This window comes from Mobula birostris, chromosome 13 (genome assembly GCF_030028105.1).
Source record: "Mobula birostris isolate sMobBir1 chromosome 13, sMobBir1.hap1, whole genome shotgun sequence".
NCBI classification, from domain to species: Eukaryota; Metazoa; Chordata; class Chondrichthyes; order Myliobatiformes; family Myliobatidae; genus Mobula; species Mobula birostris.
The window spans coordinates 58,527,617-58,645,100 of record NC_092382.1 but is presented as its reverse complement, the minus strand read 5'-3'; the positions used below and the strand labels follow the sequence as shown (position 1 = coordinate 58,645,100).

At 44.1% G+C, this 117,484-nt stretch overlaps 1 protein-coding gene, 4 non-coding genes and 1 pseudogene across 5 annotated transcripts; 3 read left to right on the top strand and 3 right to left on the bottom strand.

The window, feature by feature from the left end:
• Positions 1 to 4,037: 4,037 nt before the first annotated feature.
• Positions 4,038 to 4,131, top strand: trnai-uau (transfer RNA isoleucine (anticodon UAU)). Its single transcript has 2 exons — positions 4,038 to 4,075; positions 4,096 to 4,131. It is a non-coding gene; the product is annotated as a tRNA-Ile (tRNA).
• Positions 4,132 to 5,957: 1,826 nt separating this feature from the next.
• On the top strand, positions 5,958 to 6,030 carry trnav-cac (transfer RNA valine (anticodon CAC)). Its single transcript has one exon. It is a non-coding gene; the product is annotated as a tRNA-Val (tRNA).
• Positions 6,031 to 11,163: 5,133 nt separating this feature from the next.
• Positions 11,164 to 11,258, bottom strand: LOC140208829 (U6 spliceosomal RNA; annotated as a pseudogene).
• A 3,052-nt stretch (positions 11,259 to 14,310) lies between these two features.
• On the bottom strand, positions 14,311 to 14,382 carry trnae-cuc (transfer RNA glutamic acid (anticodon CUC)). Its single transcript has one exon. It is a non-coding gene; the product is annotated as a tRNA-Glu (tRNA).
• A 1,291-nt stretch (positions 14,383 to 15,673) lies between these two features.
• Positions 15,674 to 89,585, top strand: LOC140207956 (scavenger receptor cysteine-rich domain-containing protein DMBT1-like). The gene is made up of 17 exons (XM_072276492.1): positions 15,674 to 15,725; positions 16,308 to 16,424; positions 44,263 to 44,295; positions 46,020 to 46,194; positions 51,219 to 51,436; positions 65,926 to 66,237; positions 70,065 to 70,379; positions 70,990 to 71,304; positions 78,894 to 79,208; positions 80,996 to 81,313; positions 81,393 to 81,467; positions 82,909 to 83,220; positions 83,351 to 83,386; positions 84,878 to 84,994; positions 85,815 to 85,922; positions 87,868 to 87,978; positions 88,875 to 89,585. The coding sequence occupies exons 1-17, from the start codon at positions 15,674 to 15,676 to the stop codon at positions 88,886 to 88,888; spliced, it is 2,943 nt and encodes a 980-aa protein (XP_072132593.1). The 3' UTR covers positions 88,889 to 89,585.
• Positions 16,891 to 16,983, bottom strand: trnar-ucg (transfer RNA arginine (anticodon UCG)). The gene is made up of 2 exons: positions 16,947 to 16,983; positions 16,891 to 16,926 (listed from the first exon to the last, which is right to left on the bottom strand). It is a non-coding gene; the product is annotated as a tRNA-Arg (tRNA).
• Positions 89,586 to 117,484: the final 27,899 nt, after the last annotated feature.

Below are 117,484 nucleotides of genomic sequence, written 5' to 3'. Positions count from 1 at the left end.
GCCAGGAGCAACACAACGACCTCTTCGTGACCTTTGTCGATCTAACCAAGGCTTTCGATACGGTCAGCAGAGAAGGCTTGTGGAAGATCATGGAGAAGTTTGGCTGCCCCAGCAAGTTCATCACAATCGTCCGGCAGTTCCACGACGGTATGATGGTGAAAGTTCTGGATGATGGCGACGAGTTGGAGGCCTTCCCAGTGACAAATAGCGTCAAACAAGGCTGCGTTCTTGCCCCGACTCTGTTCAGTATGGTATTCTCTGCCATGCTGACAGATGTCTTCCGTAACTACGAAGAAGGAATCCACGTCAGGTACAGGACTGACGGCAGGTTGTTCAACCTTAGGCGCCTGCAGGCAGTTACAAAGGTGCAAGAGACTGTCATCAGAGACTTCTTGTTTGCTGATGACTGCGCACTCAACGCCAGCACAGATCAGAAGATGCAGCGTGAAACGGACTGCTTCTCACAAGCCTGCGACAACTTCGGTCTCACTATCAGCACCAAAAAGACCGAAATTATGTACCAGCCTGCCCCAGGAAAGCCATACCAGGAGTCGCACATCACGGTGAAGGGCCAGAACCTCCAGGCAGTCGACAACTTCACCTACCTGGGCAGCATACTCTCTCGCGCAGTGAACATAGACGCTGAGATCAACAACATGATTGCCAAAGCCAGCGCCGCCTTTGGGAGACTCCGTGAGAACGTCTGGGAGCGGAGAGGACTCAGCCTTACCACCAAGCTGAAGGTCCACTGTGCAGTGGTCCTTACCACCCTCCTTTACGCCAGCGAGACCTGGACTGTCTACAGCAGACACGCCAAACAGCTCAACCACTTTCACCTGAGCTGTCTCCGCAGACTCCTCCACATCAGGTGGCAGGACAAAGTCCCCGACACGGAAATCCTGGAACGAGCTGGGCTCTGCAGCGTCTACACCCTCCTGCTGAAAGCCCAAGCCAGGTGGGCTGGACATGTGGTCAGAATGCCAGACAGCCAATTGCCTAAGCAGCTACTGTACGGAGAACTGTGTCAGGGCAAGCGCTCAGTCGGGGGGGGGGGGCAGAAGAAACGTTACAAAGACTGCCTCAAAGCGTCCCTCAAAGGCCTGGGTGTCGACATCAACACGTGGGAGACGCTTGCCCTCCACCGTCCAGCTTGGCGCAGCAAGATCACCACAGGAGCCCGTGCAGCTGAAGTCAGGCGCACCATCGAGGCACAACGAAAGCGTGCTGTGAGCAAGGCCCAAGGAGCGTCCACTGCCATGACAGCACCCACCCACTTGTGTCCCACATGTGGGCGAGCCTTCAGGGCCCGGATTGGCCTCATCAGTCACCTCCGGACCCACAGCCACCAATCTCCCATTTGACTTTGAAGCCATGGTCATCTCCGACTACGAAGGACGAACAACAACAACAACAACAAAGAAGGTTCACCAGATTGATTCCTGGGATGGCGGGAGTTTCATATGATGAAAGACTGGCTCGGCTAGGCTTATACGCTATGAATTTAGAAGATTGAGAGGGGATCTTATTGAAACGTATAAAATTCTAAAGGGATTGGATAGGCTAGATGTAGGAATATTGTTGCCGATGTTGGGGAAGTCCAGAATGAGGGGTCACAGTTTGAGGATAAAGTGGAAGCCTTTTAGGACCGACATGAGGAAAAACTTCTTCACACAGAGAGTAGTGAATCTGTGGAATTCTCTGCCACAGGAAACAGTTCATTGGCTATATTTAAGAGGGACTTAGAAAAGGCCCTTGTGGCTAAAGGGATCAGGGGATATGGAGGGAAGGCGGGTACAGGGGTCTGAGTTGAACGATCAGCCATGATCGTACTGAATGGCGGTGCAGGCTCGAAGGGCCGAATGGCCGACTCCTGCACCTATTTTCTATGTTTCTATGTTTCTATATCAGCTGCATCTAACACGATGGACACAGGTTTAGTGGAAGTGTAGGTTTCAGAGGATGTCGCGTAATGTGTTGACTTTCTTTGTTTCATTCTGACGTAATGCAATGACGCGACGATTTAATTGGACATTTGCCGGCCGAGGCTACTGTACTTTCATTGTTCACAACGAGAAACATTGTAACAATAAACACACTGAGTCTGGCTGCTCAATCTACGGAACACTCGTCTACGCGGATGATCCCGAGTTCCCGATTAATGCTGAATCCACTGATATCAGGAATTTAATCTCCGTCTGCGGTAGGGGATATGTGCTTTGATCATCCTGCTGCCTTTCGTTTCCCTCTAGGTTTCATTTCCACCCGAATTAGAAGACGATTTGTATAAATTGATAATAGATGTACCTTTTAACCTGAAGTTATACCCGCTTGAGCTGAAAGCGAAGATCGATAAGGAGGTTCATCGATCAACCTTGCTTTTATAAGATAAAACTTGCTCTTATTAGTCGAAGCCTTAAGTTCAAAAGTGAAGGGGTTATGTTGCAAATTTATAAAACTCTGATTAGGCTATTTCTGGAGTATTGCATACAATTCTCGTCACCCTACTGTAGGAAGGAAGTTCAGGCTTTGAAGAGGTTGAAGAGGAGTTTTACCTGGATGCGGCCGGGTTTAAAGGGTATGCGTGTTTATGGAAGGTTGGATTAACATGGTTTGTTTTCTCTGGAGCACCGGGAGCTGAGAGGAGATCTAGTAGAGGTTTAGAAGATTATGAGGTGAAGAGTTAGAGTAGACAGGGTGTGTCGGTTTCCCAGGGTTGAAGTAAATAATACCAGATGCCATGCATTGAGGATGGGAGGAGGTAGATTCTGGGGAGATGTCAAGGTCAAGCTTTTTTGATCAGAGTGGTGGATGCCTGGAGTGCACTGCCCGGCACGGTGGTAGAAACAAAAACATTAGAGGCTTTAAAGAGAGCAGAATCAGAATTCAGAAAAAGAATCGGGTTTATTATCGCCGGCATGTGTCGTGAAATTTTGTAACTCAGCAGCAGCATTTCAAAGTAAAACATAATATCGAAGAAGAAAATAAATAATAATAAATAAGTAAATCAATGATAGTATACGTATATCGAATAGATTAAAAATTGTGTAAAAAAGCAGAAATAATATATATTTGAAAATTGAGGTAGTGTTCATGGGTTCAATGTCTATTTAAGAATCGGATGACAGAGAGGAAGAGCCTGTTTCTGAATCGCTGAGTGTGTACCTTCAGGCTTCTGTGCCTCCTATCTGATGGTAACAGCGGGAAAAAGGCATGTCCTGGGTACTGGAGGTCCTTAATAGTGGACGCTTTCTGAGGCACCACTCCTGGAAGATGTCCTGGGTACTTCGTAGGCTAGTATCCACAATGGAGAGGAGCAAATTTTACAAACCTCTGCAGCTTCTTTCGGTTGTGTGCAGTAGCCCCACTCCCCGTACCAGACAGCGATGCAGCCTGTCAGAATGCTTCCCAATGTACATCTATAGAAGCTTTTCAGTGCATTGGTTGACATACCGAATCTCTTCAAACTCCCGATGAAGTACAGACGTTTTCTTGTCTTCTTTAGAACTGCATCGATCTGTGGTGACCAGGATAAGTCCTCAGAGATCTTCACACCCAGGAATCTGAAACTGCTCACTGTCTCCACTTCTGATCCCTCTATGAGGATTGGAATGTGTTCCTTCGTCTTACCCTTCCTGAAGTCCACACTCAGCTCTTTCGTCTTGTTGATGTTCAGTGCCAGGTTGTTGCTGCGACACCACTCCGCTAGTTGGCATATCTCAGTCCTGTAGGCCCTCTCTTCTCCATCTGAGATTCTACCTACAATGTTTGCATCATCAGCAAATTTATAGGTGGCATTTGATGTGCACTTTTGATTACTCGATATCCTCATGGATGTCAGGAAGATCGAGGGATATGGACAAGGTAGGAAGGAGGGATTAGAGTTTGAGTATCTTTGATTTGCTGTTTAGATGTCACGGCAATACACTGTGGGCCGAACTGCCTTTTCACGTATATTTCTGTGCTGTTTGCTCCATGATATTGGAATTTCTTCCAGTTTTCCTTTCCAGATATTTACAGCCAAGTGTTTGCAGCGCTGGGCTCTAGTGGCGCAATCGGTTAGCGCGCGGTACTTATATGGCAGTACACGGCGGAGAAATGCCGAGGCTGTGAGTTCGAGCCTCACCTAGAGCACTTGTGATTTTAATGCTTGCAACGCCCAGGTGACTGCGCGTTTTTCAAGCTGAGCACCCTGTTTATTACTTGCATTTAACTTCGAAGCGATGCACCTTTGACCTTATACACTAAAAGGCATGTGCCCGCGGGGCTGCAAACATTCTCCGTGTTTGCTTCTCTCGCTCAACACGCGTAGCCTCACTTCCCTTTGTTGAACGTGCCTGAACAGGCGGTTTCTTTGTTGAATCAGGACATCACAAGCCCACACATATTCCTGTCTTCTCAATTCAATTAACCAAACAGTGAAACAACGAACCCGACCTTTCCTGAAGCCATGCCTCAGAAACGCTGTAATTGCACCTCACCTTGGTTCGCTGTGCTGTCGATTAAGCTCAATGTTCGCTTACAACGGCGAATTGTTTCAGGCCCACGCGAACAAAAGAGATATTAATCGTGGCCTCAATGGCCAGAAATGGTATCGAGATGCTGATATCTCTGTCCCCCTCTCTCAACATGAAGCTCCAGTATTTCAGGACAGAATTATAAAATAATTCTCACATGTCCCGTGTTCACTAAGCCTCTGTGAAAGAGAGGACACCTCCCCCGATTCTACTGACTTGCTGAGATTCCGTTTCCAATGGTCAGATCCCTCTAGCTGCAATGCGATCCCTCCACTGCGACCTTTGATTTGGTCTATTTGCCTGAAGGTTGTTGTTCCCAATATAAATTTCCTTCACAATCGGTCGTATAACTGGCCTTTCATGTCTTTGTCTGGTTGCGATCCGACGGATTAGATTGGAACATGATCATCAGTGAGATATCAGTGTGATGGTGTGTCTGGTGTTAGTGTGGATTCAGTGTGACGATTGGCCGTGATTCATTACTCTACAGCTGGTATCATCTCACAAGTAACTCCGGCTTGTAACGCGTCCTGTTGTCTATAAGTGTATCGGCACGTTGTTCAGTCACTTTCAATTAACTTGTAATCTGAGGTGATGAGAACGGACGAGAGAGACAGGGTGAGAAATCTTAAAGGCGCCGTTGAATTTAGTTCGTGAGCTGGAGCGCAACCTCGTGGGAGGGGAAGGGGGAGATCCAAAATGATAGGAGAAGACAGGAGGGCGAGGGAGAAAAAAGAGAGAGAGAAAAGTACATGCACACACACACACACACACACACATATATGTGTGTGTGTGTGTGTGTGTGTGTGTGTGTGTATTCTTTTTCTCCCTCTCCTTTTTCTCCCTCTGTCCCTCTCACTATACCCTTCGCCCATGGGCTTCACCCTCCCCCTTTCCTTTCTCCCTGGGCCTCCTGTCCCATGATCCTCTCATATCCCTTTACCAATCACGTGTCCAGCTCTTCGCTCCATCCATCCCCCTCCTGTCTTCTCCTATCATTTTGGATCTCCCCCTTCTCCTCCCACTTTCAAATCTCTTACTAACTCTTCCTTCAGTTAGTCCTGACGAAGGGTCTCGGCCTGAAACGTCGACTGTACCTCTTCCTACAGATGCTGCCTGGCCTGCTAAGTTCACCAGCAACTTTTATGTGTGTTGCTCGAAATTCCAACATCTACAGATTTCCTCGTGTTTGCTGTTTGAATTCCTTGCTGTATATAAGCAACATAGTTCAGTTACCTGTTACATGTCGCGCCCTGACCAGCACCCCACAGGAAATTGTTAATGCATGTAACCGTATATGTCACATAAATGCAATAATTGTCATTGAAAGCGAAGAGGAACGGTGGGCAATGACTTGTTCTTATCGCTGTATTGCAGAGCAGGGTGGGGAGGGGGTGCCTCGGGTCATTGCTCAATAGCGCAGAGTATTGAGCGCTTTGCACAGTTTCTGTGGTGTAGTGGTTATCACGTTCGCTTCACACGCGAAAGGTCCCCAGTTCAATCCTGGGCAGAAACATCGTTTGGGCTCCAGTGTTTGGGATGAACTTGAAACTGAACTTTTCAGTTCGTGTTCAGGTTTACTGTCGTGGGCATCCAGGGTGTAAGTACAATGAACATCCGCTTTTCCAGCAGTAGCACATTGTATTTCAAACCTGACAATGGTAAAGTAAAGAAAGAAAAAATAATAAAAATGATATATAATTTCCAGGAAACCATAAACGGATTTAAACATAAGGCGGTTCGTGGATGACGTAGACGTCGCAACGGGAGAATTAGCGGTTCGAAGCTATTGTCGCAGAGCGGAGGATGTGTTGTGTTTTCACCGGAGCGGACATCTCAAATGTTCCCATCCAGACAAACATCAGGAGCAAATACCGTGTCCTGCAAAATTTCAAAACTACTTTAAGATGTTAAATCGCTCCACATCCTTCCTGTAGTCAGGTGACCAGAACCAAGCACAGTACTCCAAGTAGGGTCTGACCAGGGTCCTATCCAAGACTATCCCTATTACATTTTCTGCACAAAGAAGTAACATTTGCCATTCTCCCATCCTCACTGCCTCCTTGGACTACAAACAAGTCTCCTCTTTTATCTCTGATCTCTCCCACTCTCTCTCGTCATCCTCCTGTTTTTCACCTATCTTAATGCGGCTCTCTCATGCCTTCTCATACCTCCTTTTAATTTTTCTAAGTCCATTGTTAAATCCCTCCTGGCTACATTGTGACTTTCCATAGCACTGTCTGATCCTTTCTTCCAAAACCTTAAGTATATTTATTTCTTTTTCTTGAAGACGTGTTCCATATCTCTTATCAACCAGGGTTACTTTACGGAGTCATCCGATCCCCACCTCAATGAAAGAAGCTAATACTGAATCCCAATCAATGCTGCATTAACGATCTCCATATTTCTCTTGTGCATTTGAAGGTACAAATCGCTTCCCAAAATCGGCTCCAACGTTCCTACCCAATAGTATCAATTAAGTGATTCCATATTGTCTGCTGCTATCCCAGTGTAAGGTATGTCGAATCGCTGTGCTCTATCCATCTGAACTGCTGACACGCGGAGAGATCAGTTACCTGATCCATTTCACTTTCTGGTGATCCTAGCACAGGATCGACTGTTCACTAGTCCACCTGCCCGTTACTTGTACCAATTCTTCTGCCTGTACACAACTGAGAAATTCTGTCACATCTAAACCTTTTAAACAGAGGAATTGCCGATGAATATCAGTGAAGTTTAAGTTACCTCTGACAACAGCCGTGTTAATAAAAGCAGCTGTGCAAAATCTATCTCCTGATCTGTCACTGTCTCTGTGTGTTGTTTTAGATTTGGTGATGGGAGCTCTGTACAGAATACTCTCAAACGAGTGTTTGTTCCCTTCCTACTTCTGAGTTCCACTCACAGTCCATTAGCATACAATCCCACCACATTGTCCCCGCTTTCCGCGCTGTGCTACTATAATGCTCTCCTTGTGTTTAAAAGGCTTTCCCTTTACTCTCTTTTACCCGACTATGAGAATCTTGAAACACCTGAACCTGTAGAAGTACGGAAATCATTCCTTCCCTTGTGATTGAATTGACTTTATTTCTTACATCCTTCACATACATGAGGAATAAAACATCTTTAGGTTACGTTTCTGTCTAAATGTGCAATATGCCATCCTAGTAATTTATAATAATTTATAATAAATGGAACAGGCAATGGAACATAGAAAAACATTCAAACCAACTTGAGTTAGTCAGTTTAATGGTCTGGTGGATGACGCTGTCCTGGAACCTGTTGGTCCTGGCTTTTATGCTGCGGTAAAGTTTCCCGGATTATTGTCACGTCTCTGTAATAGTTTGGAATTTATTCATTTCAGGATGACCAGGCACATGATTGTTTGAATTTATGACGTACTTGCCAAAACTACTGAATTTTAAACTGCTTTATTCAAAAACTTCTCTGAATTGGAATTGGAGTTGGCGTTTTCTACACAGAAGGCCATTTAACGTAAACACATATTTCATTCCATCCTTCAGCTGTTGTCTGAATTTCCTTTGTGTCAGTGTGTAGATACAAGTATTGGTGCACACACTAAGAATTTGAAACATTAATCCAGTTTGCTGCAGTATATATACCGGGGAACTGAAATATCTGTCCTGGTAATAGTAATTTTCCGGTTGCCATTTCAGAGAATGAGCTATATAGGGCATCCAAAACAATATGAAATTAGTTGAAATTGCAAACAATAAGATCATCGATTTTCTGCGGTTTTCCACATTGGTATCTTTCTGTTTATCGCTGCTCTTCCGAAGCCCTCTGCGGGCTCTATTTGCCGCAATTATATGTCTTACTGTTAACCCATTGAAGATAAGAATTAAGCCGATTGGTAGCAATGGTGTTAAAATGCTATCTAGTAATTCGAGTCCTTTCCACTCGGGTGAAGTAGTGTATTCATGTGTGCAGGAGCAACGCCACGGGATGTTGTCAATGATGACGTAAGGTTCAAGCGCAAAGTAAAACGGAACACTTTTTCCGCAGCTCACTATAACCACGGTCACCATGATGACCGTTGCTGTTCTCTCAGTGCAGTATCGGTCCCGCAGCTTTTCACAACATATTGCGATGAAACGGTCGAATGTGAAACTGACCGTAAACCACACAGAACAGTCTCTCGTCACACCAAATAATACATTTGTCAGAGCGCATACAGGAGTGATCAGCAGGGATCTGGAATAAATGTAGATATTGTTGGTCTGGTCCACTAAAGCGAAAACTATAACCACTATCAGTTCCGTTGTTGCCATTCCAACCAGGTAACGGGTGATGCATTTGGAGAGTCCGCACTTTCCCTGAGATAGGATCACAATCGCCGTTAAATTAACTACAAGAAATTTGGAGAGAGAGAAACAGATTTATTTTATCCCATTCAGCGGAGCACATTCGCTTCTGACATTGAGGGCGGGACACCAGCTCGGCAGGTGAAATGGAGTATACCTTATTGAACGGGGAGATAGGATCATTCTTTTCTGTCGCTTCTTCCAGTCATTTCGAGTCATTTGAATGACGAAAGTCACAGTAACAGCTGATGACATGTGTCACAATAAAACACGTTGTACGTATGTTCTTCTGAGCATATAAGAGAGATGGAGAGCAATGTTCCAGGGACCTTTGGTAATAAAAAGTTACCCGCCCAGAGGAATTTAGCTGCGGTTTAGGGCCGGATTGATGAGCGTTCATGTCCGGATTAGCAGAGAGTGGGTTGTTGATGTTTTAACTGTGACAAGTCTACTGCAGGGATTGGTGTTAGTCCCACTGCTATTTATCATGTATGTTACTGACTCAGATGTCGATGTAGAAAACTGAATCAGAAGAATTACGGACGACTCTAAGGTTGGGGCCGCTGTTCCGGCCAGAATCTCCATCCAAGCTTGCAGCTTGATGTCAGCTGGCTTGAAAACTGGCAGATGGCATTTAATACAGACAGTGTGCGACGGTCTGCGTTGTGAGGAACGGTGCAACGGGTTTCGACGCACATATTGAATATGTGGACTTTAGTGCGCAGTATTTAAAAAGAGACAAGGCGATACAGATTGATAACTCCAGGAAAGCGGCGTCACGGGCAAATCGGGTCGTATTGAGCTCGAATCACAGAGGCCTTCACAATCAGATCACTGTGTACACGAATCAGGACGTTTTGTTGAAGCTGTACAACACGTTGGTGAGACCGTACATAGAATATCGTGGGCTGTTCTGGCCATCTACTTACAGTTTTGAAATATCAATAAACTTCAAAGTGTGCAGCGATAATTTGAAAGGAAGAAATCGGGAAATGAACAGTGTGAATGCGCGCAGATCTTCTCCATCCAGGGTCAATACTATAGAGAGGGTGTGTGGATACTGGAGAGGGAGAGAGGGAGAGAGGGAGACAGAGAGAGAGAATAGGCGATTTACAAGGATGTTGCCTGGATTGGAGGGCGTACCTCAGGAGAACAGGTTGAGTGTGCTTGGCCTTTCCTCCTCGTACTGACGGAGAATGAGAGCTGACTTGACAGAGATGTACAAGATGAAGAGAGGCATTGATCATGTGGATAGTCAGAGGGTTTTTTTTTGTCCCCAGGTTAACACAAGGGGGATATAGTTTTAAGGTGCTTGGAAACAGGTACAGAGAGGATACCAGAGGTATGTTTTTCACACGGAGAGTGGTGAGTGCCTGGAATGCACTGCCGGCGGCGGTGGTGGAAAGGGTACAATAGGGTCTTTTAAGAGCCTTTTAGACAGGTACATTGAGCTTAGAAAACCAGAGGGCTATGCGCTGGGGAAAGTCTAAGGAGTTTTTAGAGTAGGTTACATATTCGGCACAACATTGTGGACCGGAAGGTCTGTAATATGATGTAGATTTCTATGTTCTATGTCATATCCTTTGAGAACATCTACAACTAAAGTTTATAGCTTGGGGAGAAAGTTGAAATATGCAAGAAGTATATGTAATAGAATTTATTCACTCAGAGGGTCTAGCGAGCGTGGAAGGAACTCCAAGCGTAACTGATAGATGCGGATTCAATTGTATCATTTTAGTGGAGGTTGTGTAGGGACGTGTATGAGAGAGGGACGGAGGGTGCAGAAAAATGGAGCGAGGCGGAAGATCACAGAGGGATGGCCTAGCTTGAATAAAGAACCTATTTTCTATGGTAATAATCTGCGACTTCATGACTATCTCTGTCCCATTTCTCCATTCAGTGTCTTCTCATTTTCCACTTCGTCACCAATCTAAGTATGTGCAGAATAGAGGGCGTGTTCAAGCTGACCTTTCAATCTCATTTCCTTCTGCTTTTGTAGTACAAACTATTGCGTGCCTATTGTGAAACTGGTACCGAAGAGCGGCCCTCGGCTTATTAGATAACCGAAACTCTCACCACTCTGCTTCCAGTGTGGAACTTGTACCAATGTGTGGCCTCGGTTGCCGGAGAAAGCCTCATGTCTGTATCTATCTGGGAACTGGTATCGATGTGCGGCCCACATGGGCAGAGGAGGGATGCTACATGCAATAGAACAGCAATGGTATGCGCCAGGAATAACAACAGCCATTGCTGAGGTTGTGAAAAGATGTGGCATCTGTCAGCAAAATACTAAGGCCCCAGGTCCGGCCACAGACGACCATATGCCTATGCCTGAGTTCAATTTTGAGAATTTTCGTGTCATCCTTGCGCAGGGGCCATGCTAATCTTCTCTGTATCGTACCATAGCTGCAAAGAATTGAAACCATCTCATGTGTGGGCTGACTATCTTAGGCAACAGTACAATAGATGGGTTTAATGCTCTCAACCGAGAACTGACAGAGCTGCCGCTGTATGCTCAACAGACTCGCTATGCCGTTGACTATCAACTTGCCCAACAAGGAGGGGTCTGTGCCATAGCAGGAGATAAATCTATCACCCATGTCAGGGACGAGTGGTATATTATTTCCTATGCTATAGGTGAAATATGTGATTACATAGATGGCTTCACGCAGGGGCCGGCGGGCTGCTGGGACTGGCTTACTGGCTGGTTCTCCAGCTGGAGGTTGTGAATCATCCATGGAGTTATAATAATTGTAGTGTTATGTCTTCTCGGGTGCTGTGTATGTGGAGCATTAAGCCCGTGTTGTAACCCGTGGATCAAACATATTGTAAATCCTTTAGGCACCCCAGTAGTTCCCCAGGTGATGGGGTCCATAGCCATCGAAGAGCATTGGCTGGGGGAGAAAGTGTATCCGAGAAGGGACTGTCCCTTCCCTGAAGGATACGAACCCTCTTTTCAGGCCGAGGAAGAAAACAACGTACTAGGATGTTAATCTGGAAGACAGATCAACAAGGAGGGACTTGTGGAGGAATTTTCAAGCGTCAAAGGGTTAAAATCGACTAAATGATATAAATGTCTGAAGCCTGTGAAAGGCGAGAGTTGGGGGCGGGGGGGGGGCGGTGGAATGGGTGAAACCAGACGCACCACTCTATCCCTGTTTTTGTAATTCTTTATCACACATTAGCATATTTCTGCTGGAGCGGCTTCCTTATCGTGATCAAAGGGCAACAGAATGTATTGTGTGTCTGCACAAATGTCAAGTATCAGGAATTGACTGTGAGTGTTGTCCTTTAATGTTGATTTAAACCCCAAGGCCTGCATCCTACAATGGACCGTGCTGTGATCATGAGTGCGTGAACAACTGATAACTAACCGATAACCCCTGCTTGTAGAGCTTACTGATATGTACTCAACTGTATCAATGAAGCTGTACTTGAAGCTGTTTCCGGAGCTCTGACACCCCGCTCTTAGGGCAGGGTTTCCCGTGATATCACGAATAAAGATTGGTTGAAGCGATCTCCTCCGTGTCTGAGTGCAGTTCCTAATATTTGTCCGACAAGGAAGAACCTCTATTCCCCTCAGTCTCAGCATTATCGGCAATTTACTTCTCAACCTGCAGTTTGGGAGTCCGAATATAACTCTTGACTGTTGCTCTCACATTTCATATGCCGTACGGTTAACATCATTACTATCTTTTCTCTATTCTTTTTATAACTGTCTTTTCTTCAATATTTTACCTATATATTTATTGATCCGTATACTCGTCTATAGATTTGCTAAATATGTCTGCAGAAAATAAAGGATCTCAGGTTGTATGTTTTATGTACTTTGATAATAAATTTTACTTTGAACTTTCAACATTAATCTATTGTTTTTATTGTGCTTCTGACGACCTTGGGTTCGGAAGCTCCCTGCACAGCGTGAATAAACATTTTAAATCGACTCCGTTGTTCTGAAACTGACTCAACATCCAGCATTTCCCTTCAGTTTAATTTCTGAAGTCTCAGCCGCATCTGCACACATTTTCCTTTATGACATCTACTATATTTTTTATTGATATAATCCCCTGGATTAACAATGAAATGATAACCTGCTCCGACAGGCTCAACATCTTCCGTACTGAGAATTCTACCCTGATTGTTACACGGTAACGTGGAACTCTCCTCAGTGTGGGGACATCGCTGGTCACGGATGTACGGAGGATATTAAGTGCCTGTGATGAGGCTCTCGATGATTACCCATGGGATGATGTGAGGCAAGGAATTTAAACGAAGCTGGAGCACAAGGAAGCTTAATTCAGAATTGGGTAGAATTACGGCAGCAAAATGGAGTACAGAGGGACTGATTAGATGAAGCAATCATGTTTTCCATGATCTGGTGACCCGTCTTGAAGAGAAGCTGTCAACCTTAATTAGAAGGCAACATATTTGCGAGGAAGGTGGTTGCGAGGAGCGTGTAAATAATGTATTTGAATCAGTTTTAGAATGCTTGTGAAAAAGAGTGAGTGAAAAGAAGCACTTCAGTTTGCAGCGAAGTGGAAGTAAGAGTAAAATGTATACTGATTTAGACACATTTTGAATGTAATGTCGAAATTATTTTCAGAAAAGGAACGTAACAGTGGAGATCAAATAAAGTATCTGCTGCCGATAGGAAATTTGCTGGGCCAACATCCCCATTCACAGAGAAATAATAAACAGGTGCTGCATATGAAACAGGAGGTTGAATCTGTGGTGATAAAGGCACATGTTCATTTTCATTTCAAGAGGACTAGAATATAAAGCAAGGATGTGATTCAGAGACTTTACAAAGCACTGGTGAGGCCTTGCTTGGAGTAGTGTAAGCATTTTTAGTTCCTTTACCTGAGGAAGTATTGCTGAACCTGGAGAGAGTTCCAAGGAGATTCACAGAAATGATGCTAGGATGGATTGGCTAGTGATATGAAGAGCGTTTGCCGGCGCCGGGCCCGCATTCACTGGAATTCAGTAGGTTGCGCGGTGACCTCATTGAAACCTATCGAATGGTGAAAGGCCTTGATAGGGCGGATGCTGAGAGGATGTTTCCTATTGTGGGAGAAAATAAGACCAAAGGACGCAGCCTCGCGATAGGGGACCGTCCTTTTAGAACAGAGATGAGGAGTGAGTTCTTTAGCCATAGAGCGGTAAATCTGTTGAATTCGTTGCCACGAGCCCCTGTGGAGTCGAAGTTTTTTTGTATAATTGTCAGAGATCGATAGATTGTTGATTGATCAGGGCATGAAATGATACAAAAGCAGGAGAATGGGGCTCAGAGGAAATGTCGAAGCAAACCCGATGTGCCCGAGGGCCTAATTCTGCTCCTATATTTTGTGGTTTTATGATGCTGACTCAGGCCAGTGCAGGTTAAGCATAGACAGGAATGGGGTTATAGTGGAAGCAAGCTAATCCACACCATAATTTAAAATTAGCACATTAAATTACAGCAGGCAATATTTTGATTCCCTGACCGGGAATCGAACCCGGGCCGCGGCGGTGAGAGCGCCGAATCCTAACCACTAGACCACCAGGGAAGCTGATAAAATGCTGCACACAGCAATAGACAACTATCAAATGAGCAAAATACTTTATACTTCATACTTTATTGTCGCCAAACAATTGATACTAGAACGTACAATCATCACAGCGATGTTTGATTGTGCACTTCCCGCTCCTTGGATTACAAATCAATAGTAAATATTAAAAACAAAATTATAAATCATAAATAGAAAATAGAAAAATGGAAAGTAAGGTAGTGCAAAAAAAACGAGAGGCAGGTCCGGATATTTGGAGGGTACGGCCCAGATGCGGGTCAATATAAAACAAATCCTATAGATAAATAATAATAATGAGTAAATGTGATTAGTATTGCCACGAATCCACCGCTCAGCATTTTGCAGATCCTTTGTTCATCCAGTGCTTCTGGTTAAGGAACACTCTGGACTCTGAATGAATCTGAGGTAAACACTCGTTCTCCGTGTCGTTATAAAGATTGTGACATTCAGATTCTCTTATGAGCCCTGGGTCATTTTTATTTCTGTCTATCGCCTGGAAGCAATTCAGTGGTCGGCCCTACGATCCTGCAACCACATCACTGTTGCCGATACATCTGGTGGCTTCTTCCTAAAGGCTGATTTATACTTCTGCGTCAATTCGACGCCGTAACCTACGCAAGTGGCCAACGCGCTTTGTGAGCATCCCTCCGCCTGGATGGAGGTAGGAGAAAGAAAAGCAGACGTACAGAATGCCCGAAATATGGTCTGGGGATGGAATGGTAGGCTTTCCTGGAATGGCGGCGACTCCTGGGCTGGGCGAGGAGCTGCAGCGCAGGACGAGGAAATCCAGCGCAGGACGTGGCTCTTGGAGTAGATTTGGCTCTGTTCTTGGACTCGGCTTGATTAGACTCTTACGTACGGGGCCGGGACCCTCCTTGGAGCGCAGGGCCGGGACCCTTCTAGGACGCAGGGCAGGGACCTTTCCAGGGCGCAAGGCCGGGACACTTTTAAGGTGCAGGGCCGGGACACTTCTAGGACACAATGTACGGACCCTTCCAGGACGCAGGGCGGGAACCCTTCTGGGACACACAGGCGGGTCCCTTCTAGGACGCAGTGCCGGGATAACTGTCGAGGATACTTGCCAAGGTGACTGCCGAGGAAACCGTCGAGGTACTGTGAGGGTTTCAAACTGGGAGGGTAAGGGAACAATCCGGCAGCCAATCCTTGGTTTCCAGAGGTATTTATGTGCCAGCCCAAAACTAGAATCAGGCGCCTCAATTAAGGCACTCAATGGAACAAGGGAACACAGGAAAACCCGGAATAAGGATCGATGAACCGGACTGTGAACGGGAATGCGGATTTCACGGACCGGACCATCACAGGTACATGGACTGTTTTACTTAGCCAACGAAATGGGAGACATGTCTGGACTCATGCGAGTGTCCATGGCTACACATTGAATTTGGAGTTAGTAGGAGGAACCGAAGCAGAAACTGTTGAGGTGAGGACCAGTTCTGCCAGACGGAGGATGGTGATGATAGAGGGGAACTGGTTGGTTCTTTCCTTGAGAAATGTGGAGATTTTTAAGGCCTTTTAATACGGGGACTGGACGTTCACAGAGAATATGAGACGGTCATAGTCAGGGAACTGGAATTTGGTGAGTCGATCAAGAGCTCGGGAAGGTTCGCGAATGCAGGTGGGAAGGGACTGAGTATGGGGCATAGGACGGACTGGAGCTATGAGAACGCAGGATCAGTGGGGCAGGAGTAGGCCGAGACAATGAGCCTACCTGGACAATCAGATTTGTGAATCGAGTAGGAGGTAGAGCGAGCAGTTCAGGGCAATGGAACCATGAGTTTTCTACAGTGAATGCAGGTTCTCCAGAGTTGATGACGTCTGTAATAATGTCGGAGACAGTTCTGTGATCGTCCGCACCCCGGAGACAGTTCTGTGATTGTCCGCAGTCGGGATTATTCAAGGTGTACGGATGAAGACGTGTCTGAGAGTTCCCGCCTTGTCTCAGCAAGGTAGAGGTCAGTCCGCCACTCTACAACAGCAGCACTTTGTCTGCATGATCGAAGGTAAATTTGGGGATGGGGGTTGAGATTCGGGAGGGCAGCGTATTCAGAGGGTGTCCTGATGCTGAGGCGGTTGATGTCTAGTTGGCAATTAGTGATGAAGATATCCCAGAACAGGCAGAGGACCAGTGCGCTGAGTCCAAGAAGAGGAGGAGGGTTGGAGACAGGACAATGTACCGTCACTGCTGGGTGGTGAATCCTCGCCGATAAGGTGTGCTCGGAGACGGAGATCAATGGGAAATAAACTTCACCTTCCCAGCAGCACCACCTGAGCGTCTGAGAAGCTCCAACCAATTGTTTATGAAAGTGTCTGCAGAAATACCACATAATATTATATGTTGTGAAGATGAGGCATTACGTTTTCACCGAGGGTGTAGTACTCCGGTTAATCCTCACGCGGAATTGAGAAAATCAGTTGGCTGCAGGGAGTGAGAGACAGAATGGAACCGAATCCGCCAGGTTTTCAAAACGACCGTGGCAGGACTCGAACCTGCAATCTTCTGATAACTTCCACCATGTCAAGCACCGAAGTCAGACGCCTTATCCATTAGGCCACACGGCCGTATTTTGTGAGAAAGGGAACATGCTGAATGCTGCAAGGAGTTTCCACCTGTTAAGTGGCTTCCTGACCGAGCTAAAGGTACACGCAAGCAGTGATTTCATCCCAGGTGAACATTCGACCTGTTGTCAATATCTCTCCATGCATTCCTGCTTTGAGCTGTACAATATTTAGTTTCTGTCACACAGAAAGGAATTCTCAAAGGCACATGCCACGGTCTTTTGCAGCGGCGTTATATTCTGCGATTGGAATCAGTGAAATGGTCCACCACATTCAAAACATTATTGATAGAGTCAACTCGATTTCTTTTCAGGTTTTCAGCCGTTGGTTTGGTATTCCCGAACCGAGTAGCCATGTGTATGTGTCGGGTAAGCGTTAGGGTGTTCGGATCTTCGGCTGCGCACAGCCGGGCGTGCCGTCAGCGCGTCATAATATGGTAACTATCGGATTATTGCATTTGCCCAAAACACGGAAATCGTCATTCTCGAACCAGATGGCAAATTCCTATAATATTTGTTTACTTGAAATCAAGCAATATGATAACAAAGCTAATCAAATTTTATTTAATTCGACATAAATTTATCTCATTTTACAACTCCAAACATTCACAGTTTCTCCGAGTTACAGAGCACGGATTCGATAGGTATGCCACAGCACGTCCATGGGGTCCAAAGTGCATGAAATACCTATTTCCATGTTTCCTGTGGTTGGCACATATCTCTCTAAACTGTCCTTATCCAACTCCATGAATTCTGGTAAGCACGGCGAGCAAAGTAATTCGGCCTAGAATCTGAACACACATGGGTGGGCCTAAAGCAGAAGTTTTAAATGCTGTGAAGAAAATCAGAACTTCGGAGCACAAGAGAGAGAAGAGCAGACGAGGTGGCCGAGAAGTTAAGGCGATGGACTGCTAATCCATTGTGCTCTGCACGCGTGGGTTCGAATCCCATCCTCGCCGCGAAGTGTCAATCGGGAGGACCACTTTTGAAACTGTCACTTTAAAACATCCAAGCTTCCAAATTTTGTCACAGGGACGCCAGGCGGTTTGTTAGGTGAGTCATGAAAAGCGATATTCATCATTCATTTATCACCAAATTTGGCCTCAATACCGCAAAATATCGGAGCAAAATTAGGCTATTCGGCTCACCGATCTCCGCCATTGCATCACTGCTGACGCCTCACCTTGAGTATTGTGAACAGTTTTGGGTGTCTCATCTTAGAAAATATGGGCTAGCACTGGAGAGAGTCTAGAGGACGTTCACAAGGATGATTGATGACTCCAGGACTGTACTCGCTGGAATTCAGATGGATGAGAGGGGGATCTAATTGAAACTATTCGAATGTTGAAAGGACTAGACAGAGTAGATGTGGAAAGGGTGATTCCCATGGTAGGGGAGTCTAGGACAAGGGGGCACAGCGTCAGGATAGAGGGGCGCCCTTTCAAAACAGAGATGCGTAGAGATTTATTTGGCCAAATGGTGGTGAATGTGTGGAATTTATTGCCACATCCAGTTGTGGAGGACAGGTCGCTGGGCGTATTTAAGGTAGAGATTGGTAGGTTTTTGACTAGACATGGCACCAAAGGTTATGAGGAGAGTGCTGGGAGCTGGAGTTCATGAGGAGAGAAAAAAAAAAGATCAGCCATGATTGAATGGCGGAGCAGACTCGATGGGCCAGATGGCCGAATTCTGCTCCTATTTCTTATGCTCTTATGGTCATACATATCATTCCTCTCAACTCAATTCCCCTGCCTTCTCCTTGTCACATTTGACACCCTTACTACCTGTCCACCTCCTCAACTGCCGCTTTAAATATACCCAGTTACTTGCTTTTCACGGCTATGCGTGGCAATAAATTCCACAAATCCATAACTTTCTGGCTACAGAAATTGATTCTCGTCCCTTTTCTTAAGGGACGTCCTTATCTGAGGTTGTGCCCGCTGGTCCTCGACTCTAGCACGACATCAAAATCCTCTCCAGGTCCATTCTAACTCGACTTGTCAATATTTGATAGATTTCACTGAGATCCCCGACTCATTCTTCGAAATTCCATCGACCAAAGCCCAAGGTCCTAAAATATTTCTCACATGTAACTCTTTTATTCCGGGCATCATTACCGTGACGGTCCTCTGGACTATCTCCTTCGCCGGCACATCCGTTTTAGATAAGGGACCCGAACCGTTCGCCATATTCCAGCTGCAGTCACATGAAAGTCTTATAAAGGCTCCGCATTACATATTTGTTTTTATTTTCTAGTTCTCTAGAAATAAATCTTGACATTCCATTTGCCTCCCTTTCTACCGTATAGTCCATCTGACACTTCATTGCCTATCTCTTCATCTGACCAAGGTCTTCCGCAAATTTTTTGTTTCCTCAAGACCACCTACCCTTCAACCTTCGTTGGATTGTCCGCAATTTTGGCGGCAAAGTCACCAATTTCTGGCATATAAATTGAAAAGATGCGGCCCTAATACCGACTAGTCACCGGCATCCCGACCAGAAAAGGAAGGGGAGGGAGGGAGGGGAGGGAACGCCGACTCAGACCATGTGAGGCCTGTGTCGGGCATTTTCATGCCTTACAAGGCGCAGATTGGAAGTGTGTGTGGGGCGCCACTCCTCGCACAGATTAGAGCAATGTGTGATTAAGTGCCTTGCTCAAGGGCACAAACACGCTGCCACAGCTGAGGCTCGAACTAGCGACGTTGAGGCAACTAGACGAACGCCTTAACCATTTGAACACGACCAGAAAAAGTCCCTTTTATTCTAACTGTTTCCACCCAAAGAATGTACCATTTATCTACGGCGGTATCTTTGCAGTATTATGAGGAGCCTTTATCATTTTTTAGCAGACTCGTGTGCTGCACTTTGTCGATGACCTCCTGAAAATCCAAGTAAACAACATCCAGTGACTCTCCTTTGCATATTCTGCCTGTTATTTCCTCAAAGAATTTGAAGCGATTTGTCAGGCTAGATTACCCCTTGAGGAAACCGTGCTGACTTCGGCCTATTTTATTATGTGCCTCAAAGTGCCGTGAAACTTCATCGTTAATAATAGCCTGCAACATCGTCTCAAACACTGAGGTCGCGCTAACAGGCTGATATTCTCTCTTTTGCTTCCCTCCCTTCTTAACGAGTGAATGACGTTTCCAATTTTCAAAACTATTCGAGAATGTTGTGCTTCTCGAAGGATCACTATAAATGCCTCCACAATATCTTGGGAGAAGTAGATTGGCGTGAATGTCGACACGATATGCCATGGCGATTAGTTTCTCTTTTTCGCTCTCTCTGTGTCTGTCCCTTCATTTATCATCAAAGTGTGGAGACTTTATACAGCCCTGGGATTCGGCTGCATACGGTCAGCCACGAAGAAAATAAACCTAATAAAACTCATTAAAACAACAGAGGACTGTCAAACACCCAGTGTGCAGAGAGAGAGAAATATATCGTAGAAAAATAAAACCACGAAAACAGTTTTCAGGTCACAAAGCCAGGCATCACTGCAGCCGGACAAACAATCCACCAGTTGCAGTTCACAGCCTCAGGCTAACACAGAGACGAGCAAAACCCCGCGGAGCAATAAGCGGAGCCGAGCAGTCCCTTGTCTGTAACAACGGGCCATTTCTATCCAGCCTTTTTCTCAAATTGTCAAAACTTTGTGACATTCCTCGCTCTCTGTTACTTCGATCGCCCTCGAGATCGGATTTCGTCGCTTCGATTCGGCCAGTACCCGACACCGGCGTCGTCTGTATTTCCATTTGACTTAGAGTGTGTTTCCAAGTTTTCTGATAACTCGAAAGAAGGTGAGGGGGCCGGTTTTAACGCGCAAATTTGGACTTATGTTCTGATAGATAGAAACAGTAAGTGAAAAGTCGGCATGTGGAGGTTAATGGTGGCAAATGTGAGGGAAGAAGAATCAAGTAGAGAAGATTGCACGTAAGTGATGTTCAAAGGGATGTTCTTGCGTCTGAGATATAGAATAGTTAGTTTGATTGTGCATCAATCAGTCAAGGCAGCAAATGCCACAGTGGTATTTATTACAACAGGGCTGGGGATTGGGAATACAACTGTACAGAGTATTAGCACAGCTACACCTCGACCACTATGTACGGTTCTGAATTCCTTATTTAAAAGAGAATACGTTCACGTTGACAGTCCAGAAGATATTACCTCAGCAGGTTCCTGGATCAAAGGTGTTGTCCTATCACGAATGGCTGAAGATGATAGAATGAGGGGTGATCTATTTGAACCAGACAGAAGCTGAGAGGACGCAGCAGGGTGGATGTTGAGAGGGAGGCAGTGAGATTAATAGCATGGAAATGGGCTCCTCAACCTGTAAACTTCATGATAGCCATCAAGGACTATTATAAATCTAAATATGTCCCAGTCCTTTATATTCCCCTTACATGACCACTTATTCTTGTCTGCATGCTGCCGCTCACCTACATTTAAAGCGACACATAAAGTAAGTCAAAATCACACATAAATTTGGGATGTTGGAGAAAACTGGGACATCGAGGTTAAACACCTGTCATCACGCGAATTTCGTGTAATCTCCACTTACTCCCACCAAAGGGATATGTTTCCATTTGCAGTACAGCTTTCAAAAATGGACATAACGGGTCTGATTTACAACTGAGGTAGTTCGTAATTTCTTCCTACAGAAAGAACGAATGGCTGGAATTCTCTACCTTAGAGGTTTGCTGAGATTAGATCACTGGCTGTACATAATGAAATAGAGGATACATTTTCAAAGACTAGGGATTTAAAACAATGTGGACATGATAGAGGAGAAAAATTGTGAGAGGAGAAAGATTCATAGATTGTATCGACTCGCAGGGCTGGTTTGATGGGCTGAACAGCCTACAGTTGCATTTATTTGTTTATGTTCCTGTCTAAAGAGAAAGAGGGATCTCGGCTGGTAACTCAGAACACAAGGACTTGAAGGGAAGGGTTGGAGCATTTACCTCCAGGATGATAAAGTAAACAGGGCTGGGCAGCAGCGATATCCAGAGGGAAATCACACCTCTCCCAGTCCATCGTCCCTCTTTCACCTCAGTCTCATTTGTATTGGTTGTTGAAAGTCTTTGGGAAGAGTCTGGACACAAACTATTCATAGTCCATTCCCTCCGCATGGATTAGTTGCCTGACCTTCTGAGTTTCTGCAGCAATTTGATATTTTTGATTTACGTATCTGGAGTCTCTCATGTCTCCATAGTGCTCAATGGTTTTGTGAATTTTCACCAGATGTTATCTCTGTCTCTGTGTTCCGCTTGGTGACTCCATCTTTCTCTGTCTGACAACTTCCTGTAACAAACACCGCATAGGTAAATACTGCTGCCGCAAACAAATAATTTTACGACTGACAGGTCAGTGACGATATATCTGATTCCGATTGGAAAATGACCTATGGAAACTATAGCAGGCAGCAAGAAATTCAAAGTGCTCGAAGCAAGATCATAGGTGGATCAACTGTAGCAATTGACTGCGTCGTGGGGTAGGAATTTATAATCAATTTTAATAAATGTACTCACGCAGTAACAGCCCATTCAAACCAGGCAGACCCAGCCTGCCTTTGTAATCTGTACCAGCTACATTAACCACGCTCCTTTCAAGTGACGGTCATATTAACTGTTCCCATCTCTCCTTATGCAATTAGACAGCGTCCCTTTGAAAATAAATATTGAGCTGAATTTATAGGAACCATCTCCATGTGTAAAGAAGGCTCCACGAGAGCTGGAGATATCAGCTGAGTTCCCAGGAATATAATGGCAACATTTCCCTGTGGAGAATGGCAGTGCACAGGATAAATCCCCCCACACCAGCACAATGTCCCTGTTGGGCAGATATAGAGCGAGCGGGGCATACATCCACAAAATCAAACCCCATACAATAATGTTGAACACACTGTGTGGTATGCACCCATGCATGACCACATCCACCCGTAGAATGGCCTTTCATAATCGAACCTCTCTTTTTCTCACAATCTTCTTCAGTACCTGGATGATCAGAGTTTTGGTCACTCTGTTGTTGGATTAAAATTATTATACTGGAAGTAGTGTAGAAAGTTTTGAAGAGGATGTTACTTGTCCAGAGAATCAGAATTATTGGGTAAATTTGGCCAAGCTGGGTATTTATTCCTTTGAACGTAGAGGAATGGGGATAAAAGTTACTGGAATGTTTAAAAACAGAAGAGTCATATATAAGGCTGTCGCTGACAATCTTTGCTCCTGATTAGGAGTGTCGAAAATGACTGGCACAGTTTTAAGTTGAGAGGGCAAAGATTTAGAAGGTGCTGAGAATCAGGAATGAGGCCAGAAAAAGTGGCTGACGCAGCTTCACTGGGATAATTTAAGGAGCGCTTGTCACGGTCCGGTCCGTGAACTCCGTATTCCAGATCACAGTCCGGTCCACCGACCCTTGCTCCAGGTTTTCCTGTTTACCCTGCTTCTGTTCGTGTTTAGCTCTAATTGAGGCAGCAGATGCTCATTGTGGCTGGCTGCATAAATACCTCCAGAGATCAGGGCGTGGTCGCTGGATTGTTCTTGTCCTTACACCTTGTATCCCTTGCTCGGCTTTCTGTTTCCTCGCCTGAAGCCCTGCCTTGTCTTGCCGGTAACTCTCGCTTCACCTGAAGTTCTCGTCTCGCCTTGCATTGCCTGAAGCCTTGCCTTGTCTTGCTGGTAACTATCGCCTCGTCTCGCCTGCAGTCTTGCCCTGGAGCCACCTTGTACCTAGTTCCCTTCCTGTCTCTTGCCTCCGCCCAGGTAAATCAGGCCGTCTTGCCGTTACCTGCCGTTGGTTCTGTCCCTCCAGTCCCTTGCATCCGTCGAGTAAACCAGGCCGTCTCGACGTTACCTGTGGTTGGTTCTGTCCTTTCCTGTCCCTTGCCTCCGTCGGGTAAGCCAGGCCGTCTCGCCGTTGCCTGCGGTTGGTTCTGTCCCTTCCTGTCCCATGCCTCCGTCGGGTGGTGATCCGCGACCTGCCCAGGCGAACCACGCCCTTCCCAGGAGGATCCTGCCTAGCCTCAAGCCTGAAGACTCCAGTCTCCTGCCTCCTGCCAGGCCTCACCTCTAGCTTCAAGCCTGAAGACTCCAGCCTCGTCCTGCCTGCCTGCCAAATCTCGTCCTTGCCTAGTTCTGGGCTCCGAGCCAGAGGCAAGACCAAGGTACTGGGTCCTTGTCCAGTCTCTGGGCCGGAGTCCACGCCCGGGCTCCTAGCTCTCTTGTCCAGTCCTGTTCCGGGTTCCCGGTTTTCGTGTCCATGTCCCTGCCCTCACCCTGTATACTAGTCCTCTCCCTAGTAGTTCAGTGTCTGTGTCTTGCACTTGGGTCCGTTCCCAGCCACCTCCGTATGAGAGCGCTTCGATCGGTACATGGGCGATGTTTAAGTAAGTTGATAATGGTTGGTCTGATTATCTATCTAAGGCATCCGTTAGTCTTGCGAGACCATGGATCGGCGCCTGGAAAGTCTTCACTCTCCAGGGCGCAGGCCTGGCCAAGGTTGTATGGAAGACCAGCAGTTGCCCATGCTGCAGGTCTCCCCTCTCCAAGACACCAATGTTATCCAAGAGAAGGGCATTAGGACCCATACAGCTTGGCACCAGTGTCGTCGTAGAGCACTGTGTGATTAAGTGCCTTGCTCAAGGACACAACACGTTACCTCGGCTGGGGCTCGAACTCACGACCTTCAGGTCGTTAGTCCAATGCCTTAACCTCTTGGCCAGTATTAATATTAAAATGTAAGGGTCAAAGCTAAAGTCGAATTTACAATTATACTTCGCACAAGAGCATGGATGCACAGTTTCAATGTACGACGTTTCTGTACATCCAAACTCACCTGGAAGGAGAGTTTAGAACCCTGAATGGTAGTGAGGGAGGAGGTGTAGGGGAAGGTGTAGCACTTGCTCCGCTTGCGAGAGTACGCGCCAGGAGGGCGATCAATGGGGAGGAGGGTCGAATGGACAAGGAGTCGGGTGGGGAGCGATCCCCGCGGAAAGCAGAAGGTGGCGGGGTGGGGAGTGAAGCGAAGATACGCTTGGCGGTGGGATTCCGTTGGAGATGGCCATAAGAGGAGAGAGATGGAGAAATTAAATATGAAGAGCATCATGCCAATAACATCATCAATCATACATTTTTGCAGATATATAAATAGTAAAAGACATGGGAGGGCAAACATTGCATTGCTGGAAAATAACCCTGAAGAGACAGTAAGGGAGTTCAGGGAAATTGCGGACGAACTGAACCGTATTTCCGCAGTCTTTACTGTGGAAAACACGAACAGTATGCTGAGAGTCCGAGGGTGTCAGGGGGCAGAAGTGAGTGCATTTGCTTTGACCAAGGAATAGCTGCTTGAGGAACTAATCAGTCTGAAGGTCCATCGGCCACCTAGAAATGACGGGAAGAGTTCTAAAAGTGGCGTCTAACGACATTGTGGGTGCTATAGTAATCACCTTTCAAGCATTAATATATTCTGGCATGGCTGCAGACGACTGAGAATACCGAATGACACTTCACACTTTGGAAAGGGAGGGAAGCATCAGAAAGGAAATTATAGGTCAGTGACCCTGCCTTCAGTGTTTGGGAAGATGTTGGAGTGCATTGTTAAAGATGCGGTTTCGGGATACTCGAAGGCACATGACAAAGTAGGCCAAAGTCAGCATGGTTTCCTTAGGGGAATCGGACAAATCCGTTAGAATTATTTGAGGAAATAGCAAGCAGAGTGGACAAATGAGAATCAGTGGATGTTGTGCACTTCGATTTTCAGAAGGCCAGGTCAAGATTCCGCACATGAATCTGCCCAGTGTATTACATGAAAGATCCTAGCATAGGTAGAGTATTGGCTGATTGACAATCGGAAAAGTGGGGGAACAAAGCTATAACTTTCGGATTGGCTGCCGGTGACTAGTGGTGTCCACAGGGACACCCACACACAACCACAAGGCTACTTATATTCCAAGCCACAAGATGGGAATCAGGTGCCTATGATTAAGTCAACCAAAACAAGGAACAGCTGGAAGACCCGGAGTACTGAATCCAAGAACCGGACCGTGAACCTGAATGCGGACTTCACGGACAGGACCATGAGAAATGCCTAACGATTGAACCTTCCTAACTAACCTTCCGTGTGGAACATTGTCAAAGGCCTTACTGAAGCCCGTATAGACAACATCCTCCGCTTTACCCTTGACAACTTTCTTAGTAACATCTTCAATAAATTAAATAAGATTTGTCAAACATGAACTTCCACGCACAAATCCTTGTTGACTGTTCCTAATCTGATCCTGTCTATCCAGATAATTATATATACCATTTCTAAGAATACTTTCCATCAATTTACACACCACTGATGTCAAACTCACAGGCCGATAATTGCTAGGTTTACTCTTAGAACCCTTTTTAAACAATGGAACAACATAAGCAACGCGCCAATCCTGCAGCACCATCCCCGTTTCTAATGACATTTGAAATATTTCTGTCAGAGTCCCTGCTATTTCCACACTAACTTCCCTCAAGGTCCTAGGGAATATCCTGTCAGGGAATACTCCCAATGACTTGGCTCCACAGCATATCTACAGATTTGCCACCCTCTGACTAAAGTAATTTGTCCGCATCTCAGTTCTTACACCCTAAGGGGAGAAGGGGAGGCCGTGGCTGACAAAGGAAGAAATGGACAGTATAAAAATAAAAGAGAAAAAGTATAACATAGCAAAGACGAGTGGGAAGCCGGAGGATTGGGAAACGTTTAAAGAGCAACAGAAGGGAACTAAAAAGGTAATAAGCGGAGAAAAACTGAGGTACGAATGTAAACTAGCCAAGAATATAAAGGAGGATAATAAAAGCTTCTTTAGGTATGTGAAAAGGAAAAAAAAATACTTAAGACCAAAACTGGGCCCTTGAAGACAGAAATGCGTGAATTTATTATGGGGAACAAGAAAATGGCAGACGAGTTGAACAGGTACTTTGGATCTGTCTTCACTAGGGAAGACACAAACAATCTCCCAGATATAATAGTGGCCAAAGGACCTAGGGTAATGGATGAACTGAAGGAAATACATATTAGGCAGGAAATTAGGCAGTTGGGTCTGAAGTCTGATAAGTCCCCGGGACCTGATGGTCTGCATCCCAGGGTACTTAAGGAGGTGGCTTTAGAAATCGTGGACGCATTGGTAATCATTTTCCGATGTTCTATATATTTCATGATCAGTTCCTGTGGATTGGAGGGTGGCTAATGTTGTCCCTCTCTTCAAGAAGGGAGGAAGAGAGAAACAGGGAATTATAGACTGGTTAGCCTGACGTCGGTGGTGGGAAAGATGCTGGAGTGTATTATAAAAGATGAAATTACGACACATCTGGATAGTAGTAACAGGATTGGTCTGAGTCAGCATGGATTTACGAAGGGGAAATCGTAGTTGACTAATCTTCTGGAATTTTTTGAGGATGTAACTATGAAAATGGACAAGGGAGAGCCAGTGGATGTAGTGAACCTAGACTTTCAGAAAGCCTTTGATAAAGTCCCACATAGGAGATTAGTAGGCAAAATTAGGGCACATTGTATTAGGGGCAGAGTATTGACAGGGATTGAAAATTGGCTGGCTGCCAGAAAACAAAGAGTAGCAATTAACGGGTTCCTTTTGGAATGGCAGGCGGTGACCAGTCGGGTACCGCAGGGTTCAGTGCTGGGACCGCAGCTGTTTACAATATATATTAATGATTTAGATGAGGGGATTAAAAGTAACATTAGCAAATTTGCCGGTCACACAAAGCTGGGTGGCAGTGTGAAATGTGAGGAGGATGTTATGTGAATACAGGGTGACTTGGACAGGCTGGGTGAGTGGGCAGATGCAGTTTAATGTGGATAAATGTGAGTTTATCCACTTTGGTGGTAAGAATAGGAAGGCAGATTATTATCTAAATGGAGTCAAGTTAGGGTAAGGGGAAGTACAACGAGATCTAGGTGTTCTTGTACATCAGTCACTGAAAGCAAGTATGTAAGTACAGCAGGCTGTGAAGAAAGCTAATGGCATGTTGGCTTTCATAACAAAGGGAATTGAGTATAAGAGCAAAGAGGTCCTTCTGCAGCTGCACAGGGCCCTGGTGAGACCACACCTGGAGTACTGTGTGCAGATTTGGTCTCCAAATTTGGGGAAGGATATTCTTGCTGTTGAGGGAGTGCAGCGCAGGTTCACGAGGTTAATTCCCGGGATGGCGAGACAGTCATATGTTGAAAGATTGGAGCGACAGGGCTTGTATACTCAGGAATTTAGAAGGCCTAGAGGGGATCTTGTTGAAACATATAAGATTATTAAGGGATTGAACACGTTGGAGGTAGGAAGCATGTTTCCGCTGATGGGTGAGTCCAGAATCAGAGGCCACAGTTTAAGAATAAGGGGTAGGCCATTTAGAACGGAGATACGGAAAAACTTTCTCACCGAGAGAGTGGTGGATATATGGAATGCTCTGCCCCAGAAGGCTGTGGACGCCAAGTCTCTCTATGCTTTCAAGAAAGAGGTGGATAGAGCTCTTAAACGCAGCGGAATCAAAGATTGTGGGGATAAGTTAGGAACTGGATATTGATTGTGGATGATCGGCCATGATTACAGTAAATGGCGGTGCTTGCTCGAAGGGCCGAATGGCCTAATCCTGCACCAATTGTCTATTGCCTATTGTCTATTCTAAAAAGATGTCCTTCAATCCTGAAGGCGTGCCCTCTTGTCCTAGAATCCCCTACCATGGGGAATAACTTCGCCGTTTCCAATCTGTTCAGGCCTTTTAACATTCTGGAAGCTACTATGAGATTCCACCCCCGCCCCAGACTCATGCTCCTGAACTTCAGGGAATACAGCCCAAGAGCTGACAGACGCTCCTCATACGGTAAACCTTTCATTCCTGGATTCATTGTCGCGAATCTTCTGTTAACCTTCTCCAATGTAAGTATATCCTTTCAAAAATAAGGAGCCCAGTACTGCACACAATACTCCAAGTGTTATCTCAACCGTGTTTTATAGAGCCTCAAAATCTCATCTCAACATCACACCTGCGCTGATGTTCTATCCCTCTAGAAATGAATGCTAGTCCTGCTTTCCTTCTTCACAACCAACTCAACCTGGAGGTTAGCGTTTAGGGTATCTTGCACAAGGGCTTTCAAGTCCCTTTGCATCTCTGCATTTTGAATTCCCTCCCCATCTAAATAATAGTCTGTCCGTTTATTTCCTCCACCAAAGTGCATCACCATACAGTTTCCAACATTGTATTTCACTTGCCACTTTTTTGCCCATTCCCGTAAACAATCTAAGTCTCTCTACAGGCTCTCTGTTTCCACAACACTATCCGCTCCTCCACCTATCTTTGCATTATCGGCAAATTTAGCCACAAATCCATTAATGCCTTTCTCCAAATTGTTGACATACATCGTAAAATGCAGCGGTCCCAACACCAACCCCTGTGGAGCATCACTGGTAACCGGCAGCCAGCCAGAATAGGATCCTTTTATTACCACTCCCTCTTTTCTGCCGACCAGCCAATGCTACACACACGCTAGTAGTTTTCCCTGTAATTCCATGGGGTTCTAATTTGCTAAGCAGCCTCATGTGCGGCATCTTGTCAAAGGCCTTCTGAAAATCCAAACACTCCTCGTCTGCTGCATCTTCTTTGTCTACCGTGCTTGCAATTTCCTCAAAGAACTGTAGTAGGTTTGGCAGGCAGGAATTTCCAATCAGGAAACCATGCTGCCTTTGTCCTCTCTTGACATGTGCCTCCAGGTATTTCGTAATCTCATCCCCAACAATCGATTCCAACAACTTCTCAATCACTGATGTCAGGCTAACAGGTCTATAGTTTCCATATGTCAAAATTGTGAGATGGACAGTGCACTTATGAATGATGACATTTTACGGAGCAGTACATTCTGGCAAACAGACTGTTCTATGACTTCATTCTACACCCTATTCGTTGCTCAACCTCATACAGCCAATTGAGCAGCGCCTCATCTGTAACATTCTATGGGTTGGCAACACAAATTCTTAAATGTTGAATAAAAATATACAAAATAAATAAATTAAATATTTAAATAAGTGCGTATTTAAATTCATAATTTACTCGAAATAAAACTCTCAGTATCAGCGCGTTTCTGTTCCAGCAGCGTTTGTATGAATACATTTCTCTCTCAGTAATTCTAAATTGCTCCCTTCACCGTGTATCTCTGCACTCTTATGTTTGCCGACTCTGTTATCCGTTCCACTATATGTACACCAGAGTATCAATTTATTCGAGCGATGTCCCATTCATAAATAATATAATATTAATTTCGATTTTCTTCTGACAGCTTCAGGCTGGTCTGTAATATGCCTTGTATATTTTTCATGGAGTGTGATGGGACGGTGCGGAAGGAGCTACACTTTGTGTCTGACCCTGGGAGAATGCGCGATGGGACAGTGTAGAGGGAGTTTCACTGTTTTTGGACATCCGTGATATACTGTATTTACTCAACCAACTAATGCTGTCGAGCCCCTGTCATGCTATCGCGATTGCATTACCGTGCTGGCCCTATGCCGGATCCTCGGAGGTATTATCGCCCGAGATTTTGACTCTGCTCTCCGTGTCCACAGCTGAGCCATCAGAGAGGGTTGCTGTTTTCTCCCGAATTCCTCTTCCGGAATGCTGCCATCAGTCTCTCAGTCATTCTGATGTTGTTGTGCGGGATAAGCGTTTCCGCAGCATTCAAGTGGCCGGACTGGTCATGGACGATTGCGCTGAGAATCTCTAAAATGCTGATGGGTTTACTTTCCGTGTTAACCAAAGCAACTGCAACGGGATATGGAACAAATTCGCTGTGAAGAGTGGGGATATGTATGACAGAAACATAGAAACATAGAAAATAGGTGCAGGAGTAGGTCATTCGGCCCTTCGAGCCTGCAGCGTCATTCAGTATGATCATGGCTGATCATCCAACTCAAAACCCTGTACCTGCCATCTCTCCATACCCTCGATCCCTTTAGCCACAAGAGCCATATCTAACTCCCTCTTAAATATAGCCAATGAACTGGCCTCAACTGTTTCCTGTGGGAGAGAATTCCACAGATTCACCACTCTCTGTGTGAAGTAGTTTTTCCTCATCTCGGTCCTAAAAGGCTTCCCCTTTATCCTCAAACAGTGACCCCTCATTCTGGACTTCCCCAACATCGGGAACAATCTTCCTGCATCTAGCCTGTCCAATCCCTTTAGAATTTTATACATTTCAATCAGATCCCCCCTTAATCTTTTAAATTCCAGAGAGTATAAGCCTAGTCGATCCAGTCTTTCATCATATGAAAGTCCTGCCATCCCAGGAATCAATCTGGTGAACCTTCTTTGTACTCCCTCGATGGCAAGAATGTCTTTCCTCAGATTAGGGGACCAAAACTGCACACAATATTCCAGGATTGGTCTCACCAGGGCCTTGTACAACTGCAGTAGTACCTCCCTGCTCCTGTACTCGAATTTTCTTGCTATGAATGCCATCATACCATTCGCCTTTTTCACCGCCTGCTGTACCTGCATGCCCACTTTCAATGACTGGTGTACAATGACACCCAGGTCTCGTTGCACCCCCTTTTCCAAATCGCGCACCATTCAGAAAATAATCTGTTTTCCTGTTCTGGCCACCAAAGCGGATAACTTCACATTTAACCACAGTAAATTGCATTGCTATGAATTTGCCCACTCACCCAACCTATCCAAGTCACCCTGCATCTTCTTAGCATCCTCCTCACAGCTAACACTACCTCCCAGCTTCGTGTTATCCGCAAACTTGCAGATGCTGCATTTAATTCCCTCGTCTAAGTCATTAATATATATTGTAAACAACTGGGGTCCCAGCACTGAGCCTTGCGGTACCCAACTAGTCGCTGCCTGCCATTCCGAAAAGGTGCCGCTTATTCCCACTCTTTGCTTCCTGTCTGCCAACCAATTCCCTATCCACATCAATACCTTATCCCCAATACCGTGTTCTTTAAGATTGCACACTAATCTCCCGTGCGGGACCTTGTCAAAAGCCTTTTGATAATCCAAATATATCATATCCACTGGTTCTCCCCTATCCACTCTACCAGTATCATCCTCAAAAAATTCTATGAGATTCGTCAGACATGATTCTACTTTTACAAATCCATGCTGACTTTGTCCGATGATTTCACCGCTTTCCAAATGTGCTGCTATCACATCTTTGATAACTGACTCCAGCAGTTTCCCCACCACCGATATCAGGCTGCCACAGTGGCGGGTCATGGGGAGCAAGGGTGGACCCAAATGCAAGACATGTCTTGTGTGGTTACTTAGATTTAGTTTATTGTTCGATACCAGGCCAGCAAGGCAGGAGCAGGAAATAGCGAACTGGACAAGGACTCAGGACCTCGACTAAGTTGGGACCAAGGGTCTGGGCTTGGAATCAGAATCGGCTCCCAGAACTAGAGGAGACATGAAGAGGCTAGGATATGGACTCCGAGCCAGAGACTGGGCAAGAACCCAGTACCTGGGACTTCCCTCGGACTCGGACCCCAGAACCAGGCAAGGACGTGACATGGGCTAGGGAGAGGAGGAACATGGGAACACAGATCCTCGGCCTCGGGAAGCAGGTACATGGAACGATGGACACATACACAGAATCGGGACCCCTCCTTGGGTACAGGACATAGGGCGGGACTCACACACAGAACAGAGAGCCGGGACCCCTTCCTGGGTACAGGACATAGGGCCGGGACTCACACACAGAACGGAGAGCCGGCGCCCCTCCTTGGGTACAGGACATAGGGCCGGGACTCATGACCCTCCGCGTGGTAACGGCAAAACGGCCTGACTTACCCCACGGAGGCGAGGACAAGACAAGACAAGGTATGACACCCCGCGGAGCAACGGCAAGACGGCCTGACTTACCCCACAGAGGCGAAGACAAGACAAGACAAGACCAACACGAATGAGCACCAGACAGTACCTATCTAGCTCCAGTGATGGAACTAGACAGAAGTGCAGGCGGGGGCTGCAGACGAAGGCTAGAGGAGAGAGGGGCAGAGAAGGGATTCAGACAAGGCGGTAGGACAGGAAACACAGACCGCCAGGGCCAGGACTTGAATCAGAACTGGAAAGCCTTCAGGACCAGGACCTGACTTGGTGCTTGATTTCCCCCAGGGCCAGAACTTGACATGGAGCTGGAATGCCGCCAGGACCAGGACTTGACTTGGTGCTTGAATGCCGGCAGCGCCAGGACTTGACTTGGTGCTTGAATGCCCCCAGGGACAGGACTTGACTTGGTGCTTGAATGCCCTCAGGGAAGGGACTTGACTTGGTGCTTGAATGCCGCCAGAGCCAGGAATTGACTTGGAGCTTCCGGGTAGTGGCGAGCTCTCAAATCGGACCGGGAACAGTAGACAGCGGTTCTTGATTCCCTCCGGCGGGTTAACTGACGGACCCACCTCGGTGAGGAATCTTAGCAGGCTCGCTTTGGCGAGATAACTGTGCAGGGTTGCTCCGTTGAGGAAAGGCGAATTACGGGCACTCGCTTCAGGCAGAGACTAGGCTTGATCCAGCCAGATGACATTGGCACACCATGCCTTGGTAACTTTGCAGACGCTCCCGCGCCGAACGGCTGAAAGCCGGAGACTATAAACTACCGGTTCAGCCGAGCGTTAATTGCCGCTATTCACCAAGGTCGAGGGACACGGATAAACAGGGAATCAACGGTCCGGAACGTAACATAAACAAAGTAAATTTAAAGGGACCCCGATCCGGACCATGACACAGGCTTACAGGTCTAAAATTCCCCGGTTTCACTCTCCCTCTTTATTAAAAAAGCGGGGTTACATTAGCCAACCTCCAATGCTCAGGTGCTAATCCAGAATCTAAAGTGTTTTGAAAAATTATTACTAAAGCATCACTATTTCTTGCGCTACTTCCTTAAGCACTCTGGGATGCAGACCATCTGGCCCTGGGGATTTATCTGCCTTCAATCCCTTCAATTTACCTAACACCACTTCCATACTATCATATATTTCCCTCAGATCCTCCATCTAACTAGACCCTCGGTCCCCTACTATTTCCGGAATATTATTTGAGTCCTCCTTAGCGAAGACAGAACGGAAGTAGTTATTCAATTGTTTTGCCATGTCCTTGTTCCCCATCATCAATTCACCTGTTTCTGACTAAAAGGGAACTACATTTGTCTTAACTAGTCTTTTTTCTTTTAACATACCTATAAAAGCTTTTACAGTCAGTTTTTATGTTCCCTGGCAGCTTTTTCTCATAATCTTTTTTCCCTTTCATAATTAAGCCATTTGTCCTCCTCTGCTGAACTCTGAATTTCTCCCAGTCCTCAGGTGTGCCTCTTTTTCTGGCTAATTTGTATGTTTCTTCTTTGGAATTGAGACTATCCCTAATTTCCCTTGACAGCCACGGGTGCACTACCTTCCCTGGTTTATTCTTTTGCCAAACTGGGATGACCAATTGTTATAGTTCATCCATGCGATCTTTAAATGCTTGCCATTGCATATCCACCGTCAACACTTTAAGTATCATTTGCCGGTCTATCTCAGCTAATTCATGTCTCATACCTCCAAAGTTACCCTTCTTTAAGTTCAGAAACTTTGTTACTGAATTAAGTATATCACTCTCCATCTTAATAAAGAATTCCACCATATTATGGTCACTCTTACCCAAGGGGCCTCGCACGACAAGATGCTAACCAACCCTTCCTCATTGCTCAATACCCAGTCTAGAATGGCCTGCTGTCCAGTTGGTTCCTCGACATGTTGGTTCAGAAAACTACCCCGCATACATTCCAAGAAATCTTCTTCCTCAGCACCCTTACCGATTTGGTTCACCCAATCTATATGTAGATTGAAGTCACCTATTATAACTGCTGATTTCTTTATTGCACGCATTTCTAATTTCCTGTGGATTCCTGTGCATTTCTAGGACCTTGAGGGAAGTTAGTATGAAAATAGCAGAGGCTCTGACAGAAATATTTCAAATGTCATTAGAAACGGGGATGGTACCAGAGAATTGGCGTATTGCTCATGTAGTTCCGTTGTTTAAAAAGGGTTCTAAGAGTAAACCTAGCAATTATCGGCCTGTGAGTTTGACGTCAGCGGTGGGTAAATTGATGGAAAATATTCTTAGAGATGGTATGTATAATTATCTGGATAGACAGGATCTGATTAGGAACAGTCAACTTCGATTTGTGCGTGGAACGTCATGTTTGACAAATCTTATTGAATTTTTTGAAGAGGTTACTAGGAAAGTTGACGAGGGTAAAGCGGTGATATTGTCTATATCGACTTCAGTAAGGCCTTTGACAAGGTCCCACACGGAAGGTTGGTTACGAAGGTCCAATCATTAGGTATTAATATTGAAGTAGTAAAATTGATTCAGCTGTGGCTGGATGGGAGACGCCAGAGTGTGGTGGTGGATAACTGTGTGTCAGATTGGGGGCTGGTGGCTAGTGGTGTTCCTCATGGATCTGTACTGGGTCCGATGTTATTTGTCATATACATTAATGATGTGGATGATGGGGTCGTAAATTGGATGAGTAAGTATGCAGATGATACGAATGTAGGTGGAGTTGTGGATAATGAAGTAGGTTTTCAAAACTTGCAGAGAGATTTAGGCCAGTTAGAAGAGTGGACTGAAAGATGGTAGATGGAGTTTAATTCTGATAAATGTGACGTGCTACATTTTGGTAGGACTAATCAAAAGAGGACATACCTGGTAAATGGTTGGTCATTGAAGAATGCAGTCGAACCGAGGGATCTAGGAATAATGGTGCTTAGTTCACTGAAGGTGGAATCTCACGTGGATAAGGTGGTGAAGTAAACTTTTGGTATGCTGGCCTTTATAAATCGGAGCATTGAGTACAGGAGTTGGGATGTAATGTTGAAATTGTACAAGGCATTGGTGAGGCCACATTTGGAGTATTCTGTACAGTTTTGGTCACCGAATTATAGGAAAGATGTCAACAAGATAGAGAGACGACAGAGAAGATTTGCTAGAATATTACCTTGGTTTCATCACCTAAATTACAGAGAAAGGTTGAACAAGCTGGGACTTAATTCTTTGGAACGTAGTAGATTGAGGGGTGGTGGCTTGATAGAGGTATTTAAAATTATGAGGGGGATCGATCGAGTTGACGTGGATAGGCTTTTTCAATTGAGAGTTGGGGAGATTGAAACAAGAGGACATGAGTTGAAAGTTAAAGGGCACAGGATTAGGGGTAACATGAAGGGGAACTTCTTTACTCAGAGAGTGGTAACTGTGTGGAACGAGCTTCCAGCAGAAGTGGTTGAGGCAGGATCGATGTTGTCGTTAAAAGTTAAATTGGACAGATATATAGACAGGAAAGGAATGGAGGTTTATTGGCTGAGTGCAGGTCGGTGGGAGTATATGGGAGTAAGAGTTAGGCACGGGCTAGAAGGGGGGAGATGGCCTGTTTCCGTACTGTAGTTGTTATATGGTTATATGGTTATAAACATCTATGATTTCCTCGGCTATCTCAACTCCCTTTCTTGAATAAAGTAACAACATTCGCAACCCTCCAACCCTCCATCTCGCCCGGTCCCTGTGACTTATCCAACTTGGTGCTTTCCAAATGTTCCAGCATATGCTCTTCTTTAATATCCTTAATATCTCTATTGTCAGGATTTTCAGTCCGCTTTAAGTCATCCCTACAATCGACAAGATCCTTTCCTGTAGTGAGGTGGGTTTCATCAACAGTACATTTCTTTCAAAATTGTCATGAGTAACTTTAGGTTTCATTCAATAATTATATGATTACCTGAATTAACATTGCTCTGTTACACCAATAGAACAATGGTCCAGGCCTTTGGACACTGGCAGTATAATTTAACTCTTGAAACAATATAGCTGCCAATGACTTACTTTCCAAGATTCGTACCATTTCAAAATTGGATTGTCTGTAGCTCTTCGGCCAGCTCAGTACGTTCTCCTCAATAACTATTCAGAACTAAAACTAAACATTCGCACAGTTCTGACTTGGATAAAGAGTCTGGAACAAAAATTAGGCCCATAAGCATTTGAGTCAGAATGTAATTACAAAATAAATACAGAAACCGCATATCAGTGTTTCAGAGGAGAAGATGTATTCAAGATATGTGCAACAACAGGTGTTTCCTGTGAGCTCAACAGAAAAGCACTTTTTAGACACATTGCTGCAGAATGTGACAAGACGGTTTATATATACACAGAATGAATGAATGAATATTAGGAACTTTATTTAATTATTACTGTGCAAATATTCTTTCTGGACGTTCCTAGGGACAAAAAGATGCAAGACACATATTGAAATGCTATTATTAAAGTAGGAGTGACTGCATTAGCTTAAAGTCATGGCGAGATGCCAAGAAAACTAAATAAAAACACAAATGTTCTTGTTCTGAAGCAGTTCTTAGTGTCCACAGTGTTGGGGGAGGGAGAGGAGAAATTGATTACATTGGCAAATTTTGGAATCCATGCAATCTCTGATAACAGCTAGAACAGAAAGTAACTCGAGTGCAGGATCTGACAACAAAAATAGCTCAAAATGAACGGACAAATGCAGCAGAATTTTTCAAATTGCGAATGTAAGTTAACAGAGCAATCAGTTTAACCTTAAAGATATGATTAAAGACATAAACAGCTGCTGCATTATTTGAATTTTTGTATAGCTTGTTGCCGTCCCAAAGCTGTACTCAGGATTGACAGATACGAGAAATCCAAGAGTGTAAGAATATAAAACCAATAATGTTTCGAAATTGGGGAAAATGCATTTGGTGATTTGGGTTTGGAGTAGCAAAACAATATTCATTGGAATCAGTGGTGACCTGTTACAGATAAATAATGCATGTTGTGGAAATTCAGTTTTCGAAATGAGTCTAAGACGAGGCCATTGTCATATGTTCTGTGTCCTTATTTCTCAGAGTCATTTTATGATACAGTACCATCGTGTATATCGGTATGTCAATTGCTTCATGGTATTACTGCTGCTCCGTCTATCGATGTACTGCATACAATCGAGAAGTAAATATGATAAAATCATTATCAAAGTAACGCTGGCATAGAGAAAGCGCAACTTGACGCAGCGTCCAATCCAGCTGGACATTCATCTTCCATTTTGCCCGAAATACTTCCAATTTTCTCGGACTTCCCGGCAGTTTTAGTTTCTAAAAATAGAATGCTAATTTTTGTAACAAAAACAGCTATTCTGTTTTTCCTCTCCCCTTTTCACTGCCTTTCTTTAGTATTCTGTACTGTTTTATCTTTTCACTTGGTGCATTGGATGCTTATGCAACTCAGCATTGAGTTCACTGTGCTTCGTCACAGCCCAATATTTCACATAAAAGATGATGACATTCTTTCTCCGATTTCAGATATGTCTTTGTTTTCCAAACTCCTCAACCTTCCTTCGCGTTTCCATTTTCATTTCGCATTTTCTTCAAGACAGACTTAGAAATTTTCACGTTGATCGCAGTTTATTTCTAGAAACAGAAATTCGATAGATAAATGCAAGATTGGTTCATGGACTACAAGACTCGTCTTGCCTGTTGAATGTTCTCAGCTTTTCGCATGTGACTTGTTCTCCTTTGCCTTGCGATAGCGTTCAGTTGCTCATCTCAGCTTTGACTTTGTATTTATGTATGTATGTATGTATGTATGTGTGTATGTATTTATTTATTTATTTTGCTGTATTAGAGCATAGAACATAGAATAGTACAGCACAGCACAGACCCTTCGGCCCACAATGTTGTGCCGACCCTTAAACCCCACCTCCAATATAAACCCCCTCACTTTAAATTCCTCCAAATACCTGTGTAGTAGTCTCCTAAAGTTCACTAGTGTATCGGCCTCCACCACTGACTCAGGCAGTGCATTCCGCGTATTAACCACTCTCTCAGTAAATAACCTTCCTCTAATATCCCCCTTGAACTTCCCACTCCTTACCTGAAAGCCAGTCCCTCTTGTATTGAGCAGTGGTGCCCTGGGGAAGAGGTGCTGGCTGTCCACTCTATGTATTCCTCATAATATCTTGTATACCTCTATCATTTCTCCTCTCATCCTCATTCTCTCCAGAGGGTAAAGCCATAGCTCCCCTAATCTCTGATCATAATGCATACTGTCTAAACCAGGCAGCATCCTGGTAAATCTCCTCTGTACCCTTCCCAATGCTTCCACATCCTTGCTATAATGAGGCGACCTGAACTGGACACAGTACTCCAAGTGTGGCCTAACCAGAGTTTTATAGAGCTGCATCATTACATCGCTACTCTTAAAATCTATCTCTCGACTTATGAAAGCCAACACCCTATAAGCTTTCTTAATTACCCTAGCTACCCGTAAGGGAACTGTCAGGGATCTGCGGATATGTACCCCCAGAGCCCTCTGCTCCTCCACACTTCCTGTGCACCTAACGTCCAAGTGAGATTGCTGCTATCAATATGATTCCAGGGCATGGGGAGGAACGGTCATCTTCCAGAAAATGGTTTCCCACTATACTCTGGAGAACTTTTTTAAATTACGAAACGTAGAAACATACAAAAAAAAAAATCTTGAGATACATGTATGTCATTATGTCCCATTAAAAACACACTCTAATGAGGGCACAGAAACAGCAAAAACTCTTAAAAAACGAGATAGCAAGTGTCTTAGCCAGAGAAAATAGAAACTAAACCGGTAGACAGTAGGAACAGATTCTTGCGCCAATGATATCTGTACTGAAATCCCCACAAAATTGCACACACCATATCTACCAGCATGTTTACAGTCAAACCAGCCGCATCATGTTCCCGATCCCATCTGAAAGTCTTCTGAACGCAACTATCGTATCTGCTTCTAGCGGTAGCTTTAGCAACCTGTTAGACGTACCTCTCTTTGTTAATTAAACAGCTTCCCCTGCACATTCACTGTAAACGTGTCTTCCTTTCAGTCTAAAGTTTAGCTGCTGTGGTTTTGACCTTTTTAATATGGGCGTTCGTGATGGTGGTCTTGTCATGGCTTTGTACAAGGCGGAGAGAGAGGGAGAGAGAGTGAGAGAGAGATAGAGAGAGAGAGGGGGGGAGAGAGAGCGAGAGAGAGAGCGAACGACTGTGACTGTGTAGCGCGCCACTCCTCACACAGACATTTTCGCAGTATTTTCCCTTTATTTTACGAGGTCAACCTTGCATGTACGCGGGAGCGGAGCCGACTGGTTTCTAACCCGGGAAGCTCCGCTCCCGGGTCCGGCGCCGATGTCATTGCGCCACCAGCCGACCCGAGATGCCCTTTTCCACAAAGAAACCATACCGGTTTGCCACTCCCATCCTATGTGTATTGCAGACTGTAATTAATCCTAGTCCTCACAATCCACCCACAAAGTTCAGATCACTGATCAGAGTCTCATTTGTCTCTTCGATTTCTTAGTCAAGGGATAAACATTGAGCTCCAGTTCACTGGCAGCTTAGCTGTCTGGACAGTAAATACAGCAATCTTCGTCTATTCCCCAGCGATCTGCCCACGTTCATCTCCTAAAGGTCGGATAAATCCTATCAGGTCATGGGAATTCATCCATCTCACCACCATCTCTCCTTTCAGCCTAAAGTTAAGCTGCCCTGTCTCTCATCTTTCAAACAAGCAACACATTTTTGTTTCGGGATACTAGTGTCTTTCCTAGGTACACTACCTCAATTTTTTCCCTATTGAACTATATTTAAAATCCCTTCAGCCATAACTTTTCATGATATTCTCTTGAATGTTTTGACGATCTTTCTCAGTTTTCAGGCATTCGCCATTTTGTATCATCCACAAATTTAACCACAATGTTTATGTTATTTCAAAGGAACAAACAGACTAACATAACCCCTTGCAGAACACCACTAGGCACGGTCTTCAAGCTAGAATTTCACGCTGCAACCTCCATAGTCTGTCGAGTTCTATACCCAAACTTCCAAGTGGCTCGGCATCCTGTGTATCTAAATCTTCATGTTCAACCCACCATAGAAAACATTAACAGATGCAACGCCAATCAGCATGCCGAAGTCACCCAAGACGAATACATTAAATCACTGAACTCGCTTTCTACAGTTCTAAATTCACTTTTGTTCTGCGATCACCTCTTCCACCCAAAACCAACATACTGGTTGCCATTCCTACCCTATGTTGTTTTTTTTTCTGTAATCAATCTTATCCTTGGCAATCTACCCCACTAATTTCACAACACTCATTGGGGACTCAATTGTCTGTTCGCATTTGTAGTCATGGGAGCAACATTGAGATCCAATTCACTGGTAGCTTGGCTGAATGGGAAGTAAGTACAGAAATCTTCATCGATTCCACAACATTCTTCCCACGTGTATCTCCATAAGGTAGGATAAGTCCAATCAGACCATGGTAATGTGTCCATCTTAATGTCCTTCAAAGCATTTAATAACATCTACCTCTTTGCTTCATAATTCAGCAGCTTATTCTAATAGCACACTTTGATCTCACTTTCATTGTATCCTACTCCTTCGTGAATATAAATGCAGAAAGCTGATTTAGTACTTTGCCGACATCCTCTGACTCCTGACACAAATTAGCTCCATGCTCCTTCAGCAGTAATACCCCCTCCATTGTCTGTCTCTTGTTCTGAAACTGCAACATATGTAGTTAGGATTCTTCTTGAGCAAGTTGTTAAGATCGTTCTGAAACCTTTGGAGGTTCTCTTCCTTGGTAAGTTTCTCTATATATCTCTAAATACCTTGTCCGATTTCATGAGCTATGTTTTTCTTTCTCTCCCTTTAGTGACTAGAACTACAACTTCTTCTGTCACTTAAGGCCCCTTCCTTTACCATCTTTATCTTTCAATCTCATTGAACGTGCCTTATCTGACCTCTGGACTAAGTCAGTGAACTGGGGCATATGAGAAACTTGAACCGGGTGAGTGATTGATTCAGCGAGACCATATCCGTGAAATTAACTACCGGGAAAAAAAGCACCTTGCAAAAAAGGAGGGAAACCGAGAATTCGATGTCATAGGAATCACAATCATTTTAAGATGTGAAAAAACAAAAAAACATGATAAGTTCTGGAGTGCGTTCTAATATTCCTGGAGATTTATGAATTCCTGAGAAAGAATTTTCGTTTTGGAGAGATATCTTTCAGATAATTCCATGTATCACCAGAGAATGGTATACAGCACTCTTTTATTATTTCTTTGCTGATTTTGCGTGGAAATAACATTAAATATTCTGCCTGAAATCGAGAGACATAGTTAGACAAATTGACGACAGCATAAAGTTTTTTTTGTATTGCAACACCCTACCCCCATTTCCGCACCGAAAGCTGATCAGCGAAGACCATGAATTAAAGGAGCATTCAACAAGGCGCGATACTGACATGCCCTACTAATGATAGTGTGAGTCGGGACAGGATCGCTGAGCAAATTATCAATGAGACGAACAGCGTGATGTTGGGAAAATGAGAGTTGAGTAATCTGGTCTCAGAGAAAGCTCACCAGATCTTAAACAAAGTTACAAGACAGGATATGTTTCGATGCACACATCGGGTCGGTGATTCATGGCCTTTCTAGTTTCTCACCGCTCATTGGTTTCTCACAGCCAATGAGAGAAGATGGCCCCATCATGACCATTAAAGGGCAAAATTTATCTCATTGGTGCGTTTCAGTGTATTGCGGTTCACAACTCAATATGGGAAATTTGACGATTCAGAGAGAAATACTGAGTACTCGGGGGAAAGAAAAAAAAGTTCAGATCAAGTGGAGCGTGAGAAGGTTTTGGAGAGATTCTTAGCTGTCTGCAGTACCGGCTCCTTTAACATTCTGGAGAAACCTTTCTAAATGACCACCGCTATAATGCTGCACTCTGTCGTGGCACTGACGATGATGCATATCTGGACCAGTGAGTGTATTAAAAATATGGAAATTATTGGGCAAAGAACATAAATTATCAATAACCTGTTCACTTGCGCACGTTTATTGCAATCTTGCTGAATATTACAATCTTACTGGAAAGAAGAACACAGAAATAACATTATGACTAGGCATAAAGGAAAGCTTAATTTGTTTGTATGATTAGAGTATACTGGCTGAATGGATCAGGAATCAGGCAGATTTGTTCGCAATTCATGACGATGAAAATAGAACACTGAGATTTGTTTACTTTGCAGTTTCATTGAAAATGCTTTTTTTATATTCCATTGTTTAAGCAAGTTCTCGTTTGAATCGCTGACGTTAGAGAACTGTTTCCATTAATTACATGGACTTACACGTTTGAACCTCCTAATGAGGTCTTTGTGAAACGGTCACTCTGAAATTGCACATACACTAATGGAGGTGTCTCGTCTCAGAAATTATCCCTCCGCAAACCAGCGGCTGTTGTCAAATGATATTCCAAACAGATAATAAATTGGAATTGACTAGAACGGGAGATAAGTTGATGTTAGGAATCTACGCATTGGGATCCGGAATGAATATCTCAGTGAATGTGCGTAGCTCCCAAAGCTGCAGTTGTTCCTGGCTGAAGGCTTGTGCACAACTTTCTTGCTGTTATTTATTAGTTACAGCTCTTTCTGCCACCATGTGGCATATTCAAGTGAAGGAATTTGAAAAATGCACTTAGACTTAGATTTTGGAAACGTTTTACATCTTTGAAATCATTCTGCAATACAGTGAATATTTACGAATAATTTTGGTTTTATTCTTCAATCATTCGACGATTTTTAGTTTTAATCCATCATGCAGTGATGCAATGAGATTCGTTATCTATGATCTTATATTACATTATATGTCAAATTTTACATTTAGCTTTCCCTTTTATTGCACGTCAGGAGAAATACAACTAAACATTTTGTTTTGCAGTTCATATTCCTGTGTTCCAGTGCATGGATGCGACGAATCACAGTTAGTGACATGTTGAAATTTATATTCTTATTCCCTGTGTTGGTTTAAATTATGATTTAGATTCTCATGGAAATGCGACGATTTTTTTTTTATCTCCTTTCAAGTATCTGGATAAAATGTTTAATACTTGGCTGCCGTATGAAATGGAAACATCCAGGGAATCAGGGGCACCAACGAAATGGGAAATTTACTTAACATCTAGGCAGAATGCGCAATACCTGTGAAAATAAATAAAAACAAGAAATACAAATAGCTCTCGTCCGCAGATACAGCTTAATCCGTCTTGCGTTTTTGACTTTATTTCTCTTCTGTTGAATATCCCGCATAACATCCTATGACCACACAACCTAATCCCAGTACTTCACAAACAAATCTAATTCTGCATTTCTCATTTCAGGTCGCTTCGGGGATTGTCAGCCAGAACCGTCAGGTAACTTTGCTAACTTTTCACTGCGCGGGGGGCTGGGCAATTACAACTAATTGCTATTGAAACTCCAGCTGATAGGTGACTGCACCATTAGACTTCAGAGCAGAATTATTTCATTTAACCTATCGAGCCTGCTCTGCCGTTCCATCATATCTGATTCTAGATCACACTCGACCCCATACACCTACCTTCTCGCTATAACCTTTGGTGCCCTGACCAATCTGGAAACTATCGGGTTCCGCTTCAAATATACCCACGAACGGCCACTGCCGAAGTCTGTGGCAGAGCATTGCAGAGATCTACTACTGTCTGACTAAAAAGATCCCCCTTACCTCTCTTTTAAAACGTCACCCTTCAATTTTTAGGCTGTGTGCTCTAGTTCTGGAAAGCCCACTCTAGCAAACAACCTCTCTTCGTCCACCTTAGTCCATTCAACATTCGGTAGGAGTCAAAGAGATTCTGCCCCTCCGCATTCCTCCCAATTCCAGTCAGTACAGAAAGAAATCTACCAAACACTCCTCATATGTTAACCCCATCATCCCTGGGGAATCACCCTCCTAAACCTCAACTGAACACTCCCTAATGACAATACGTATTTTCTGAGATATGCGGCCCAAACTATTGACAATACCCCAAGTGCGGCATGGTTAATGTCTTGTAAAACCTCAGTGTTATCTCATTGTTTTTTTTTTATTCTAATCCCCGTGAAATAAAGGCCTATTTGCATTCTATACCGCAGACTGGAGCTGTAAATTAACCTTCTGGGAATCTTGCAAGAGTCTTGAAAAAAAAAAACACTGAGTTTTGAGTTATCTCACCATTTAGATAATAATTTGCACCATTGTTCATTTTACCAAAATGCACTTTCATACAATTTCCAACATAATGTCTCATCAGCCACTTTTTTCCCCCCGATTTTCCAGTTTGTCTGCGTTCTTACGCAATCGCACTGCTTACTCGGCACTAACTGCTCCTCATACTATCTTCGTATCATCGGCAGGCTTTGCCGAAAAGTCATAAGTTCTATTATCTAATTCTTTGACAAACAATGTGAAAAGTAGCGGCCCCAGTACTGACCGACGAAGATCACCAATGGTCACTGGCAGCCAAAAGAAAAGGCACCCTTTATTCCAAGACGCTGCCTCCCGCCTGTCAGCCATTCTTCTGCCCATGCCAGTATCTTTCCGGTAAGGAAATAGGATTGTATTTCAACTTGCAACGATAATGCGTCATCTTCAGGTAGGGCGGATAGCAGAGAAAGTACTTTCCCTGACTTTAGTTTTCCCGAAGCTTGCATTGTTAAATTCATCCTCTTACTGCTGATGCTGACGACACGCGAAGGCTCAGTTCGACTCTTTCCAACAAATTTTGGTTTCGATATCCCAATGAATGAGGACTGTGTGCAGTAGGACAATGACAGAATGGCAGATCTGCCGCTCTCCGAAGAATGCATATAACCTTGTCTTCGGGGGAGCTACCCAATTCTTCTCCTGGGACGACCGGCTTCCTCCAGCTCTCAGTCGTCAACTAGTTTCTTGTCTTTTTGTCACGTTAAGCAGCTCAAAAAGGTGTTTCCCTATCCTGACCTCCCGCTTGACCAAACATTTTGCATGAAGAATTTTGAACTTTCAGGCGCCGTTTAGTAGCGTACGCGATGCGCCGAGCACTAATGGCCTCCAGCTTAAACCGCTGTTTACTGTGGATCGTTATTTTCTGTTATTTTCCAGAAAGCGTGACGTTGAGGTTGGTGAATGGCGGCAGTCGATGCGACGGGAGATTGGAGATTCAGTACAAAGGAAGCTGGGGGACTGTGAATAGTCGTTCTTGGGATATGCCGGACGCGAATGTGGTGTGTCGGCAGCTGGGCTGCGGCGCTGCACTGAGAGCCTATGATTATGATAGGTATGGGGAAGGATCCGGACCTGTATTCACGACGAATGTTAAGTGCGGTGGGAGCGAGGCCGCTCTCCAGGAGTGTAAATCAGAGCCATGGGGTGACACTGGCTATTCACACAGTGAGGATGCTGGCGTTGTTTGTAAAGGTAAAAGTCAGGTTTTTATATCTGCGGTGCCGCGAGTTTGATGTCCTCCTGCATATCACTAATGCCAATACTCGAATAGAATGCCCCCGGTGTCAAACTAAGTCCAATTTGTGTCGGGATTATTTTCGTCATGTTGGAATTACTATTCGTATTATCGTGTCTTGTACTGATGTTAACCACTGTAAGCATACTTGTCAGTCTGCACAACTACACGATCATATGACCAGGTCGAACAGCATCTGTGGTGGGAGAGAAATTCTCCGTCAGACCATGAGATATCGGAGCAGAATTAGACTATTTGATCCAATGAGTCTGCTACGCTTTCAGTCACGCCTGATCATTCCCCCCCCCCCCCACTTCATCAACTCCACTCCCCGGACTTCTCTCTGTAAATTTTCTTGCCGTGCTCATCAAGAGCTTATCAAGTTCTGTCTTAAATATCGGCAACGACCTGACTTTCAGCAGAGTCTTTCGTAATAGATTCACAAATTTACCTCCCTCTGGCAAAAAAAAAAAGAATTTCTCAGCATCTCTGTTCTACATGGACGTCCCCCTTTCGTGAGGCTGTTCCCTCTTGTCCAAGAATCCTCCTACACGGGAAACATCCTTTTCACATGTTTTCTGACTAGGCTTTCAACATTCGAAATTTTCACTGAGATCCCTCCCCGTCCTTGTAAATTACAGCGCGTACAGATCCGTGGTATTAAACGTTCTTCTGTGACAATCCTTTCATTCGTGGATTCATCGTTGTAACTTCCTCTGAACTTTTTTTAATACCAGCGTATGTTTTTCTTAGAATGGGAGCACAAATCTGTGAACAATGCTCAAGGCGACGCCTCACCAGTAGCGTATAAATCCTCCGCATCATTTGTTTTCTAGTCGTCTGAAAATGAAGATGCTGGAGAAAAATAATGCGTTCGCCTTACTCACCACCGACTCAGCCTGCAAGTTAACCATTCCGGGTGTTTTGCACCAGGACTCCCAGGTCCCTTTGCAGTTCAGATTTTGTTTTGAATTTCTCCCCGTTTAGAAAATAGTCTGTACCTTTATATCTATTACCAAAGTTCATTATCATACATTTTCCATCATTGTATTTCATTTGCCACTTTGTTCCCTATTCTCCCAACATGTCTACGTCCTTTTACAGCCTGCCAGTTTCCTCAACACTACCTGTCCTTACGCCAATCTTCATATCATCTGCACACCTGACAACAAAGCCGTCTATTTTATCATCTAAACCATTGACATACGGCATAAAAAGAAGTAAACCCGAAACCGAACCCTGCGAAACACCACTAGACTCTGGCAGCCAACTGAAATGACTTTTCCCACTCGCTGCTTCCTAGCAATCAGCCAATGATCTCACCGTTTTTCTGTAAGACCATGGGCTTCTACCTTGTTAAGCAGCATCATATGTGGCACCTTGTGAAAGCTCTTCTGAGAGAACAAATATGCGACATCCTCTGCATCCTCTTTATCAATCCTACTTGTAATCTCGAAAAGGATATCTGCAGATTCGCTAGGCAAGATTTTCCGTTATGGAGTTCATGCTGAGTTTGGCCTGCCGTGTCCAGTGTCACCAAGTACTCCATTACTTCATCGTTAGCGATTGCATCAAACATGTTTCTAACCACTTAAGTCACGTTGGCTGGTTCATAATTTCCTTTCTGCTGCCTTCCTTCTTCCTTAAAGAGTGGAGTGAGTTCTGAAATTTACCATTCATCTGGCACCATGCCAGAATCCAATGTTTTATGGAAGATTATTAATAATGCCTGTGCAATATCTACCGCTACCTCTTTCAGAACCCTAGGATGCTGTTCGTTTGGACCGGATGACTGATGTACCCTTCGCTGTTTCAGATTTTTGAACACCATACTCCCTTGTAATAGTAATTGCACTCACTTTTCTTCCCTCACTCCCTTTAATACCTGGCACACTTCTATTGCCTTCAACATTGAAGACTGATGCAAGGAACTCATTTAGCTCATCTGTCATCTCCTTGTCCCCCGTTATTTCTCCCGCCTCATTTTATATCGATCCTATATCCACTTCCATCCTGATTTTATTGTTTACGTACTTGAAAAAGATTTTACTATTGACTTTGAACTTGTTTGCTAGCTTGCTTTCATCTTTTCACCTTTTTCCTCCAAATGATTTTTGAGTTCCTCTCTGTAGCTTTCGAAACGCTTCCCAATCCTCCAGCCTCCAGATAATTTCTGCGGTGTTGTCTGCCGTTCCTTTTCCTTTAACTTTCACTTGCCTTGTCAGACACGGCTGTACTGTTTTGCCTGTTGAGTATTTCTTCGTTTTTTTCAAATACATCTCGTCTTCACTTTCCTCATTTTTTTTGCCTCCAGAAACGCACGCTCTCAACCCTGCCAGCAGCTCGTTCCAATTTACTTTGGTCAACTCCTTCCTCAATCTGGTGCAATACCTTTACTCCACTAAAATATTTCTGCTTCATATTTTACTTTTTTTCCTGTAGAATTTTAAGTTGAACTCAATCATATTGTGATTACTGCATGCAGTCCATTTACCTCATGCTCCCTGATCACCTCCGTTTCATTATGAAACACCCAATCCAGTATAGTTGGTCCCCTAGTAGACTCAACGACAAATTGCTCGAAAAAGCCATCTCGCACCATTCAATAAACTCACTGCCTTGAGACTCATAACTAATCCGATTTCCCAGTCACACTGCATGTTGAAGTATTCCATGATTATAATACATTTGCCCTTTTGACACGCCTTTTCTATGTCCCGCTGGTTCACATCTGAACTCCTGTTGGGAGGCCTGTATATAACTGCAACTAGGGTCTTTTCCCTTGCAGTTCCGGAAATCAACCAACATGGATTCAACAACTTCCGTTTCTATGTCACATATTTCTAAAGATTTGATGTCATTCTTTACCACCCTACCCTGCCACCCTCTCTGCAGCCATTCTTATCGCTCCAATGTAACGTGTACCCTCAGACATTCAGCTGCCAACGACAGCTATCCTGCAGCCATGATTCGCTGATGGCCACAACATCATACCTGATAATCTGCAATGGTGTAGCAAGAGCATCCACCATATTTCCTGTACCCCGTGCACTGTTAAAACACTTTGTGTACTGTATTAGCTCCCCTTTATTGATACTGAATCCCTAATTTTATCCTGTCATCTTCCTGACCTTCGTGACAGTCTTACTATACGCTATATTTGGTTTTATACCATCCGTCTTATTCTGAGCCCCTTCACTCTGGTTTTCATCCGCTGCCAACAGTTTAAACACTGCACAGCCGCTCTAACAAACCTAACCGCGAGGATATAGGCACCCTTCGGGTTCAGGTGCAACCCGTCGCTTTGGTATAAGTCATATTTCTCCCAGCAGTGATCCCAATGACCCAAGAACCTGATACCCTATCCCCTGTACTAGCGTCTCAGCCGTGCATTAACTTGTCGACGTCCAGACTGTACAAACTCGAACCAGAAATGCCTGGAATTTGATGATCAAAGTCAAAATCAATGTGAAGCAGATGATGATTGCTTTCTTATTTCGTCCACATTTCTTTTTCAGTTGCTCCAAATTCCACAATTTGCAGCCATTGATTGTAGTGTCATTCAGCACCGCAACAGTTATTTTCCTTTAACCTATACAAGAGAACCAACATGATAATCTGATCCGATTTGACACACGGTGTCCCATATCTCTGCTAACATGTTCCATCTTTATATCTGTCGAAGTGGATTTAAAGTTACGTTTCTTTAACTGTTCCAACTGCGTTCACTCTTAGTTCCCTGGTACACCTGCCACCATGTGGTTTAAGAGGTTGGCCCTCAGTTGCTTTTGATTATTTTTCCTCTCTCATGATACACCTGTGCTTTCAATTATTGATCCATTTTCCTTACAAAAGCATTGTGTGCAACAAATAAACAAATAAATGATAATAAATAATGGTGACAGTATGAAATAAGGGAATAAGCAAGTAAATAAACAAGTAATCATAGAGCTGCCGCGAAATGGGCAGGTAGATAGACAGAGAGAAACATAGAAACGTAGAAAGCTTTCAGCACAATACAGGCGCTTCGGCCCACAATGTTGTGCCGAACATGTCCCAACCTTAGAAATTACTAGGCTTACCTATAGCCCTCATTTTTTCTAAACTCCATCTACCTGTCCAAAAGTCTCTTAAAAAACTCGGATCCGCCTCCGCCACCGCTGTTTCCGGCAGCCCATTGCACGCACTCACCACTCCCTGCGTAAAAAACGTGTCTCTGAAATCTCCTCTGTACCTACTCCCCAGCACCTTAAAACTGCGTCCTGTTGTGGCAACCATTTCCGCCCCGGAAAATAGCTTCTGACTGCCCACACGATCAATGCCTCTCATCATCTTATACATCTCTATCAGGTCACCTCTCATCCTCGGTCGCTCCAAGGAGAAAAGGCCGAGTTCACTCAAACTGTTTTCAGATATACTAACATACCAATGAATGTGTATATAAAATACTAATTTATCAATTTAACTGCTTATTTATTTGTTTGTTTGTTTGTTTGCTTATTTAATTAATAAATATATATAGTATTTGAATAAAACATATATGGAAATCAACAAACAATCGATGCTTCGGGCTGAGGCAATTCCTCGCCGTGAATAATCAATGTTCGTATTTTGGGTGCTTTGCTCCTCTCGATGGATGCTGACTGATGTGTAAAGATCCGTCAGCATTTTGTGTCTGTTGCTCAAAATTCCTAGCCAGTGCAAAAACTGTTGTGTTAACGTTCAATCCTTTTTTTTTAATTCCAGAAAGTATGAAGGTGAGACTGGAAAAAGGAGGCAGTCCATGCGCCGGGAGAGTGGAAGCGAACCGCGGGATACTGGAGACCTGTCTATGCTTCCAGCTGGGATTTGCTGGATGCAACTGTGGTGTGCAGAGAGCTGAGCTGCGGCGCCGCGCTGAAAGCCCCACACGAATATCACTTTGGAAAGGTTTTTGACTACGTTATAACGCGTAATGTTAAATGCATCGGGACCGAGGCTGCTCTGCGAGAATGTCAATCAGACGACTGGAATTTCTACACACACCCTGAACCCAACTATGCCGGCGTTATCTGCGCAGGTAAACTGAACCCCATTTCTCTGAGTACACCCTGTCTTTATTGATCTGGCTGTCCTAGAATGAGAATAACACAAACTTACTGCTCGCTGCGAGAGATCTGGTACTAAATCTACCTGTTTAGGGATTACTACTGCCATGTTGAGATAGCATCCTGATTTCAAACACCTACATAAAATCGTAAATATGTGACAGCCGGCACAGCCACCAGAACGATTGAACGGATCAAGCGACATCTGTGGGTAAGAAAATGCAGAATGTTGTCGTCAGGACTAGTATAGACCAAACTCGATATTTTAGCAACTTCTCTTGCACCACAGCTGTTGCTGGTTCCCCTGGGTTCCGCCTTATTTCGAAGTTGTCAGTAAACGTCAGCTAATTGCGAAGTATGAATAAAATGTGATGAGTCCTGTCGGAAGTAAGGGATTAGGAAACTGACCTTACGTCTCTCAAGGATATACGGTGTGTCGGAAAGATGGGATAGTAGGCAGAGCAGGTGGTGTGCTCCTGTGTATATGAAATAATATTAAATCATTAGAAATGGGTGATATAGGATCGGAAGGTGTAGAGTCTCTCTGAGGTGAGTTAAGAAATGGTAAGTTTAAAATCAACCTACTGGCAGTTTCATAAAGACTTCCAAACAGTATCCAGAATGTGGATTACCAATTGCAGCAGGAGATAGAAAAGGCGGTGTCTGAAGGGTAATGTCATGAATTTGGTTGGGGACTTTAACGTGAAAGTAGATTGGGAAAACCAGGTCAGTACCGGACCTCAAGAGAGAGAGAATGTGTTGAATGTCTAAAGGATAGCTTTTCAGAACAGCTTGTTGATGAGGGCACTGTGGGATCGGCTGTGCTGAATTGGGTGTTGCACAATGATCTGGAGGTGATAAGAGAGCTCATAGTTAAGGGACCCTTTGGGAAAAGTGATCAGAATATGATGGAGTTCACTTTGCAATTTGATAAGGAGTAACTAAATCCCAATGTGTTGGCATTTGAGTGGAGTAAATGAAATTACAATGGCATGAGAAAGGAACAGAACAAGGTGGTTGGAAGGGGACACTAGCAGGAAGGACAGCAGAACAGAAATGGCTGGAGTTACTGCGAAAAATGAGAGAAATACAATGCAGATCTATTGCCAAAAAAGAAGAAATGTCCGAATGGAAGAAGGACACCACCGTGGCTGACAAGTGAAGTAGGAGCCAAAGTAAAAACAAAAGAGAGGGCGTACAAAGAGGTCAAAGCGACACGAAGATCAAGATCGCAGAAAGAAACAAAAAGTTCATTAGGAACGAAAAGATGAATTATGGAAGGTCGCTGGCGACCAATATCAAAAAAAAAACTAAAAGCGTTATTAAGTATAGAAAAGTATGGAGAGTTGATGGTAGATATTGAACCAATAGAAACTGACGCTTGAAGTGTTCTGAAAAAAAATAGTTGAAGACATCCTGAAGCCTTTAACGATGATCTTTCAAGAGTCGAAAGATTCTAGCACTGTACGGCATGTCTGGAAAATTACAAATGTTACGTTACAATTTAAGAAGGGTGAGTGGCAGCAGAAAGAAAATTAGAGACTAGTTAGCTGATATCAGTAGTTGGGAAATTTTTGGAATCGATTGATAGGGATGAGAATACGGAATACCTGGAGGCACGTGACAAGATAGGCCAAAGTCAGCATGGTTTCCTGAAAGACAAAATCCTGTATAGCTAAACTATTGCAATTATTTGAGGAACTTACAAGCAGGGTAGACAAAGGAGATGTACTGAAAATGGTGTACTTGGATTTTCAGAAGGCCTTTGACAAGGTGCCACACATGAGGTTGCTTCGGTAGATAAGAGCCATCGAATTACATGGGAATTACTAGCATGGGTGGAGCATTGGCTGTTCGGCAGAAAACAAATCTTATTCTGGCTGTCTGCCGATTACCAGTAGAGTTCCACGGGAGTCGGTGTTGGGACCGCCGCATTTTACGATGTATGTCAATGATATGGACTGTGGAATTAATGGACTTGTGGCTAAATTTGCCGATGATACAAAGATAGGTGGAAGAGCGTGTAGTGTTTAGATACTTAGATAGATTAGGAGAATAGGCAAATACGTGACAAATGAAATTCAATGTTGGAAAGTGCATGGGAAAGAAATAAACGGGCAGACTATTATTTAGATGTGGAGGGAATTCAAAATGCATAGATGCGAAGGGACTTGAGAGTCCTTGAGCTGGATACCATGAGGTTACCCTTCAAGCGGAGATGGTGCTGAAGACGGCAAATGCATTGTTGGCATTCGTTTCTAGAGGTAAAGAATGTAAGAGCTTGGATGTGATGTTGAGGCTCTGTAAGGTAGTTGCAGACCACACGGTGTCTTGTGTGCCGTCTTGACCTCCTTATTTTAGAAACGATATACTGACATCGGAGAGGGTTCGGAGAAAATTCACGAGAATGATTCCAGGAATGGAGGGGCAGCCCCTGGACCGTGCTCCCTGCAGTTCCAGAGAATGAGGGAGGTTCTTATAGAAATATTCGAAATATTCAAAATCCTGAACATATTAGATACGGCAAAGATGTTTCCCATGGATGGGAAGTCTTTGACAAGAGGGCATGAATTCAGAATTGAAGGGCGACCTTTTCGAGCAGAGATACGGATACACTATTTTCGTCAGAAGGTGGAAAATCTGTGGAATTTGTTGCCCCGAGCGGCTGTGGAAACCAAGTCATTGAGTGCATTTAAGGCAGAGGTAAATAGGTTCTTGATTAGTCAGGACATCAGAGGGTTTGGGGGGAAGGCAGGGGAGTGGGGATGACTGGAAATATTGGATCAGCCATGACTGAATGGCGGAGCAGACTGGATGGACCGAATGGCCTACTTCTGCTCTCATAACTTATGTTCTTATGGTCACACTCATGGCATTGTGAATGCCAATGTCCCTCCGGATTAGATTCCATATTCATTCCGTGAGGAAATATGAACATGATTTCAGACCATCGCTAATGCTTGGTACCATTACATAGAATCGATTGCACTTTTAGTGATAACGAACTAACTTCGATCTCAGAACGTGCATGTGCTACCCTTTGCATTGATAATGCGGTCTGTGTGTCTCTCTGTTCTTTTCTATTTGGTTCAGATTTTTGTTAACTGCAGCGTTGCATTTTAAGTATCAAATCCAAGCAAATGTTGCCGTTGTATAACTGCCATTGTCTCGCAGAACCAGTAATTGAACCTACGGTGTATGAAAACAATCTGGAAAAAAATAAGGTTAATGCAATTCCGAAATTACTGTTCCATATAAAATTATTTCAACACATTGTCACACTTGAGAGGATCAAATGCTATCGGGACTGTAGGAAACCTGAATAAAATTAAACCGCTGGATGAACTGAACTAATCACCAGTCCTGTGTAGAGAAAATAGGAACAACACCGTTACATTCCGGGACATTGTTGTAGATTGTCTGAACAGGAAACAGAGAGCAAGGGATTCAGAGTGAGTTCTCTACCCCATAAAACTGGAGATACGGCCGAAAGGGGTTTCTACTAACAGCGGAAAAGAGAAGTGCACCGTAGGTACGTGCTGCCGTTTCTAGAGAGGCTACTGCTTCGGTCATCGGGTTTCCGGAATCAGACTCGGAATTAATATTACCGGCATTTGTCGTGAAGTATGTTAACATTGTAGCAGCCGTATAATGCAATACGGGAAAATATAGAAAAATTGTGAAGTGCATTAGGTATCTATATATATATATATATATATACACACACACATACAGCCACACGCGCACACACACACACACACACACACACAGATGCATATATATATGACATGACATGTGTGTGTGTGTGTGAAATAGCTAATTTAAATAAAGGCTGCAAAAACAGAAAAAAAAAGAATAGTGGGGCCTTGATCATGGGCTCAATGACCATTCAGAAATCGGATGGCAGATGGAAAGAAACTGTTCTTGAATCGAGGAGTGAGTGCTTTCAGGCTTCTGTGCCCCCTTCTTGATGTTACCGATGAGAATTGGTACTTTATACAGCTGTGGATAATCCACACTTGAGATAGAAACATAGAAAGATAGAAACATAGAAAATATGTGCAGGAGTAGGCCACTCGGCCCTTCGAACCTGTACCGCCATTCAGTATGATCATGGCTGATCATCCAACTCAGAACCCTGTACCAGCCTTCCCTCCATACCCCCGATCCCTTTAGCCACAAGGGCCATATCTAACTCCCTCTTAAATATAGCCAATGAACTGGCCTCAACTGTTTCCTGTGGCAGAGAATTCCACAGATTCACCAGTCTCTGTGTGAAGAAGGTTTTCTCGGTCCTAAAAGGCTTCCTCTTTATCCTCAAACTGTGATCCCTCGTTCTGGACTTCCACAACATCGGGAACAATCTTCCCGCATCTAGCCTGTCTAATTCCTTTAGGATTTTATACGTTTTAATAAAATCCCCCCCCCCCGACACCCTCAATCTTCTAAATTCCAACCAGCATAAGCCCACTTTCAATGACTGGTGTATAATAACACCTAGGTCTCGTTGCACCTCCCCTTTTTCTAATCGGCCACCATTCGGACAATAATCTATTTTCTTGTTTTTTGCCACCAAAGTGGATAACCTCACATTTATCCACATTAAATTTGCCCACTCACCTAACCTATCCAAGTCTCCCTGCATCCTCTTAGCATCCTCCTCACAGCTAACACTGCCGCACAGCTGCGTGTCATCCGCAAACTTGGAGATGCTGCATTTAATTCCCTCATCCAAGTCATTAATATATATTGTAAACAACTGGGGTCCCAGCACTGAGCCTTGCGGTACCCCACTAGTCACCGCCTGCCATTCTGAAAAGGTCCCGTTTATTCCCACTCTTTGCCTCATGTCTGCCAACTAATTCTCTATGCACATCAATACTTTACCCCCAATATCGTGTGCTTTAAATTTGCACACTAATCTTCTGTGTGGGACCGTGTCCAAAGCCTTTTGAAAATCCAAATATACCACATCCACTGGTTCTCCCCTATCCACTCTACTAGTTACTTCTTCAAAAGATACTATGAAATTTGTCAGACATGATTTTCCTTTCACACATCCATGCTAATCATGATCATACTGAATGGCGGTGCAGCCTCGAAGGGCCGAATGGCATACTCCTGCACTTATTTTCTATGTTTCTATGTTTCTAGCTTTGTCCGATGATTTCACCGCTTTCCAAATGTGCTGTTATCGCATCTTTGATAACTGACTCTAGAATTTTCCGCACCAACGATGTTAGGCTAACCAGTCTGTAATTTCCCGGTTTCTCTCTCCTTCCTTTTTTTTAAAAAGCGGGGTTACATTAGCCACCCTCCAATCCTCGGGAACTAGTCCAGAATCTACCGAGTTTTGAAAAATTATCACAAATGCATCCACTATTTCTTAGGCTACTTCCTTAAGCACTCTGGGATGCAGACCCTCTGGCCCTGGGGGTTTATCTGCCTTTAATCCCTTCAATTTACCAAGCACCACTTCCCTACTAACATGTATTTCCCTCAGTTCCTCCATCTCACTAGACCCTCTGTCCCCTATTATTTCCGAAAGATTATTTATGTCCTCCCTAGTGAAGACAGAACCAAAGTAGTTATTCAATTGGTCTGCCATGTCCTTGTTCCCCATAATCAGTTCACCTGTTTTTGTCTGTAAGGGACCTTCATTTGTTTAAACCAATCTTTTTTTTTTTCTTTTCACATATCTATAAAAGCTTTTACAGTCAGTTTTTTATGTTTCCTGGCAATTTTCTCTCATAATCTCTTTTCCCTTTCCTAATTAAGCCCTTTGTCCTCCTCTGCTGAATTCTGAATTTCTCCCACTCCTCAGGTGAACCGCTTTTTCTGGCTAATTTGTATGTTTCTTCTTTGGAATTGGTACTATCCCTAATTTCTCTTGACAGCCACGGGTGCACTACCTTCCCTGATTTATTCTTTTGCCAAACTGGGATGAACAATTGTTGTAGTTCATCCATGCGATCTTTAAATGCTTGCCATTGTGTATCCACCGTCAACCCTTTAAGTGTCATTTGCCAGTCTATCTTAGCTAATTCACGTCTCTTACCTTCAAAGTTACCCCTCTTTAAGTTCAGAACCTTTGTTTCTGAATTAACTATATCACTCTCCATCTTAATGAAGAATTCCACCATATTATGGTCATTCTTACCCAAGGGGCCTCTCACGACAAGATTGCTAATTAACCCTTCCTCATTGCTCAATACCCAGTCTAGAATGGTCTGCTGTCTAGTTGGTTCCTCGACATGTTGGTTCAGAAAACCATCGCGCATACATTCCAATAAATCCTCTTCCTCAGCACTCTTACCAATTTGGTTCACCGAATCTATATGTAGATTGAAGTCACCCATTATAACTGCTGTTCCTTTATTGCACGCATTTCTAATTTCCTGTTTAATACCATCTCGGACCTCATTACTACTGTTAGGTGGCCCGTACACAACTCCCACTAGCGTTGCCTGCCCCTTAGTGTTACGCAGCTCTACCCATATCGATTCCACATCTTCCGGGCTAATGTCCTTCCTTTCTATTGCGTTAATCTCCTCTCTAACCAGCAATGCTACCCCACCTCCTTTTCTTTTATGTTTATCCATCGGGAATATTGAATATCCCTGAATTTTGAGCTCCCATCCTTGGTCACTCTGGAGCCATGTCTCTGTGATCCCAACTATATCATATTCATTAATAACAATCTGCACTTTTAATTCATCCACCTTTTTAAGAATGCTCCTTGCATTGACACACAAAGCCTTTGGGCGCTCTTTTACAACTCTCTTCATCCCTCTCTCGCCCTCTGGTAAAAGTCCGCGAAAACAGCTGCTTCCAGAAACACAAGACACAGCGACAATTTCTTATTGGCTAGTCACTGAATTCCAAAGTCCTGTTATCTCTAGTCATAACAGAGACATTGCTGCTACACAGAAGCCATTACCTTAACAGTGGAACATTACACAGAAGCCATTATATAAGCCTTAGCAGTGAAACCGTACAGCGTGTTACATGTGCAATATTGGAAGTAGATTTTAAGTGAGGGTTTGTATGAATTTCATATAATGCGCTTTGCCGTTTTTCCACGAGGAGTCATTTATCATGAAACTGAGGTTTTCGAAAAACTAAACAAGAGAATCGACGAGGCAACACGGTAAACGTTTCCTCCATGAAATTTATGGAAGTTTGGTCCATAAAGTTAACTCACGTGGTATCACTGTTGTGGTAGCTATTTCAATAGTAAACTTTATTCTTGATAGGACACAGGGAGTCGTACTGTGATAGCACACAGAGAGTCATTGATAGGTTGCAGAAGTGGGCTGAGAAGTGGCAGATGGAGTTCAGTGCGGAGAAGTGTGAGGTGGTACACTTTGGAAGGACAAACTCCAAGGCAGAGTACAAAGTAAATGGCAGGATACTTGGTAGTGTGAAGAAGCAGAGGGATCTGGGGGTACGTGTCCACAGATCCCTGAAAGTTGCTTCACAGGTAGATAGGGTAATTAAGAAAGCTTATGGCGTGTTAGCTTTCCTAGGTCGAGGGAGGGAGTTTAAGATTCCCGAGGTAATGATGCAGCTCTATAAAACTCTGGTTAGGCTACACTTGAAGTACTGTGACCAGTGTCCATCTACAATTTGAGAGGGAGAAGGGAAACTTGGAAGTGTCAGTATTACAGTTGAACAAAGGGATCTATGCTGCTATGAGGGAGGAGCTGGCCAAAATTCAATGGAACAATACCCTAGCAGGGATGACAGTGGAACAGCAATGGCAAGTGTTTCTGGAAATACTCCAGATGGTGCAGGATCAGTTCATTCCAAAGAGGAAGAAAGATCCTAAGGGGAGTAAGGGGAGGCCGTGGCTGACAAGGGAAGTAATGGACAGTATAAAAATAAAAGAGAAGAAGTATAACATAGCAAAGACGAGTGGGAAGCCAGAGGATTGGGAAACATTTAAAGAGCAACAGAAGGTAACTAAAAAGACAATACGCGGAGAAAAAAAAATGAGGTACGAAGGTAAACTAGCCAAGAATATAAAGGAAGATAGTAAAAGCTTTTTTCGGTATGCGAAAAGGAAAAACAATAGTTAAGACCAAAATTGGGACCTTGAAGACAGAAGCGGATGAATTTATTATGGGGAACAAGGAAACGGCAGACGAGTTGAACAGGTACTTTGTATCTGTCTTCACTAGGGAAGATACAAACCACCTCCCAGATGTAATAGTGGCCGAAGGGCCTAGAGTAATGGATGAATTGAAGGGAATTTATATTAGGCAGGAAATAGTGTTGGATAGGCTGTTGGGTCTGAAGGCTGATAAGTCCCCGGGACCTGATGGTCTGCATCCCAGGGTACTTAAGGAGGTGCCTTTAGGAATCGTGGTCGCATTGGTAATCATTTTCCAATGTTCTATAGACTCAGGATCAGTTCCTGAGGATTGGAGGGTGGCTAATGGTGCCCTTCAAGAAGGGAGGAAGAGAGAAAACAGGGAATTATAGACCGGTTACCCTGATGTCGGTGATGGGAAAGATGCTGGAGTCAATTATAAAAGATGAAATTATGACACATCTGGATAGTAGTAACAGGATCGGTCTGAGTCAGCATGGATTTTCGAAGGGGAAATCGTGCTTGACTAATCTTCTGGAATTTTTTGAGAAGGTAACTATGAAAATGGACAGGAGAGAGCCAGTGGGTGTAATGTACCTGGACTTTCAGAAAGCCTTTGATAAAGTCTCACATAGGAGATTAGTCGGCAAAATTATGGCCCATGGTATTGGGGGCAGAGTACTGACATGGATTGAAAATTGTCTGGCTGACAGAAAACAAAGAGTAGCGATTAACGGCTCCCTTTCAGAATGGCAGGCGGTGACCAGTGGGGTACCGCAGGGTTCAGTGCTGGGAACGCAGTTGTTTACAATATATATTAATGATTTAGATGAGGGAATTAAAAGTAACATTAGCAAATTTGCCGATGACGCAAAGCTGGGTGCCAGTGTGAAATGTGAAGAGTATGTTATGAGAATGCAGGATGATTTAGACAGGTTGGATGAGTGGGCAGATGCTTGGCAGATACAGTTTAATGTAGATAAATGTGAGCTTATCCACTTTGCTGGTAAGAACCAGAAGGCAGATAATTATCTAAATGGAGTCAAGTTAAGAAAAGGGGAAGCGCAACGAGATCTAGGTGTTCTTGTACATCAGTCACTGAGAGAAAACATGCAAGTACAGCAGGCAGTGAAGAAAGCTAATGGCATGCTGGCCTTCATATCAAGGGGAATTGAGTATAAGAGCAAAGAGGTCCTTCTGCAGCTGTACAGGGCCCTGGTGAGACCACAGCTAGAGTACTGTGTGCAGTTTTGGTCTCCAAATTTGAGGAAGGTCATTCTTGTTATTGAGGGAGTGCAGCGTAGGTTCACAAGGTTAATTCCCGGGATGGCGGGACTGTCATATGTCGAAAGATTCGAGCGACTGGGCTTGTATACACTGGAATTTAGAAATTTGAGAGGAGATCTTATTGAAACATATAAGATTATTAAGGGACTGGACACGCTGGATGCAGGAAACAGGTTCCCGCTGATGGGTGAGTCCAAAACCAGAGGCCACAGTTTAAGAAGAAGGGGTAGGCCATTTAGAACGGAGTTGAGAAAAAAAATAAAAACTTTTTCACCCAGAGAGTGGTGGGTATACTGAATGCTCTGTCCCAGAAGGCTGTGGAGGCCAAGTCTCTGGATGCTTTCAAGAAAGAGATGGATAGAGCTCTTAAAGATAGCGGTCAAAGGTTATGGGGATAAGGTAGGCACTCGATACTGATCGTGGTTGATCAGCCATGATCACAGTGAATGGCGGTGCTGGGTCGAAGGACCGCATGGCCTACTCCTGCACCTGTTGTCTATTGTCTATTGTCTATTGTCAGTTCTGGTCGCCTCACTATAGGAAGGATGTGGAAACATTGGAAAGGGTACAGAGAAGACTTACGAGGATGCTGCCTGGTTTAGAGAGTATGGATTATGATCAGAGATTAAATGGGCGAGGCCTTTACTCTTTGGAGCGAAGGAGGATGAGAGGAGACATGATAGAGGTATACAAGATATTAAGAGGAATAGCTAGAGTGGACAGCCAGCGCCTCTTCCCCAGGGCACCACTGCTCAATACAAGAGGACATGGCTTTTAGGTAAGGGGTGGAAAGTTCAAGGGGGATATTAGAGAAAGGTTGTTTACTCAGAGAGTGGTCGGTGCGTGGAATGCACTGCCTGAGTCAGTGGTGGAGGCAGATACACTAGTGAAATTTGAGAGATTACTGGACAGGTATATGGAGGAATTTAAGGTGGGCGGGGGGGGGGTGTATATGGGAGGCGGGGTTTGATTGTCGGCACAACCCTGTGGGCTGAAGGGCCTGTAATGTGCTGTACTATTCTATGAAACTGAGATTTTAGTAAAGCTGAACAAGAGAATTGACGAGGCAACGCGGTAAATGTTTCCTCCATGAAATTTATGGAAGTTTGGTCCACAAAATTAACTCAGGTGGTATTGCTGTTGGGGTAGCTATTTCAATACTAAACTTTATCATTGATAGGACACAGAGAGTCGTAATGAGGTATTGTTTTTTTTTTCTTTCAGTTTTGCGACCGAGGAAAATAATTTTCCTTGCTTCTGTCGTATCGCTTAAAGAATTGTGTTGAATCCAAATATAATAATTAATAGGTCCGTCGATGACATCAAATTACTGATGCATTGGTTTGTTAAGAATATTGCCCGCAGTTACAGCTGGAATTAGATCAAATGGTAATGTGCGGAAAGGAATGCCTTTAAGAATTTAACGCAGATTCATGGTGTTATATGTTACGAAATTAAAAGAGATCCGAACAGAAAGGATTATTATCTTGATCTTGAGGTCTTTTGCTGAGCATAGAGAGCCCGGGGTGAGTACTTTGCTTCCCGGCAATGGCATGCCAATCAAAATTGGTAGAGGATATTTACATCATTGGCCAAGGATTCGAGCGTGATTCTGTTGAGCTAAGGCTGTACGCAATCTTCATGCCAATGTGCATTTAAAATTTTATGCAATTATAATCGACGTGATACGTGAATGCTAATATTATCCTTGACAGGGTGTAGAAAAGCGTCGGAATGATATTGCACGGGCAGCTGGAGATCTGTGAACAATAGATGAAACTATTTTTCACTAAAGCAGACTGAGATGTTACCTTTTAGCGTATATAAAAATAATGACTCGTTGCATAGACAAGAACTTCGGCAGCGGGTTAACTGCCGTGCATTGTCTGTCCGGAAATCAGCACCTTTCTGAGTATGGAGAGGGCAGTCACCTGAATGGAAAGATGGGAGGTGGTGAGAAAACACAGCTAGAAGTTGATAGGTGAGAGCAAGTGGGTGGGGAAACTATAGAGATGCATAGAAGGAATCTGACATGAAAGAGAAGTGTCACTTCAGAGAAATGGAAGTTTTTCGGCTCAATATCACAAATGACCTGACTTGGTCCAACCAAGCAGAGTCTACTGCCAAGAACGGTCACCACCGTCTTTACTTCCTGAAAAAAGCTAAATAAATTTGGCCTGTCCTCTAAACCCTTCACTATTTTTTATACATGCACAGTAGAAAGCATTCTTCTGGGGTGCATCACAACCTGGTATGCAAGTTGTCCTGTCCAAGACCGTAAGAAGCTGCAGAAGATCGTGAACACTGCGCAGCACATCACACAAACCAATCTTCTGTCCTCGGACTCACTTTACACCGCACACTGTCGGAGCAGTGCTGCCAGGATAATCAAGGAGACGACCCACCCAGCCAACACACTTTTCGTCCCTCTTCCCTCCGGGAGAAGGCTCAGGAGCTCGAAGACCCGTACGGTCAGATTTGGGAACAGCTTCTTTCCAACTGTGATAAGACTGCTGAACGGATCCTGACCCGGATCTGGGCCGTACCCGCCAAATATCCGGACCAGCCTCTCGGGTTTTCTGCACTACCTTACTTTGCCTTTTCGATTTATTATTTATTATTTATTGTTTTATTGTATTTTCTATCGATTTGTACTCCAGGAGCATGAAGGGCAGAAACATATCGCTGTGATGATTGTACGCTCTGGTATCAGTTGTTTGGCGAAAATAAAGTAAAGTAAAGAAAAAGGAGGGATAGCAAAGGATGCGCTAGGTAGGTGAGAAGCCATAAGAGGCTGGAATAGGGAACTGAAGACGAGGGGAGGGGAAACGACGTTTTTTAACTCAAAGGAGAAATCCATATTTACCTTCGGCATAAAATCTACAAGGACGGTAGACAAGGTTTTGTTACTTCAGCCCGAATGTGTCCACATCGTGGCACAAGTGGACCGTTATGTTGCAATAGGAGTTGGAATTAAATTGTTGGCCTATCGGGAAGTTCTGTTGTGAGAGTGAAAAATGAGCTGCACATTGATGAGGTCTCACTGATGTAGCGGAGGCAGCAGAGAAGCAACAGTTACAATAGACGACCATAGCATTTCGTAGGTGAAATGTTACCTTACCTGATGGACTCGTTGCAGCCTTTAATGGAGGGGGGGGAAGGAGGTGAATGAACAAGTGTTGAATTTTGGCTGCTTGCAGGGATAAATGCCCAGAGAAAGATTAGAGGGGAGGGATAACTGGTGAAGGGAACTACGGGGGGAGCGATGTCTGTGGAAAAAGCCGTGTGCCTACTTAGAAAGGGAAGAATAAAAGAAAATAGTGCTAGGGGCCCTTTAGAGATGGAAGAAGTTACGAAAATCATCTGTTGGATGTGAAGCCTCAGCGCTACCTGATTTCATCGCTACGGGGCAGAATCACGGCATTTTTTTCCAATGTAGGTGCCACCGCATATATAGAACCCACGTATAAGATGACAGAGGAACTAGTAAAAATGTACAGATGGACGAAGTACGAGAATCTTTTGGAATGGCGCTTATGTAGAAAAGGTTGAGGAAAATGGAATAAATATAAACAAATTGACAAAATTCGCCAACCATTATTTCTTTGAATAACAGTGCAGTCGGATAAACAGGCGATTCTTCTTCCCATCAAATCCAGAACGAGGAGAAGATGGCGGCGTGACACAGCTTGCGCGGCCACTCCGGTGAATGATATCTGTAATCTGTCAAGTAGGGTGCCGTGCACAATCGTTATTTGATGGAGACAGACGTGAGAGAGCTGAGGAACATCTGGAGAAAATTCTGAAATGTTTTCTTCGTTGCCGCTGTTACTGTGTGATCCAGAATCTCCGGAGGGGAAGGTCCCGAGTCATCGGCTTTGCTTATTGCTCGGCGGCCGGGACGGGGTCCAAGCTCTGGGCAGAGACAGTGCTCGGTGCTCGGCGTCGAAGGACTTGTCGGAGTCTCGAAGTTTTCGAACGGACTCAGAGTCGGCTGTGGTCAGGTGCTTCCAACGCGCCGACAGTTGTCGGTGCCTGTAGGTTTCTGGCAGGGAGAGTTTCTCCCTTTTTCCGCCTGCTATCGGGGACTATTGGGAGTCAATAGGAACTTTGAGACTTCTTTCACCGTTCCCATGGTCTGCTCTTTATCAAAATATGGTATTGCTTTGCACTGCTGTAACTATATGTTATAATTATGTGGTCTTGTTAGTGTTAGTCTTTGGTTTGTCCTGTTTTTCTTTTGTGATATCACTCTAGAGGAACATTGTATCATTTCTTAATGCATGCATTTCCAAATGACAATAAACGAGGACAGAGTGTCCTCATAATCTAATACAATAATCTAATCTAATCTAATGCAGTCAGTCTTGATTTAACTTAATTACCGTGTTTGCATTTATCACCTTTGTAGAATTCTAAATAAGAAATATTGAAAGTGGACTGCTATTTTTTAGCCATAGTCTCTTCGTCGAAAATCTTGACTTAATTTCATCAGATTTATTTCATGCTTGAAGTATTTGTCATCTATATATAATGATTACTTCATTTTTTTCTATACACGTTTTTCAGTGAATACTTGGCTCCACTATAGCGTGAAGATGGGGAAGTAAAAGTATTTCTTTTAGTTCATTTTCCCTGTATTCCCTTTGGGAAAAATGAATGATGCTTTTAGAATTTCGATGCAAACGTCACCGTATCTGGAATTAAAGATGATAATGATGATGATGATGATAATAATAATAACAATGTTCGTACTTTTTTCCCTGAATTATTATAATATTTTCATGCCTTTGGTATCATGCCATAAGAAAGATAATATAATTTCCTCTGATGAAAAGAGGATATAAAAATAATAGGAATAAACTTGTTAAGAATCTATTATCTGGCATTAATTAACCACCAAAGAGAGAAAGTAATTTTGATACTCAGTTCCGATATCCCATTATGAAATTTGGACGTGGAAAACAATGTCATCTGTTTGAGAACCAATTGGGACTTTATATGCAATGAAAGCAAAAGGAATTCGCTGCATATTGCTCAAATGTTCTTTTTCCTAACTGTGCTTGATATCTTCCTCAGACCACCGAGTTCCAAGATTGGTGTCCGGAAGTGATGACTGCTCTGGAAGACTGGAAGTGCAGTTTGGAGAAACCTGGAACACGGTGTGTGATCTGCACTGGGATATGGATGATGCCAGCGTGGTGTGCCGACAGCTTCAATGCGGAGCCGCTGTTGCTGTGCGGGGAGGAGCTTATTTTGGAGAAGGAACAGGAGATGTATGGACTAATGCCTCTGAATGTCAGGGTAATGAGTCGAGACTGTGGGACTGTCCATTTTCTTCAGGAGCTCATCGTTGCACCCATGAGAATGATGTCAGTGTGATCTGCTCTGGTGAGTACCTGGGATCCAGGTATTTCTTTTCGACATTTTTCCCATTAGCGATTTGCAAATTCCATCAGCAGAGGACAGTTCGATATGATTTTCATCTGACATTGACGGACAGATTAAGAGGGTGAAATTGCTTGAAGAATAAAATAAGGATTGACTTCAATTTGAGTTTTGGCGAAAGAAATTAACATATTTGAAGGCTTCAATAAGTTGAAACAAAAATCACCAACAAAAGCGTAGCATGCAGCGGTATTATAAATTAAACAAAACATTATTGCAATAGGAAATATATAAAAAATGCGAACTGGAATTTTCCTTTAGAAATTGAGTGCGAAGTACATGCCGCAAAATTTCTCAGCACTCCTTTCAAATTATATCATACACCTTAACGTGAAAATTAATAATTCGAAGAAATTTAATGATACTGAATTTTGTCATGTGTGGAAATACAGACATAAAGCTGATTAAACGTTAAAATGCGCAGCAGGCTTTGTAGCTATATAACGGCTATTTCTATTAACAAAAAGCAATGGAATATTATTTATTTCAGTACTGATACTTTGCTGGATTATTGAATATTGCCCGAAACGTTTCCCCTTTCTTCTGAAAGGAACCACACAGACGAATTGGTGCGGAACTGTAGATGAATACAAACCATTGTTTTTGCAGCACAACTTCCAAGCATGCATTTGCACCACTATAGAATACACATGATTAGAGAGAGATAACTTGTTGCAATAGCGTCGGATTTTACTGCTACAAATTTAGCCATGACGACTGTAAAAATGACAAAAACCCCAGCAGAAGAGTAAATAAAATAACAACTATATAGCTGTTAGTTAACGACAGATGGCTTGTGAATTCCCCATAGTTTAAAATCATCACTGGACACTTTGTTGGCCCCAAGGTGAATAACAGCTTGAAAGTTGCTTATGAACCTAAGAAATGAGTCGTCAGTGAAGGAGACAAACAAAATTAAAGAATTGAAAATACACTTGGACTAAGATGTTAACTGTCCTGTGCTGTCACCAGTGGGATCAACAGTTGATCTGCCACCTGTCTTCAGGAGTTTCGGCCCGCTTATGATCAAGACTCCCTCGAGGTGGTGGGCCAGCAGTGCTAAAGCACCACCTCCCACTGGTGATCTTAAAAACTTGGCATCTGCCTCCATCAGAGTTGTTCCATTCAACAGATAGTCTACTCTTCGGGTGTCTATGCAACTACTGAAGGGTTTACAAAAGATGTATACCATATAACCATATAACCATTAACAATTACAGCACGGAAACAGGCCATCTCGGCCCTTCTACTCCGTGCCGAACTCTTACTCTCACCTAGTCCCACCGACCTGCACTCAGCCCGTAACCCTCCATTCCTTTCCTGTCCGTATACCTGTCCAATTTAACTTTAAACGACAACATCGAACCTGCGTCAACCACTTCTGCTGGAAGCTCGTTCCACACAGCTACGACTCTCGGAGTAAAGAAGTTCCCCCTCATGTTACCCCTAAACTTTTGTCCTTTAACTCTCAACTCATGTCCTCTTGTTTGAATCTCCCCCACTCTCAATGGAAAAAGCCTATCCACGTCAACTCTATCTATCTCCCTCATAATTTTAAATACCTCTCTCAAGTTCCCCCTCAACTTTCTAAATTCCAAAGAATAAAGACCGACTGGAATAAATACGCTGTCCGACTATCTGCCCCTCTGGACCTTTGGTCCACACCCATGCTGATCCTGTCTCTGCTGCCTCAGCTACAGCGCTGCTGGTTGCCTTGATCTCTCTTCTAGTAAAGCCGAGCTCACGCAGCCACTTCTGGAAACTGAACGCAATAAAGCCACTACAACCTACTTCGAATGGATAGCATGAGATATTCTCCCGTCTGTCGCTGCACTCTGACATTAATTCTGCATACTTGGTTAACTTGTGCTCATGGGCTTCATCGATGTAGTTTTCACAGGGGGCTGTAAGTTCACCAATAACCACTTCTCTACTGGTGTCAGACCGTGCGATTATATCTGGGCGCAATGTGGTGAAAGTTATTTGCCTCGGGAAATTGCCTTTCCCATCCAGGTCGGCATTGACACACCAGTCATTGGCTGAATAAAGTATGCTTGATCGTGGGCTTGCGCTGTACACCCTGGACTTGGAGCCTTCTTTCACAAATGATATGCGGTGTTCTGTGCAGCATGGGGCATGAGCTAAGTTGTGCTGCAGTACTCTCTGCTCAACCGCTTCTGTTGCAACTTTGAGAACGTTGTCATGTCTCGAAGTGTACATGGCGCAGGAAGGATTGACTCTGCATGCAATCAAAATATGTTGAAGTGTTCCCTTCTCGCCGCAAGCAGCACATCTCTCTGTCTTATCTTCATGCCAGGTGCTGAGGTTGGCAGGTGTTGGGAGCAGATCGTATGCTGCTCTGCATAGAACAGAAATGCGGAGCGGTTCCATCTGCCACAGAACATTCCAAGATAGATGTCGTTGTTCAACACTTTCCCATCAGGTCCAAGCCCCCTGTTTGGCCAGGCCAGGGGTTTTAGCTAACCTCTTCTCCGCTTCTACCTGTCGTATTTCTCACGTTACAAGCTCACGGCGCCCCTCACCTGTAGAAGACAACCACCACCTGTGGGCTGTCCAGCCAAGTCCCTGGCGGCCTAGCTGGGTAGCCCCAACCACCTCCTTGTCCTTCAATCTAGACTCTGCCTCATCAATTGCTGCATGGGCTGACAACTTCCTGCCTGATCGCACAACCGGCTGGGTGTTGTTGATGACAGGGTCTTTTGAGTCTCGAGGCATCATGAATATCTTACCTTGGATACCTTGACCTCTTCAACAAGGGATTACAATGGGATGGTAAGCTTTGTCTGGCTACTATGGATTGCGGAATTGGTGAGGCTGCTCGGTACGCTAAGCCACTTCTTCACATACTTGTTGTTCTTCGTTCCATTGCATAACGATTGTAAAACTGATGAAAAAATCCTTAGCAGAAGAATAAACAAAAATCAACTATATAGCTGCTAGTTCAACGACAGATGCCTTGTGAATTCCCCGTAATTTATAATCATCAGCGGACATTTTGTTGGGGCCTAACGTGAAGGACAGCTTGAAAGTTGCTTATGAACCTAAGAAATGAGTCGTCAGTGAAAGAAACAAACATGAAAATAGATAATGTAAAAGTGCAAAGAAAATATACATCACAAGCAAAGACTAACATCAATTTAATCGCCAATAACGAAAGAGAAAATCGAAAATGCCCCTCCTGAGTGCACAATATCTGATTGCACGAAGTATCCTCAAATATTACATGTAAATAGATAGATAAGATAGATAGATAGATAGATAGATAGATAAATATGATGCTTATGCATATCGTCCACTGAGTGGGCAAGAACAGCATGGGTGGGATATGGTGCTGAATAATGGTATTTTCAACTTCGACAAAATATAACATTTAGAGTGATGGGCATGAAACCGTGAACGATCAAAAAAATCGGGAGTACTGTATAGAAATCAGGCAAGGAAACGCATTTTTTCACCTGTACGGCCCAATGTTTGAAACAATGACATTGATTCTGTTAAAAACCTACAAAAACGCGAGATTCCTGTCGTGGTGTATGCAGATTATTCACAACAATTAAAAAAATGCATTGTAAAAAATGATTGTGTGTCAATCAGATAAAAAAAGAAATACCGGTCTGCATTGTGCCATACGCTTACTTTCGCGAAGCTCTGCCGAGCAGGTGCTCTGGATAGCGGTCCGATCCTGTGCAAGTTCTTTTAATTAGTTTATGTTGAGATTAATTAACTGAATTCAATTATTAATACAACAGGGAATCCTGTAGCACGACTCGTTGATGGGGACAGCAGATGTTCTGGCCGGGTGGAAATTCAGCACGGGGACCAGTGGGGAACACTTTGTGATGAATACTTCAGATTGGAAGATGCTGCCGTGGTCTGTGAACAGCTGCAGTGTGGTGCAGTAAAGGAAACTCCCAGAGATGCATACTTTGGCACAGGGAACGGGCCAGTGTGGAAAGATAACTGCCTTTGTTTGGGCAATGAGTCCCGACTAGCTGATTGCCAAGTCTCAGCGTGGAGTCGGATCAGCTGTTCGCATGGAAATGACGCCAGCCTGATCTGCACCGGTGAGTTGTTGAAACATTAGTCTGAATGAAACCTTTCTTTGGTCGTAGAGATATCCATAACGGAGACAAAAAAAGGAAAAGGAAACAATCGAATGTATCCAAAGTTTTCTGGCAAAACTATGTCACGAATCTAAATTTTTGTGGCAACAGTCTGCGTTTGCAATTTGGACTGTTTTATTTTGGATACACAGACCTTGAGTACACAGTGAATAAAACTAAAATTTGAGGAGAAATTATTGGAAAGTGCAGAGAATTATGTCAATTGGTGTTTCATGATAGTAATTTTTGTACCATTTTAAAATCTGCCAAAATAAAGATGTAATATTTGCAGGTGAGTTAAGTCATATTATAAACAGTTGAAAAAGAACAATGAATTATAATAAAACTTTAAATGGCTCTCTTTATGTTCGGCGAGCAAGAATAATGCCTGGGACCGCAACGTGTGTGTCTTTTTTTATCCTGCGGAGGGAGAAGAGATGTTAAATGGCTTTTGGGATGATGCCTTGTAGGAAATCAGTGTATAAACTAATATTTGCCGCTAATAGCTGAAAGTATCTGGGATACATTGAGTAATTATTAATTGTTTTACACAATCTCACCCACATTGTAGATGAAATTTGGTCTCTGCGGCTGACCGAAGGGGCAAGCCGCTGCGACGGCCAGGTGGAGGTTTATGATAATGGCAGATGGAGCAGAATACAGGATAACTTTTGGACTATCAATGAAGCCAACGTCGTCTGTAAGCAACTGCATTGCGGTGTGGCCACATCCTCCTACATCGCCTCGGGGTACAGAGGGAAAGAAGGGCCCGTGTGGGTGACCGACCTTCAGTGTGAAGGAAGCGAATCTCATCTCCAAAATTGCAGGACATCCATATTCAATCGGTCTTCCTCTGACTTCATCGGCGTTGGCGTCCTGTGTTCAGGTGAATAGCATGAAAAAGTGGAAATTGTAATTTTTAATATCGTGTGGCTATTAATTATTTAGAGAGATAAATTTAGAAATACTGAGACTTGCAGGTATTTATATCTCCATTTGTCTCATCAAATCGGCGTTATCAATCATATCCCTCTTGCAGGGCTTCCAATTTATTTACCCAACCACACCTCCTACGGCAGCTCCGCTCCTAAAACATACGAGCGAATTTATTGTAATCAATTAACCTACTAGCTAGTACAAGTTGGGAAGGTGCATAGAAAATTGAACACGATGAATAAAAACGCATTTACCCGGGCAAAATGTGCAAAATTAATTCTGCTTCGCTGGAACTACGAATTTACTGCATAGGCTTTCAACGATTTATTCATAATTTAGGATATATACTGAAAGGGATCTTCCTGGCATTCGACAATTTTGCTATTGATTACAATTAAATACTGGGAGTTCTACCTGCCTTCTCCTCTCTCTCTCTCTCTCTCTCTCTCTCGCTCTCTCTCTCTCTGACATCCCCCCCCCCCCGCCCTTGCTTATTCCCTCCGTATTATTGCTAGTCTCCTAGTTTATCCTTTTCAAAATCAGACTTCCATTTAGGACTGAAAATATGATGATTTAAGTTAAAGCGATGGCACAATCAAGAGCCGTGGGGTACTGTTACAGCTTGGCCAGACCCCGCTTGGTCTATTCTGTTAAGTTCTGGTCACCACACTGCAGAGAAAATGCGGAAACTATCGACAGAGTGCAGAGGAGATTTACGAGGGTTTTGCCTGGATTGGAGACTGTGCCCTGTGTGAATAGGTTGCGTGAGCTCGGCTTTTTCTTCTTGGAGTGACAGGGGATGAGAGGTGACCTGATAGAGGTGTATACAAAGATTTTAGGAAATATATTTTGGGTCATTTGTTCGGAGTTAAATTGTACTACAACCGGGTATTGTTTTAAGGTTCTTTGGAAGTAGATACAGAGGGGATGGAAGGGGTAAGTTTTTTACAGAGTGTTATGGATGCATGAAATGCACTGCCGGATGCGGATAAAATAGGGTCTTTTAAGAGACTCTTAGATAGGTACATTAAGTTTAGAAAAATAGAGTGCTATGTGTTAGGGCATTTATAGGCAGTTTATAGAATAGGCTACATGCTAGGCACAGCTATTGTCTCTGTTCTGTGTTCTAAAAAGAGGAAATTGAGCATTCAGTTGCGCAAGGAAGGGATTCTGGAGGGGGAATTTGAGAGAGGAAATTTGCGAAGAAGTGTAAAACGAGGCGATGGAACTGACGCCTGGCATTATTTCTGATCCGAACCATTAGGGATAAGGACTCAAATAAATGCTCAAATACGACGGAAATAATTGTATTTTACTTCTAATATTTTTCGCTACATCTCTTAATGAAGTAGTTTGGTGATATTTTTGTCCGTGCACTAATACCATTTTTCATGTAATATTTTTTTTTCTCTGCATCAGTATGTCTAGTCGCCTGGAGTGTCGAGGAGAGATCGATTTTGTGATATTAAATCAAGATTAATTGTCTGTTATATTCCGTAGATTTTCTGGGAACACCATCACTTATAACAGAATCCAACACTTTCCAACCACTGACGATCGGTAAACTGGACTATAATTCTCTTTCCTTTGCCTTCCTCCCTTCTCAGAGTGATACTTGCAATCTTCCCATCCTCCAGGACCTTACCAAGGCAGATACTTTACATAGAAAATAGGTGCAGGAGAAGGCCAACCGGCCATTCAAGCCTGCACCGCCATTCAGTATGATCATGGCTGATCATTCAACTCAGAAATGCTTTCTCTTCTTACCCCCGATCCCTTTAGTGACAAGGGCCATATCTAACTCCCTCTTAAATATAGCCAATGAACTGCCCTCAACTATTTCCTGTGGTAGAGAATTCCACAGATTCACCACTCTCTGAGTGAAGAAGTTTTTCCTCATCTCGGTCCTAAAAGGCTTCCCCTTTATCCTCAAACTGTGACCCCTCGTTCTGGACTTCCCCAACATCGGGAACAATCTTCCTGCATCTAGCCTGTCCAATCCCTTTAGGATCTTATACGTTTCAATCAGATCCCCCCTCAATCTTCTAAATTCCAACGAGTACAAGCCCAGTTCATCCAGTCTTTCTTCATATGAAAGTCCTGCCATCCCAGGAATCAATCTGGTGAACCTTCTTTGTACTCCCTCTATGGCAAGGATGTCTTTCCTCAGATTAGGGGACCAAAACTGCACACAATACTCCAGGTGTGGTCTCACCAAGGCCTTGTACAACTGCAGTAGTACCTCCCTGCTCCTGTACTCGAATCCTCTGGCTATAAATGCCAGCATACCATTCGCCTTTTTCACCGCCTGCTGTACCTGCATGCCCACTTTCAATGACTGGTGTATAATGACACCCAGGTCTCGTTGCACCTCCCCTTTTCGTAATCGGCCACCATTCAGATAATATTCTGTTTTCCTGTTCTTGCCACCAAAGTGGATAACCTCACATTTATCCACATTAAATTGCATCTGCCATGAATTTGCCCACTCACGTAACCAATCCAAGTCACCCTGCATCCTCTTAGCATCCTCCTCACAGCTAACACTGCCGCCCAGCTTCGTGTCATCCGCAAACTTAGAGGTGCTGCATTTAATTCCCTCGTCTAAATTATTAATATATATATAAGGTGAAGTGATTCTTGAAAGGTCACGACCAAAGCATGTATTATCTCTTCTGCAACCTCTCTCCGAATTCCGGGATTTAGTCCATTTGGTCCAGGTGACGTCAGACCTTTGAGTTTGCCAAGCATTTTTCCTTTGAAATGACACTCTCTCCTGCGAACTGATATTCACAGGTTACTAGCACACAGCTGGTGCCTTCACATTGCACCCCAGATGTAAAGTACATATTAAGCTCATCTGCCAATTTTTATCTCAAATTCCCAGCTCATCAGCGTCATTTTCCCGTGGTCTAATACGAGCGTTCAGCTCCCTTTCCTTCTTCATACAACTGAAGAAAGCACAACTTGCGGTATCCATTTTTTTCATATTACTGGCTAGTCTGCGCTCATATTTCAAGCTTTTTTGGATGCCTTCTGTTGGAATTTAAGAGTTCCGAATCATACATAGAAACATACATAGAAAATAGGTGCAGGAGTAGGCCATTCGGCCCTTCGAGCCTGCACCGCCATTTATTATGATCATGGCTGATCATCCAATTCAGAACCCCGCCCCAGCCTTCCCTCCATACCCCCTAATATCATCCAATTTCCGACTCAATTTTTCTACTTCATATAGCATTTCCTTGGATTTTATGCAGTCCATAACTTCTTTTTGCCAGACACAGTTGCCTACTCCTGCCAATTGAGTAGTTGTTCCTTTGTGTGATATATCTATCCTGGCTGTCCTGCCCAGAAATTTCAGCCTTTTCTCATCTGCTGTCATCGCCGCCAGAACATTCCTCCGTTCCACCTGAGCAATTCTTAATTTGTCATTCGTGTAATTTATGTATTCGGATATATAACTGAAGAAAACTGTCGCTCCATGAGCAGACCGGATTTCGGTAAATCTGATTTCGTGGTCGCCCTTATCGTACCTGCAGACGAGCAGACAAGCTCTATATATTTGGACAGCAAAGGGGACGTCGGGGAGGGCAAAAGCGACGGCTACAGGATGCTTCTCTTCGGAGGACTGAGCAGAGTTGAAGAACATATCTATGTATCTGAATGAAAACACCGAGGTTCTCACATACTTCACATAATTAATTATAGATGAGTGTGGACGTACAGAATCACTCAGAATCTTTCGCAAAACGAAAAATTAAATGAAACATTAGATTTGCAATCTGGCGAGGACCGGATAAGAGGCATACAAGACCGGTGAGCAAGAAAGTTACAGGTGGCCGTGGTACTTTATGCAGGAAGAAATGTAAAAGGTGAAGGGGATTTCCACACTTAGCATGAACCATAGAAACATAGAAACATAGAAAAGCTACAGCATAATAACAGCTGCTTCGACCCACAAAGCAGTGCCGAAAATGTCCTTACCCTAGAAATTTCCTCGATTTACCTATAGCCCTCTATTTTCCTGAGCTCCATGCACCTGTCCAGGAGTCTCTTAAAAGGCCCTATCATTTTCGTCTCCACCACCGTCGCCGGCAGCCGATTCCAAACACTCACCATTCTCTGCGTTAAAAAAAAAAAAAAACTACTTACCCATGTCATCTCCTCTGTAACTAGCCCAGGCAACATCCTTGTAAGTCTCATCTGCACCCTTTCTATGCTTTTCACATGTTTCCTGTAGTGAGGCGACCAGAACTGAGCACAGTACTTCAAGAGGGGTCTGATCAGGTTCCTATATAGCTGCAACATTACCTTTCGGCTCCCAAACTCAGTCCTACGATTTATGAAGGCCAATGCACCGTAATCTTACTTAACCACAGAGTCAAACTGCCCAGCACCCTGATTGTCTAATGGACTCGGACCCCAAGATCCCTCTGATACTCCGCCCTGCCGATAGTCTCCCATTACTACTATATTCTGCTATTGTATTCGATCTACCCCCCAAAATGAACCATCTCACATTGATCTAGGTTTAACTCCATCTGCCACTTCTCAGCCCAGTTTTACATCCTATCAATGTACCGCTGTACAACCCTTCACACTATCCACAACACTCCCAACTTTTGTGTCATTAGCAATATTACTAACCTATCCCGCCAATTCCTCGTTCAGAGCATTTATAAGATTCACGAAGAGTAGGGGTCCAACAGATCCCTGAGGCACCCCGCTGGTCACTGAATCCACAAAGCAATGTCCCCTTGGATCCCCTGTCTCCTTATTTTCTCATTAAACCTTTCATCGTGTACTTTTTTAAATGCCTTGCTGAAATCCATGAAGCAAGCTCGACCATTTTGGACGGGTTTGCACAGTGTAAAATCAAGCGACGTAGTGGAAAAAAGCTTCGCTTCCAGATGGGTTCAATCCACTTTATGCCCGCTTTGACTGTCAAAACATGGGCGAGCCATCAAGTATTCCCGGAGCCCCCGATAATTCTGTGATTCAAGACTGTGAGGCTGACATGCAATTAGCGTTCATGAGGGTAAACTCACCAAAAGCATACGGCCCAGAAGGGATGGCTGGCCAACCAGTTCAGAACTGAGCTGATCAACTGCCTATCGTGCTCTTTCGCATCTTGCTTCGGCAGTCTGATGTGGCCACCAACTTCAAGTATACTTCACATACTGGTTTCTTAGGAGAACCTGATGATCTGCCTGAATAACTATCTGTCAGTTACAATGGCAGCAACAATGAGGAAGTGTTTTAAGAATTTGCTAATGGGACATATCAACTTCTGCCTCAGAGGAGACTTGTCCGGCCCAAATTTTCCTACCGGAGCAATAGGTCCACTAAAGAGGTCAGCTCACTGGCTCTTCATACTATCCAGGATTATCTGGACAGCAAAGATACACACATTGCAGGGTTGTTTCTTCACTGCAGCTCAGCATAAAATGCCACCATCCCCTTAAAACTGATCAAAAACTCGAAGTCTGTACCTCAATAACTACTTATACAATTGCATCCTGGACTGCAGACCCGGTCAATTTGTTCCCAATGGCAAAAACATCTACTCCAAAATCTCCATCAGCACAGGTTCTCCAAATGGTTGCGAGCGCAGCTCCGTGTTTCCTTCGCGTTACACTGTATGACAAAGTACAGCACCTCTGCCATACTCAGATTTGCTGACGACACCACTGACAAATTTGATGACACAATAGCATTTTGAAGGGATATTAAACATCCTGAGGAGCGGTGTCACAGCACCAACCACTTTCTCAAAGTCAGCATGACAAAGAGGAGGTATTGAGTTCAGGTGGAGGAAACCACCGGTCCATGGGTCAGGCCTCAACGGCGCATCAGATGAGGAGAAGGTCAGCAATTTCAATTACCTGACGACCTGTCCTAGACTCAACACAGAACTGCAATTATAGCGAAAGCACAGCGGAGTCCAGAGATTCTTAAGAGATTTGTGTATCGGACTGCAAAGCGTTCCAGCGTGTGGTCAAAACTGCCCAGCGGATTATCGGCACGCAATTGCTCACTGTTGAGAACATCGGCAATGAACGCTGCCTGGGCAGGGCGAAAAACATTATCAAGGATGCATCTCACCCCAACCATGGACTTATCGCTCTCCTCCCAACCGGTAGGCGCTACAGGAGCCTCCGCTCCCGCAGTTATTTTGTAAATAACGCTATTCTTTGCATTTCAGGTGAAATGCTGAATGCATTTCATTGGCTTTGTATCTGTACTCGGCACAATGACAATAAAATTGAAACTAATCTAATCTAATCTAATTTCGAAGATTCGGCATGGTATTTATTCTGAATTTTGGTGAACACAACCCAGAGCCATCAAACGGTCTTCTTATGAAAAGACATTCTAGTGAACCTCCTTTGACGCCCTCCTTGTTCAGCAGATCCAATCTAAGATAAGGGGCCCAAAATTGCACTGATTACTACTTGTGAGGTCTCACCAGTGCTTCACATAGTCCCAAAATTACATCCATTGCACTTGTCTTGTTATCCACCGGCTCACACCAGTAAACTGTCGTCTGGAGAATCCTGTACAGGGGCTCCCAAGCCCTTCTGCGCTTCTTTTCTTTTTGTATTTTCTCTCCAGTTAGGAAACAGTCAAACCTTTTTTTTTCTACCAAAGTGCATGACCATACACTACCCAGAACTGTATTGCATCTGTCATTTTTGTCCACTCTCCTAATCTATATTTGTATTTCTGTATCGTATCACCTCCACAAATCTAACTGTCCCTCAAGCTACCTTCATATTGTCTGCAAACCTCTGAGCAAATTCATCAACACAATCATCCAAATCATTGACGCATAACGTAAAAAGAATTGGTCCAATCACAGACCACTAAAAACACCACGTGTCACCGGCGGCCAACGGGAAAAGGCTCCCTTCATTCCCGATCTTTGCCTACTGCCAATCAGCGACTGCTCTGTCCATCCTAGAATATTTCCTTTAATACCACGGGCTCTAACTCGTTAAGCAGCCACATGTGCGGCAGGTTGACGATGGCCGTTTGAAGATCCAAGTACCGCAAAATCAACCGCTTCTCCTCTGTCGATCCTACTTATTATTTCTTCAAATAATTCCAACAGATTTGTCAGGCAAGTACATTTGTCAGACATGTGTTTGTCTTCTGCATTCTCATTGATAATAGATCCCAATACATTTACAAACACTGAGATCCGGCTAACTCGCTTGTAGTTTCCTCGTTTGTGCGAAAGGCAGGAAAATGGAATAGCAGCAGATGTGGGAAAACGTCCAACTACCAGCCTCTGAGTTCCGTCCTTAATGATAGAAGCAACTCTGCGTTTCTTCATATGTTGTATTCATCCAAACTTTTACATTTTATACTTGGATTTCAAACATTTTCAAGTTCTGGAATAATTGTTACAACGTGGCACAGCTCTTCTTAAGAGCAATAATAATAATCCCAGAATCATCTTTAGAAACGACAAGCCGGTGATGTTTCTACTTTCCAATGTATTGATTTACTTTCCATATTACTGTTCGATAGGCCACTTGCAGTTACGACTCTCCGGAAGTGAAGATCCATGTGCTGGTCAGCTAGAGGTTTATTACCGTGGATCTTGGGGCATGGTTTGTGACGACTCCTGGGATCTGGTCGACGCTAACGTGGTCTGCAGACAACTGGGTTGTGGATATGCTTTGGAGTATAAAACTCACGGTTACTGCGGAAGACGCCCTCCCCCAGTTTGGTTAGATGAAGTGAGATGCTCGGGTAACGAAACATTTCTCTGGGAATGTCCATCAGCACCATGGGCCGAACATGACTGCAGTCAAAAAGAAGCTGTGACATTGACATGCTCTGGTAAAGAACATTTCAATTTTCTTTAAATTTACTTTTCTTTGTCTGTGCAGCACGCCATGACTACGGAGATGTAATAAATAATGTAAAACTGGACAGGAGACGATTGGGCCAGAATGAACTGTCTAAATGTTGATAATGCGTGGAGCACACGTACGCAGAAGCAATAAACTTATTCCCTATGTATCTGGAATGTTTATATTTCCCATTACTAATGTCATAACATTAATCATCCTGATTTCAGTATTGATTCTGCCTGATAATTCTTCTGCCGTCGCTCAAGTGCTTCCCCGTTTTCTTTACTCAAGCGAGGCAAATAAATAATCTCCAGTCTATGTATCGGTGTAGTTTGATGGTTGACTGACTGTTCACCAACTCGTTACACTACTCGAGGAGCTGTGAAAAAAAAATACTGCTAGGCGTTCTTACAAAAGATAGATTCAAATATTGATCCAAATTCCTTCGACCCGTAGCAAAGCGTTTCAGACTAAAATATGCAAGCGATTCTTAAATACCCGATCTCATGATGAAATTCAATTACTTAGCAAAGCAGTAGTAAGTTGCTGTGAACATGCGAGTAAGCAGGGCCATCTAGTGACTAGAAATAACATAGCAGTCCAAATCAGGAGAGACAGAATAATACAATTTATCAAATCGGATCGATGTAAATTCCGTATAATAAAATCCCAAAAAAAAAGATGCAAAAACATAGCATTGTTTTTCAATTCCCATTGTTTCTTTTTCCCCATGTTTCTTTACCTCTCCTTCTCACTTACTGAATTAATTGGGGAAAAAGTCAGGAGTAAAATAATATCTGTAAACAAAATCAACTAAAAGAGCCAACGGTAGAAATTTGATACCGAGACTAGAAGGCTGTAGTGTGTCCAGAGAAGACGAATATTCTATTGAGTTGTATTGTCGCAGAAAGGAATAAAAGACAGATAACACAATCAGAGTAGCTGTGGCTAAATGAAGTGGCAAAAAGCCAGAAGCTAATGTGAGGTCAGCTTTTCCGAATTCAAAACACAGGTGATTTGCATGCGATTAAATAGTGTAGGTGATTACATTAGAATCTCCGAAGATAATGCCTGGAATATATATTTTATATATATATATATATATATATATATATATATATATATACACACACAAATAAATCCTAAAATCAGTTTCAAACACTCTTATCGAATCGGGGGATAGAATGAATGAAAATAATATTGTAATTTCGCCGCCTTTATTTCATCACAGTCTGTTACTAGTCTGGATTTAGTAGGTGCGGTCTTAAGAATGAGGTACTGAGGGACAGTCAAAACATTTAACCACGTTTTTTTTGCCCTGAAGAGCAAGTGGCGGTTTCTGTCGGTCAACATATTTCCAATGTCTCAATTCATACTTTTCGTTAAGGACAGGGGATGGACAGATTCTCCCTGCTCTTCATACTTCTTCCTTAAATGAATTCAAATATTTACCATTCTCAATTGTTGGTGAATCCGATAAGATTCCAGTATCAGACGCTTGATCTTCTATTCCTCAATTTTCCGTCACTAACCCGTACCCTCCTTTCAGTAATTCAGCACAATATATCACTCCGTGCTTCCTGGGTTCGTTTAATTTTGCTAATCAATAACTTCCTACTGAATGTGCTCATTTTATTTTTTTATCTTTGTTCTACACACACACACACACACACACACACACGGCTAATCTCTGTTGCAGAAGTAGAAAAAAACGCGTTTCCCATTGTATGCTAATTTTGCGACAACTTTTGTCTTCAAATACATCCTTATCAGAGCACAAAAAGTTGCGCCTGCAGGACGGAGGTAGTCGATGCAAAGGACGAATTGAAGTGTGGTACAACGGGACCTGGGGAACAGTCTGTTCCACGAACCTTTATGGCAAGTCTGCAGAAGTGATTTGCAAACAAATGAAATGTGGACCAATGAATAATATTTATCCTGGCTCATATCAATTTGGAAAGGGACGTGGACCTATATGGTTGGATGAGATTGAATGTACTTCACACGAATCGACCCTTTGGCAGTGTCAGTCGCAACCGTGGGGAAAACACCAGTGTGACCATACTGAGGATGCAGGAGTTGCTTGCGAAGGTAAATAAGACAGTCTTATATCTATTTACGTTTTACATATTTATGTATAAATTCGTCAAAATATTTATTTTGTCAACAGAAACCAATATGACGGAAGGAATCACTGAAAGAGGCTGCTTGCAAGAAAACGCATTCTCCTCTTTCCCTTTAAAAGGTGACGAATTCGAAAACTTCTTTGCTGAAATCAGAAAACCTTGTATTAATGCCGCTATCAGAAAAATAAATTTCGTTCCTCTTGCCCTCTACGAAATTGGGCGCGCATTGACCAGAATCCTGGTTTCCCACGACTCTGTTGAGCACTGCCAAAGGGGAGTGAATTGTGACGAATTCCATGTCCAGACAGAAGATAGAGGGAGTTAATTGGAATTCCTCGGGAACATTTGTTATCAGGCAAGATTATAAATGATATGCAGGAATTGTCTTCTGACCAGCTGGACGGACTTGGGAATCGGTATTACCTTGGAAGGAGGGAAGTGAACGAGGGAAAGTATGGAGATAGTCAAAGGCGAGAGACATTGTTGATTTGGATAAAACAAATGAAGTAAATATATCTAAACCGCAGGATACATAAAGACGGTCGGGTTATTGGGCAATATAGAAAGATGAATAAAGGCTACGATCAATAGATAAAAGATATCTATTTCGTTGGAAATATGAGAAAATGAGAGAGCAAGGCATTCTGTATTACTTAACCAAAATAACACAAGTGGTTAACTGGAGAGAACATAGGACGACGTATATATAACGCCCACAATTTATGGTTGGAGTTGAAAGATGTGCATGAGCTGTATTCGAGTGTATTTTGTTTCGCCGGTATGAACTGAAGACAAAAAACAAACTGGCTGACAGTGAAATTGGTTTTGTCCTTCATCATGTCTTTGAGCATTTCATGATGAAGTATGAGTTGAAGAGCAAGGTCTGTGACGTAATGCCTTCATTAATCGGACACTAATGATAAGAATAAGATATGTTGCCTGTTCGTTCAACAATGAATGGACTTCATAAACTATTTGTGGATATGAAAAGCAATGATTTCATATCATTTATATTTCCATTCGTCGCATTTCAAGAAGCATGTGGGGTTTATAAAAGAGATTTACTCAGAGTCTGCCTGGATAAGAAGGAATGGAAACACTTGGGGCTCATTCTGCACCTAAAATGAGTCCTAATAGATACGTATCATTAGGTGAGACAGGCCAGGTAGAGAGTCTGAACCATTGTAAAAAAAAAATCAAATATTAATGGACGTACTTAAGGTGACAGATGACGGCTTAAATGAAGTGGTTGAGGAAAACCTTTATTCGTAAATTGAGAATGATATTGCTTGGAGCAGGTTTTGAGGAGTGATAATAGAAATATTTACAGTTATCGTGATTAAAAGGCTTTCAGCTGGAGTAGGCAAGTGTAAATATTTGAGCGATATCGATTATGTGAGGCAGAAGAGAGGTGGTATAATTTGGCAGTGTTGGATAAAGAAATGGTGGGCCGAGGTGCCTGCCCTTGCGTTCTATAATTAGTTCTATTTTCTCTCTGACGAACTTCAGATTCCCAGACTAATTATTAAATAAATCTCAATTTTATTGTTTCATGCCTAGATGTTCCATTGCGTCTTGTTAACGGCAATCACAACTGCTCCGGAAAGCTTGAGGTCTGGTTTAATGACAGCTGGGGCACGGTGTGTGACGACTCTTGGGATCTGGCTGATGCCAATGTCGTCTGCAGACAGCTAAGGTGTGGCCTTGCTCTCTGGGCTCCAGAAGATGTTAAAATGACCCAGGCAGCCGGTCCTGTCTGGCTTGATGAAGTAAAATGCACGGGAAGTGAACCTTTTCTGTCCAGCTGTCGTTCCTCATCATTTGGTCAACACGACTGTGATCACAAAGAAGATGTCATCGTTCTTTGTTCTGGTATGCTCTGTGCTTTGTCTGACATTTCCAATTTCTCTTCAAATGATTTGTTAATTTTAGAATGAGAAATATCCAATATAAACACCAATAGAGATGCGTTTTCTGAAACTTCTTTGCAATATGTACACAGGTTCCGGAGTGACTCCTACTGAACGCAACAATTCAGGTATGGATTTTGACGCTTACATTTTGCATCTATGCTGCAGATATCAAGAATTGATTATTCGTATTTCCTAATTGCTGAGTTCACAATAGACACTTTAGAAACTGTATGGGATCCTGATCGTCTTCTCAAATATTTTAAGCAGGAATATGCAGAATTGTTAAAAACATGATCTCCACTCCCGGTCAGACATTTTCTGTGAATCAATTAGTTGCTCGTCCAATACTCTTGAGAAAGTTTTGGTGTTTGCAGATACTAAATATTAAAGTTCAAAGGAAATTTGTTACCAAATATCCATATATCGTCATATACTGCCTTGAGATTCGTTTTCTTACGGCATTCACTGTGCATGTATAGAAACGCAACAGAAACTTTAAAGAACTACTCAGAAACAAGCGCGGAAAAATAACAAATAGCAAAAAGCAACTAAGTACGCAAATGCAAAATCAGAAAAAAATATCAACAAGTTGATCAGTAAAAATTAATGCTGAGAACAAGAGTTATGTAACCCTTGAAATAAATTATAGGTTGTGGAATCAGTTTACCACTGGAATAATTGAAGTAATGCACCCTATCAGGAGCATGGTGGTTGAGAGGTAATAATTATTTCTGAGCCCAGTTGTGAGGACCCAAGGCTCCGGTACATCGCATTAGTGAGAAGCGAGCATGGTCTGATGATTATTTAGTTATCCTGCGAAGGCGCTGCATATAATGTGTGCTCAACGACAATATAGTTGAATAATATGTCGGACCCGAAATAGTATTCGAGATTTGGTGACGATTTGTAACAGTGCAAGTGCTCAGTCTTATTTTTGGACCCTGCATGCACCCGTGCAGGAAGAAATAGTAAGGGTATAAGATCCCATTTCTTCAGTATTGCTCTGCCTTCATAAAGACCAACCTCGCTATGTGGGCCTGGCGTATAAGTACATAATTGGAATGAAAATAATTCCGCAGCTGCTGGTTACAATCAGAGTGTCAGTGATAATATTCGGCAGCTTTCCAATATTTTCTGAATTCATTGAGTGTACACTTAACCGTGTACCATTACTAGCTAAATCTCTCTGTGCTGATTAGAGGCGGTTAACAAGAAATGCAAGGATAAGTACGATGGAATATTTTTTTTTCCTGGAAATGTTTTCTTATAATTAAACTCACCTTCCTTCTTGCTGTTTCAATCCAGCAATGTGCGGGGAAATGGAATTTGAACACGACGTTACTTGAGGTGTTTATCCTGATCTGATACCAGGTGAAGGAGAGAAGGTTTATTGTGCTGGGAAATACTTTTGACATATCAGGGTTTATTGTGAAATAGTCTTTGTGTCTCCGCTCCGCTCTTTCTGTCATGAAATACATAGGGATATAACTTTTAAAAATCGTGATAACTGAATGTATGATTAAGTTCATTAAAGATCGCTCAAAATTTCGTTGCATTGGATGTATAGTGTTTGTTTCGTGTTTATCGAAATACATGTTTTTACTTTTCGTTTTAAGATTTTGGAAACTGGACCCCATCCATCATGGTCACTGTCTGCATAACCCTTGGATCTGTATTCATCATTGAGTTATTGATACTGGTGACGATAGCAAGGAGACGGTCAGCAATCAGTGGTGAGGGCCAATCTTTACATCGACGTTTTATTGTGACGTTTTCAGTTTTTTTGAGTTTTCCCAAAACATGATCTTTGTGCAAACATGACTAAACTTAAATATGTTTTCATCGCTTTTGTTGGGAATTTATTTGCCTTCCGTGGGACATTTGTAATGGTGGTTTTCACTGGCCCTTAGTGATCGTGGAGTTATGATAAATTTTCATTATGTAGTAATGGAAAATGGTTAAATCTGATTTGTTAAGTAGCTACCTTATTGTGTATCTCACTGTAATACATCCATGCTCTGAACACCTGGAAGTATAAATTTCAAGAATCTGCTCTGTATCCTCGAATATTCTGATACGGTTCTCCCAATCGAAGTAAGAGGAAGCATTTTCCCCATTCTTCATCATCTTATCATTTCATCATTCCATATTCACGATGCTTTTATATTTCTTCGACACAGCCAGGCTTTTTCTGTTATGTTCTGGAGTGACCTCTAAATTTCCATCCTGTCTTCATCCACTACCATTAATGATGGCATTCGCATCTATCTAATCATAATATTAAACTTGTCATCGATTCAAATGTGATGTGTATTCACTATTAAACAATAATCGGAAATATGCTCATTATTCTGTACCCTTCCTTTCATCTTTCTGATGCCAAATTTATTCGGTTGATTGGCCAGAGGCATCATCCACACATCGGTCGATTCAACAATCACGTTCACTAACTCTGCACCTTGACTAAGATCATTTTAATTAATTTTAGTTTAAGCATAATGTTCGTGTACAATTCGTTTATGCTGATGTTCATCCCCACTCTCTCTTTATTAGATGCACTAATGAGTGGCTATGGATCACCTGTTGACTTTTACCAAGCAATTTACGAGGAAATTGAGAATATTCCACCATTCAAGAAATTTACTGAGATGCAAGGTTCAGGTGTGTAGTATGACAGGGAATCCGCTATGCACAAATTGATACCGTCTCAATTCATCCAATATTGGTAACAAAATCAAGCAATAATAATAACACACACACACACACACACACACACACACACATACACACACACACACATACACACACACACACACACACACGCGCCTGTATAGGAACTTCAGAAATGAAATTGTAACAAGAAAAATAATAGTGTGATGTTATACAATAAACACAAGAGATTCTGCGGATGCTGAAAATCTTGAGCAAAGCACACAATGTTCTACTGGAACTCAGCAGATCAAGGTGCACCTATGGTGGAGAATGAACTGTCAACGTTTCGAACCAAAACACTTTATTAGCTCTGTAAAGGAGTTACAGAAGCCAAAATAAGGAGATGGAGCATGGGGAAGGAGTACAGGTTGGCAGGTGATAGGCGAGACCGGATGAGGGGAAAGGAAACCTTATGGCACGTGAGAAATTAAGTCAGAAGCTTCGAGGACATAAGTAGATGCGGTAAGTAGATGATGAAAAGCCATATAGATTGTTCGACGGCACAATAGATATGAATTATGAAGGATGCTGAGAACCAGGTATCAGCTGTCTGAGTGTGGAGTCTGGAGTGGTATGATATTACTCACGATCAACGTACGGAAGCTCAATGGATAATAGAAATCTGAAGCATACTCTGCCAGCATCTGCTGATATAGTCTCCAATATTTCAGAGTATTAGAGGCATTCCCTTTCTTCTTTCCTGAAATAACTCGCACTTTTCTCAGCAATTCCGAATTCTAAACTTTTCTCTGTTCGCCAGTAGAATGCAGAACGGAGAACATTGAACATCGAGCAATATGGCACAGTACGGTTCTTTATGCTCACGGTGTTGTGCCGACCTGTTAACTTACATGCGATCAATTTTGCTCTCCCTTCCTACACATTCTTTAGTTGCTTCCACATAAAGCAATGGACCACATGTGGCCACATAAAAGTTTCTTAAATGGCCCTAATATATCTATCTCCAATACCAGCGCGAAAGGGCGTTCCACGCTTTCACCCCTATCTATCTAGCAAAATTACCACTGACAACACTGCGTTCTTTCTTCGAATCAGGTTAAAGGTAGCTTCCTCATATTAGCCACTTCCGATCTGGGAAAAGCCTCTAAGGAGGAAAGGTCCAGCTCGAACAATCTATAATTATAAATTGTTGCCCCTAGTTCGGGAATCATTGTGTTCAATCTCTTCTACACTATCTCTGAGGATTCATACCTTTCTAAAATGAGCTGACCAGAACTGAGCGTGATACTCTGAGTGTGGTTTAAGCAGGTAAATTATGTCGCTGACTATCCTCTCCAATACTTCACCCACCACGAACTATGGCTCACTCTACCAAACTTTCCAAGGACGTACCTACTCACATTCTTGTACGAAGACACTTAACTAGGAACTTGAACTATTTTTCCCTATAAAAATGTTCTGCTAATTGGATGACGACTTTAGTCACTTCAGCTGATTTTATTTTTGCTTAATATATCGACTGAACTGTAACCGATAACATTAACTGTCCCCACTTAAAGGAAGGCCGAGATAAATACCTTTGCATTGTATTACTTTATCAATCTATCTGTCTTTCTATCTACATATTTCCTCATTCTCCTCCAGCAGGCTTGTCTTAGTCACCTTCATCCGTCAATGAAAGCGTTAACAAGAGCAATACACACACGAATTAGCAATAAAATCGATTCCATAAACACATATCGATTGTTTCATTAGCAATTGAAGGCGGAACACGCATCTTCCTTTTCACTTTCTATTGAACGGTATTCAACGATTATGCCATTTAAGGTAAAGATGATACAGTCATTGACGCGATGATTTAATGATGTGTTCATTACAAAAACAAGAAAAATACCAAACAAATACCTTGATGATCTCTTTCATTGAATTTTAGTTACTGGATCCATTCCTTCCATTAATGAAGCCGAATATTACACCAACGACTATCTATATAGTGCATGTCATGATCCACAAGACCCTGAAGGGTTGTTTTCCAATATTCATGGTCAGTACACTTATTTTCATTTTGCTCTACTTTGGTTCAATCTGTCTGTAATCATAAACAGCAAAGAAAATTGTCCTACTATGTGCGTATTGATGTGATTGAACAATCTCGCGGTTTTGTGAGGATCTTGCGTTACAGGAAGAGTGTTAATGAAGTCTGTAGTCAGCATTCAATTTAATAAATCATTGATTTCCTCCTTTTAAATCACTTTGAATTATAGTCCTTTAAATATGAAATAAATGAGCATGTTTGGAGTATGAGAAAATAGTTCATCATCCCAAGTAATTTGCTGTACAGGGGCATTCGTCGGAAATAAAGTTTTATATATGATCGCTCCATGATCTGGTTCCTGACGATCGCAATGATGTTGTGAGTGACATAATTTATTCCTTAGACAGTGTGAACGTGACGGACAGTGGTTGTGTTGATATTCTGCTACCCTGAATTGCCGATATTGTTCAGAACAAACAAGACGTGTTCTTTCCTTTATTCTAGCCTATCCACAGTAACCAGAAGTATATATTCATTGGTTGCCTTGTATTTTCTGATATATTTTTGTGTCTGTTTAACACTCTGTTTCCAAAAATACATCAAGTTTCCGTCAGTGGCCTATGAGAAGCTCTGTTTTTATGCGTGCAGAACATGATTTCCAAGGTTAAAGCGAACTATGTGACATTGCACACTCCACATGTTCTTTTAATATACTACTTTTTTAAAAGTCGAAGCGGACTGGTTGTGTAAGCCAGAAATATTGCAGACAATCTGTCGCCAACAATGGCTGTTGCAAAGAAATTGTTTGTTTTGGCTCCACATTGAACATTGTCCCAAAAGTTACTTTGTTTGGTGAAACTGTGTTTTTCTATTCAATTTGATGCCGCTCATTTTCGCTCGAACAGAGGCCCAGTCGTAGATTCGCTTGCATCTGGCTTTCCATGTTTTCTCTTCGACTGACGACAATGATGAAATGACCGACAGCACACCAGGATTTCCAAATCACTTGCAGCTCGAATCGTCGACGGTTCATTCCCATACTTCACATCAGCCCGTTGAAGACCAAAAAAAAACTAAATGTGCCCTCTTTTGCTTTCACTTTCTATATGTTATTGTCTGTAAAGTACGCGGTTGTAGAATTGTTCAATATATACACAATAAAGGGTGCGGTGCTCAAATATTAGCGACAGACTATGGAACTAATATAATAAATGCTGGAAGAATTCCATATGATTGTTTTGAATTAAATTGTACATTTATATTGAGGTAGCATAATTTGACGATGCTTGTAATCCATTTTAAAGTGATTGCTACTTTCAGTGCGATTACTTTGCTACTTAAAATCTAGACACCTTAATATATTCACGAAAACAATATTCTTATCGGTGTTGGCATTTAATTGCAATCCCTTTTATACAACAAGAAATAACTTCGAAGTATTTGTCAGGTCAAATTTATAAACAAGTGCACAACTTCTACTACTACTGACAGTATTGATTTTACATCAAATAAAATGTATTACACCTGATAACGTCATGTCCTCCTATCCAGAAAGATGAATATGCAGATTTTCTATTCCCTCTAACGGGCGTATTGATAAAAACAGAGAAACACGGAAATCTACGGCACATTATAGGGTCTTTGGCCCAGAGTGTTGTATCGATCATATAAACTACTGTAGAAACTGCTGAGAATTTTCCTGCCGCATGGTTCTCCATTTTCCAAGCTTCATCTACTCATCTCTCTTGAAAGAACCTATTAAATCAGCATCTTCCACCTTTGCTGGCAGTGCATTCTGCTCACCCGCCGCTCTCTGTGTGGAAAAACATACCCCTGACATTTCCCATGTTTCTTCTTCTAAGCACCTTAAAACTATGCGAACTCTTTGTAGTCACTTCAGCCCTGGAGGAAAATTGGCCTCTGGCTATTCACACGATCAATTCCTCTCACCATCTTTTACACCTCTATCAGGTCACCTCTCCTTCTCCGTCGCTCCAAGGAGAAAAGGCCGGGTTCACTCAGCCTGTTCTCATAAGGCCTGCTCGCCAATCCAGGCAACGTACTTGTAAATTTCCTCTGCACTCTCTCCATAGTATCCACATCTTTCCTGCAGTGAGGTGACCAGAACTGAACGTAGTACTCCAAGTGGGGTCCAACTATAGTCGTCTCTTGCTGCAACATTACCCCACGGCTCTTTAATTCACTCAATACCACGGTTGATGAAGGCCATCACGCTGTACACCCTCTTAACAACACTGACAACCTGCACAGCAGCTTTGCCTGTCCTATGGGCACAGAGTCCAAGCTCTCGTCTATCCGTAACACTGCCAAGACTCCTATGATTATTAATATGTTTTCTTCAATTTTGACCTACCTTAATGAACCACTTCACATTTATCTGAGTTGAACTCCACCTTCCACTTCCCAGCCCAATTCTGCATCCTATCAATGCCCTGCTGTAATCTCTGACAATCCTCTGATGGGGTGAAGGGGTAGGTAAATAGGGGTATAGACGAAGAAAAATGATTAATTAATGATCAATCACCTTGTGGGCGCCTTAGCTTACTGTTTTGGACAGTCATAAAGAAGCTTTACCCAGCAACCGGTGACGTACTAGTCATTGTTGTCTAAAGACAGGCAAAAGTTCAAATAAGGAATTATCCGATCTTGCAGAAGCAGCTCAAGGTACAGCTAAATATGGGAAGTATAGTGTCGGGGCTAGAATGTTCTGGAGAAAAGGAGAAGGGTCCGAATGAGGAACTGATGGGCTAGCTTTGGCTTAAAATAATTATAACTAACTGACCAATGATTATTTGACATCTAATTGTATCTTAGCATGTGATTGAAATGATTCTAATATTAGCTAAACTTGTAATCGTAAGATTTCCTACTACCTGATCAATGTTATAAATTGTGGAGAACTGTGTCATTCGGGGGCAGTGTCTGGACTGGCTCTTTTGGGAGATCCCCATAGCATGCTATGAGTAAAGAATAAAGGTTTGAAAAATAATTACGTGTGTTAGTGTTTTTATAGTACATTTGTCTTTGCATCGGTCGGTCCAGCAAGGGGTCCAAGACGAGGGTCTCGTGAGACGGTGTCAGCGGTCGACTCGGTGGCGGTGACGTGAGACAGGTGGGCCCAAAAGTTAGGATTTCCCTTGACCCCTCTCATTAACTGCCCACCTTGACGATCCCCTCGTCTGGCGGGTAATTATCGAACGGACTCCTTTCGAAACCTGAGTTGAGGTTCGTCCGAGTACCACAAGTTAAAAGAGAGGTTAGAGTCCCGAACGTATAAGGTAAGGGGTTAGAGTCCCCGACAAAGGTAACGTAAGGGGCTAGAGTCCCCGAAGAAGTATTGAGAATATTAAAGCTGCCGGTGGTAACAAACTGGGCAGCGGATCATTGGTAGTGATCTATTACATTTTTTCTTTGAGTGAGATACAGCAAATTGGTCAGCGGGTTAGTGGCAGTAACCTATTACATTCTGGAGCTGGTAACCATTCTAATTGGTGTGGGGGGTCGGGGCGTGTGGCGCAGTAAATTGACCAGCAGAGGGCAGAGCGGACGTTTGGTCAAACACAGGGGAAGTGGCTCTCCTCTGCAATCTGTCCGGATGCTGTAAATACGTTTTGGGGAAGATTGTGACAATTTGCCTGTCTCAGCACCCTGCCTTAGACCGGTTGTTAAGAGGGGAAATCCCCCACGCGAAGGTCAGGACCCTGAAGTGGGGGTGACAAAAGGAGGCGGCTGACCACCCGATTAGGAAGCATGGGACAAACATTACCTAAGTCTGTAAATAACACGCCATTTTTAAACTTTGTAAAGATGACTCAGAGAGAGAGAATGATTACCGAAGGTTATCGGCATGCCAAAATAAGAAATTGGGGAGTGAAATTGTCCTCTGAGTGGGACATGGGATTTGAATAAATGTCTAAAGGTAGAAGATGCAATTTGGAAGCGTAGTACCGGACAAAAACGGAAGGTTTTAATGCCCAATTGGAGTAAAACTGCCGAAGATTTAAATAACAGATCTAAGCAAAGTAGCTGGGAGCATAATGCACGTCGCAGAGGGATTAGTGTATGTGACAGTGAGGGAAATTCGAAACCGTGGGAGATATTTAAAAGATTGTGTGAGGATCACGATAAGAATGAGGAAGAACAGGACAGGGGGAAAAAAAGAGATAGGTGGGCTAAGGATAGTCGGAAGAATGATGATGAAGCCGGCAAAAGTAAAACTGAGGTACCTATTGACCTGTCTGGACTGCCCATGCTCTTTAATGATAATGAGACTGAGGAGGAGGAGGAGGTATTGCATATCCCCGTTGCCCGTGTTCGACCCCGGCCCACGGCGCCGCCACCCCCCTATAACGTTACCGCCGCCCAACCTCCGGTGCTCCCGTCTAATACGCCTTCCCATACAATATCCTCACGTCCAGTGGCTTCCCGAACCAGGGCACAACTTCGGCGAAGGGGGAATAATAGGCGCCAGCCTGGGAGGCGACGAAACCTTTTGGTGGGGGATGAGCCCCTGGTAGACCCCGAGACCGTTACTGATTACGACTCAGGTGCTGACAATGAAAATCCAGAATGGGTCTCTGAACCCAGAGGGAGAGGAATCCCGGGGTAATTTCCCAACAGAATCCGAGAAATAGAAGGAAGCTATAGGGGACCATGCCAATTGGGAGTCCTTTTCAACCGCAACCCCGCCCGCAGACCAGGTGGATAAGATTTTTTAAAAGCCTCTGAGGAAAGCTTTACAGCGCCCTGTAGACATCGCTAAGGTCCTTGAGTGCCGCCCAAAGGCGGGAGAAGACGGTTGCGATTTTTGGGAACGCCTCTGCTCCCTTGATGCAGCCAACGCTAGAGGTGCCGCCTATAATGCCGGCAATACTTCGCCCCAGTTTATTTCGATAATATCGCAGTGCCTCCCCGAGGATGTGTCCAAGGCGATTAGAACTGATATGGACTGGCCCGATAGGAATAAACAGGCCATGAAAAGCGCAGTTGAGCATTTTTGGGGTCATGCAGGGATTCCAAGCCAACCAGAGTAAAGCATGATATTGTGCAGCCTATACATCCGGTGGTCACTACGATTTTAAGCAATATTCCACCGGATTCCCAAGTTTTCACTATAGTTGATCTGCAGCATGCACTTTTTGCAATACCCCTTGCTCCTCAGTCACACCACCTTTCTGCATCTACCTTTCAAGGCCAGCAGTACACTTGACTAGGTTACCCCAAGGACTTGTGCAGACCCCACCATATTCTCGCAGATATTGCATAGGCAGCTTAAAGATTTACAATTTCCCGGGGGCTCTACGGTAATACAGTACGTGGATGACCTCCTACTGGCAAGCCCGTCAGAAACCTCAAACGTGCAGGACACCAATACGCTTCTGAATGCTCTGCATTCATGGGGATACTTGATCCCGCGCCGAAAAGTAAAGAGAGCCCAACGACAAGTGAGATTTCCAGGAACCCTTCTGAGTGCTACCAAAAGGCAGCTCACACCAGAAAGGGTGACCCTAATCCTTGCGACCACCGCCCCCCCAACCCCGCCATCTACCCCGTAAGCCATGCGTGCTTTCATTGGGCTGCTAAACTTTTGCAGACAGTGGATTCCCAATGTTGCTCTGTATACAAAACACTTGAGTCCTCTGGCTTCCAGTGCACTTAAGGGGCCCCTAGAGCTAACTGAGCAACTGAACGAAGCCTTTGAGGAATTGAAGAAATCCCTCTCGAGAGCGTCTGCTCTCGGCCGTCTGCTCTAAAACCGTCCATTCCAGCTTTTCGTGAATGTTTAAGATGGCTGCGCTACTGCTGTGCTCACTCAAACTCATGGGTGTAGACGCAGGCCTGTTGCTTATTATTCCATTAAGTTGGACCCCGTAGCGAAGGGATTAACCCCCTGTTCGCAGATGCTCCCGGCCGTTTACTCCCTAGTTACGGCTGCTTCGAACATCACTCTCCAACAGCCGGTTACAGTGTACTCGTCATACACCATTGTAGCGCTACTGACCACCCACCAAACCCAACATCTGACTCAGGCCAGGCTAACCCGATATGAAATAACATTACTTAATAACCCACTCCTCAGCTTTGCATATGGTCATACCATGAACCCTGTTACATTTTTAGAGACGGCACCTGTTGAGTTGACTGAGCCTCCTCATGACTGCCTGCTATGGAACCATTTCCTCACCTCCTCCGGGACCCCCATCCAGAATGCCATGTATGTAAGGAACATTCTTCAGGCCATACTCCTCCCCGAAAAATTAGCCATTATTAAATGTTGGGCTCACTAAAAGACGAATCTGCAGTGACTAAAGGAAATAACAGGGCCGATTTGGCTGCCAAGCCGGCTGCGCAAGAAGGGTCTTCCATAGTTTTAGCTGCAGAACGACTGGCCGTCACCCAGACTAGAACACCACGAGCGCTGTGTACTGCAGACAGGGCTACAGTTCAAAAACTCCAGGGGGACGCCCCTGATTCAGAAAAACAACTTTGCAAGACACACGGTTGTGCGCATTCGGTGTCCACGGGCCTCTGGCATACCCCAGTTGGCCAGGTCTGTAATCCTGATGCATTGCTGCCTGTGTTGCTCGATTGCTTGCATACGGACACCCACCTTGGCAAGGGGGGAATGAGTAATATTTTGCTCCGGACATGGTGGCACCCGAGGCTGGAGGAAGCTGCTGCAGCAACAATACAAGCCTGTTTGATTTGCCAAAAGACAAACGCAGGAAAGGGAGTAAAGTGTGCCCCAGGGAAAACCCCCTTGCCAAGTCGTCCTTTTGAATGTATTCAGCTTGATTTTATCGAACTACTGCGCGTACAATGTTATAGGTATTTTTTTAGTGATTGTAGATGTGTTCAGTAAATGGATTGAAGCCTTTCCGACCACTAATAATAAAGCTTCTACGGTGGTAAGGTCGTTGCTGACAGAGATTATACCGAGATTCGGAGTGCCCAGACAAATAATTTCGGATAATGGCTCTCACTTTGCAGGAAATATAAATAAGGAACTATGTGAGGTGCTGAGCATCGAACCGCAGTTTCATTGCGCTGACCACCCGAAGGCTGCAGGAACAGTGGAACGGGCCAACGGCACCCTGATAAACAAGCTGTCTAAGTTAATGTCCGAAACCGGACTGAGTTGGCTGAAGGTCCTTCCGCTGGCTTTATACCATATGAGAATTACCCCGGACACCACTACAGGGGTATCTGTAGCTGAAATTGTTTATGGGCGCCCTAGAAGGACCCCGTGGGACGCTGACATGCTGCCTCCCGCCCAAATTGATCTAAATGTCATGGGGGGCGAATTGCAGAAGTACTTTCGCCAACTAATAGCCTCTCTAAAGTTTCTTCACTCCCAAGTACAGAATACCCTTAAGGAGCCTGGAGGTCAGGGAACAGAGTGGCCGGAGTTGAAAATTGGAGATTCGGTACTGATCCGGGATTGGGAGCGCTCCAAGCCTGGACCCCGGTGGAAAGGGCCATTCCAGATACTACTGCAAACACCGACGGCCGTTAAGGTTCGAAAGCACAGCCGCTGGATCCACCTAAGTGATTGCAAACGATGGGCTCCGCAAGTGGACTAAAGACTATTACTGGAATTTTCGCTGTTATAATTGCCCCCACGGTATTAAGCCTGGAGGACAATTTATTTTAAAAGACTCATATGCGTCTGCATGGCAACCGTACCTATGTTTTCTTTGATAAAATCTGTAGAAGCATTATTTGTTGCTAAACCATCAGGGCTAAATTGGGCGGAGCATGACTTAATAGTGGAGGATAGATCAGGGGCAGAATGTAAGGGGATAAGAGGAAAGTTTAAAACGGGGGTCAGGCGAAAGTATTTTAAGAAAGTGGGTAGTGAGACTACTGGCGAGGGCTCCGGGGATTATCTCTTCTGTTTTGCAGGAGAAGGGGGAGGGGTGCGTCCTTGTCAGGGTTCCCCCAGAGATACCTTGTCTGAAGAAACATTGTCCGGACCGCTGATGTAGGATTGATCAGGGAATATTCCCTTGCAAATGCGTGCCCCTCTTTAAGGGAATTCAGCATGTATGTGGATATTGCAATGGGACTCATGTGTCGGCAGGTTCAGGGACCTTTGAATACTCCTCCCTGTATCCACAACAGCACTTGCGGTATGATAAAATAGTGAGTTATGAAAATACCTGCTACCCGTCCAAGACAGGATATGTGTTATTGTTCAACGGTACCTATACTACAGCTACCACCACTCTGCCTAACCTCCTTGCAGTAGGAACGATTGGACCACTTTCTGTTCCCTGCCCTCAGGTTGCCCACGTTCGACGGCGACTGACAGATCGAGCCGTGAGTAAGGAATTCTGTGCTGACTGGAGGACTCCCGTTACTTTGGGCTCTTCTGTGGGCTATGGGTTTCTGAGCACTCTGTCTCTAGGGGGTTCGGCAGGAACCATAGCTGCAAAGACCCGCAACTACCTCATTTGTGGGCTGGCGGCACTGGGGAACAGTACGATGGAAGGTCTGGAGGCTGTAAACAGAGAACTGGTGGAGTTGCGACTCTCAGCACAGCAGACCAGGTATGCTGTGGATTATCAGTTGGCCCAACAGGGAGGGGTATCCGCCATAGACGGAGATAAATGTATCACCCATGTTACTGACGAATCATACAACGTGACCCATGCCATTCAGTCTATTAAGAAACAATTGGGTGATTTCAGGCAAGATTCGGGGAATGGGGATGGCTGGCTAGGATGTTTGCAGGGAGGATCATGGGGGCCTTATTTACTGCATGGGCTGATTATTCTCATTGTAATAATTATTGCTTACTGTGTGATAATGACCTGCCTAAATGCTGGTTGCCGACTTTTCACGGAAAGACTAATGGCGCTCTGCACGACCCCCGTTTGATTGGTCATCATGGTATGATGACAGAGGTGAAAGATAGGGTGAAGGGGTCGGTAAATAGGGGTATAGACTAAGAACAATGGTCAATCACCTTGGGTGCGCCTTAAGCTTACTGTTTTCGGACAGTCAAAAAGAAGCTTTACCCAGTAACAGGTGACGTACAGGTGACATTATTCTCTAGGGATTGGCACAGGTTCAAATAAGGAACTGGCTGATCTTGCAGAAGCAGCTCAAGGTTTAGCTAAATATGGGAAGTATAGTGTAGGGGCTAGAATGTTCTGGAGAAAAGGAGAAGGGTCCGAATGAGGAACTGATGGGCTAGCTTCGGCTTAAAATAATTATAACTAACTGACCAATGATTATTTTACATCTAATTGTATCTTAGCATGTAATTGAAAGATTCTAATATTATCTAAACTTGTAATCGTAAGATTTCCTGCTACCCGATCAATGTTATAAATTGTGGAGATCTGTGTAATTCGGGGTCAGTGTCTGGACTGACTCTTTTGGGAGATCAGTCTGTAACTTCCCCCACAGCATGCTATGAGTAAAGAATAAAGGTTTGAAAAAGAATTACGTGTGTTAGTGTATTTGTGGTACTTTTTCCTTTGCATCGGTGGGTCCAGTACGACAGGGTGATGGTGTTGGGAACCCGCTGGGAGTTCCTGACTCTTTGTGTGAAGAAGGGACCCAGTGCCAGAGCGAGGATCCAGGAGTAGGCAGGGTTGTAGCTCATGGTGTACAGGATCTCGTTCCCTTCCACGTGTTTCAGAACAGCCGCTGCGGTCGTCTGATCTTCAAAATACCTGATGAAATATTCCTTCCCTTCCTCACCAACAAATCCCAGGACTTCAGCCCAGATACTGGTCTCCGCCTTTTCCCATAAATGTAAAGCAGTGGGGCGGGTGGTCACCAGCACTGAACACCCTGGGAGCAGCTTGTGCTGGATTAAACTGTAAACAATGTCAGACATTTCACACCACAGCTCGGGGTCTGGGCACTGGTGCTTGGGTTCTGTATCTATCCGACTGTCAGTAAAATCGATTTTGTGTTTGAATTCATCCAAACCATCGAATATAAACAGCAATCCCTTTGGGTTCTTCCAGTCCTCCCTGAAGGAATTCCCAAAGTAAGGATATAGATCCAGAATCAGTTCTCTCAGCTCTATTCTGCAGTTAATAGAGTTTAACTCCCTGAATTTAAAGCTGAAGACAAAATGGAATTGTTGGTATAGTTTCCCCGTGGCCTAGTCTTACACAATCTCCTGTACCATTGTGGTTTTCCCAATCCCCGGGACTCCGGCCACTGCTGCGGAAATGCAAGATTTGGATTTACTCAGGGAAAGGCTGCTCCGGAGCAACTGATCGGCCAGGACTTTTTCCAGCTCTCCGCGGAGATGCTTCTCTCTCTACTCCTCGTGGTCTCTGCCCCTTACTAGCAGTTCGTGTTCCACCAGTCTCCGATCTCGAAAAGTAGAAATAACCGTGAGCTCTGGGTATCGATCAACCAGCTGGGAAACCTTCACTTTCTCCTTCATCAGGATTGTGCTCACTCTCAGTGTTTCAGTCTCTGTCGGCAGAGTCTCCTTGTGTTTCAGTTGAACATCTTCCATTGGAACAGATGGTGTTCAAAGTGTTAGATACCTCAACTCAGAACTCAGTACTAAAGTACACAAGAGTTAGCTCAAAGCTATTGCATTAATTGAATTCATCAATGAATTTTCGTACAGTAAATAAATTTGATTAACAGACTTCAAACTGGACAGAGATGCTCCGTCTAAATAATCACATTTCCACATTAACTGTGCTGTGAAGGTGAGTATTTTCCTGATGGTTTACTGACTCCCGACTGTCAGGTACTGGACACCCTCCCAATACTATCAGAGCTATTATTGTCCTTGTGGAACAACCTTGAAAGTCCAGCGTTGATCTGACTATGGAGATAGAGAAAAGGGTAGTGGGCCTTCTGTCAAAGGTACAGGGCGGGGAATCACAGCTCCCCCTCCCACTCTCACTGATTCAAAATGAAGTAGCTTTGTTGATCATCATGTGCACTCTGGGTGGTTGGTTGAGGGAGAAAATGTCAATGCCTTGTCCAGGAGATTGAGACAAATAACATTGTGACACAAAACGCAGACAATTCCCCCCCCCCCACCCCACCTTCCATCATGATAGATGCTGCTCAGCTCTCTGATTTCCTCCACAAGGTGACGTGGGAATTTCACTGTCGTCTCTGTTCCCTTGGAAAACAACACGAAGAACAGTGAAGAACAAGATTGCAGGCAAATAGTAGTTTTACCAAATCCATAGTGCATGGAAACTTGGGGGTGGTGTGGAGAGGGGGGTTCTTCTTTGTCTGAATATGGAGTGGAAAAGCATTAACAGAGATGATAGAGACGTGAACAGTTTGTAAACTTCTTGATTCAGCTATCTCTGGTCCCATATGAAAATTAATATCTTTGAAATTTGTTCTTGGAAATGAGAGTGGTTGAACCAGGGTTCTTGCGGACATTCCTTAAGCTTCTGTTCAAGAGCTTCGAATAATCAGATAAAACATGGGCTGCTGTAAGATCAATAACTTTTGCAATACTGTTTTGCTTTCGCTCTCTCTTCTGTTTAACGTGCAGTTGTGCGATCAAACTTAATCTGTGACTATGAACCCTTACAGTCATTTGAACCCATGCATTGCCCCGGGCTCCGTTTTCACCGACACAACGTGCTTACGTGTGTGGTGAGCTTCTCACCTAGACGGTCACTATTTAATTAATTGCAATATTATCTACAGACATTTTCAATCCTTTCCAACTTCCTTGCCACAATCCCACAACACTAGGTTTCTCGGCCCTAATTTCCATCTCTCACCCTTCCACAGTGTCCGTCACAAAACACCGCACACATGAATTTCAGCTTTTGTGGACTGAGCTGCGGATTCTGCCCCCAATCTCACCCTGACTAACACTGTCTCCTGCTGGACTTCCCTGGATTATTGAGTTGGAAATTAAACTGGACTGCTGTAGCAGTATTTGCACTAAGTGTGTGCAAATATGAACAGAGTGGGAATTATTTGCTACTTTGGCGTTGAACAGACTAGTTGGAGTGTTATCTGCTTTACTCATTAAATGGATGCTGTCATTGTTATTCTGTGACAAGAACTTCAATGGACTCCCAGCTCTAAAAATAATTACTTGTAGGATCTGAGGGAATTCAGAAAAGTGATTTAGGTCGAGGCTGTTCCTGGGGTTGGGTGGCTGTAGGGAATGATTTCACCTGTCATGGAGGATTAACAGGGATAATGCCAGGACTTGAATAACTGATTTACAGGGAAAATTTGAATAGCTTGAGAGGATAGGGTGGGAGTAGAGTAGTCAGGAGAACTCGGCGGCGTGGAACAGCGAGGTGAGCGCGGGGCGTGGAACAGCGAGGTGAGCGCGGGTGGCTGCGTAGAGTGGAGACCGGAGAGGGTGGGACAGTGAGTCGAGGGCGGGGGTTGAGATAGCTAGAACAGCACGAGAGCTGGGGTAGAGTTCTCAGGGCGGCGGTGGAATAGCACGGAGAGTGCGAGGATCGGATAACAAGGAGAGCACTGTCGGTAGGGTAGAGATGATAGCACGTGGTTGTGGGGTACCGAGGAGAGCACAGGGGATTGTGTAGCGAGTAGAACGTCGGTGCGGGGGTAGAGTGGAAATCGCGGAGGCTGGGACAGTGGGTCAAGCGCGGAGGTTGAGATAGCGAGGAGAGTATGGGAGGCTGGGTACAGATGACAGCGCGGCGGTAGAGTGGCGACGAGAGCGCGGAGGGTTGCGAGAAGAGCTGGGAGGGAGCGAGAAGCGCGCGGAGTTCAGGCAGCCAGGACAGGGTGGCGGTGGAAACGTGTGGGAAGCGCGGTAGGTGGGGGTGCGGGTGGGGAGCGAGGAGAGCGCGGGAATTCGGGTAGAGATGAGAGCACGCTGAGTGTGGTGTAACGATGGGAGCGCAGCAGGGCAGAATATAGAGGAGAGCACTTAGCTGGATAGGGGGTGAGGAGAGAGCAGGGATGCGGCAGCGAGGAGAGCAAGGGGAGTGTCTGCGAGGAGTTCCCTGGAGGTAGTGTAGTGAGGAGAGTTTGGGGAATCGGTCTGTGATGCTGAGCAGATGTCGGGGTGTGAGGTGGAGACGAAATCGCAAGGGAAAATAAAACTGCACCTTTGAAAATAACCGTAGCACCCAGTGAACATGCAGTCTGTCTCGGGGGCAGTCGTCAGGCTGTGTTTCAGGACAGTGAAGCATCGCAAAGTGGCAGGCCCCGACTGAATACCTGGTAAGGCTCTGAAAATTTGTGCCAACCAACTGGCGGTATTCAGAGACATTTTCAATGTCTCACAGCTATATTCGTAAGTTCCCACCTGCTTCTAAAGATCAAATATTGTACTCGTACCCAAGAAGAGCAGTGTCAGCTGCCTGAATTCCTATTGTCCAGTCGCACTCACATATACGGTGCTGTCGTGCTTCGAAAGTTGGTCATGGCTGGAATAAACTCTTGGTCTATAGCCACAATGCCTACGGCAGCTACAATCACACAGGCTCTCCACGCCGCCTTACATCAGATGCACAATACCGATGTCAGGATGCTGTTTATTGACTATAGCTCCGCGTTTAACATGATCATTACCACAGTTCTGATCAAAGAGCAGCAGCACCTGGGCCTCCACATTTCTCTCTGCAACTGAATCCTTGACTTTTTAAACGGCAGACTATAAATTGTGCAGCTAACGTATCCACCTCGATAACAATCAACACCGGCGCACCGCAACATTGTGTGCTTAGCCCACTGCTCTACTCTCCCCACGTTTTTGAGACTGAACTCAAATACCATCTATAAAGTTGTGGATGATCTGACCATTATTAGCAGACACTCAGATGGTGACCTCAGTGCGTACAGGAGAACGATATGCCAGCTCGTTGAGTGGTGTCGCAAAAAACAACATTGCACTTAACGTCAGTAAGACCAAAGAAGTGATTGTACACTTCAGACAGTGCAGGACACACCAGTCCTCACTGAAGGATCAGAATTGCAGAGAGGAGCAACTTCAAGTTCCTGAGTGTTAATTTCTCTGAGGACCTAAACTATTCGCAACATATCAACGCAGCCATAAAGAACGAAAGACAGCGGCTATATTTCATTAGGAGTTTGAGGACATTTGACATGTCGCCTAAAACACATGAAAATTCCTACAGATGTACCGTGGCTAGCATTCTGTCTGGATGTATTACAGTGTGGTATGGAGTCACGGGATCACACGGCACATGAGCAAATCAAGCTGCAGAGAACTGTTAAATTAGGCAGCTCCATCATGTGTATCTAGCCTCCGCAGCATCCAAAATATTTTCAAACAGCAGTGCCTCAAAATGGCAGCATCCATTATTAACGAGCCCCTCCACCCAGGACAAACATTCTTTCCATTGTTGCCAACAGGAATGAAGCACAGTAGCTGAAGGCAGACACTCAGCGATTCAGGAACAGCCTCTTCCCCTCTGTCATACTATTTCTGAATGGACTTTGACCCATAAACTCTACCTCACTACGTTTTTTCTTCTGTTTCTACAGAACTTACTTAATTCATAGAAACATACATAGAAACATACATAGAAAATAGGTGCAGGAGTAGGCCATTCGGCCCTTCGAGCCTGCACCGCCATTTATTATGATCATGGCTGATCATCCAACTCAGAACACCGCCCCAGCCTTCCCTCCATACCCCCTGACCCCCGTAGCCACAAGGGCCATATCTAACTCCCTCTTAAATATAGCCAATGAACTGGCCTCAACTGTTTCCTGTGGCAGAGAATTCCACAGATTCACCACTCTCTGTGTGAAGAAGTTTTTCCTCATCTCGGTCCTAAAAGGCTTCCCCTCTATCCTCAAACTGTGGCCCCTCGTTCTGGACTTCCCCAACATCGGGAACAATCTTCCTGCATCTAGCCTGTCCAATCCCTTTAGGATCTTATACGTTTCAATCAGATCCCCCCTCAATCTTCTAAATTCCAACGAGTACAAGCCCAGTTCATCCAGTCTTTCTTCATATGAAAGTCCTGCCATCCCAGGAATCAATCTGGTGAACCTTCTTTGTACTCCCTCTATGGCAAGGATGTCTTTCCTCAGATTAGGGGACCAAAACTGCACACAATACTCCAGGTGTGGTCTCACCAAGGCCTTGTACAACTGCAGTAGTACCTCCCTGCTCCTGTACTCGAATCCTCTGGCTATAAATGCCAGCATACCATTCGCCTTTTTCACCGCCTGCTGTACCTGCATGCCCACTTTCAATGACTGGTGTATAATGACACCCAGGTCTCGTGGCACCTCCCCTTTTCCTAATCGGCCACCATTCAGATAATAATCTGTTTTCCTATTTTTGCCACCAAAGTGGATAACTTCACATTTATCCACATTAAATTGCATCTGCCATGAATTTGCCCACTCACCCAACCTATCCAAGTCACCCTGCATCCTCTTAGCATTCTCCTCACAGCTAACACTGCCACCCAGCTTCGTGTCATCCGCAAACTTGGAGATGCTGCATTTAATTCCCTCATCCAAGTCATTAATATATATTGTAAACAACTGAGGTCCCAGCACTGAGCCTTGCGGTACCCCACTAGTCACCGCCTGCCATTCTGAAAAGGTCCCGTTTATTCCCACTCTTTGCTTCCTGTCTGCTAATCAACTCTCCACCCACACCAATACCTTACCCGCAATACCGTGTGCTTTAAGTTTGCACACTAATCTCCTGTGTGGGACCTTGTCAAAAGCCTTCTGAAAATCCAAATATACCACATCCACTGGTTCTCCCCTATCCACTCTACTATTTACATCCTCAAAAAATTCTATGAGATTCGTCAGACATGATTTTCCTTTCACAAATCCATGCTGACTTTGTCCGATCATTTCACGGCTTTCCAAATGTGCTGTTATCACATCCTTGATAACTGACTCCAGCAGTTTCCCCACCACCGACGTTAGGCTAACCAGTCTATAATTCCCCGGTTTCTCTCTCCCTCCTTTTTTAAAAAGTGGGGTTACATTAGCCACCCTCCAATCCTCAGGAACTAGTCCAGAATCTAACGAGTTTTGAAAAATTATCACTAATGCATCCACTATTTCTTGGGCTACTTCCTTAAGCACTCTGGGATGCAGACCATCTGGCCCTGGGGATTTATCTGCCTTCAATCCCTTCAATTTACCTAACACCACTTCCCTACTAACATGTATTTCGCTCAGTTCCTCCATCTCACTGGACTCTCTGTCCCCTACTATTTCTGGAAGATTATTTATGTCCTCCTTAGTGAAGACAGAACCAAAGTAATTATTCAATTGGTCTGCCATGTCCTTGTTCCCCATAATCAATTCACCTGTTTCTGTCTGCAGGGGACCTACATTTGTCTTTACCAGTCTTTTCCTTTTCACATATCTATAAAAGCTTTTACAGTCCGTTTTTATGTTTCCTGCCAGTTTTCTCTCATAATCTTTTTTCCCCTTCCTAATTAAGCCCTTTGTCCTCCTCTGCTGAACTCTGAATTTCTCCCAGTCCTCAGGTGATCCACTTTCTCTGGCTAATTTGTATGCTTCTTCTTTGGAATTGATACTATCCCTAATTTCTCTTGTCAGCCACGGGTGCACTACCTTCCTTGATTTATTCTTTTGCCAAACTGGGATGAACAATTGTTGTAGTTCATCCACGCAACCTTTAAATGCTTGCCATTGCATATCCACCGTCAATCCTTTAAGTGTCATTTGCCAGTCTATCTTAGCTAATTCACGTCTCATACCTTCAAAGTTACCCCTCTTTAAGTTTAGAACCTTTGTTTCTGAATTAACTATGTCACTCTCCATCTTAATGAAGAATTCCACCACATTATGGTCACTCTTACCCAAGGGGCCTCTCACGACAAGATCGCTAATTAACCCTTCCTCATTGCTCAAAACCCAGTCCAGAATAGCCTGCTCTCTAGTTGGTTCCTCGACATGTTGGTTCAAAAAACCATCCCGCATACATTCCAAGAAATCCTCTTCCTCAGCACCTTTACCAATTTGGTTCACCCAATCTACATGTAGATTGAAGTCACCCATTATAACTGCTGTTCCTTTATTGCACACATTTCTAATTTCCTGTTTAATACCATCTCCGACCTCACTACTACTGTTAGGTGGCCTGTACACAACTCCCACCAGCGTCTTCTGCCCCTTAGTGTTACGCAGCTCTACCCATATCGATTCCACATCTTCCCGGTTTATGTCCTTCCTTTCTATTGCGTTAATCTCTTCTTTAACCAGCAACGCCACCCCACCCCCACCCCCCTTCCTTCATGTCTATCCCTCCTGAATATTGAATATCCCTGAACGTTGAGCTCCCATCCCTGGTCACCCTGGAGCCATGTCTCTGTGATCCCAACTATATCATAATCATTAATAACAATCTGCACTTTCAATTCATCCACCTTATTACGAATGCTCCTTGCATTGACACACAAAGCCTTCAGGCGCTCTTTTACAACTCTGTTAGTCCTTTTACAATTATGCTGAAAAGTGGCCCTCTTTAATGCTCGCCCTGGATTTGTCGGCCTGCCACTTTTACTTTTCTCCATAGTACTTTTTGTTTCTACCCTCACTTTACACCCCTCTGTCTCTCTGCACTGGTTCCCATCCCCCTGTCGTGAACTAACCTCCTCACGCCTGGCCTCTTTAATTTGATTCCCACCCCCCAACCATTCTAGTTTAAAGTCACCTCAGCAGCCCCCGCTAATCTCCCTGCCAGGATATTGGTCCCCCTAGGATTCAGGTGCAACCCGTCCTTTTTGTACAGGTCACGCCTGCGCCAAAAGAGGTCCCAATGATCCCAATGATAATTCAACTATTAAATATAGATATATGTACATACTGTATATATTTGTTATTTGTTGTCATGTATTGCACTGTATGCCTACCAGAATATTAACTACTTTCAAGATATATTCTGATGATATTAAAGTTAATACTGATTCTAATCACAAATGTAAATTAAACGGATTGTGAACTTCCAACGTGCGGGAATAAACAAGCTGCTGCCGATTCACTCACAGACATGCAATTAACTGACCAGCGACAACAAGTGACAGATTGAATAATCAGTCCCATTTCTCACCATCCCTCTGCATCATGGAACCGATGATTATAAAATTATACTGCAGGGCAGTGTCCGAGATCGCTACACATCCAGGGTCATTGCCAAGGAATTAGTCAATTTAACATCATTATACCGACCGCACTGCTGAATGTATCATTCTCATCAGAGTGGTTTCTCTCCAGATAATCAATCCTGAGACTCTGTTGTCCCTTACTGAGCTTTGGCCCCAGACGCTTTCTGATTGCCTAATTTCCCAGGGCCTCCTTCAGGAGGAAATCCGGACCCCAACATCTAGTGGAAGCTGTCATGGTCCAGTCCGTGAAATCCCCATTCCGGATCACGATCCAGTCCATCGTTCCTTATTCCAGGTTTTCCAGTTTTCCCCAGTTTCCGTTGAGGCACCTGATTCTCGTTTGGGCTGGCTTCATAAATAGCTTCAGGATTCAGCCTCTGGTTGCTGGACTGTTCCCTTCGCTTCCCCTCCTCTTCCTTCCGAAACCTTGCCTGCAACCTTTTCCTGAAGCCTTGCCTGCAACCTCGACTGTCTCCTCGCCTGTATCGCTGTGAGGTTCTACCACCGGAGCAAGACTGGAGCCTTGCTGTTTCTGGATAAGCAACTGTCTCCTTGTCCACGCCTTCACTAGGTAGGTCCGGCCGCTTGCCGCTACCTTGTGTTGAGAACCGTCTCTGTGTGTTCTGTGTACGAGTCCCAGCCCTACGTCCTGCTCCCTAGGAGGGGTCCTGACTCTGTGTATGAGTCCCGGCCCTACGTCCTGCTCCCTAGGAGGGGTCCTGACTCTGTGTGGAGCCCCGGCCCCAAGTCCTGTTCCCAAGGAAGGGCCCCGACTCTGTTTTCCAAGTCTCTGTGTTCCTGTTCTCCCAAGACCAAGGCTCTGTTTTCCATGTTCCTGTTCTGCCAAAGCAACTCATTCGTTAATTTAGTCTTTTGCATAGGAATGAAATGAATACGGGGGAAAAAAAAAGTCTCCACAAACTTACTGTGAAAGCTAAACTTGTACTTTGCATGAGATAGACCTATTACGGAGAAATGTTTAACACCATAGAACATGTAGATTCGGTTCATAACTGTGTAGATTTCTATGGAGAAAAAAAAACAATGCCTTCTCCCTGATTTCTTCCTGATCATTGTAGTTGCGTTTATTATTTTAGGTTACTGGAGATTTACTTAAATACTGCCATATCGGCCTAAATATTTAATGCTGTTGTTTAATGACTTTAGGGTAAAACCGGTTGTAGATAAGAGTTTTGAGACAATGTGCACCCTGTTCATGTAACATTGCCTTACAATCCCCTCTGTCAACATATTTCTGATGTTCTTTTTTCCACTAACGGATTGCAGAAAGTTGTGTATGTTTCAATTGGATCTATTAAATAAGTCGTTCTTGCTTGTTTATCCTGTAATATTCTATCCAGGCAGTTATTATACATTAACGAACACAAAATGCTACAGGAACTCAGCAGGCCAGGCAGTAGTTTGGAAATAAGAGTACAGTCGAGGTTTCGGGCCGAAACGCTTCGGTAGGTCTGGCGAAAAGATAAAGGTGGGTGGGGGAGGGGCGAGAGAAGCGCCAGGTGTCAGGTGAAACCTGGATAAGGAGGGGTAACTTAAAGAACTGGAAAATCGATTGGTGAAAGAGACAGAAGGCCATGGAAGAAAGTAATATCGGGGAGCAGCACCAGAGGGAGGCGATGGGCGGCCAAGGAGTTAAGGTGAGAGAGGGGAAAGGGGATTAAAAATGGTGAAGCGGTGCTGCGGTCATTAGCTACAGTTTAAGAAATCGATGATTATGCCATCAGGTCGAAGGTGACCCAAACGGATTATAAGGTTTTGTTCCTCTAACTAAGTGTGGCCTGATAACGACAGTGGAGGAAGCCATGGACGGACATACCGGAATGGGAATGGAAAGTGGAATTAAAATGGGTAGCCACTAGGAGATCCCTCTACCGACTCCCGCTAGGAGAGTCATAGAAACATGGAAAACACACAGCACAATACAGGCCCTTCGGCCCTCAAAGCTGTGCCCAACATGTCCCCACTTTAGAACTATCTAGGCTTTACCAATAGCCCTCTATTTTACTGAGCTCCATGTATCCATTGTAGAGTCTCTTAGAAGACCCTATGGTTTCCACCTCCACCATCGCCGACGGCAGCCCATTCCACGCACTCACCACTCTCTGCGTAAAAAAACTTACCCCTGATATTTCCTCTGTACCTACTTCCAAGCGCCTTAAAACTATGCCCTCTCGTGCTTGCCAATTTAGCCCTGCAGAAAAGCCTCTGACTATTCACACGATCAATGCCTCTCATTATCTTATACACCTCTATCAGGTCACCTCTCATTCTCCGTCGCTGCTCAGAGAAAAGGCCGAGTTCACTCAACCTATTCGTATAAGCATGCTCCCCCATCCAAGCAACATCCTTGTAACACTCCTCTGCACCCTTTCTATGGTTTCCAGTAACGTGGTTTTGAAGCCCAGTCCTCGCATATACAAAATACAACCAGACAAATATAAATGTACATATTCCAGACTTCGGAGTCCATCTTAAATCTTCAGTCGCCGCAGTTGCGCCACGCCGGGTATGAAGCTCGAGCGCCTCATATCCGGCTGCTGGAAAGCAACCGGACCCGCAGCTTGAGGCCCGAGTACATTGAGTGCCGCTAAATAATCAGCCGGCGACCAGAACAGAGCTTGTCTTCTGCCGAGTGAACGCTGGGAAGGCAGCTCCGGCTCTGTTCTGGACTCCGCGCCACACAGCCCCCGGTGAAGCGCGAAGGCTTCGTACCCTCACATTGGGCGGTTGCATTGAGCGTCGGTTCAGGTTTAGTCCTCGTTACGACCGAGGATTAGACTCCCTCCATCTGCCCGCTGATCGCACCCAATAAATCAACGAATCAAGCTTGCAGCGTGCCGGATTAACAACGTCCAGAAACGGTCTTGTTATCACAAGTAAATCGGCCGTGGCGGCAACTCGCTATTTAACTGTGAGCCTCCATCGACACAGGCAGCAGTATGTTCTGCAGTTCCTTCATTATCTCCGACTGCGAGCAACTCGCTGATGGTGCACACCGACAATAATTGGACTTCTTAACGTATAGCAGCATACCGCCACCATTAAACAAACCTACGCTTAACTGCAACTTTAGCAACACTGGCTGACCCCGAAGAAGCGGCTGCAACCACTCGCGCCACCAACTTGACCTACCTCCGCTCTAGAAACTCGCAGGAAGAGATAGACTGGGTGTGAAAGGGAACCTTGGAGAGAGAGAGAGAGAGAGAATATCTGCGTAGATAATCGAGGAAAATATACTGGAGAGGGAGAGCGGGGCGCAGGAGAGACGGAGAAAAGCTTGAACAGCAGAAACACGGTGCAAAGAGATTCTGAGTAAGAGAGACGCAGGCATGGGCAGAGACAGGGGTGAGGGACAGAGGGAGAGAGAGAGTGAGAGAGAGAAGGGCAAGAAAGATGAGGAAGGAGGAAGAGAGGGTCGAGGAACAATAACATGAAGAGAAAGTGGGAGGAAAGTGAGACTGGAGGAAGACGTTTCAGACACAAGCAGTGGCGATCAGTATAACTGGGAGAGAGAGAGAAGAGAGGGAGACTGGAGGAAGAAAGGAGAGACGCCAGGGCTGGAGAGCGAGTAGCGGGAGAGAGACTAGGAGGAGAGATTATGAGAGAGCCGGGTAGGGATGGGGGCGAAACTATGGTTTAGAGAGAGACGGCAGACCAGGAGTCGGGGACAGAGAAAGGGTGACTGGAGACTGACAGAGAGAGACTAGAATGAAGAAGGGTGCGGCTTTGTGAGTCAGTGAAAAGGCTTATGTTCGTTAAGGATGTAGAGAGCTTTCCGACCAGCCGGACATTATGGGATTGCACTCCCACCATTGTACAGTCCCTGTGAAACATTCACTCCTTTTCCATCGGACTGACCTCTCCCTCCCCGTCAACTTGAGTCCACACCTTCCAACACGTATCGTGATCTCCCTCCCCAATCATACTTCGCCGACTTCACCCTCCCTTCCTCCCTCCACAATCTCCACCTCGGTGACGCCCTACCTCTCCGACCTGACCCTCACTCCCTCTCCGTCTCCGACACTCCGCAGAAATTTCCTCACCTGCCCTGTGCGGCGCCCCCTGCAGTTCTCGGACGGGACAGTCCCAGAGTGTCCCATGCGGTACGTGAACGCAGCCAGCCTTCCTTCCCGTCAGCTGGCTGGAGTCGGAGCTGGAGCTCAGTGCAGGCTGGAGTCGGGCCGTACTGGAGGTCAGCAGTGTCCGAGAGTAAACTTCCCCTGCCTGAGCGAGAAGCTGGCGCGGGTCGTCATTACATGTACCTCGGAGCACCCGGCTCCCAACTCCTCTCCCTTCTACCTTCCCTTCGAAAGGGAGACTCCAGGGTGACTAGCCTCCTCCTGTGACCCAAACACTCCCAACCACCTGCCTAGCATTTTAGGCCTGCCGCATGCTTCTGTACCAAGCGCAAGGGGAACTGACGTAGTGGGACGTTGCCGAGACCATGTACAGAGCAGCCTCACTTGCAGTTCGTGCCCTGTAGGGGCGGGATCGAGGGCAAGCCTTCACCTCAAACTCTACAGAAGGTCTTCCGTAACTTTAAGGAGAAGTCCCTGTCAGTCTAGATGTATGTGAAGAAGAGGATGACTAAAGTGAGAGTAGGACCGGTCAGGATAGAAGATGAAACGTGCACTGGAAGCGGGGGAGGGATAACAGTTCCTTAATGAAGGCTTTTCTTCAGTATTCACCAGTGAGAGGGATCTTGACGTTTGTGAGGACAGTGTTACATGCGCTGATGTGCGATATGTCTAGTTTAAGAGAGAAGATATACTGCAATTTTGAAAAATAAAACAGCATATTTGGATATTTAAATCCTCCTGTGTGGTCGCGCGAAACTGCGAGAAGCAGGGGCGAGAGATTGTTGGGTGCATACCTGGCGATTACCTTTGCGTTATCACTGTCCGCAGAGTTATCATCAGGGGATTGGAGCGGGAATGAGATTAGGGATAACCTTGTAAATTATAGCCCAGTGAGTCCTACTTCAATGATGAGCAAACTATTGGAGAAGATTCTTAGAAACGGGATTTACGAGAATCTGGAGAAGTGTAACCTGATTAGTGAGGATCAATATGGCTCTTGTGAGGGGCAGATCATGTCTCACGAGCCCGGCTGAATTCTCTGAGGTTGTGACAATGTACATTGATAAAGATAGAGAAGTTGAAATGGTATAAATGGACTTTAAAAAGACACTTAACACGGTTAACCATGATAGGACCTTTCAGAACGGCAGAAGAGTTGGCACCCAGGAACGCTGGCTGGTGGATTCAGAACTGACGGCTACAGAAGGCAGAGGATTGTTGTGGACGGAGCGTTTTCTCTCTGGATGCTGGTGACCAGTGGAGTCCTGCAGAGATCTGTTCTGAGACCCCCGTCTTTTTTTTTTGTGCTTTATAAATGGTTTGAATAAGGAAGAGGAAAGGTGTTGAAATTATGGGGGTTGTTGAAATTATGGATAGTGTAGAAGGTGTCACAGATTACAACAGGACAGTGACAGGACGCAGAGCAGCGCTGAGATGTTACAGATGGAGTTCAACCCGGAAAGGAACCAAGTGATTCCCACTTTGGGGGGTTGAATCTGAAGGCAGAGGTGATACTTTCTCGAGTCAACCGAGGCCCCCACATTAGCAGGAGTTCCACAATGGAAACAGAGTGTTGAGACTCGCTCCAATAAGCCGAGGGCCGCTCATCGGTACAAGAACCACAATAGACACGGAGTGTAGCACTGCAAGAGCAGAAGGAAGTGTGATTAACAGGTGAGCTTGAACACACCCGCTGTTCTCCACATACTTATAGTGACGCTCGAAAGGCAATATACCTGAGAGCAAATCAGGAGGAAAAAAAAAGACAACTTCATGGCAAATAATACAACAGCTTGAGAACCCGCGAATATTTCATAGATTTTACTTGGTATATTTGTTCAAGCAGCGAATGGATTGAGAAATAGTGGTAGAATTATGGCAGGTTTGAGGGTATCTTTATAATTAAATAGACTGCATGGCACATCACGGGTGTGGGGTGGTCAAGTCATTGACTGGCAGAAGTCAGATTCCTGTCAAACTGTGCGCTGGAAACATCGTTCGTTAAACTGTCTGCAGCCCTCGCTAATTTCCCGAATACATGTTCTCTTTTTGATCACAGGTCTCTGGAATATCGCTGTGCATCTTCTGAAGCGTTGGCAGGAATATGTGCAGTGTATTTTATTGTAACACATGTCATCGTCACTGTGATTTCCAGCACTCAAACCCCCAGAATGACTGGAACGAACGAAAGAAAAGATGAACGAATGTTCCCCCTTTAATAAAGAAGTTTCTCCATTTCACCTGCCAGAACAAACTACTTCCCTCAATTTCAGAAACCAATGGGCTCCGTCAAATGTTACAAAATAAATCGACTTCAAGATGAATGCCGACTTTAAAAGCAACACAGATATTTTTTTAAAAATCCTAATTAACAAACTGAAGCCCGGTATCATGGAAAATAACATGGAAAATTCACATTGTATTTTGTTTAAAAGTAAATAGTTTGCAATATCCCCTGAGGAGTCACATTCCTGACACGGGGACAGTGAGTAAAAATAGTTTATATAAGTGTTTGTGCAGTTGGTTGTCGCTAATGTCCCTGACGTGATAGCCACGCTAATTGCCTCAGTGGAATTGCTTTCTCCTCAATAAAAGTCTGCTAAACCGATCGCCAGTCCATCTGAGCAGCTGAAACGTTCCGTACAACTGAACGCTGCTTCTGACAGAATATGGGATATCCGGCAATTTACGACATCGCGGCCATTTTCTATCCCACACTTGTAGCGGTTGGTGTCCCCGGTAAGATGCCGGAGCTGGTTACTTTATGTACGGTGCCGTAGTCTTGCTGTTACTCTGCTGCAGAATCCGCACTGTTACTGACCACATATGCTACCATCGGCTGAAACGTGTTTCCGGAATGGAGAATTCAAACATCTGATTGTTTTATTTTAATTTTCCTTACTTTCGACATGTAGGTCTGTTCTTATATAAGTCAGTAAATAATAACTTGAGCTTTGTATCTCTTGATTCCACTTTGTTATCGCTGCAAACAATCTCTTCAACTCTTTCACCTCTAATAATGGAAATGGTGTTTACTGGGGCGATCGTCCGTTCACCGGTACTTGAGTCGTGAAACTCGGATGTCTCGCTCTAAACTCAGATACTTTGCTCTAATATGTCGGAAGGTCGCCAATCCACGGACACTCACATCCGTCTTGTCCTCCAGCCGGAGCGCAGCGACGGAGACCGCACACACTGGACTCCCGCTTTCCACTTCCAAACAGTCCACATCCATGGGGGCATTCAGAGATTTGCTGCTAAACATAGATCTATTTGGCTTTCTGATTTATTAAGGTTAATTTACAGGCGATTGTGATCCTACCTCGGGGAAAATGTTGAGTCTCCTAATGCATCACCCGTTATCTGGTCGGAAGGGCCTCAGCGGATCTGATGGTGGTTGTCGTTATTGCTCTAGTGGAACAGACAAACAATACCTACATTTATTCTAATTATATTTCCATTTTTTTTCAATTTATTACAGTTAATTTAACGGCGATTGTGATCCTATTTCGTGGAAAATGTGGACTCTCCAAATGCATCACCCGTTACCTGGTTGGAATGGCAGCAGCGGATATGATGGTGGTTATCCTTGTTGTTTTAATGGAACAGACCAACAATATATACATGTATTTCAGATTCCTGCTCATCACTCCTGTATGCGCTCTGAGAGTTGTATTTGTCGCCGTAACGACAGACTGTTCTGTTTGGTTTACGGTCAGTTTTACCTTCGATCGTTTCATAGCAATATGTTGCCGAAAGCTGCGGGAGCGACACTGCACCGAGAGAACAGCAACGGTGGTTATCGTGACCGTGGTTATTGTGAACTGCGGGAGAAGTGTCCCGATTTACTTTGCACTTGAACCTTACGTCATCATTGACAACACGCCGTGGCGGTGCACCGGCAGATACGAATTCGTTACTTCACCCGTGTGGAGAGGATACGAATTACTGAACAGTATTTTGAAACCATTGCTACCAATCGGCTTAATCGTGGTGTTTAACGGGTTAACAGTAAGACATATCGTTGTGGCAAATAGAGTCCGCAGAAGGCTTCAGCACAGCAGCGACAATCAGAAAGATGCCGAGGTGGAAAACCGCAGAAAATCGATGATTTTGCTGTTTTCTATATCAGCTAATTTCATATTATTCTGGATGCCCTATGTAGCCCATTCTCTGAAATGGCAAGTTCAAAACTATTTTTACCAGGACAGATATTTGAGTTCCCCGGTATACATCCTCCAACAATTTGGGTACATGTTGCAATTTCTCAGCATGTGCACCAATACTTGTATCTATACACTGACACAGAGGAAATTCAGAGAAGAGCTGACGAATGGATTGACGTATGTGTTTACATTAAATGGTCATCTGTGTAGATAACGCCTGCGTCTAATAACAATACCGCGGAGTTTTCGAATAATGCTGTTTTACATTGAACAAGATTGGCAAACATGTCTTGAATTCAAACAATTATATGCCTGGTCATCCGGAAATTGTAGAATTGGGGGAAGATTGCTGACTTCATACCGTTCAGGTTGGTAGCAATACAAACGTTCAATGCTGCTGGCGTGATTGTTACATTGGTTGAAGTATGTTCCAAACTATCACAGACACTCGACTGTCACAAGGGCAGGGATGGCTTCAGGACTTTCCGAATTTTAGATGTTGAAAAATCGACAGGGTCGGGTAAAAGAGTGTAAAGGGAGTGCGAAGGCAAATCAAGGAGAGTATCGCAGATGCAGAAAGAGAGGACAACGTGGAGCGTTCGTATGTTTTTAGACTGTGAGACGAACACAGAAACATAACGGGCGCGATCACCCTGTATGGAGTTTCTGCACAGCCGTGCACCAGTTTAACAAAACAAACCGCAACGGAAACAGTGAGGAACCGATCGGGAAGCAGAACCTGGACATGTGCAATGTTATTGGAACGGTAAACTAAAACTTCTCTAATATTCATTGGCATCTCCCCATGGTAACAGGTTTCTGTATGGCATAATTTCTCAGTTGTGTCCAGAAAGAATTCATGTCACTACAAGAAGACAGGCGGGCTAGCGAACAGTCCGTACCGGATCTAATATTAGAAAAGGAAACGGGTCACGTCGATGGAATGAAGGGATAGGTAAATAGGGGGAAAACAGAGGACAATGATTAACTTATGATCAATCACCTTGTAAGCGCCTTAGCTTACTGCTTTGGACAAGTTTGGACAAGTCAGAAAGAAGCTTCACGCTGCAACCGGTGACGTACTAGTCATTGCTCTCTAAAGACAGGCAAAGGCCCAAATAAGGAACTATCTGATCTTGCAGAAGCAGCTCAAGGTACAGCTAAATATGAGAAGTATAGTGTAGGGCCTTGAATGTTCTGGAGAAAAGGGGAAGGGTCCGAATGAGGAACTGATGGGCTAGCTTTGGCTTAAAATAATTATAACTAACTGACCAATGATTATCTTATATCTAATTGTATCTTAGCATGCGATTGAAATGATTCTAATATTGTCTAAACTTGTAATCGTAAGATTTCCTGCTACCTGATCAATGTTATAAATTGTGGAGAATTGTGTAATTCGGAGGCAGTGTCTGGACTGGCCCTTTTGGAAGATCAGTCTGTAACTTCCCCCGTAGCATGCTATGAGTAAAGAATAAAAGTTTGAAAAGAATTACGTGTGTCAGTGTATTTGTGGTACAATTGCTATTGCAGTGTCCGATCGAGTACGACAAGATGACAGATCTCTCCGCGGGTCAGCATTTCAGAACAATAGGGCAGAACTCCCCGACATTTACCTTGCACAGGGATAGGAGCAGGGAGCATGGAATTCGGCGTCTGCGATGTATGGAACTACCTGGCAGGAACTTAGGAACGTACATTGGGGAATGATGTACACGTGGAAATGTGCAAGAGATATGTTGAGATAGTTTAGGGAACGCTGACATGGGATTCAGTGAGGGCTTGCCTCATTGACGCAGGGAAAGGATGATAGCATAAAGTAACCCTGGGTGAGAAGAACGTTGGAACAGCTCGCCAAGAGGAAGAAAGAAAGATACTTAAGGTTTCGGAGGAAAGGACCGGGTAGGGTATGGCGAGTCACAACGCAGGCAGGAAAGAATTTAACAATGGAATTAGAAGAGGTAGAACGGGACTTGAGAATGTTTTGGCGAGTTGCACTAAGGTAAGTGAAGAACAGGAGGATGACGAGAGAGAGTGTGGGCAGATCAGAGGTAAAATAGGAAAATTGTGGAGGAGTAAAGGAGGCAGTGAAGCTCCTTACTGAAAACATTGATGAATGTGAACACAGCGTCAAAAGGCAGATATGCGAGGAAACGCCGACACTAAGATAAAATATGCGCTGTAAACTTGGAAAAATTATGATAGATGACTTCCCGTTGCTGGAAGGGATATAGTCCAGGTGATTTGGGAAAGCGAGCGAAGGCATTACTATGCTTTTGGTCGGGATATTTGTGTCTTCGCTGGCCACGGAAGTAGAACTGAAAGACTGGAGGGTGGCTACTGTCATTCCTTTGTTCAAGAAAGATAATAGGGATACTCCTTGGAATTATAGACCAGTGAGTCTTAAGTCAGTAGTATGTAAACTATTGGAGAGGATTATCAGAGAGGACATTCATGAATATTTGGAGAAACGTAGTCTGGCTACTGGGAGTCAACACGGCTTTTTGAGAGGCATGTTGTCCTTTATCAGCCAGATTGAATTACTTGAACAAGTGAAAATAAAGCAAACATATGAATCAGAACAATCGACGTGAGTGCATTAATTTTTGGCGGGCGTTTGCTGAGTTCCCCATAGTAGACACATTCAGAAAGTCAGCAGACATGGGATCTACGGGAATCAGGCTGCGTTGGCACAGAATTGGCTTACTATCAGAAGGCAGACGATGAGAAAGTATTTTAGGCAGTATTTGTATAGGGTTCTGGATAGGTGAAGGAAACATGTTTGACAGAGATATGGGTCATCTAGTCAAGAGAAAGAAAGAAGCTGACCAAGTTTAGAAAGCTAGGATCGGACACGGCTGTAGAGTTACAAGGCGGCCAGGGACGAACTGAAGAATGGAATTGAGAGAACTTGAAACCTGTAGAGAAGGGCTACAGTAGGATTAAGGAAAACCCCACGACATTCTAGATCTACGTGAAGAAGGATATGACTAGAGTGAGAGTAGGACCGGTCAGAGATAGAGATGAAACACATGGCGTTAGCTGGTGGAGGTGGGACAGGTCCTTAATAAGGACTTTACTTCAATTTTCCCCAGTAAGAGAGATCCAGACGTTTGGGAGGAAAATTTTAAACGGG

Bases quoted from the DNA above. Each gene is read 5' to 3' on its own strand.
- LOC140207956 (XM_072276492.1), top strand. From the start codon at position 15,674: ATGAACCGGACTGTGAACGGGAATGCGGATTTCACGGACCGGACCATC. The intron at 15,726-16,307 runs GTACATGGACTG...GATTGTCCGCAG, and splicing joins CACGGACCGGACCATCACAG to TCGGGATTATTCAAGGTGTA. The intron at 79,209-80,995 runs GTAAAGAACATT...CATCCTTATCAG, and splicing joins TGTGACATTGACATGCTCTG to AGCACAAAAAGTTGCGCCTG.